General features: G+C 40.3%; 5 protein-coding genes across 7 annotated transcripts; 3 read left to right on the top strand and 2 right to left on the bottom strand.

The window, feature by feature from the left end:
* Window positions 1-29,741: 29,741 nt before the first annotated feature.
* Window positions 29,742-49,392, bottom strand: calcrl2 (calcitonin receptor-like 2). The gene is made up of 14 exons (XM_079558439.1): window positions 49,289-49,392; window positions 40,150-40,207; window positions 39,892-39,946; window positions 39,487-39,630; window positions 37,465-37,572; window positions 37,278-37,390; window positions 34,838-34,929; window positions 34,627-34,756; window positions 34,325-34,478; window positions 33,640-33,700; window positions 32,489-32,555; window positions 31,675-31,893; window positions 30,306-30,347; window positions 29,742-30,211 (listed from the first exon to the last, which is right to left on the bottom strand). Exons 2-14 carry the CDS (start codon window positions 40,204-40,206, stop codon window positions 29,912-29,914), a joined length of 1,542 nt encoding a protein of 513 aa, XP_079414565.1. The 5' UTR covers window position 40,207; window positions 49,289-49,392; the 3' UTR covers window positions 29,742-29,911.
* Window positions 49,393-50,034: 642 nt separating this feature from the next.
* itchb (itchy E3 ubiquitin protein ligase b) lies at window positions 50,035-65,167 on the top strand. 2 transcript variants are annotated; one of them, XM_079557576.1, is made up of 24 exons: window positions 50,035-50,159; window positions 51,879-51,970; window positions 52,051-52,192; window positions 54,862-54,986; window positions 55,201-55,329; window positions 55,411-55,462; window positions 56,974-57,146; window positions 57,304-57,547; window positions 57,730-57,825; window positions 57,955-58,129; window positions 58,210-58,270; window positions 60,404-60,488; window positions 60,595-60,723; window positions 61,163-61,235; window positions 61,309-61,380; window positions 61,470-61,558; window positions 61,668-61,827; window positions 61,911-62,044; window positions 62,129-62,269; window positions 62,345-62,465; window positions 62,544-62,648; window positions 62,828-62,924; window positions 63,006-63,078; window positions 64,841-65,167. In XM_079557576.1, the coding sequence occupies exons 2-24, from the start codon at window positions 51,901-51,903 to the stop codon at window positions 64,938-64,940; spliced, it is 2,646 nt and encodes an 881-aa protein (XP_079413702.1). In that variant the 5' UTR covers window positions 50,035-50,159; window positions 51,879-51,900; the 3' UTR covers window positions 64,941-65,167. The 2 variants fall into 2 exon arrangements, with proteins under 2 accessions (XP_079413702.1, XP_079413703.1); XM_079557577.1 differs by having other exon boundaries at window positions 50,045-50,159; window positions 61,470-61,562; window positions 61,672-61,827.
* Window positions 65,168-67,503: 2,336 nt separating this feature from the next.
* Window positions 67,504-75,828, bottom strand: znf341 (zinc finger protein 341). The gene is made up of 16 exons (XM_079558972.1): window positions 75,768-75,828; window positions 74,925-75,035; window positions 74,651-74,841; window positions 74,250-74,399; window positions 73,863-74,159; window positions 72,901-73,084; window positions 72,734-72,827; window positions 72,555-72,645; window positions 72,306-72,483; window positions 71,211-71,455; window positions 70,924-71,132; window positions 70,734-70,830; window positions 69,783-69,915; window positions 68,299-68,410; window positions 68,143-68,213; window positions 67,504-68,082 (listed from the first exon to the last, which is right to left on the bottom strand). The coding sequence occupies exons 1-16, from the start codon at window positions 75,796-75,798 to the stop codon at window positions 67,625-67,627; spliced, it is 2,652 nt and encodes an 883-aa protein (XP_079415098.1). The 5' UTR covers window positions 75,799-75,828; the 3' UTR covers window positions 67,504-67,624.
* Window positions 75,829-76,379: 551 nt separating this feature from the next.
* Window positions 76,380-82,539, top strand: e2f1 (E2F transcription factor 1). 2 transcript variants are annotated; one of them, XM_079559118.1, is made up of 7 exons: window positions 76,380-77,682; window positions 78,000-78,093; window positions 79,277-79,496; window positions 79,573-79,725; window positions 79,807-79,921; window positions 79,995-80,271; window positions 80,448-82,534. In XM_079559118.1, the coding sequence occupies exons 1-7, from the start codon at window positions 77,431-77,433 to the stop codon at window positions 80,684-80,686; spliced, it is 1,350 nt and encodes a 449-aa protein (XP_079415244.1). In that variant the 5' UTR covers window positions 76,380-77,430; the 3' UTR covers window positions 80,687-82,534. The 2 variants fall into 2 exon arrangements, with proteins under 2 accessions (XP_079415244.1, XP_079415243.1); XM_079559117.1 differs by having other exon boundaries at window positions 79,573-79,921; window positions 80,448-82,539.
* A 1,151-nt stretch (window positions 82,540-83,690) lies between these two features.
* On the top strand, window positions 83,691-90,104 carry LOC306964423 (protein-glutamine gamma-glutamyltransferase 5-like; the record flags this gene model as incomplete). Its single annotated transcript, XM_079558415.1, has 13 exons — window positions 83,691-83,724; window positions 84,278-84,469; window positions 85,086-85,322; window positions 85,422-85,540; window positions 86,006-86,134; window positions 86,209-86,386; window positions 86,463-86,598; window positions 86,889-86,992; window positions 87,116-87,352; window positions 88,420-88,629; window positions 88,694-88,854; window positions 89,256-89,395; window positions 89,951-90,104. 13 exons carry the CDS (start codon window positions 83,691-83,693, stop codon window positions 90,102-90,104), a joined length of 2,031 nt encoding a protein of 676 aa, XP_079414541.1.
* Between the last annotated feature and the right edge of the window lie 25,881 nt (window positions 90,105-115,985).

The raw sequence follows: 115,985 nt of genomic DNA, 5'->3' as shown, positions 1-115,985 counted from the left end.
ATGAGCCTCTCCCATTGACATAAGCCTATATCTGCCATTCTAAGGTTGGAACAGCTGGTGAGACTTTCTGTCCAGGACAGGCAAATGCAACTTGAAATTACATTTGTGGAGAAGAACAGCTCTGTATTTTCAGCAAAAAGTTGTTTATCTATTTTATATATTGTAGATATTTATCATATAATATGCTATATACACACAATGCCATTCTGTCTCTTTCACTACTATACATAGTCCTGTACATTTGTCTAAAATGTCTCAATAATCCAAGATAATTCCAAAAGTGTGTCTTTGTAGACACCACATGGTTGTGCCAAAAAATACCATATTTTACACTAGATACTAACTTAGTTGTTAATGTTGAATTTGAAAGTTGAATTTGAAATTGAAGTTGAATTTGAATTTTTCATAAACCACACGTTTGAACAACACCCTTTTTTACTGATTAGTAAGTTAATAAAGTAAAACATTTTGTAAGGTCATTTCAGTAAAGTTGTTTTATTTCATTACAAATAAATAAAATATAGTAGTATGGAGATGATGAGGTGTGAGGTGTTATAGATTATAACCAGGACATGAAGAGTCAACTCAAAACTAAAGCTTAGCCTCATCCAGAACTAAATCACAGAGGAATTTCTCCAGCTTTTCTGTTTTTTTTGTGTATGTGCTGTATTAATGTATTTGAGTTTTTTTATGTTGTGTAATTTATTTATTTTCTTCCCAGGCATATTGAGTCTGTGCGCATGAAATATGCTGTATAATGAATTATTAGTTTTATGGACAGAAAGACACAGCCAGGAACCGGAGGGTGTCCGGTTTGGGAACCCCAGGATCTCAGGTGTTGTTCTGTTGGTTTCATCAAATCAGGACCTTCAGCTGCCCTGGGGCAGTTTGCAGCCAAGTGTGAAGTGGGATGAGTATCAGCATCTCCAAATCCGAGGCCATGGGTGGTTTCCCCTCTCCAGGTCGGTGGAGACGCCTTGCCTCAAGTGGAGGAGTTCAAGTATCTCAGGGTCGTGTGAGGGACGGATGGAGCGTGAGATCGATAGACAGATCAGTGCGACATCGGTAGTGATCGTTGTGTCGGACTGTTGTGGTGAAGAGGGAGCTGATTTACTGATCGATCTATGTTCTGCCCTCACCTATGGTGATAAGATCTGGGTAATGACCGAAAGGACAAGGTCGCAGATGCAAGCGGCCGAAAGGAGTTTCCTCAGTCACCTAAGAGGAGCTTGGAGCCGCTGCTTCTTCCGATCGGGGAGAGCCATCTTAGGTGGCTCGGGGACACACTGTCTCTATGTGGCCTGGGAAGCTTCGGGATCCCTTCAAAAAAGCTGGAGGAAGTGGAGAGGGATATCTAGAAATCTCTGCTTTGCTGCTGCCTCCATGACCTGACCATGGGTTAATTATCTTACCACCAAGTGTGGACTGAATGAATTCGTTTGGGCGACTTGTCTCATGTGAAGAGTATTCCTTATACTCATACTCTATCCTTTCTTCCCTAGTTATGAACTATATCTCAAGATATTTGAACTTGACCACTCAAAGCATGCCTCCTCTAAAACCCCAGACCTCAGACTTGCCGATGCCAATCCTTGGTGCCGTGTACAAAGTTCAAGGGCCAGATCTTGTGACTGGCACAGTCCGTGCGCAACTCTAAACGCAACGTGGTGCACGTGCGATCTTGCATGTGGCGCAGGTTTTGCGCTAAAGGCTGTGCTGCTAGGGAGAGGTCGTTGTTTAAGAAAAAGAGGCCGACTGAGGCGTGGTTCATTAAGAGCAGCACTCGCGCTGCTCTTCTATGACAACCTTCACATTATGTTCCTCTTTACATCGCGCTGCCTTGTCTTCTTCTACGTCAAATTGAAAACAAAAGCGAAATTGCCTTGAAAAGTCTGTTTGAGCGTAGGTTACGCACGGCCTACTTTGATATAGTAGATCAACACACACACCCCTAACACCAAACACACCCCTACCACCAAAACAACAACAGTTTTCCACAAATAAACCACTCATGCCTCAAGTGCCACAACACCAGGTCTAATCTGCGTTTTAAGGAGACATTTCAATCCTGTGTCAGTGTTTACCTCCTGATGATGCTCCTTGTGTAGCCACAGCTCAGTCCAAAAGAAAGAAGCGCATTTTACAGGGCGCAGAGCAACGTTTTTTTTCCCCAATTCAGCCGCTCCAAGAATCCTGCAGCTGTAGCGCAAATGTTCCAATACGCTACAGTTTTCTTGCAACTGCTGCATAACTCTGACCCCTCTGCAGCCGATATGATAGTTTCTGATCAATTAAATCCTGTACATTTCGTAACTTTGCGCATTCGAACGGTGTCCAACGTGAGGCTGCTGCCTCTCTGTCCCGCTCGCACAGCTTGGATCTGCAACGAGCGGCTGCAGCAGCGGAGGAACACTTTTATTTCTTTAATCTTTATTAAACATTGCACGCTGCATCATGGATGTTACGTGTTTACAAGAGAACCCTCCCCTCGCTGAGCCACCTCTGCAGGGCTCAGCATCACCTCGGGCTGACAATAGTTATATCGAGCTCAGTCAAATGCAACTAGAAAACTGTCTCTTGGGAGCTCAGCAGGCACCACCTCTGAAAGCTCTTGTTGCCTCTTGTGGACATTTTATCTCAATACCAGCATCTTTTATGTTAATGGAAGAAACCAAAGCATCCAAAGAAAATCTGTCCACACAGACAGAGGATGTAAACTCCACACAAAAACACCTACAATGAGCTTCATACTGAGAGGCAAGACAACGCTAAGCACTAAGACTAACCACTGAGGGCATGCAATCTCACCTGCGCATTCAATAATTTTTGGGCCAGATCTTCCACCTGGCGCAAGGACAGCGCTGCTCCAAACAAGACAAGACCCACATTATTTTCCTAGCTTACATCGTGCTGCCTCATGTTCTTCCTTTAGAGACTTCTATAAGATCTATCAGATCAAACAAAAAACTTGAGCTAACCACTGTCTGTGTCTGAGAGAAAAAGATGTAAAGCCGGTCCTGCTGTGGTTCCAGTCTGTACTCAGCCGAAATTCACCCCCACTTCTCCCTTGCCCCTTCACAGTCGCAGAGTCTGGTTGGAAGAAAACATAACATTGCTATTGGCCACAGGTCGCCATTGTCAACTGTTGCAGGAAAAGCTTGGTTCTTGCATAACCAACTGTCTAACCAACTACAGTTTGTGTCTCTGGGAGACAGCTCTCCCAGATCTCCCTCAGCTGCAGGAGTTATGCAGGACACAGAACTGTGGCTGTGTTTAAGCTGTAGCTAAACTTACAATTTCCACAACTTCTTGGACATAAAGGTATTCCCTTCACCCTTTTCTATCAGCATAATGTTTTTTGTACAAGGGGATTCAAGAGTGACTGAATGTCTAGCTGTCACCTCACAGCAAGACATTCCTGAGTTGGATATCCCAGGCCATGTGGGACCTTTCTGCATAGAGTTTGCGTGTTCTTCTTTTTGTTTCATGTCCCCTAAGTCAATTTTCTGTAGAATCCACTTCTAGTATGGTAGAACACCTTGGTACTTCTAACCTAGCTTTTGGCTCAAAATCTAGCAATAGTTAACCCCCTTTTGTCTTTGTCCCGAGGGCCATTCGACTGCACAACTCTCTGGAAGCAAAAGACAATGGTGTCTGCAATGTTATATTGCTAGAAACTTTATTTATTTGCCAATTACCAATGTAGAATTATGTGGTTTCAGTAGTGAATGAGTGAAAGTGATTGAGTGAGTGCATAAACAGTGTATAGGCTACATAATGTTTTTTTTTTTTTGTTTTTTTTTTTACAATTTAGTATCAGGTTATATAATACAGAATAACTGTAATTTTTATAAATGTAATTTCAAGTTGCATTGGCCTGTCCTGGACAGAAAGTCTCACCAGCTGTTCCAACCTTAGAATGGCAGATATAGGCTTATTTCAATGGGAGAGGCTCATGTGAGGTGGACATTCTTTTACTTCGTGGCTCACAGTGAAGCCTTAAGTGGAGAAAGTACTGACATGTTCTACATTTCCTAAATCCTCAGAGTCTAGAGAGTTTCCCAATATCAAACATTTGTCTCTGTGATGTTCTTTGAAGAAACAGCGTTAAACATAGTAAAACTGTTTTTATGAAAATGGTGAAAAAATGTCCTCAAGTTTGAGTTTGAGGACCTATGGTTACCATGGTAATAGTCACAGTGTAGTACATTTGGGCTCAAATGAAACATGAAAACGTCTTCTTTACAATGATACCAAATACAATGGTGTAAATCAGTATCTAATGGGCTGGAAATGGCCTCAACCAAAATATGGACCAGTGTCAAAGGCGACATTTTTGACATGGCGTTGGTTCACTTCAACAGCTGAAAACTATGATAAAGCTGTAACTCTGAAAAGGCTATCATACAAAAATATAAACCTCAGACATGGACCTACTTAAAAATCAACGATAGCCTTTGCCACCTTTTCGGTACCGATTTGCCAGATTTTGGGGTTTGGCCCATGGACTATATAGGGGTGTGTCGTGACGTACAACGTGCTATAGGAAAACACACGTTTATACAGTGTTTCGAGCAAAGACTGTGGAATAGTTTTTCACCGACCAATTATGAATCAAATATGTCTATTATATTATGCAAGTCGTCCGTTATTCCAGCGTTGAACCACTGATGATAGAGACAAAGACTGACAAACATAATGATATTTCAGATGCAAAAAGCCTGCATAATGATAAAGGCGCAAACTTTTAAATAGCCAACAACCTGTATTCTATCCATTCGTATAGAGACCACAAGGAAAAAATGGAAAGAATAGACTGTATGTTTTTGTTGATAATAGGGTTTGACATTAACACTAGCCAACTATAATCAATATATAATGATTGATATGTTTTTTTTTTTTTTTTTTTTTTTTTTTTTTTAGCACAAGCAAAGTTGTCCTGGCTAATTAAAATGTGGCAAGTGAATTCTGAAAGTGGCTATTGAGCAAACGTGTTAATGTCAAACCCTGAACATTATTATTATGAGAGATAAGGCATGATTGTTTTGGTGTCTTATTGCTGCCTCTCTATCTGTGAATCTTGTCCAGGGGGTTAGGATACGTTTTTGTTTTTACTAAAGATGAACTGTACATTTCTCAAAGTGCATTATGCATGAGCCCCTATACATAATACATGAAAGTTCCAACACTAACATTGTCCTGTGTCTCAGCCTCTCTGCCCTGAAAACAGCGGTAACTGATATAGGATAAACATAAAACACGAAGAAGCCAAAATAAGACTTTGGGCTAATTGGTTTGTGTCTCTGGGTTAAGTTAATTTGTTATGGAGAGGCACAAAAATGTCCTGCTGTGGTATGCATAGCTATACCCCTGCGGGAGTTTTTAATATAGAGCTTCAATCACCACATTACCCACTCCACAATTAGGATTCATTATATCCAGCTCTTGTTTATCCAGCCCATAGGAATATGCGCTGTTGTTTATGCCAAATGACATCTCGAACTTTTTGGGAAACGTAACCTATGACATTCATAGCTGTGAGGCGTACCTGCACTCATACTGCATGTACACACAGCCTCTTTGGGTAAAATAACAAAACAGTGAACAAATGAGTCTGGTCTTGTCTCAGGTAGTGTGTGGTGATTTCTGCATGTTGCGGATTGGTTAAAAGTGCAAGTAGATTCACAAGGCCACACATTGCCCTAATTTCTAGATTATAAAGACATGTACACTTGTGTTTTTGTATGAAATTGTGTCACTTGTGGGGCTAAAATGCCAAGTGTTGTGGCAAGGTCAGCTCCAATACATGCTAACTTATAATGTATCACACATGTATTTTACATAACTTTTTTTTTTTTTTCCATAGCAGAATGAAAACTAAAAATTGTAATTGTAGCTAAAGCTTAAAAGTTTATACTCAAACACCGAGTAATGCATCTGTAGAGAGGAAAGCTTTAGCTAGTATTCCAGTGAGTTGAGTAGGTACTTTTTTGACAATGATTATTTAACAGCGAGGCGCTAAAAGCTTTTGTTCCTGTCAGGACAAGTTATATTTGTAGTGGTAACTACTATTCACATTGATCTGCCTTTGGAAACAGCATATACTATATTTGCTATATATATATGTTTCCTTTCATTATTCCTTCTTTCAATATATGCACAGAAGACTTTTAAGACTGCCCCTTAAATCCATTTCACAGATCACTATTACAACATTTGTGTATACAGTACTGTAGTTTTACATGTATAATTCATTTCACTTGAATGAGTATGATAAACTTTATAATAAGTCTATGGCCATCTATCTATCTATCTATCTATCTATCTATCTATCTATCTATCTATCTATCTATCTATCTATCTATCTATCTATCTATCTATCTATCTATCTATCTATCTATCTATCTATCTATCTATCTATCTATCTATCTATCTATCTATCTATCTATCTATCTATCTACTGCAAATGGCAAATAAACTGAATCGGATAACACTTTATAATACAATACTACATTGCACTACGAGGGGTAAAACAAAACTATTCATACATTTGCTTTTGGCGTCTGTGTTCTCCATAGAGTATACGTATTTGTGCTTCTCCACGCTGTCTGCCTGTGTGTGCATGTGCAGGAATCTAGGCCATCCCTCGTGGCTTTGTGTCTGAGAGGAGGATCAGTCTATACGAGGCCCAGTGTACACGGGCATGCGCACACACTCACGTCGCCCCTACGGCACTGACGTTGGAGAGGGAGCCAATAGCACTTTAGCAAAGGGTGTTCCCCGTAATGTAAACAATAAGAAATGTACTCAGAAACGCTCAGGTAATGGCAGGTTTGTATTGGACGTAAGGCTACAGCACAATTAACAGTTTTATGCATCTCATAATGTAAATTTAACATGGTAGTTTAAATAGATTACAATTGTTTGTGTATATTTGACTGCTTTGTGTTACTATGTACAGTACTATGTAATACTATACGTACTGCTCTTGCAACTATAGTCACTACTTTTGCCACAACTGCAATTAGAGCAAAGGATACTGTGCACTTTCATCTACCTCATCTACTTCGAAGTTGTACTGCCTCCAAAAGTAGTTTAAACTATTTATTGTAACACTCCTAAGATTTTACTTGCTCTTCAAACTCGCTCATCGATCAGTCTTGTTACTTAGCAACTTCTCTGCAAACAACTTTCAAAGGCAAACGTTGGGAGGGCCTGTCCTGTAAATAAATTAGATTGGAGGCTTCTGTGTCATTAAGTGACCACCGACAAAATGGTGTTTGGGGCACCCTGAAACACAGTGTCTTAATGTCTGGTTTGAACTTGAACAGGTTAGCTTGCACTGGGTTGCTGTCATATGACTTGATGATTAGCAGGTACAAGCATTTAAAGAACACTCTCTCTTTAGTTTGTGCAAACCTCCGCCTTGCTGTCTCACCAGAACATCTTCCCCCGCCAGACACTTTCTCCGCACTCGGAACAGCTGGAAAAGCAAACAGCAGCCGTGCCCTGGCCCATTGGATCAGGCTCTCCGCTGGATGAATGCAGGCCTTAGACACGGCTTTGCACTGCAGACGAAAAAAAGCACAAGAGAACAAACAGTTGCACAAATTTCAGGGATTTACACAGCGGCCAACACACATATTTTAAGATCAAACTTGCAAAGTGTGGTAAGAAGATTGGATTTGAGGGCAGGCTTAAAGAGACAACATTCTTCGGCTTGACAATATGAGAGTGTAAGAGTGTGGCGAGGAGAAGGGAAACAGTGGCAATTTTAGCAACGTTTTACGGACTTCAAAAGTGGGGCTTGCCAGATCGAGTTAATTTACGTACAAATCAATTTATTTTATACAGTTTGATTCAAATAAATACAGTATGCTTGTAAGTACATTTTAATACCTTCAGCAATTTTAATTTCAGGGAACAAAGTAATTGCCAGGGTGTTGGCATGCTAAGAGTCATATACTTGGTGTGCTCCCTTGGTCAAGTATTCAGTTTCCCATGAGAGACACAATACTTTGAGTATAATCATTTAAGTTCTCATTGTCAAAGTGTTGAACCCATGTCATAATTCTCTATTGAGAGGCGGCCATTCATAAAGCTTTTATTTTTTCAATCGCAATTGCATGGTGATAACGATTTTCACTGCTCAATAGGAAAATGTGAATGTGAAATCAGGGCAAGACAGGTCATGAACGCCCGTATGCTTTTAATCCAATAGGGGCGGATCTCGCTGCCTCGTGCCCATCGTGGCGGGGTGGAGACATGGGAGTGATACCACCCGCTTGTGACTAAGCGTGACTGCAGAAGCAGAGGTACAAGGAATCCAATGGGGACTTCACTAGTGTCAAAAACAACTTTAAAGTCTGGTTTGAAAGAATATTATCATTTTTAAAGCTACAGTTTCCTCTGATACAACTCTGAGAGGGATGATGTTTTGAAACCAAGCAGCTTTATGCCCTGTAGATTTTTAAAGTTCGTGCATATTACTGAGGCCAGGTTCTGATTGACAGGTCCGGCAGAACTGTGAAGGCACATTGCCCGCCCGGAGAGGGTCATGCTTAAAGTGTTAGAGATACTTTGCTCTTTTTAGGAACATGCTCTGTAAGAGGAGTCTGATCTGCCATCACGGAATCGCTCTCTAATCCATGTTAATAATCTAAATATAGGGGATGATTAGGGGTCTGTCTTTAATAGGTATAAGATATAATTAATGAGATCCGAGCTTCAACTGGCCATCGTCAACACGGTTTCCGCTCATCATAGCCATTGTTGTAATTCAAGGTTAAGGCTAAGGTACTTAATCCGTCCTCTGCATTTGACCCACCCTTCGATGCCGCTGGGGCAACCCGTCAGGAGCAGTGGCCGCAGTGCAGGGCCCGGGACCCATCTCCAGATGTGGAGCCAGGCTCATGGTCGGAATCGCCTGGCTGGAGGATTAACTTATTGTGCATTGTTCAGTTTTCCTCATAAACCAAAATATTCATAGGCTAATCTTCCTGGTTGGTACTGTGAGATGTTAATTGAGGTGTTAATTACATCATTATGTGTCTTTGCATTAACTATTTTCTCATTGAAATTATAGACAAAACTCTCACTGTGAATGTACCACAACAAGACAGCAAATGGCAGGGCAAGTTGATGGATTTCAGTACACTATTTTTCCACGTAGCTCCCATTTTAAAAAGCAATATTTCTCTCAGTTCATTCACCATAGTTGACTTGGAAAACCAATGTCAAGCTGCATTAAAACTACAGCGTTCCTTAAATTTGGCCCTCTGTGTTGATTCTGGCTGCACACATGAATACAGTTATATAATAAGTATGCCTGGTGGTGTGAGGGGAATACTTTTGAAGGATCATTTCCACTTGTTGCTGCTCTTCAGGAAGTTTTTAATGTGAAGTGCAGAGCTGAGGGAGAGGATGCCCCTCCAGCCCTGACACATCCAGGCAGACACAATACAGCCCACAACACCAGGCAGCGCAGCCATAAATCACAACCTACCACCTGCTCTGCCGCACTCAGCAAACACTCAGCCCAGCAGGGCGGGCTTTAGAGAATTTGAGGGGGTCAAAAGTTTTCAGGGGGGAGGCAAGCGTTTAAGAATTAGAGAACATTCAATTGTTGAAAGTTCAGGTGTAGGATTCACACCAAGAGTGTAAATTATTGCTACGGTATATTTTTGTCACACAGACAAAAACAAGGGTTTATTTTAGATATTGTGAACTCTACAACAAAGTGAAATTTACTAAATTATAACTAAATTATATAGTGAAGGAAATATTATTTGCAAGCAATGTTTTTGTCATTTGCAATGTTGTATACACAGAAATACAACGACCTTATAACCATTTGCTACAAATTCATAATGTTGGTGGTTGGTGCAAAATAATAGGAATTTGGATTGTGTCGTCAAATACTCAAATGAAATGAGGTTTTAAAATGTAAAATGTTAAAGGTATAAATCTCATCATCAGGGTGTGCCAGGCGCATTGTTTTAAATGTTGCAATCTGTACAGCACTTTGTGATACCTATCGGTATGAAAAGCACTTTTTAAATACAGTTTGATTGATTGATTGATCCGCAGAGAGATCTATTTACCAGTACTGACCTAACAGTTCTTACTCTTTTGTTTAAGGGACTAGATGCAAGTTGTCGTTTTTATACTCACTATTCTTCGATCTTACGCGTAACTGCAGGTTCTATATTAAGCTCGGCACTTCGGACCCGAATGAACACCTTTTTGAGTGACAGTGCAGGATTTTCACGGCAGTTGTGGTGAACAGGTCTGGGCTCATTCTACGCATTAGGATATAGCCGGAACATGTAGTGGGAGGAAAATACATAATTTTGAAATGTTTAAACTCCGTCTAGTCCCTGTAATATTCTTCATTGTTTTGGCTAATTTTGGCTGACCTGTTTACAGCCAACACACATAGGTTGATTTTTGATGTTCTGTCTCAAACTCTAAACAAAGCTGTAGACTTAAGCTCTCTTTAATAATAATAAAGACATTTCTGTAAGTAGTGTAGGTGTATAATGCACTGTGGTTGGAAATGAAGATCAATATGAAAATCAAATGTAAGATGCAAAAGGATGGCTTGCTGCCAGGTGAAGTGCACTGTGCGCACACAGGAGCCTGAGTGAGCCTTTATGGCCAGAACGAGGCACACACGTGAGCGTATAAACAACTGAACCTGCCCTTCAAACCCAAAACAACACGATCCCCATTTGTGCCCTTTGGTTGACTTTGTGTTTCATGGAAACATGTTGGAGTGGACAGGAAGCGAAAGAAGACAGATGAAGCAGGGTGGAGGTCTGCAGATGGATGAGACAATAGAGGGCCGCGTCACAATTCGACAGGCCTGATCAATGTCAGCCTGTTGCACAACACCAAAGCTATACTCTTTCCCTTTGTCCGCTGCCTGTTTCACTTTTTCCTCTACATCTTGCAACACTACATGCATTCTCTGACCACACTCATATCACCCCACAGACCAAACAGGGAAAAATGTTGTAAAAAAAAAAAAAATATCCCAGACTTCACAGGGTGTTTGCAGCTTAAGTGTTGGGGACAAAGAGAATATGAATGCATTCCTTTGCGAGTGAGATGTTCACAATGCTAGCGATCTCCCTCTTTGTCTGCTTCAGCGTGACCTCTGACCCTGAGAATTCATCATGAGTGGCCGGGAGCAGACCCACATCACAGACTGTTTAGCGACACTACACAAAACCCCCCACCCACAACAAACCCTGCGGTGGGAGGAGCCGCGCAAAACAGATGTCTTGATTTCACTTTTTTTTTTATGTGTGTGTGTAACGATTCAACAAGGGGTCTTTCGGTTGAAGCTATTTCAGGACACTTTGTTGAAATTCTAATTGCATAGTTAGATTCAAGCATTGTTATAGCCATTCTGCCTGACGAGCCGCCAGAGTCTGGAAAAGAAAAATCGAGTCTGGTTCAGTTTTATAAAGGTTTAAATCTTCCCGGGAATATTATATAAAGCTGCTTGGTTTAAAAAAGAAAAAAATCATAATAACATAGTCGGGTATTTATATATATATTTATTTATTTGCATGGTGTGAATGCGTACTTTCTCTTGATGATATTTTAGCTTACTGTCCTGTAATAGCACGCGGAGACGATTCTCACGAGAGCGTCTTAACTGCAGTTACAATATAAACCTCATCTATTAACCATAAAGTCTGCATTTTCGGAACACAGCACCAGACGTCTCTTTCCTGAGCGCTTTGGTGTTTATTTATACAGACATTGGTGGAATTTCTGACCCGTTTTGATTGAATTTCAGTGAGCTATGAAATCATACCATTGGGTTGCTGTCTACGCTGGCTATTCACAACATGCTTTTTTTATGTAATACACCACATAGCCCACATTTGTTGACCATGACTGGAAACTGACAGTCAGAGAAGAAAAACAGAACTATTGTGATTTATTTTTACACAATGTCTGGGTTAAGAGCTACCTACCCCGGCTCTGGTACAAATGCACCCACAAAACATCTAATATATATATAAAAAAAAGCTGCTCTTTTATACAGCTGCCCCCTGTATAAAAGCCAGGGCACTCCTCACTTGCATCAAAAAATCTCTTGCAACAATTGGATGTGCTTTGCCACAGTAAAAGTTGTAATAGTATGTGTTTAGTTTAGTTTATTTGAGCTGTTTTATTTTCTTCACATCATTATGGAGGCTCAAAAGTAATAGGCTGAAGCAAGGAATATGTGCACTTAAGTGTGGAGCAGTTATGAAAGCAGTAAACCAGTGACAACAGGCACCAAGAATATAGATAACATAGATTTCAGTTCATAACACTGTAACAGAATATTACAGGTGAAACTTGGAAAATTAGTAAAGCTTTAAAAAGTGCATTCATTTCTGTTATTCAACTTAAACTGTGAAACATTGGCTCAGCTTGTAAAAACCCCAAGTTAAAAATCTCATAAAAGCCATAATCATCAAAATTATAACAAACAAAGGCTTGGCATATGTCACTTTGCACATCATGAGTCTGTATCATATATTGGTTTCACAGTTTAAGTTGAATAACAGAAGTAAATAAACTTTTCACCTGTAGGTCACGGTTAAAAAAATATAGCAAATTCATGATGTACTGAGTTCTTTTGTTTACTTGTGTCTTGAGAGAGAAGTCAGGGTACATGAATAACCATGGTGTATCGTTCATAAATTTAATGGTCCTTGTTTGTTGATCTAAAGGTTAAAGGGATACTTCAGGATTTTTGACAAAAGGCCTCATTTCCTAGTTATCCAGAGTGTTGTTGATTTCTGGATTTTTTTAAATCATGCAGTCCTTATATTTGAAGAGTTTAGTGGTGCTAGGCTAGTGCTAGGCTAGTGCATGTCTATGGTAACTTGTAGCCTGCGAAAAAAAACAGTCTGACCCAAGCACAGTGCACCTGAGGCCAATCACTTATAATACCAGACTACTGATATAAACGTCTGTGTTAACTGAATATTAATTTTTGAAATATAACCATTTAGCATTTAAAATAAGTTCAATTTGAGCAGCATCAGCTTCCTGGTTGTAAGCCACGCAGCAGCAGAGTGATCTGCTACAGTAGCGGCCGGCATTACTACACCAGGAATTCACAAAGGAGCTTTCTACAAATCAGATATGGCAACGTTTGGAGGACTACCCGAGATTTTTAATGCAGGCTACTAGTTACCATTGGCATGGGTTAGCCTAGCACTAGCCTAGCACCACTAAAGTCTTCAATTATAAGGAGTGCATGAATAAAAAAATATATAAATCTCCAGAAATCAACAACACTCTGGATAACTAGGAAATAAGCCCTATGTCAAAAATCCTGAAATATCCCTTTAAATAGCTACTAAGGTTCCTATTTTAAACTTTTTCTGTCAATGGATTTAACTATAACAGAGTGATATTAAAGAGTCACTTTTGGTGAAAGAATGTAGTAGCGCTATAGAAGTGGTTATAGAATGTTAGAATATTTCTATACTGCATCTATAGACTGTACAGTTACATTGAAAAACACAAAATCTACTGACATAGTTAAATCTCAGTATTGGATATGTTTTTGAAGCCCAGCGGCTGGAGGGTGAGCACAACCAGAGAGCTCTCCTCTGTTTAGCAAGCATTATGGATGTATATGTATATATATATATATATATGTCCATGGAGCATTCATAAGCAGACACATGTGACATGGAGCCATACAGTCCAGCACATCCACCAGCGCATGTGAGCGCGCAGAGCATGTGACTGCGGCATGCTAAATGATGAGGAAGGATACAGTGTAATTATGTATACAGTATGTCTTTGTAGCAGATGTGTATTTGATTGATTGATAATTTATTTCGAGCAATAATTACTGTTCACAATGGAAGACAATCTGATCCTCTCCATAATGTGTAGTTAAGGTTTGGTTTATAACTTAATTATTTCCATGACTACAAAACACTATCAGCTAATTGAAGGTTATTTGCTCCTTGATAAGTGTTTCATTTCAGTAGTATATAAATGGATGTTTTATGATGATAAGACTCCGAGTTGGCATTGCGCGGGGTGTATTGTAAGAGAGTGCGTTTACATGTCAAGAAAACATCCACTGGCAATTCTAACATTTCCTCTGCAGAGTTGAGTTATAGATAGAAAATTATAGGGCAAGGCCAAGAGCTGTAGTCAGGCCTACATACACACACAAGAGCGCAGACGAAGCCAACGCAGAAGTGACTAACGGCACAATAAAAACACTCAACAGACACGGAGTTGTCCTCACTTCACAAATCAAGATGCTCTGAGTGACAGCGGGGTCTTTTACTGGCTTATATATGTCAGGCAGATAAAATGATACACTCACAGATTAATTCCCCACTGCCGGGAAAGAAAGGTAATGTAATGATGTTACGATATCAGGACAAAGTGTTTCATCATGTGTAATAGGCCAATCTCCTCGCCTCGCTGTAACCACACTTTTTAGTTCATTACGAACAAAAATAATACTGCGAAAGTACAGTACATGCTGATTCAGAAACAAAAAGTGTTATTGCTTGAACTCAGTAATAAATATTTGTAATTTATGTGTTTCTTTTTTTTTCATAGCCTGCAATGTTCTTTTAATGTGATAAGCCAAAACGCTAAGTTTATGCTACGCTATGTTTTTTATGCAAATGCTGAGTGTGCTGTGGTCAGAGAACTTACAAGACGAGGCAGAATCTTTGGGAGGTTTAAAGGAACAGGCCACAGTTTTTTCCAATACTGAGATATGTTCTTACCTTAGCTTAGATGAGTTGATGGGTATAGTTACACAAAATGAAACATGTCGATTTTCTTAGCGAATTAAAAGTGGTACTATATTGTGAGGCTTAATAACACCTTAGGAGCACTTTGACGTCTGTGCAGTAATGTCGAAGTGCTCCTAAGCTATACTTAGATCGTATAAACGCTCATGTAACCGTATTTAAACAGTGAAAAATGGGGAAGAGCTTGGTCGTTTCTAACTTCACCCCATTGGTCCCATAGAGGAGAGGAGAAGATGCTAAATGCTGACAGCATCTTTGGTCTCTTTGCGTGACTGAGCGCACGCACAAAGACCAGACAGTTACGCACCAACGCGTCTAAGCTCAGGTAAGAACATATCTCAGTATGTAAGTGCGGTGGCCTGTTCCTTTAAAGAGGGGGTATTATGCTTTTTTCAATCACACAGCACCGGTCTATTTCTCACTACAATGATGACAAAACCTTCTGTTGGTCTGTAAATGCAGTAAATTAAAATAACTGCCTTTTTGCTCTCTCAAAATGGCTGTAGTGAATGTCTTGAAATAGGCCTCTGTCTCTTTAAGAACCTCTGACCCTTTCAGACACGCCCCCTCCACACGCTGTCTGTGGCATCAGTGGGGAGAGGGTTCTGCTGAGGAGCAGTGGTTGGTTACTCGGCTGGTGACGAAAGCTCGGAGGCGTCTCCAGGAGGTGGGGGAGTTCCTAGGAGGACTCAGGCAAACCTATCCCTAAAATGGCCGCCATCAGAGTTTTTACAGATTACTCAAAAATACGTGAATGTGCCAAGGCAACACTTCAGGCATGTTTTTAATGAGGGAATGACATAATAACATGATGTAAAGCTTGAAAAAGTCGATTTTGCATAATACCCCCCCTTTAAGCTATGTATAAACATGCAATGTCTAAATAAGAAGGTAATTGTAAATACATTGATGAGTTCTATACCGTACCGCCTTTGCTCTGCCTGATCCCATTAGATCTCGGACAAACAGAAAGGGCCTGTTTGGATGGGAGACCGTTGGGGACACCAGGAAGGCTGGGGTGAATGTAGTGAGTGAGTCAGTGAGTGGTGGTGGTCGGAGAGGCTGATGGCGCAGACTGGTTACATCGCTTCTGTCAGTCTACCCCAGGGCAGCTGTGGCTACAATAGTAGATTACCATCACCAAGCGTGGAGTGAATGAATGGAGTGAATGTAAAGGGTCTTGGAGTGTCCAGAAAAGCGCTATATAAAGCCAGTGCATTATTATCATTATATTGCCACATGTGGCTTGAATTGATCGATCGGGAAGTGTAAAATACACATTAGTCATGTGCAGACCGTGTGAAAATCATCATTTGTGACATTTCCTTTTCAATATCTATTTATTTATTTACAGAATAATAAAGAGAAACTGGGGGGGCGGGGGGGTGATTATTTACTTTTCACTCTCTTTTGAGTGTAAATTATTTGATTTGAATCATGATCCTTTTTTTTTAACCCAAAATAAATAAATGAAACGGGCGAAGGAAATTAAGAAAACGTCAGCATACTCGCGAGTGCAGGAAAGTTTGAATGTGTGTGTGTTTTTTTTTTCTTTTCTTATTTTTTCATCAAGCAGCATAAAGTAAATATTTTTTCAGAAGTGGTTTAATGTACAAAAGCTGGTCACATGACGCCCATCACATCTCAGTTTCCACAACAGTATTGTTTGGAGCAGCACAAACACAGGGAACTTTATCCGACTTCTAGGCCTTGCCTGTGCACTGCTGCGTGTTCACTGTTATGCAATGAGCAATGACTGGATTTGAATATTTTAAACATTCAGTAAGCTGCTGTGGTAAAAGAAAAAGGGTAGACATACTTTGTTGGGACACTTTGAGCACGGCAATAAGCTCCCTGACATGCTATGGTTAAATCATTCATGGAAGTGGGTGAAAGGGGAAGTGTGTGTGCGTGCCTTATTAAGACTATAGGGACAAGCAACAAATATAGGACATCTAGAGACAAGGCTTTAAACATTTACCGCTTTAGACCTTTGCGTGCGGATGTTGGCTGAAAACATGATTCGTTTTAAACGCGTAGGCTGCAAACTAGCTAAAAGGTGGTTTGTAGACAGTCTGGGAGCTGCCTTGCCGAGGGTAAATGTTTGACTAGAAGTGTCAGAGCTTGAAGTATTTGTTGCATGCTAGTGTGCTCAGGAGGCCACTGATGGGGAAAACGGTCACCTACAGGACTCCAGCACACACACACACACACACACACACACACACACACACACACACACACACACACACACACACACACACACACACACACACACACACACACACACACACACACACACACACACACACACACACGCACAAACACACACGCAGGCAGACGATTGACCTGGCTTTAACTCTCAACAATGGGACTCATCCAAAGTACGCCCATTGAACTGTATTAGATAAAATGTAAGCAACTTACGACACATATCCCTTTCGCAGTTGGGCAACATTATCAATATTTGATGGCCCCAAATGATAGCTTTCTTAGCTGTATGTACTTAACGCCTAATCTGTATCCAAATATTTACAATGAACTGAGAGCACGCACTTTGAAGGTGATCAGGGACCAAACATGACACATTATAGCTCAATTTCTTTGTCACCAAAAAGAAAAGAAAAGTAATGGTGCTTCTTTTTTTTTTCTTTTTTGAATGTCTTTATATTTGGGGCTATTTGGGTAACTATTTAGCTTGTTCTTTTATGTTATCTGACTAAAACAGCAGGGGTTCTATGATTTCGACAGGTACAATATTTGTTATGACACTTTCTTGGTTCTTCTTCATATATCTAAACAGAGCTTATACAAAGTTTCTCCTTGGCTTCTGGCTTAACATACGCCCCAAATTGCCTCAGTCCCTTCAAAACCCTTCTCCTCACAACAAAACAAACTCTGATGCCGCTCCGGTCCCATGAAGGTAGCCACTTTCGGACATCGGTGCTCGCATCAGAAGGCAGCGAGTTAAGGATACAGTAGCTCTTCCTGGTTACGTACATAGAGGCGCTCGGGGTAAATCAAAGGAGCACTGGCCCTGCACTTCATGGTATAGCTTACAATACAACTTCTGGCTGGTTGGTCTATTGTGATGATACTTAATTATGTTTTTTTTTGTTTTATGTTGTTAATGTTGGGTGCAATCTGAAGTGACTGATGTGAACTTAAGAGGGAGTATTAGCTGGAAACAGGCTGGTCCTTGATATAAAGAGGGAGTACCTAGTCCATCAAGGCTGACGATGTGGACAACATGAATTATATCTACAGGAAAAGGTTAAGAAAAGTGGTGTAATTGTGGGAAAGTTAGCAGGGGAGAATGGCACAGACAAAATAAGTGTCTGTGGTCTTGTGCTAACCCTGGTAGCTCAGTGCAGTCTATTCTTTGAGGCTCAAAGAACCAGTCTTTCTTATGAGGCCCTTAAATAAGGACAAATATAAACCTGAAATAAGGAATTCATTCATACATGTAAAAAACAATTCAACCCCCTTTGTGCGTTTTGTTATGTTAACCTCTTAGCCCCCACCTGAACCGAGCACATTTTCTCCAGTTTGGCTTCATCCAAATCTGAAAGCTTCTTGAAAAAGCGTCAAAATAGTCAAAAAAAAACACAACAAAAAACGCAACAAAAAGTTCCAAAAAAGTGACAGAGACGTGCTGGAAAAGCAACAACAACACAAGAAAAAAGTGATAAAAACACGACTAAAAGGTGATGAAAAAGCCACAAAAACATGCTGGAAAAGCAACAATAACACAAGAAAATAGAGACTTAAATGTGACAAAAACACGACCAAAAACGCTTCAAAAACACCTTAAAAATCTGACATAAACACGGCAACAACGCAACAAAAAAGGTCACGTTTTTGCCACATTTTCCTTCCTTTTTGTCACTTTTTAGTCACTTCTCTGTTGCTCTTTTTTTGCATTTTCATCACACATTTTTGTCACATTTTCTTTGCTTTTTTTTGTCATGTTTTTGTCACTTTAGACGTTTTGTTCAAGAAGCTTTTAGATTTAAGTAAAGCCCAACTGGAGAAAATGTGCTCGGTTCAGGTGAAGAAGTTAAAGTATGCAATTTGAAGCTCGCAGGTAATATTCATTAAACCTTGGTACTGTATACCATACAAACAGTTTTCCACAACATTTAGGTGTTAACAGAGCGGTGTGACGGTACGCTTACCCTTATGTGAACTTCAGCGCACCTCACCTAAAATAACCCATAACTGGGACGTCTTATAGCTCACTCTATACTTCCTGTAAGAAACTTAAGCAACTCAACTTGTTCTGACAGCGGAAATGAAGTACTATATATGTGCTATTTCTGCATGTTTGATCTATCATACATCACCATACAACATACAATGTTGTCGTCGTCTATTTGAACAAATATTTCAAAAAATACCTCAGCACAATTCAGTGATAAATTCCTTTCTTAAAAAACAACAAATCATTTTTGTTAATCATCCATATGGCCTTTTGCTGTTGTGTGGAGAATATTTGGAGAAGTCTGTGGCTTCAGAGTGCACATGTCCTGCTTCTACCCCTCCTGACTCATGTTGAGACTGAGATCCCCTTGTCATAAATATGAATGTGTTCTTAGTTAAAGGCACACTGCGTCAAAATTTGGATTATACTGTTGCCAATGCAAAACATGCTTTTAATGAACAGCAAGAAGAAATGCTATATATTTATCAAAGAATGGATTTGGAGATTTAAATTGCATTCAATATTTCATATTGCCTTTAGTCAAATATTTCCATGGAGACTAGCTGGAGATGTCCCTGCTGCCAGTATAATTACAGTCAGGTCTTAGGAGAGGTGAGCCCCTCAAAGCAAACACATCTATTTTTTCCCCTTCATTTTTGTACTGTTGTTTTTTTTTTTGTAATTAAATCAGGGTGTTTTGTTCGAGTTAAAGCAGAACTAAGTAACTCGTGCCCCTAGAGGCCATACGCGCCACCATTTTTTTCACTCAAACTTGGCTGTAAAAACTGTTTAAGTGGCACTAGCCTGCAGTTAGTTTGCCCGTCAACCTGTTAGCTTCTTCTTTGTGTTTCTATTAGTGTGTATTGGTGACTCCGCCTCGGTGGCAGGAAAGTTGCAATAGTGGTTTTCTGGACAGAGACTCCAGAGGGAGATGAAAGAATCATCCCATTAACACTTGTTACACACGTAACACGTTCTGCAGTGTGGCTTTAAATTATAATATTCAAGAAGGGAGTGATGAGGCATCTTTCATCTCTATTAAAAATTGTCTTCAGTCACAACAATATATCAACATTAATTAAGATGTACAGGGACTGTATGTACATTGACTTAAGTTGTTACACATCAGGACATTTAGCTATTAATCTTATCCTTTTGACAGCTGTTTTTCTGAAACAATGACATCAAATGGATGCAAAGAGCTATATTGTTATTAAATGGAAATCATACCATCATGCAAATAAAAAAAAGTGGTCCAAATCTCCGTGACAATTTGGAGAGATGGTGATTTAGTGGGTTTTCAGTTTATTGTGGCTCATTTGCTTAAACACAGACAGTTGTCCCCCTCTCACTCCTCTTAATGGCCAGTCCCGTCGTACTTTGAGCTAGTGACAGGCTGATTTAACCATCCATTTTACAGTGTAAATTTCAGAACGACTTAGTGTTCTAATAATATAAACACAAGTGCATAGGAATCATGATACAATCAACATAGTGAGGGCTTTTTTCTATATCAATTACCACTACTGTCTGCATAATAAAATGTCAATAAATTACTAGTGCACAAAACTAGCATAAAATAAAGTAGTGCTTTCCCTGACTCTATTTAGGTCAATTGCTTTTCTTTTTAAATGAAATTGTATGGAGTTAAATAGTTATGGTCTATGACCTCACATGATCCGAATCTGGCAATGCGACACACAGGGCGGGGGATTACCAACACCTGAAACACCCACCTCGGATAATCTCCTCCACATATTCTGGCACACTTTTCAATCAATGGCTTCCCTTGTGTCATCGTATTTTTCCTCTGTTAAATCGATAAACATCACACAGGTTAAGAGAGCAGTCAGGACAGGTCAGTCGGATAAACTATGTCAAACTTTGTAGATTTAGAAAATAATTTGTCCTTCGTTAGTGCTTAAGTACTTTTTACAAGAATGCAGTAAACTGAAAAGCAGCCATCTGAACACGCCCCTCTTGTGCCTCAGCCTCCATGGCCTTTTACTGTCAGCCTTGAATCACAGCAGGTTTCAAATGAAAACATATCAGTCTGGACACATGTGCTTTTTCCACTGCTGCAACAGACTGCTCCCACTTTCTCATGAAATACAGTAGATTTACAGCCGCGCGGAACACCCAGTGTGCTTCAGTCCGTCCCCCTGGGCAGGGACTGGCCTTTTCTCCGGTCCCTCCTCCTCAAACCCCTCACCTCCTCTAACCCTCTGACCCGTTGTGTCGTCAGTGTGGCTGACACGCACGACTCCACGCTGCAGACCTGTCACATGTGATCGCCTCACTCTGGCCCTGCCTCACACCCTCCTGCTCGCGTCGCGATACAGCACCAGAACCACCAGCACATGGAAAAGTATAGGTACACATTAGAGTTACTCAATATTTATCATGTCATAGTGCAGCATTGAAAATGTTTCAGTCACCGTTTGGAACATTTCAGGTCATGCCAAAAAGAGTGACTAAACAGCAGTAAAACTCAAATAATAAACAAACATGCCAGCAAGTCACTGACTATGTGACTAATGGTTTATCAAAATAACATTTGAACGAGGACAGAAATGTATTTAACTCTTGATTGGCTTCAGCAAAATCTCCATGAAGATTAACTGGGTATGTCCCACTGCCTGCAAAGTTACTAATTAGGTCTGAGGAGAGGCAAAGCCAGCACACAATATAGGCACATGTTTTTTTTGCCTTTTTTTTTGGTATAGGCTTTATCTGACGGGACATCCCGGGGGTTAAAGAAGGCGAAGAGTGGGGAGAAACATCGAGCAAATTTTCGAGTTGGTGTTCCGCCACTAGACTATCAGCTCCGCAAAAACACCTATAGTTGTTTTGTTTTCAAAATGTATGCTTGTTTTTGAATCTATTTAGCGGGTGAAATGTTGAATGGCTTTCACATTTGATATGTTGCAGATAACTCAATTAGAAAATGTAGTATCTGAAATGTTTGCAATTATTGTTTTGATGTTTGTATTTCATAGTCATAATTGAAATCACGATTATTAGAACGTTTATTTATTGTCTTTAAAAAAAAAGTCTATCTTTGTTTTATTTATTTATTCATCAAAAAAACTATGCTGAATATTTTCTGTTTCTGAACAGTCATAAAAGTACAAACGATTTCAAGTATGCCTCGATTGAGGAGAGGTCTCTGTTTCACACCTGCCCCCTGCTGGCCAGCCCTCACACCTGCGCAAGTAAACTGAGCAGCGCGGCCTGATGACATCATCACACAGTGCTGTTTGTTTTTATGTCAGGCAAAAACATGACCCATGGCACGTGAAATGTGAAGGGAAAATAATCCCAGTGGTATGAAATAATGCAAGTTTGTTTTGCCAAATATTCACTAAAGCTCCTACTTCTTTTTTTTGGAATGCTTTGTGCTTTGTTGTCTGTCTAGCCTGTTGTCAACTGTATGTTGTGTTGTTGTCTTGGTGTTAGTTGTTACGTATTGTTTGTTTGGGTTTTTGAATAATGAAATAAAAAATAATTAAAAATTATAATAATTCTAAATTGTTTATGTTAAAAAAAAAAATGTTTTCGATTAAGCTAATTTGTAATCATTTAGTGTAATAATCGAAATTGTAAGCAAATTTCAATTAATAGCACGGCCCTACAATTGATTGACGGTGTCTAACTCACAGCTATTGTCTCATTATTAGGTTCTGCCTCACTCTCCAGAATCTCTACCTGATAGTTTGAAATCTAAAAGGGACACTAATGAACGTGTGTGCATGATGCAAACGCCACTCGTTCATTCCTGTGGATCGGAGCGGGCTCTAAATCTGTCGGGAGCGTGTTTTCTCTCAGCCAGAGCGACTCCAGGTGAGACGCAGTCTGATAAATCCCACAGACTGAGCACTGTTCGAGGCAGGGCACCCACAGACACACGCTCACTGTCAGGAAACCGCCCGCCGCTGTGCACAGCCAGACGCATAGGCAAAAGTCTGTAATCATGCATTAGACTCAAACAGTAGCTACCTGGTAGATAGTCTGACTCTAAAGCTACTTTTAAACTATTATGATATGATATGGACCTTTTTGAGAGAGAAAAATGCGCAACATCCCGGAGCTCTCCAAATATTAAGTCATCAACTTGTAGACACGCGCACAACGTTTTTGCTCAATCAGACTATACTGTGTCAGTTTTCAATATGGTTCATATGCCATCCCTGCAACAATCAGAGAGTATTAAACCACATCAGACTTTGACAAACTATGGTGATCCACAAGTTTAAGTACGATAACAAAGAACACAATTACCCAGACAATAATTGTGGGAAAACACAAGTAAAGGTGAGAAAAATATGGAAGAAAATAGTAAATCAAATAGTGAAAAAGGTGCCATATTATGGAGATTGTTGTCTTGCAGAGCATTCTTTGTGGGGGTATTTATTCAAGACAACACTGCAACATCAATGCAAATTATACGACATGTGTGGCAAGACATACTATATACTCACAGATTTGGGGAGTCAGAGTTACTTTCCATTGCAAATCTGACTGGTACCAATCTGAAAAGTCCAACATAAAGTTTCATTTTAATTCTGTCTGTGTTCAGAGGGGAAAGAATGTGTGATGCCCGAAAAAAAAAAGCCGCGAGACAATGACTCGTGAGCAGTGTGTCTTTTTAGTAATAACATAATCACTGGAGAAAAGTGGTTGGTGGAAACATATTGATAATAATGCCTGTTAGGAAACTGGCATGGCTTTTACCAGAATTGCTGTTGTTTTGTTGGGATATACTTGGAAGGGAGTAATATGAGGCCAGGTTGGTTGCGTGTTGTTGCTATAGAACCAACAATAAGATAAGCAAGCTGGTGAATAGACCTGAACAGATTGTGACCTTTTCCTTCCTGAGAGCTCAATGGTCACTAAATGGTACATGGATTCTTTGTGCTTATTTTTCTTTGTTTTACTTCTTTAATGTTGTTAGTCAATTATCATTTCAGCTACTACGAACAATGTCAGGTAACATCAGAATATTCTAAGCATTTTATTTGTCCCAATCATGTATTGGTAATCATCTTGGAGTTGACTTTTCAAATCAGTATTTTTTTTTTGCTTCTATCACCTGGTGGTTTAAATGGTTCTCAAGCTAATAAGACATTAAGGACTAGTTGTGCCAGACAGACTTTGCTGCAAACATTTAAGTTCACAGTAATAGAGTACTAAATTTGATCAACTGTGGGGCTACATTTTACTTGTCTTATTGTTTCAACAATCAAAGTTGTTTGGTTGCTAAAGCACATTCAGAGCCACTGCTCCACAACAAAGATGTGATTTTTGAGAAAGAGTTCTCAAACTCTGTGCACATTTATTCACACTGTAATAACAATCTGTCTTCTGGAAACTTAATGGGGCAAGGTGGGTGAAGTGACCTGATCCTTGCACTTCAAGCAGTACCAAGTGACTTGCACTTCAAGCAGTACTAAGTAGCTCCTGCCCCTAGAGGCCATAAGCTCTACTGCAGGTGTCGTAGCATGTTGTGATTTTTTACTCATTAATTGTCCGTGAGAGTAAATACTACGCTGACATAAAAAACAAAGGGAGAGAGGGATATTGTACATCCAATTACATCATGGAGATAATTTTTTTCACTCAAACTTGGCTGTAAATACTGTTTAAGTGGAGGCCGCAGTTAGCTTTGCCCGTTAGCCTGTTAGCTTCGTCTTGGTGATTCTATTAATGTGTATTGGGGGCACCTATCCGGTGGGAGCAAAGTTGCAGTTGTGGTTTTCTGACCAGAGACACCAGGGGGAGATGAAAGACCCCTCAATCATACCATTAAAACTTGTATTACCCCCAGAGGGACTATGGAAGGTAAACAAGTCACTTAGTACTGCTTTAAAGTCGAATTTGAATGAAATAGTGGTTATTTAAAATTGACAAGAATGCAAGACTACACATTGGCCCAGGCTTTCGATAAGTGGATGATTGTCAGAGAAATTAAGCAATTGGAGCAATCAGTGCAGTTTAAAGGTTCTCAAGAAACGTTTTTGTTACGTTGAAAAGCACATCTACATCAGAAAAACAAGGTCCAGACTCTGAATATCCCCATGGACTTAAATTCAACTTCATGTCATGTGCGCGCGTGTGTGTGTGCGTGTGTGTGTGTGTGTGTGTGTGCGTGTGTGTGTGTGTGTGTGTGTGTGTGTAGGTGTGCGTGTGGGTGACTATACTGTTCCATTTTATTGTATTATGTTGCTGTACTGTAATTTGTGACTTTTACCAAGCTTTTTAGGTTGCTTGATGAGATCTGGGAGGACCATCGATGGAAACTAACTTGGCTAATTCTGGTACATTTACATTGTCCTAATGTTTATTAATGTACGTTGTCCCACTTAAAATGAAATACATAGGCTACATTAAAAAAATGCAAGAACAGACTTATGTGTAGAATTAAGCCAGGCCATTCAGGATATTTCTTTTTTTTTTTCATCGACTCAAATCAAACTCAGAAAGATGACCGGCCCAGCCATCACTGTTCATAATCAGCCTGTAAAAATAGAGCCGTGCATTTCAGCAGGCAATTTTTTCCTTTGATGCCTGTCACTTTTTGTCAAAAAGCACTTTTCTTCTCTCTCTTTTTTTTTTATGTGCCTCGGCTTTCATTGTCTGAAACTGCTGTGGTCAGGCTATTATCTTAATGCTCGGCCTGTCATTAGAGAATGGAAAAACTCATTAGCCTTTTTTCCACCATGATTGCTTGAACTGAATTTGGCTTATGTTATATTGAAGAGTTCAGACAATTTTCAATAACGAGAAATTTTCTATAACTGTTTTACAGTTTTACTGCTGGTTTTATCTTAGTACACATTTTTCTGATATTTTATGCTTTATGTGCATTCAAAATACTGTAGACAGATGGTAAGATAGTGAGTTTCCGGGTTTTACTTGTCCAGCACAAGATGGAAAAAATAGCGACATTCGATAACTGTCTTGCATATTGCAGTGACAAATTTGTAGCAATATTTTAACAAGGTATGTTTCAAACACCTTTTTCAACAAAAAAAAACCAAACAAGCAATTTGTTTTTCAATAATTCTGTCAAAAAATGTACAAAATCAGGACCAAAACAGAGCTAAATGAGGCAACAATTATTGCTGAAACTGAACTGCGATTTTGTTTGGGGTGTAGGAATACAGAGAGTGGTAATATATAAAACTTGCGGAACCCACTGTAATCTCTAATAATCTATTCTCATCAGGAGATTCCATCTTCGGATGTAAGCCATTATTCCCCATCATTTCCCAGAGGTGAAGGGCTAATCTGGCTCCTCTGGTACTTCTTCATTAGGACACCCTCACCCGCACCACCGTTCCATGGTGGCTCATTGGAGAACTCCTTCTGACCCCATCCAGGGCCATTTGTTTGGGCTGCTACCACCTACTCAACCAGAAACTTCTTGTCGGTAAAACGGAGCTGTGTAGTCTTTAAGTCTGCTTTGTTGAAGTAGTGGATTTCCAAGACAAAGTATAAGATTTGTTTAATCAACATTCATGATTTGTTTCAATGAATCCACGGGCCAAGTGATTCTGACACTTAACCTGGCTCAACATCTCGATGTCTCAGATGTGTCCCCAGGCGCTGCACTGCGGTCGCCCACTGCTCCTCACAGGGTAGGTCAAATGTAGGTCGATTTTCCCTATGGGGACAATAAGTACAACTTAACCCAATTGTTTGTAGCATAGTGTAATGTTCATGAAATATGAAAATGAATCACTTGCATGAATTACCTGCATAATTTTCTCTTAGTCTTTTTCTCTATGACTTCTATACAATACTTGATACAATAAAGCAACCATCTAACAAAACAAACACAACATATTGGAAAGTAGTTAAAGTTATCCAAGATGTTGGCTCAGAAGCTCCTTGTGATAAGAGTCCAACAAGGCCAGTTACGTCATCCAGATTGGCAGTGACTGGTGTGAAGGAGCATCGTGGGGCTGTCCTCCCGTGAACCTGTCACCGAGGCTATAGGAGGCGTCTAAGGGACCATAATGCACCATAACAAACTCTTCTACATTCTTCCAACATAGCCTCCCCTGAACATCAAAAACAGGAACTCTGATTTCTCATTTTTCTCAAACCTTGTCCTCAGAAAAGCGCATCTTCATCATATGTATAAATATCTTTTTACTGGGTTTGGCTGTGCTGATATCGATAAACAACAAACAAAAATAGAACAACTTATTTTTTGAACATTAAGAAGTTGTTTGCGTGACATTTCTCAAATAAGGCCTTCATTTAAGGGCCCTCCAAGAGATTTGTGGGGCCTTGTCTCACTGTTGAATCTGAACCTATAGTCATGCATTATTAATTTCTTTCTGCACGGCTGACCTACTTTGGTATAGGCCTACGTGAGAGCAAAAGCTGGTGTACGTTCTACATTGATTCTGGTCAAATACTTTATACTTAAAGTCCGGGACCATATTGATTGCCCGCCACTGCATCCAGGTCAGAGTTTACAATCCCTGTGCATGTGTAGGCCTTCTGGTGGTAAAGAGGGCTAAAGGTTGGAGGTTGGGGGAGGGGCTTGTTCATGTGTGAGCTGGATGTTCTTATCTGAGCTGTTGGTCTTAACTGGGGGAAGTCAGGTGTGTGTCCTCACAAGACCTCGCATGGTGAATGTATATGGCTGGGCTTCTATCTATAGTATCTATGTACAGGCCAGACAACAGGAAAAACAAGCTGTCTCTGAAGCAACAGGCAGAGTTAGATATTTCTGTAAATGTCTGTTCCCACTGACAGTTCAATAGTAGCAGCATTGGACTGTCAATGACTCTACAGTGATTAGGCCAATTGTCTGGATAAATAAGACTGATGTATTTATTGTAGCCTATAGGCTACTCCTGTCTATTATGCATTGTGGGGTGATAAAGGCAACTGTGAGCTATAACATCTCTTGTGAGTATGTAGCTTTATCAGTAGGCCTGCATTTAAAATGTTATGGAACTTTGATCATTCTGACAGTCACAATGATAATTGCCTATGTGAAGGTTTAGTACACAATTGCCTCTTATGTGCACTAAATTTGAGTTACTCGAGCACTTCTGTCCCACACATAAACACACCAAGCCCTTTTGGACAACTTGATGAGGCATGAGAACAAAACGGTGAATCCTGATCGTTAAAATCCTTTAAAATCCCGGGGGAGAAAAAAATCAGTCAATAACCCACTTTAAAAAAAAAGAGGTTAAAGAATCGGATTTGAACATTTATTTGGCCTCGCTTGAGAAAATGAATGCAAATAATAAAAACTAATAAAAAAAATAACCCACTTTTTACAGAGGCGAAGTTAATCTCCTGTGAAAAAAAGACGCAAAAAAGCATTGGCCTATACTATGGTTGTTATTTGACATGTGTGTGATGGTTGCGGGAGGTTAGCAGGAGCCTAAAAAACACATCATGTTAGTGATGTACTGCCTCCGTGAGGCGCTTCTAGACATTACAATAATATCCTCCACTGCTCTACCGTAGGTAGAGAATAATACATTCGTTAAGTATTATTTCTCTACTTACTTCGTTAAGTAGAAAATGTTCTGTACAGAAAGGTACTTATAAATTATTGTAAAAGTAAGGTTTAAATGATGTTGACAGTGCAGGGAAATGCTGAAAATGCAAGGGCGTCGCGTGCATAATCGGGCTGTTTGAGCGAGCGTTTGCGATGAGGTTTCTTCATAATTGCTTTATTGTACTTTTATTTTGGGTCAAGCTCTGTATATATCACACGACGTGCATCAGTAATGCACATGTTTAACATTACCCAATAAAGAAACTCATTCACTTTACTCACTTTGTTTAAAGAATGATTGTCCAACATGGCGGATGCATCTGGTCCCATGGTGTAATGGTTAGCACTCTGGACTTTGAATCCAGCGATCCGAGTTCAAATCTCGGTGGGACCTCGTCCTTTTCATACATTATGCAGTGTACATTAACATATTATATATATATATATGTACCATATATATACAATTTCTATACAGGCCAAATGAGGATGTGTTCTCTTCTCTACATTCACAATACGCCAAACTAAAGGTCCTCAAACATGACAACGTTTATTTATCACAATTAAAGCTTACACAAAGTAATTCACAATGTATATTGGAATGTGTTCACCCCATTATAGAACCTCAAAGTACATTTTAATGAATTTGGCCTATCAAAACAAAAATGGATCATTGGTCAAGTTATGCATTCTTTAGAAAGAGTTCCTTTTTGATCAAATTAAATACACAGTAATATGGAGATATATTTAGTTTTTTCAAAGTAGTGCTCCAGTACAGCCAATAAAAACAACAAAAAGTGTATCATACAGTAACCAAGTTTGTATTAAGATCATTTATATATTTTTTAATCATATAAAACACTTGTATAAAAAAAAATAAAGGAGCAAACAACAAACAAAGAAATATGCTTAACAATGTAACAGACTTTAGCCATTTTGGCTTTAGTTGCAGTTATCAAGATTTTGACATTCGGATGTCCCTGTGAAGCTGATCAATGAACTCAAGTATTTACAAAACACAAGAGAAGAACAACAGAATTTCCACTCAGATCAAGCACAACATAAGCACAAAACATCCATTACTAAGGCAGTCAGATTTGGTGATGCATGCAGGTCATCAAGGGTGCTACATTCTTGAAATCCTTTCCCAAATGAGCTTTACTTCAAAACCTTCAACACCTACTGTACTAGCAAGTTCAATAAGGGTGATTAAAATGTCATAGAGCTGTATTTTGGATGAAAAATGCAAAACTTTTGAATTTACTGGTTTTAATATTATGTAGGAAAATACTGATGTTGGCAGTAAAGATATTTCAGAGGAACTTTAAGAAATGTTATTTGTGCTACACTAAGTCCCTTTCACTGTTATATGTTGGTGGTCTGCAGCCTGTTGAGGATGTCTACATCTCCATTGCTGCAGGCGTATTTGTCCTTGTGCTCTTGGTCGCTGGTGGATTTGCGGTGCACTAAGGACAGAGCGTTGCAATGGTCATGGTGGTCACCGGCGGAGTATTCCAGGCTCATGGTGGCCCGGCTGCTTTCGGTGATGGACGAGTTGGTGTGGTAGTTGAAATGAGAGTTGTTGGTGATGGGTGTGACCCCCCAGCCTGTTTTACCCCAGGCGCTCTTCCACTGGGCCCATTTCCTCCGCACAGCTGTCTGGGCCTATGTATAGAATATAGAATCGTAACATAATTGTGCAGCATTGTTGCATCTAAGTTAATTAGGTTTTGTAAAAGACAGTGGAATGGTTTCCTACCTCTCCATTACAGAAGCAGAAGATGACTGCCACCAGTAGTCCCTGTAGTGGTCATGTAAAAGGCAATATTTTTAAGTAACATTAAAAATTTAACAAACCAGAAGATGAAAATGCTTAATGATTGTATGTGGCGCCCCTGAGTTAAGCTGTTCAATATGCGATTGCTAAATCACCCTATTTACATCTACAGTGGTGAGAGAAAGTAAGTACACCATGTGGAATTTCTCACATTTATGCCTAAATTTGTCACTAAATGTGGTCTGATCTGCGTAAAAATCACAGGAATGATTAAACAGTGTCTGCTTAAACTAATACCCCCCAAACATTTTATTTTCCCCGCACCATACATCACAACGGGGATAGGGTTTTGATGAGAATCATGGTGTGGGGCTGTTTTGTCGCCTCAGGGAATGGACAACGTGATATCATCAATAGAAAAATTCATTCACAACAAGTTTATCACGATATTTTGCAGAAAAACCTGAGACATTCACAACATGCATGGAAAAAGTGTCTGGCTGATCCTTCTTTTGCAGCAATAACTGCATTTCTGTAGTTTCAGATTAGACGCTCACAACCATCAGGATGAATCTTGGACCACTTCTTTTTACAAAACTGCTGCAGTTCCATGAGATTCAGGCGGTGTACTCACTTATTCCATGCTCTCCTGTGAATGTTTACCTGTTATGGCCAATAAAATATGTAAATGTTTGGGTGGTATTAGTCAGACCACATTTAGTGACCAATTTAAGCAGAAATGTGAGAAATTCCACACAGTGTACTTTTCTCACTGTATTTAACTAGACTGCAGCTTAAAAATACATATTAAGTTGTGAATTAAGTTAGCGACAGCCATCGATGCATGTTAACAAAGAAATCAATCAAACTGCATTATTGTTCTGAATTAGGAAGGACTTGGAGGCGATTATGTTGACAGGTAATTTGTGCTTGACAGATGATAAACTATAATGGCAGCACCCCACAGAGGTGCAAAGATTGACAAACACATCGTAACTTTTTCAACAAACCACCACTTAGTTACAAAACTTTAATTTGATCATCTGAGTGCCTCCGTCTTTCTGTTGTCCTCTCGGTACACATTGATTCACCCAATGTGGCTTTTTCCTGCTGTGAACCCAGTACAGTTGACACGTTTGAGAATCTTCTACTACGAAGGAAAATCAGTGTTCTGAAAGCTTTGAAATGGATGAGGCCTAAAATAATAATTCAGGTGAATGTAATATTAAATTGTAATTGAATTTGTAAATCAATCAATCTTTGAACCCAAGGACAAATTCATTTTCTTTTAATACAAGCCCGTGTAAGCGCCTTTTCATTTTTGCTGGCAGGATATTGTTGCTGACATTACCTGGAAATGGCTGAAGATATTGACAAAGAAGTCGTAGATGGCGCGGCTGATGCGTCCCTCAGGTCTCCACGGAAACAGGATGAACTGCACTCCCAGCAGCGGGATGAGGATGAGTGTGGCTCTGACGGCCTTCAAGTACGTAGTGGACTCGGCACAGTGGGTCTCCTTTAGTTTCGTGATTAGGACACGCACTATGTTCAGGAGGAAGAAGAGGTTCACCTGGGGACAGTAAAGCACAATGATTGTACAACTGAGCATGGATAGCATTAACCTCCAAGTGTTGTCTTTGATAGTTGCAATTGTTTTCATTATATATAAATATATGAGCCATTTGATTTGTTTTTATGTGAGGAAAGGCAACAAAAAATGCCACAAAAGAGCAACAGAAAGGTGACAAAAATGTGTCAAAAATGTAACGAAAATGTGACAAAAAGAAAAAACAACACCACAACAAAAGGGTGGCAACAAAGTGACAAAAAAGCAATGAAAAGAAATGTCAGAAAAGTGACTACAACGCGACAAAAACAAAAAGATTTGTATAAATTTTTTCTGTAGGTCAAATGAGGTGTAACCTTTTAGATTTGGATAAAGCTGAACTGGAGAAAATGCACCTGATTGAGGCAGGGGTTAAGAGGATAATAAATTGAAATTACAGTTATTAAACATTTTTCTTGATAACACTATACTAACTAATCGGATCACATGATGCAGACTCTTATCTATTGGGCAGTTTCACATGTGTGTCTTTCATGATCCCGTTTCAACACTAGTAAAACATTTTTTTTCCTTGGCTTTGTCAGTGAACAATACTCACCAGCAGAGCAGCCTGAATGGGGCCGTGGATTATGTAGAGCAGTTGTGTGTGAGAACTGATCCAACACCTGAAAAAGAGCATTCAGCCCAGTTACATGGAGACATAAGACCAGAGAATGCCCCTGTATCGCTACATTTATTTACTAGGGAAAGGGTGGCTTTTGACTGAATGTCCGTGTACACCGCAGAAATAATGGGGATATAATGGGCTTAATGGTGGATGGAGAAGCATAACCTTAGCCGTTTGGTCATAACTGCCGTAACTACAACTCAGGAACCAAAATCAAAATCTAGACCAGACTTATTGGTTGAAATCTGCCATTCACTACACAGCAGAGATCTACAGCCCTTTCTCAGTAGCTCGCCAAAGGCTTCCTACATTTGTACATACGCTTGATGACTCACATTCTGAACATGCTCAACACAATCTGCCAACATTTGGATCAATATATTAAAATATATGAAATGTGAACATTCATCTTGATTTGGGGCATACAGGGCTGAGAAGTGGGCCGGCTCTGATGGGCAAGCACCCTGATGGCAAATGTGAGAGTGTTGACTGACTCTCAATCCAACGCTGCACCAGAGGAAGGTAATGGGGGTCGCTGGACAATCTAAGTAAGTCAGTAAGTAAGTACAATCTAGCTTTTATCTCAAGCATCTTTTCAATCCTGACACTTGGTCCAAAATTGAAAAAGGCTCTATGCATCGGACTGCATTAAAATATTGTTAGCCACATAGCATAATTGCCTAACTCATTTTTGTTTTGATTTTGGAAAACATATAAAAAGACGTTTTATAGGAAACACATTGTTTTTCTCTTATTGCCATTTTAACAATACACAATGACTTAGGCTGACTTAGGCAGTTATGTTATGTGGCTAACGATATGTCTTATTTAAAGAACGAACAGCAGGAGGCAGCAATACGCGGTGGTTGTCTCTTAATCAAGGCCTGATGGTACTTGAATGGTCAAATATTTTGGTACATGGAGAGAAAAGACAAGTATTCAACAAAAATGTAAAGTAACCAGTCTCCATAGAGGCCTTTTTATTAATAAATAGGGAAAAAAAGTTCATCCTATCCAGTATCAGCCTCTCTAAATTATTATGTTCTGAAATGCATGTGATTGTCAAAGGTATGGCATCTTACTTGTCGTTATAGAGCAGTCCGCGTGCTACAGCGTACGTGACAGCAGGAACAACTGGAAAACCTAAGGACACAACATAATTGTATTGTTATGAAGAGCCTTCACAATGTACTGTATAGGAGCTGACAATGTAGTCCAAGACAATCAAGTAAAAACTTGTGCAATAGCCACATTACAGTGCATCAGCGCCCACATGGACAAGGCTAAAAGCTTCGAGAGGGCATAGCAGAATCAATTACAGCTAGGTAAGTGTGGGGCCAAATCCAGTAAAAGGATATGTTGTAAGAAAAAATAAACATGATTACAGTTGATTACCATTTATGGCAACACCATTACACCATTTCAAAGCACTCATTTGTACATTTGTAGTGAAATTGAAATACTTTGGCTGGTGTGAAAAAATATCCCTTTCGGTAAATCTGCCAAAGCAAAGAGGATAATAGGGGGGCTCTTGCCTTTAAGTGGTGCTCTCCAACTTTATTATGCCAGAGCTGCATAGCCAGTGCAGCAATCATGAAATCAGGGACTTGAAAACATTATTATTTTCACCAGGTTTTTGTTTGCAAAACATTGGTGCAAACACATTTCTTTAAAAAAAATGTTGGTAGGAGGAAAAGAATATGATTAAGAGTCTGTAGATGCAGTTGTTGATTGTGGAGAATTACAGCTAAGAGTGTATGTACTCACCCCATCCCAGGACGTAGTACCAGAAGAGCTGCTGTTCCCCTACGAACACAGCCACGATGATGAGAGTGTGCAGGTAGATGCCCTCACACAGCATCCAGAAGTAGGTCGAGGTGGAGGTGTACTGTGTCAACACAGCCAGGACCTTACAACTCATCTAAAAACATGACAGATGAAATTATTCATGATTGCACTTCCCTTTGCCTGCAAACCTAAACAAACATGGAACACATATGATTCGCAATCTTACAACAGTGTCAATCTTTTATCGTTTGATTTTATGAATTCATTATTCAATATCTCACCGGGTTGTTGGCAGTTATAGCCTGGTTTTTGGTCACAGTCAGTGACAGCCACATGATGGTCACAATAGAGTTGAGGATGAAGGAAAGAAACATGTTCTTATGGAGAGAGATCCTCTGGCAGCTCAGGCTCCTACATCCAAACCAGGGAGTAAAATGATTATTTTGTCAGTAACATCCACATCTGTTGTCTACTTGACCTTATTTCACTTACTTGAAGTAGGAGAAGATAATTAGGCAAATAATGAGGGAGACAATGGAGAGGCCATGACCCACCATGGCCAAGTAGTACAGGCTGATGGCAAACTGTAAGATAAGATACAATATATACTGTAAGCTGTTAATTAAATGGGGAAGTGATTGACTAGTATAAGCTAATGTGCATTCTAAATATGCAACCTAGCTTTTTGTTAAATGTAGACAGGATATAGCTATTAAAAACAGCTGTGAAAATGACTGAACTGAAAATGACTGATAAATACAAAGATCTCCAGACTAAGAGCTTATCTTATGTTAATTACACATGTAGGGTTGATTCAAAATACAATATTCTGAGCATGAAGGAAAGGCTTATCGTCCAAGGTTTGAACAAATCAAGGCACTCCGATAAATGAGAAGCACGAAGGAATACTTAGAAAGTCTTAATTTTAATGCCCACACCAACACGTTTCGTCTTCATTCGGGTTTAAATTTAAAAAAAAAGAAGGTTGTAAATGGATTGTAAAGCTGTTTCTAAATGTTAATGTCCGAGCAACACAGCTTCTTCTCAGTGACGTCTTTTGTTCAGCTGTGTGTAATTAAAAGGATAATAGTGTATGAAACGACGTCGGGTTGTTGAGTTGACTTGTCCTGAGTGCAGTGCTGAGAACCATGAGTCAGCTGATGCCGTTGGCCTCAGTCCAGTTTGTTGTGATGGTGGTCCGAGTGAGTATCAGATGTCGACACCTGTCATAAAACCTCCCGCTGTTATGTCCTGCGGAGGTTCCCATTTCGATTCAGCAGGAAAAAAGTGGACACTCCAGCCTTTAAACCCACAACGGCTTTGTCAGAGCTGGATTATTCATAGTTTTCAGTCATTTTGCATTCCACTGGAGTTGCCCTCCAGTTCTAGTGTTGGTATTTAAATTTACCCTTCAAGAGAATGTTGACATTTCTAGGCACAATGTCACATGAAAACTATGAATAGGAATGTCCGCCATGTTCCATTATATTGTAAATATTGCAGTTTTATAATATATATGTAGTGCATGGAAAAGTTGAGAATTGCATGTAAACGCTTGTATGGGCCATTCAGCTGCTTCCTTGCATAACATTATAAATAGGGCGCAGGGCATCATGTTGCAAAAGATGACAGATTAATGCTTTTCTGTGAAAGAACATTTTCAAAAGGAACATTTACCTTTTGACAGCTGCATTACATGGTCACACAAAGAAAGGTTTTTTCATGACTGTTGCGGTAGGTGCAGTGGATTAAAGAAACAGGCCATCGTTTTTCCATTCTGAGATACTGTATGTTCTTACCTGAGCTTAGACCAGTTGATGCGTACCTTTCTGGTCTTTACATGTGCACTTAGTCACGCAAAAAGACCAAAGATGTTGAAAAAATTGGGAGGCTGGAGTGCTACTCGGATGTAAAGAGTTGTATAAGTTTTGTCTTTTGGGTGCTCTTCAGTGCAGGGATCCGTTTCAGCAAAAAATCAAACAAACTGAGGCACTCCAAAAGTAGAAATATTAAAAAGCCTTTATTTAAACATGGCTAGATTAGGTAAAATTGCCAACGCGTTTCGGCTCTAGGCCTTCCTCAGGGCAAGCTCGAGATGGCTAATCTAGCCATGTTTAAATAAAGGCTTTTTAATATTTCTACTTTTGGAGTGCCTCAGTTTGTTTGATTTTTTAGACCAAAGATGTTGTTAGCATTTAGCCTCTCCTCCTCTCCTCTATGGGGCCAAACTGAGGTGAAATTAGAAGTGACCAAGCTCTTCCATGTTTTCCATATTTTAATACAGTTACGTGAGCAGTTACAAAAAGGGAAACTATATTGTAGGAGCACTTCGACGTCCATGCAGTTATTACGCCTTACAATATAGTTGGATACTTGGATCGTGTAGCTACTCACTTAACTGTATTTATATATGGAAAACGTGAAAGATCTTGGTTGCTTCTAACTTCACATCCGTTTGGTCCCGTAGTGGAGAGGAGGAGAGGCTAAATGCTAACAACATCTTTGGTCTTTTGGGTGACTGAGCACACGCATAAAGACCACACAGTTACGCATCAACTCGTCTAAGCTCATATAAGAACACATCTCACTATGGAAAAAAGGTGGCCTGTTCCTTTAATGTTGTGAGATTAATGTTAAAGCTAACAATGGCAAAAGAGCTATGAAAAGAAGAAACTCCTTTTTTCCACTTATTGAAGACAAATGAGAAAGTCTTTGAGTTTAAATCCACGGTCGGGAAACAACAGTGCACAATTTCAAGACCATCACAAAAGTAACAATACTTAAGTTAAATTTCAAAATATCATTACCACAATAATGCGCGTATGAAATATACCTTATATGAAATTATGCCTTATAAAATCACTGTACAAAAAAACATCTAAATATTATATATATCTAGCCCTCTAAATTCTCCCTTTGACAAACGCCGTGCCTGGAGTGTCTCCTTGGTGTAGTTCTGACACTGGGAGTAGTTGGTCCAAACCCGGTTGCTCTCTGGATGATGGAACCACTGGCCGTCAGGATTACACACCTTGGTGACCTTCTCTGGAAAGAAAACATCACACAAAAACTACGTTACATCTACTACGATGATGTTTAGAATGTGTGTGTAAACTCACCTCCTGGATCAAAGTCAAGGAAGTACTCAGGACACATCTGTATGACCGTCCCAGGAACAGTGTCCCCCCAGCACAGCCACCCGTCCCATGTGCGGTTACAGAACGGACCTACAGGGGGTGGTAGGCACAACACATATTTAATTTTGAGAACACTAAAACGTATTAGCAACATTAGCAAAAAGGATAAATACAAGTCCACCTTAACTGTGCAATGGTTTGTGTCATGTTTTCTTTACTGTTTGCCTCAAAACAACCGCTCCTAAAAGTCAATGATATATAAAATGTTGGCATTAAGGCTGAATGATTTGGTGGAAAATCGAGCCTCCTTAATGGTATACTTTTCTGACAGAATTGCTATTGCCATTATGAAATGTGTGTTTAAAAATCAAGATTCAGTTCACACAGGGCTCTTTTTAAACAGGATGAGAACATTTCTCATCCTGTTTATAATGAGCCCTAACAGATTGTGAACAGTGTTAACACTTAGGACAAGACTGAAATCTGAACTGCTAAACGGGGCGACGGTGGCGCAGTTGGTAGAGTGGGTCGTCTCATGACATTGGTGTACACAGTCACTGTGTACACCAGTGAATGAGTGACTGGTTCCTAACTGTAAAGCGCTTTGGGTCTGATAAAAGCAGAATTCTTAACTACAAGGTTAGCAAGTTTTTATGCATAATAAAGATTGTTGTTTATATTAGACACACAACAGCGTATTATTTTACCATAATAATTGTAGTGTTTTATTTGCTTAAAGGAACAGGCCACCATTTTTCCATACTGAGATATGTTCTTGCCTGAGCTTAGACGAGTTAATGTGTACCTGTCTGGTCTTTGTGCGTGCCCTCAGTCACGCAAAACGACCAAAGATGTTGTTAGCATTTGGCCTCTCCCAATGTATTCCTATGGCTCCAAACCGGGGGGTGAAGTTGGAAGCTACCACACTCTTCTACGGGCACGCACACAGACCAGACAGGTATGTATGTAAGAATATATCACAGTATGGAAGAACTGTGACCTGTTCCTTTAATGCGATCATAGAAATGATTAATTGTCATTAAATGTGCAGTTTCTTTTCTTTCTTTTCTTTCCTTTCTTTGTTTTTTTATTGATGTTGTCAAGTGCATCACACCATTGGTTGATTCTTTTAGTAACAGAAGAAGATCTTTAGCAGCTGTTAGCTACAATTTTGTAACATTTTACCAATAATCTACAGACTTTGAGAATCACCATCTATGATGTAAAAATAAAGTTATTTCAAATAACTTTTGAAAAGCGTGGAATCAGCTTCCTTTCCAGTTATTTTATTCTCAGCTGAAAAATCAAAATCCCTCCCAATAGGCTCATGCACGTAAATATAAACTTTGAGCTACCAGCTGTTGAAGTGAACCAGCACTCAAGTGTTGTCAACAATAGCCGGAAAGCGGCTTGTACCAGGCTGCACAGTGGCATGGGAAATGGAATACAAAATAACTTTTCAAAGGCCGAGGTTCGGTGAGTCAGAAACAAAGCGAGAACTTCCCGTCTTTCAGACTCACTTCCTGTCTGTCCTGCTGCTGCACTCGCGCTACAAGTGGTTCTTATCCACTAATGTAGCAGCTTGTGTTTTGTTCTTGATAAGCAAAGATTTTGTGTGGGTGTTCTTTTGTAGTTTAGTAGCATTTTTGTAACATCTTGTTCTGTTCTGTTCAGTTTTGTTCCAATCATAGATTTCAGGATATTCATGGATATTGTGAATGAATGTAGCCTTTATGCAATAACTGAGTCACATGCATAAAAAAGATTGAATACTCAGCCGGGACCAAAACAAGACTATAATAGAACTAAAACATTAATTAAAATCATGACTAAAACTGATCTTTTGTAATTTTTTGTGGACATGTGTTTTTGCTTTAGGCTGGGTGAGCAAAAAATGCTTTAAATCTCAGTCTTCTATAGTGACCTGATGCTTGGCTGCATCAGGACTGTGTCAGCGTCAGCCTGTTATCTGTCAGGTTGATATCATGGAGACAGTGCTATCACCTTGCTCTGTGTACGGGGGGTCGTGGATGATCTTCAGGTAGCACTCAAACTGGGCGGCAAGAATCTGGTGCCGGCTTGTTCCAAAGACACTGGAGATGTCAGTGAAGTTCGCTGGCATTTGCTGCTCCTCCACCGGGGGCTCCACTGAAAAAGTCAATAGTTGAATTCATAGAGTTCAAAACAAGAGTTAATATGGTAAACATTTCATTATTATTCTTCTGTCATGATTGTTATATGGAAAAGTATTATTGTTACAGTACAGAAAGGTTAAAATACTATGTACAAACAATTACAATTTATAAGAGTTTGCACAGTTAAAATTGTGCTCATTTGAATAAAGCAAAATTAAGGGAAGGCGTCGGCTGCGTCTCTTTTATTCATTTTTAGCTCATAAGTCCCACGTACCTCTCCCAAACTGTGAAGCAGAGGGTGCAACAGAAGCATCCTCGCTAAGACCCACCTGGAAGAAAATATGTCAGAAGTTAGGGAAAAGTGGAGCATGTGCAGACATTCATTATAAGATTTTTATTGTGGAAAACCCAGTGAATTTGTGGTCTTACAAGGCCTGAAAGGGATTTGACTGGAGATTCTTGTAAGTCATAATACAATAAGTATAATAATTTTGAATAAAAATGAAAACTACGTAATAAAAGTATCACTTACCTGGGAACTGAGCAAAAGAATGACAACAACTGAGACTGGTAGAGTTTGCCACATCATTCTGCAAGAGAAGTCAGAAAAAAGGCTATACGTAAAATTGTCTTGTTCACTTTAGGACAACACATTATTCAACATATAATAGAGTAAATGTTCTATACTGGAATATCTTTGTATTTGTCTCTCCAAACACTGATCTGACGTGTTCTCTGAGTACTGAGCTATACGTGAACAGTGCTGCGTGCTTGTGAGTATGTTTATTTCCAGAGTGCAGAGACAGGAAGTTGATGCTCCAAAACTGCAGCCCTGGTCCATTCAGGCTCCACTGCAGATGTGTGTTTATTACAGAGGTGAAAAGTCACACAGTTCCCTCTAGTGTTTTCACTTTAACAAGCCAACAGGGTCAAAGGACATTACAGTGGTCGGAGAAAATGAGTCCGGACACCACTCTACAAGTCATCTGCAGTTCTTCATTTAAGATACGTCTACAGCCAATCCTGTTGCAGAGATAGATCATTGTTTAGAATTTGAACTGGTTTAAGGTTATGAATTTATTTTGAATTTGAAATTGAGATTAAGCTTGGAAAACGACTTTTCTATAAGGTTGTAATAAATAAAAGCTAATGTTGTTTACAGCAAAGACAATGCTAAAAGATGGATGATAAAAGTAACCCGAGGGTTTTCAGGAGTATTCCTTTCATGTAAAAGAAAGGTGGCACAACCAAGAGATTCAGCTCATCCAACCAGAAACAAAGCTTAGTTCCTATTTGAATACACAGTGTATTTAAATGTACGTCTTTGTAATGTCCCTTTGCAGAACATTTACCCCAGAGGGCAACATTTACAATCATGGGAATATCCAAATGTTGATCTTTGAACTCAGCCAAACTGAAAGCAGATGTAGCAGTGACGTAGACAGTAACCCAGGGGTCAGTTTTTGACGTATTAACCATTTTAGAGCAGCTCTTACCGACATTTAGATCATTCGATTGCAGCCTATTAAAAACAATGGCAGCGAAATGCCTTAGTGTTCATCAGAGATAAGAGCGCGCAAGAAGACGTGGTCGGAAGAAGCAGGGACGGGGGTAGAAGAATGAAAATAGCCTGAGTTTATTGTCCTGTGCAATGGCTGGACAATTCAATCCAAGGACACATACAGTGACAGACTTTCATAACTTTGGACTCACTCCCTCATGTCTTTGTCAGCTGCTGCACAAACAAAGAAGCTTTTTGTGAAAACTGTAACTTTTCTTTAAAAGTAATGGCCTTTTTTTCACATTCACATATCACATTCTTTACCTCCAAGTCTTCATTTTATTATTATTTTTCTCTCTCTCTATCTGTTCTATCTAATATACTGTATCTATCTGGGACACTGGATCTCCAATTCTTGAGTCTTTTGAGTCCTCACTTTTGCAAAATGTTTTGGCATTCTGGTGATCTAAAGACAGCAGTCAGAATGAATGCATTTGAAGATACGACAGCAGTCCAACTTAGCACCTGCTTCCCTCACTATTGCATTTTAAATGCATTAACAAAAATGAAAAAGATGACAAGCATTGGCCTGAATGGAATGTAAGGGCCACATATTCTTCCACTAGATGTAACACAATCCCTTATGTTCAGTTCAGTTCAGTTCAGTTCAGACACACGCAAAGATATGGAGCATTGTTCTAATAGGAGTTTGTATCATTATAAGTCTTTGCATATAAGTATAGGCCCTAATTGTCTTAACAAGTGGATAATGTTAAGACATCTGAAAGGTGTCAAATATCAACATTGTTAAATTAAATAAAAAACACAAGAAAACACAAGAGTTGGGCTAAATAGCTCATTTCAATCAAGTCTCTGATTAAAGAAAATGAGCAACAGTGTACTATCATAAAAGGTCTAAAAACTCCCTTGAGTCAGGGCATCAGAAAAGTGGTCCAGACAGGTCTCTTAGCAACTGTAACTTTCAAGGTAATGCTCAATTGAGTTCACTTTTTAAACCATGAGTCATTACTTCTATTACTCACACTGATGTACAAAGGCCATTGAAAAGAATATATTTCAACTGGAAACAATAATATTTTATACCAGTTGTATATGTTAAACCTTTTTTCATACATAGAATGGACTGGGAATTAAATACAAATGTAAAACTCAAAATCAAATTATTATTATTTGAATATGATCTTCAGGCTAATCTCTATCCTGAGTTTCTGAAAAAAACAACAACAGTGTACAATAAGTCAACAACATGCATAGATCAAATAGATAATGATGTTAACTTTATGTAAATGCAGAATATCGTGTTGCACTGTGTGATTTAAAAGCACAAAGGACTGCATATAGTTCACAATGATTAGTGAATTGATAGACTATTCAGGAACACAAAAATGATGGGGCAAAACAGTGAGGTTTAAAGCAGTAACCCTGCAGGGCTTTCAGAATGAAGATCAATGACTCCTGACAATAAAGGGCACAATCTTTAAGTTATCATTAGTAAGTCCACAGAGTGAATGGAGTGTTGGGAGTGTTCATCTGTGATAAGACAAGCACAAGAAGACATGGCTGGAAGAAGCAGGGAGGGGGGAGAAGAAGAATGGAAATAGCCTGGGTTTATTGTGCCTTTGGATGGCAAGAAAATTAAATCTCACGTTCATTATTCTTGTATCAGATGAAACAGGAAAGAGCTGGAACCGACCGTGTTCTACAAATGGCTCCAGACCAATTAATCTCCTTCAGATTTTCCATAAAGAGCAACTGCCGGCAGGTCAGTGTGTATACATCATCATGGATATTTTAGAGGGGGACACAGACTAATAAGATATATAAATAGGCTATTCCACATTTTACAGATTTCATACACTCAGGCAATATTATAAACTGATACAATAATCTGGTTGTATCTACAGTATGATGCTAATTTATTTACTAATTCCAGTTTGTTTTGTTCACATACAGTGCATTTTGTATCTTCCATGTGTGCTCCTCATTAACAATATCTTGCAATAGCCATGAGAGTTTCACTACAACCTCATGTGACTCTGGCAGCACAGTGACTGAGTCCTCCAGTCACTATAATCAAAGACCAGTTTGGGAAGTTTATACAGACAAGTAGTTAACATTAAAATATTCCTTTTGTATCTTTTGGACAGCCAAAAATAATATTGCCTAGTGCAGTGATTCCCAAAATGAGGTCTAGGGACTTCTATGGGGCCTCAGAGGTGCTGCATTTTGACCACACATCATTCACATAATAATGAATGACTTTGAAATGCACTTTTTGTACAATTGTTTAATTATGAAAAGTATTTAGTATAAAACCACAAGTGCTGTTCCGTACGGAATTGTTGGAATGGTAAGGACCACAGTTGGAACCAAATGAAACCATGGGTCTGTCCTACCAACAAAAGACTAATGACAATGCAATGATGTGGCAAAACATGCTAGATTGCACTGCAAAGCATACGCACCAATGGTGGGCTATTCATATATGTTCTCATAGAGGCTCTTTCTACCTCTACATGAAGAAACCTACAGGACAGCACGGTGGCACAGCGTTTAGCTGCTTTACAGCTAGAAGGTCACAGGTTTGATTCCCAGATGGAGCCTTTCTGTGTGAAGTTTGTGTAGGTTTCCTCTGGGTATTCCGGTTTACCCTACCTCTAAAATAGGGTAAATCCACCTGCCAGTTGTGATACTGACCATCAGGGGTTCCCAAACTTTTTTGGCTGAGACCCCACAAATTTACATTAAAACAACTCGAGACCACTATTGTTTGTATAAAGTTATTGCCACTCATGCTACTTTAGGCCAGGAAAACATTTTAAAATCACGTTAATAAGTATTTAAACAGTTTATTTTGAATAAATTAATGGATTTCACAACTTATAGGCTGTTTTACACTAAAAACAATACTAAAAACAGCAGCAGTTTTCTTTTTGTTTCATTTTGAATCATCTGGGGATCGCCTCCTAAGGCCTCACGACCACTCGACGGGTCCTGGCCCCTACTTTGGGAACCACTGAGCCAGTAAATGAGTCCCTGAGCGCTGCACTGCGGTCGCTTACTGTTCCTTAAGTGTTTTCCCATCAGCATCGAAGGCTGAGTCAAATGCAGAGGACAAATTTCCCGACAGGGACAATAAAGTATGCCTTACAGAACCTTACAGAACCTTACAGAACCTTACAGAACCTTACAGAACCTTACAGAACTGACGCTCTGCATGGTCAAAACATGTTAAGTCTAGCCTGACTAAGCAGTGGGCGTAATAATGTCACTCTTTGCTTGTGTTAGACCAATACATCAATCATTTGTCTATTTCCTCAAAATGTTTTGCTATGACCCTGATTACAGCAACAGACCGACAAATGGGTGAGTGATTATCATTGTTTTTTTCCCATAGCCGACTCTAAAAATAGTCACTCTGCACAAGGCCATTTTCCTTCATCTTTATATTGTATGTCCCAGAGGTTGCATAAACACCAAAACCCCAAAATAAACTGAGCCACAGCATTCCTAAACCATATCCACTTAATAACTGTCCTCCCCATATGCTTTCCCACCAGTTCTTTAATGTCAGCACCAAGCATAATGGAGCACCCAAGCGCACACAGTAATATAGGCCTGATATGGTCGCACCAGGGCTGGGCAAAAAATCGCTTGGAATTAAAAATCGAGTTGGCAAGTCAAAACGATTCATTTTTTCAGACGATCACTTTTTTTCTGAAATTATGAATGGGTGGGAAGGATTTTTTGTTCCCTCTCTAAATCAGACTGAGCGCACAGTGAGGCCTGATATGGTCACTTGCGTTAAAGATGGAGTTTTGCAGACATGTCCTCCTGTGTTTTTTTTGTTTTTTTTTCACTTTTAATGTTGTGGGGGGAAAAAACACAATGTACCATGTGTCCAACTTGTCTTGAGGAGTTGCCCAAGGTATATTTTGGGGCCTATTTTGTTTTTGTTTTAGCTGATGCTGCCTCTTGTTCAGCATATTCATGGTTGTCTGCAAATTTGTCCTCCTTACATGACGTTGTGTGTTCCTCCCAAACTATTCAGCTTTGGTTTGCGAAAGAGCCCTTGGATGCTCCACAGCACTACTGGACAAATATTCATTGGACTGTTGGGCCCAAAGTTTAACAGTTTGGGAGGAATACACAACGTCATGTGAGGAGGAAAACTCTGAAGGATGGTGCAGGGAAAATTATGGTTTGTGTGCTATCATCAATAGAAGAATGTATTCACAAGTTCATGAAGATATTTTGCAGAAAAACAGCATGGAATCCCTTTATGACCAATTTAGGCAGAATTGTGAGAAATTCCAAAGCGTTCACACACTTTTTCCCACTGTATCTGTGAAAAGTGCTTCATATAGGAACTGTACTTACTTACTTAACACCACCAAAGAATGTGTACTTCTAATTGCAGTTCGTCTGTCAAGGCTGCCCTTGTTGGTTGTTATCACAGTTTCTTGACATGGCCCATGCACACATTCACTTACTGTTTTATCAGTGAGTGCAGAATGGTTGGCTTTTGTCAATTTCTTGACATATTTCTTATCTGTGATATTTTCTGACGGGAAAAGTTTGCCTCCATTAGTTAAAGCAGGAGAGATTGAAATGGCTGTCTAGTGTGACTACCTATTTCATAAACATTTCATTATAAAAACCAAACAGTCACTCAAAAAGTTCTTGGAGGGCATAAATGACTCGATTAATATATATGGTTTCTTTTATTTATTAAACTCAGCCCACAAGGCAAACTATTCAATCTGCCTTCTATTTTTGACCTTTGTGACCCTGCATAATATTGACAGTATGAACCCCATGATCCCAAAATAAACGCAGGGCTTTTTTGAGTATGAGGCTGGGGGGCAGGGGGGCTCATTGGCTTGTTTGTTGGGACCAAAGTAGCAGCCAAAACACCTATTAATACACTGATAGCTGCTTAGCAAGTGCATGTTGTTCTAGTCAAAGACAGACAGGGCACAGAGTGAGATTGCTCATTCAGAGGTATTTAACAGTGCAGTGATTTGATTGTCACAGACTGTTTTTTCACAAATGTAAAATTGTCTGAAATTGAATTCGCATTGTAACAGCAGCAGCACAGTGAAAATCAACTCAATTCCAATCCTGTTTAGTTTAAGGGGAACAACACTACTATTTATATATACAAACATGATGCCCTTGGAGAGACTATTACCAAATCTGAATCAAAGTCAACAACTACACACTAAAGCCTTGGGATAACAATGGATAAACCGGATGGTGCAACTATTTTGTCCTGAAGGCAGAAAAGACATGCTAAACAAAGCAGAGTTCCTTCATTTAAATGAAATTTAAATTTCTACTTCCCAAAGTAATATTACTGGAGCCTGAGCACCATGGTAGAAGTAGCATGCAAATATGAGACTTGGATAGGGTAAAGGTTTGTTCCAACTAGAAATGACAAACATTGGATACTTTCTAACTCAATGTTTTGTTGAACAAAACAATTAGTACACACTGATCATAATTCTGACCACAGATGCAAAAACAAGAGTCACTGCTCTTCTGAACACAGAGAAATAAAAATATATTATTATAAATGAACAAATCTCATACATTAAAAAAAGTTGTAAAGATGCTAAAACAATAAAATATGGATGAGCTAATTGTGACTTTACTATATTATGATTGCAATGTATTAAAATGTATTAATTTAAGTTAAAGTCAGATTCAGTTCATAGATCACATCTTATATGTCCCGGAGTGAACGAGAGGAGACTGAAACCTTTACTGGTAACACTTTATTTTACACTACCTTGATACCCCTGTACCTGCCACATTAAGTACAATGTAATGTGCTATGTAACACTGTGTAACTATGTGTACCTATGCAGTACATATACAAAGGAATAATGTATAGTGTATTAGTATTTTGGTGGTATAATGTAACATTTTTTATGGCATATTACATTATGTACCTCCAAAGTACTAATACACATTATTCCATTGTGTATGTACTGCATAGGTACAAGTTATTACACATTGCTACAGTGCACATTACATTGTACTAAATTAAGTTGGGTACAATGTATCAAGGTAGTAAAAAGTGTTACCCATTTAAACAAACACAGTCACATCCATTTCCAGGTCTAAATGACGTACGAGCAGGGGCGGGCAGACCGCTAAGCTTCCACAGTTCTCCAGGGCCTGTCAATCAAAGCCCCAGGTGTGGAATGGAAGCTTATTTGTATAGCTGTATAGAGCTTTTCACAGTCACCCAAGGCCACATAGTGTAGGATTTGTACATTCACTCCACACAGTGATGGTAAGCTACTTAAACTTGTTAATTCCACATAGCAAGAACCAGCATGGTTAAAAATATGATACCCTTCCCAGAGTTATCACATGGGCCACAGCAATCTTTAGAAAAAAAAACTTTGGAGCCAGGCTTTAAAGCAGTGTTTGGGAGGTGTAAAGTCTGTGGAAGTCAGTTTTAAAGTTTCTTTTAGATTCGCCACGGGCCACTGTGGGGTCAGCGCCCCGCCATGTGAACCAAAAACTAGAGCTGAGGAGCACCGTTATTTTTTTTCTTCATACTGATACTGAAACTTTAACGATACTTGGCTTTCGATGCCGATACTGGAACAATACTTTTGTCGATAGCTATACTAAAATTGTATAGGATCAGAAAACAGAACTATGTTAATGTTAATTTATTACATAAAATACAATGTCTTTTAAATGTGTATGATTTGAGGTGAAGAGATAACTTTCTTTAGTGCTGTCCCTAGACCCAACAGGCTTAAAAAATTGGTCTCTAAAGATATTTTAAAAATGGGTACTTGCTTTCAATACCAGTATACCTAAACTTTATCTTTATCGACACCATACTGGCATCGTTAAACAGTACCCAGCCCTACCAAAGACAAGTGCTATCCTCGCCCATTGTTCAAACTAAACAATGCAGCAGACTGTGGACGACTTTGCTTTAAGTCCAGACATGTAAAAGTAGGCTATATGGAAATTAGCTGGGCACATGCAAATTTTCTGAGGAAGCAAAGACACAATGTTGAAGTGGAAGAACGTATGTAAAATGTTTTAGCCTACTATCACAAATCAACTGTCTCTCTTACTGTCTTTATAGTACAAATAGCTATTAACACTGCTTTTATTCATAAATAGCTCATACCCCAAAGTCCAGACATTGAGCCTGCCTTAAGGTCTTAGTGCCAAAGACAAACTAAATAAACCTTTTATTACACTGCTGTGCAACTATGTACGCCTAAAACTGTAACTACTAGAACTATGTACGCCTAAAACTGTAACTACTAGAACTATGTACGCCTAAAACTGTAACTACTAGAACTATGTATGCCTAAAACTGTAACTACTAGAACTATGTATGCCTAAAACTGTAACTACTAGAACTATGTACGCCTAAAACTGTAACTACTGGTTCAGCACATGTCTGAGAAACATTAACCAGTTGTCTAGGTATGCTACACACACATTTCTAAGTTTGATAAAGTTTGTCTAAGTTATCTAAGTTTATGTTTGGCTTTCTCAGTTAAAGTGTGTGTATAAGAGAAAATAGCCTCCTGCTGTGAGGCAGCATTGTCTGTACTTAATAAACAATCTTCCCTGTCACAGCCCTCAATGATGATAAGTGTCCTGCTTTTCCTGTGACACTTTGGAATCAAGCTGATTACTGCCTAATTAAATCTCTGCTAATGAGAGGAGAGCCTGTCTGCTTCCAGTGAATAATGAATGCTCAGTTGGTTGACTTATGAGTATCTGGCCACAGTTTTTGGAGCCATAACCTTACCCAAACGAAAAGCTTGTAGCTATTTGCATTTCTACAATACTCTATTCTAGCCTATATCTGATGCCACTCAGAACAGCAACTGTAAGTGTAAAGCTTGTTCATATATCTAAATCATAATCTAAAGCATGCAATGTGACTTGTCTACAAACTACCCTACAACTACAAATAGGATCAAGACTAGTGTATTGTTACCAAATGCTTTGGTAACAAAACTAATCGACTACTTGAAAGTACTTTAGATGTAAGTTTTGGACATAGGTGCGAAATAAAAGCTTTATTAAATGGACTTGCATTCTCCACTGATCAACAATTTTTCAAGTTTTCAGCTTTGAAATGCTTTCTTACCTTGTTAAATTTAGAAGCAAGCTGTCAATAAGTAATATTCTCCAAAAAGCTCCACACTGACATGATCCGTGAAGTGTCTCATGCTGTCCCTCTGTCAACACTGGACCTCCTGCACTAAGAGAAGAACTCAGCCCATCAAGCCCATTGACATAGCATACACTTCCTGTTTGATACTACAAAATAAAGGGCATATAGGAAGCTAAAATAAGCCTGTGTAAAATATTATAAACATGCAACGGCGAGGAGAACGTAAACGCAGACACTGAAAGATGAGGTTTATCTGCATTGTTGATTGTTAAGTTATTAAGTTATACAGTTTAGAAACGTTGACAATGTGAACTTGAAGCAATGGCGTCACCTGCTGGGGGCTTAGCAACCGACAAAAGCATAATGAATGGAAGACAGAAATGTACATCCACAGTTAATAATACATCCATGATCCACAGTATAAACATAGTAGACATCAGGTTATACTTTCTTATTCTTATTCTTATTCTTATTCTTATTCTTATTCTTATTCTTATTCTTATTCTTATTCTTATTCTTATTCTTATTCTTATTCTTATTCTTATTCTTATTCTTATTCTTATTCTTATTCTTATTCTTATTCTTATTCTTATTCTTATTCTTATTCTTATTCTTATTCTTATGTGGTCTCCCAGTCAGAAGTCAGCGTCCTTTCCTCATTGGCCAATCACGGCGCTCGAGGGGAGTAGCACGCGCCCCACCTTGTTTCGATCACGTGATCTGCGCTTGGGGAAGATGGTGGAAGTTTCTTCTTCCTTGAACAGAAGCCCCGACTGAAACCAAAACACCCTGTAGACAGGGCTGGAAGTGGAGCACGGCGTTACCAGCGTCTCTTCAGACCCCGGTAAGCTGTCGAATATCATGTTGATGTCTGTTTGGGGTTTTCATTGGCCAAGGGACTTTGTGGTTTCTAACCAGCCATGATGATGACACAAGCTAGCAGGCTAACAGTTAGCCGCAGTGTTATGGCATTAAGCTGTCAACACAGCGCTCCCAGCTGGCATTCAACACGTACTCGGCTGCGTCTCCTCTTTCATAAACTGTGCACTTTGACTGTGCTCGAATGTTTTCTTTGTAAAGTGTGGTTAGTCAAAAACTTCTGGTTGGATTAAATTATATAATCTTAACCACTACTGTTAGCTTAGCATGTTTCTCTACTGTTACGATAATAGAGATACTTTGCATAGTTTAGTGGTTAATCACGTGTCATTGTCCCGATGTTTGCTATTCAATGCTTTTAACAAATAGCCTATCTTGTGTATCATTCTTGAACTACTTGTGGATAGATACAAGTAGCTCAATAATATGATAAAACAAGTATTATATTATTGGTGTATTACAATACACTTATATTAGGCAAATATCCCACACTGAAAGATGCATTTCCCTAAGACTCTGTGGGAGTCCTCTGAATTTTGTTTGCATGCATGATATTAAAGCTGTCTTGTGTTTGTGATAGACTTTACTTCTCCTATTATGTAAACTAGTCACTGAAGTAGTTATAACTTTCTAACCACCTACTACAACCAGAAGTTAAATGGAAACATCAAAATACTAGTTCAGTTCTGTCACTAAGTTTCAGATGCATTGGAGCCATTCCACAGAAGTTTAATATTCAAAGACCGTTAATATGCAAAGACTTAAACAGTAAGTCTGCGGCGTCAGCGCTCATGATGAATAATTGACCAAAGCTTTAGTAGAAGTGAAAGTTTACCCAGAGAGCTCCTGACTTCTTCCTGCCCTGCCGTGTGCATCACAAATGAGGGGGCTGACACGGATGTATTATTCAGTGCAACACAGCGTGGCGTCATTCTAAACCTGATTACGGACTAGTTTCTTTTATATACACTACTGTTCCAAAGTTTGGGGTCACCCTGGCCAGCTATAGCTTCTTTAATCAGCACAACAGTTTTCAGCAGTGCTAGCATAATTGCATGAGGGTCACTCCTCTAACACGATAACTAACACAGTGTACCATTAGAACACTGGAGCGATGGTTTGCTAGAAATGCTCCTCTGCTCACCTTGTAGGTATTCCATTAAAAATCACCCGTTCCAAGCGACAATAGGCATTCACATTAACAATGTCTAGACTGTATTTCTGATTAATTTAATGTTCATTGAAAAAAGCAGTGCTTTTCTTTCAAAAATAAGAACATTTTAATGTGACCCCAAACTTTTGAGCGGTGGTGTATATTTGTTTTACATTGAATTGTACTTGGTTCAATATTATTATGATGGTGTGAATTTTGTTGCATCGTGTTATTATTCTCTCTTTCTATTTAAACAATTGCATTTGACAATATCACAATGCTATCCTCTGAACAAAGGGATTTCAGAATCTTAAGAGAGACTAATGTTTGCAATGTTCATATTATCTTTTTGAACGCTGGTAAATCCTATGAATGTAGAGTTGGGACAGCTTTAACCTGGTGTTACTGTTTATCTTGTTTGACCCTTACAGCGATCTCTCTATTCATTAATTTGCTCAAGGCACAGAAGTAGCTTACTTTTCTTTTATCTTCTAGTACAAACTCACTCATAAGTAACATTGTCCCTTACAGGTCGATACTCCAGCCCTATGTCATGGCCGGGGGAACCACCAAAACAGGGACTTCTAATGGCTACCCTCTGAAAGCACAACTACAAATCATTGGTAATAAAGCAACACCTTATAATAAGACATTGAATCTAGAATCTACACCATAACAAAACCGTTCCCTATGCATCTTTCAGTGTTATCAGCAAAACTAAAAGAAAACAAGAAGAACTGGTTCGGGCCCAGTCCTTATGTGGAGGTTACGGTGGATGGACAATCCAAAAAGACGGAGAAATGCACCAACACTCACAGCCCCAAATGGAAGCAGCCACTCACTGTGTAAGTTTATGACAACCAACAAATTGTTAAGATAATAAATACATTGCATGATTAATTTTTCTGGGACATCATCAGGTTATGAACCATTAAACCTTTCCCTTTAATCCTGCACTAGGACTTCTCCTGTTCACATCCAGCCAATTGATTTTAAGCAAAACATTTTCCACCTCTGACTATCTCGCTCTGGCAAAGAACTTCCTGTTCATTTTACACTGTCGAAGTTATTTTATTTTTTTTAAGCGAAAATGTTGACACGTGTTCTAGGCACTAAGCCAACTCCGTCAAGGCACCGATGCCGGTATGTCTCTAAAGTCAATTGAAACCAGCCATGCTCAAAGTATGCCAATAAATGCTTATTGTAGCTCCAGTCACTAACCAACAAAAGATAATACAGCAAAATATGACGATACAAAAAAAACAAACCGTACACCAAAGACATGACGGTACAATATGCCAAAGACATGACAACAACAAAAACAAAGGTTTCTCTATCTATGTGCTTAAATGCAGCTCTCAGATAATGTACCCAAGAACAAAGAGAAATACTTGGTTTATACTGTATACCTTTCAGAGAGGGGTTGCCCAAAGGAGTGCCTATTTCTTGGAAACAATCTGCATATTGATTTCACTCTCCCAATTATGCTAAGTCACAGAGAGTGTCTTCAAAACGAAATGCGTTAATAATTTATCTCCAGAGACAAAAAGCAAGTCAAAATTCACCAAATGTTCCTCAATCATCTAATAATAATCTCACACTGCTGGACTGTGTTGAATCAGACCGTTTTTTTCCTATGAAAGATGTAAGCTGTGGAGTTAAGTATTGTCCTCTCAGTTGAAATTGAATGTATAAAAGTCTAATTTCAATTGCCATTACTTAGACAAATCGGCAGAATAATGTAGTCCTGGTCTACACAGTCTTAGTCATCCAAATGAGCTGTCTATCACGCTTGTATTCTCCTCACAGCCGACCACAAGACACTGACTCTGCTATTACCTCAGTGCATCTTGGCTTTAACAAAAGCTTTGACAGCGACTGAAATGATAGGCTTGTTCTCTGAAACCAGTAATCAAATGGGGACACACTATAATAATGGTATCTGCAATACAAGCGCTATAGCAGTAGGCATTTATTTGGTGCCAAATTAGCACGCTTTTTATAAATATATAGTAGCACGTTTTTCAGTGCTTTGATGAATGTGTTCAATAAAAAATAAACATGAATTATATAATTTATTTGAAACCGAAGAGAGCAGATAAAATATTTTCAGTTGTCGTTTTCAGGAAGACTGTGCCAGATTTTAGCTGCTTAAAACTGAATCAGCCTTTCAGCGTGTTTAGTCCTGACTCTGGGACCCCGTAGAGGACCACTCCCTGAGGTTCTCGGAGCCCGGGATGGCACTAACATGTCAGATGTACTTTGGTGCTTGGTCATGAATAGTACTCCCTGGGCATCAGAAACCCAGTGCAGACACCTGAGCTCTGGACGATCACCACTACAAGAGTGGCTTGATAAAGTTGCTTAGCCAGTTACTTCTTTCTCTGACAATTTTACAGTTACTTGTGCTAAAATGACATTATAGCCATCTTTTAAGGCTTGTCTAACTTACACTGGATCCTTCACGCGCCCCGTAACTGTGCAACACGTTCTCAGATCTGTTGTATGTGTAATTCTAACCCCATGTACACACTGACCTTCTTAAAATAGCCCTGATCTATGGTTTCTGCTGCACCCAGGGGGACAGTCATTATATAAGCAGTGTTTACTATTGGAGGTAATGGAGAAACACGCATGGCAGCTGGGCTCGAAATGCTAAGACTGTCCCTAAATAGCTTTTGTGCTACCTTCAATTCAAGTGTTTGTTAAAACTCCTGATGAGCGTGCAGATCGTTTTGTAATTGTGGAAAAGTTTGCATTTATGTGGCATCATAGTGAGGTGAGGACAAGTCCAAATTGTAATGTGCACATTTGCCTTTTGACGTACATGGTGTAACTGGTGTAACTTTATAATAACATTAGTACTGTAATGTTCATCTGCACATGTTCATCTGCTGAAAATATCTTCTCAGAATAGTATACTTTTCAGTCATGTGACTTTTTTTTGTCATGGGGGCCATTTTGAATACCAAAGTAGCATTATGCAGTACTACAACATGTATCTGTACCCCTACTAAGGATATAAATGAAAGACAACTGATTGACAGTGGCATTTTTATTTACTCGTAATCATTGCTCAAGAAGATAACAGTAAAACACTGTCAATGCCACTTTCAATCAGTTGTTTTTCATTTTCATCCTGAGCAGAGATATTGTTGCATGCTGTAGTACTGCATAATTCTACTTCGGTATTCAAAATGGCCGCCCGGAACTTTGCGTGATGTCATTGGAAAAGCATGTATAAAAAAATGGCGATGGGGGTCAATCACACAAACACATCAGGGTCCGTTGAAATGAGCCATGACTTTTTGTGAATTTTCTGATTGGAGATTCTCTTTCAAAAACATGCAACTTCCACAGTTATATTGGCTAAATGAAACCCAGCCTGGTCTATTTTGTCATTCATCCAGTGTTAACAAGTTCAATGGAGTGCTTTTGTGTGGGCGACTGTTGGGAATCCAATTTGGGTGTAGAAACGCAAACTGAAAAGTTTTTTTTTTTTCTTTTTTTACAGGATCGTGACCCCCTTCAGCAAACTGGTGTTTCGCGTTTGGAGCCACCAGACACTCAAGTCCGATGTGTTACTGGGCATGGCCACACTGGACGTCAGCGACACCCTCAAGAACAATGACATGAAAAGTGAGAGTCAGCACAACAAGATAGTAGGCCTACATCTTTACGAGACTTGTAAAGACCTCATATTCTATAACCATGCTACAATGTTGTTCATTTCTACTTCGATTGTCCAGGCTTTATTTAAAACGCTCACTCCTTTCTGTGCCAGTCTATGGATTGTCCAGGCATTTTATTTTCTATGCTCTATTCACCCCATGTTGTGTCTGCATTTTGACAGTTTGCGAGGTGGTGCAGACGCTACAGTTGTGCACGGATCAGATTGACGTGGTGGGAGACCTGTCTGTTTGTCTGGACGGAATGACAGTCGACCCGGAGACGTTCGCCAGCGCGGAGGCTGCTCAACATAGTCAGTTTCATCCTTTGACATTTTCTGTTGAGTAGTTCTGTCTATTTTTTTGTACTTTTTGATCTAATGCCATTTCCATAGATACATCAAACGGGGAGTCGTCTAATCAACCTAATGGTGAATCCGTCGTAAGGTAATTTCTTATACTCCTTAGTTTGATCTTAACTAGAGGTGGGCATAGATTCATTTTTTTAATCTAGATTAATCTAGATTAATTCTGAAATTAATCTAGATTAATCTAGATTAAAATGGCTCGCTTGTATTCTGCCGAAACCATTCAGAATATGTGTGCTACCCAAAAAATGACTAAAAGTAAGTCTTTGAAAACGAGTTTCTCAAGTCAGGTGGTGCGTTAGACCAGGACTTTTATCGATTCTCCTTATCGATCCGGGACTTTAATGGTGCTCTTATCGGTACTTTAAAAGAAAAAAGAAAAACGTTAGAGGCTACTGTATATAGGCAATGTAGCCTAGGCCAATATTTTTTATTAAACTTTTTTATTACACATTTACTCTGCATTTGGACCTAATGTATTCCCAATTTGTGCAAACACTTAATATATGGGAGGTAAAATACAAGTATAGACCAAAATGTAAAGTGTAATATTTTACAAAATAATCTAGTAAGTAAAGGATTAAGTGTCATAGTTTGTTAATCAGGCTGTTGGTTAGATTTGGCTGGAGCTATTGGGACTGAGCCTAAAGGAAAACTGCTGTAAAATAATGACCTGGAGCCACTTTAAGCTTGTGTCCAGTGGGTCAACACCGACTCGCACTGACACGTGTGCGCGTTCACGCCATTGTGTGCGCCGTTTGCGGAACGAATAGACTTGAATCGGGTATTTGTGACAGTGCGAGGCTCTGTTCAGTATGAAGGCGTTACGTTTCGCTTTTAACAGCGGGTCAGCGTCAGCAGCTCGGGGGGGTTTACGCAGCGTGTCGTTCCCGTGCACACCTGTCTCACCGCACCACGGCTGCAGAAGGAGGCACGGAGCGGAGCGGGGCAGGTCCGACAACGCGCTCTGGTGCGGGGCTTTTAGTGCTTATTTTAGCGCGGGTGATGCGACCCCGTTAGCCCGACTGTTCTCACAGAAGAAGTAAATAAACTCACTGTGGATCAGTCGTAGAACTTGCTGCTCTTTGCCTCTTTATCCGATTCTCACTCGTCTGGTCAAAGCGTCCATTTGGCAAAACTTAATCCATAACAAAAGTAGCTACAGCATCCGCGTGGCAGTTGTTTTGGTTTCAGAGGAATCTCGTAACAGCGAGGCTGCGTGTGAGATGCATTCATGGACCGTAAGAAGTGCGGGAAACGCAACTTTTTCACAAATGCGTGGAAAAAACGGACAAATAATTTGCAGTCTGATACACTTTGCTTGCGCCAGAGGCCTCAGGCCGGAATACTTTAAGCCCTGCATAAAATACCATGGTGAAAGTCAACATAGCTTGCAGAGTATAGACCCAGCTCCCAACCCAGCTTTGAGAATAGATTAACGGCGATATTTTTTTTATCGCCCGATAAGAGTCTCGCGTTAACGCAGCACATTAACGCCGATAATGGCCCACCACTAATCATAACTCAATTGACTTAATGCTGTTGAGTTTATTTTCATTCACAAATGTCTTGCCTTCTCTCTTCTTCAAGGCGTAGTCGTGACAACTCTCCAGCTGTAGATGGTGTTGAGCACAGGTCTTCCCCTGGAGGTCGGAGGCTGACCAACAACACAGGCTCTCCCTCACCAAGCACTAGGCCGCTGAGACCCCCCAGGCCGTCCAGACCCCCTCCCCCTACCCCTCGAAGACCGACATCCTCACCAGGTATGACAACTTTTAAAAATGTTTTTCAACATAGAAATGTACAGCCGCCTCTATAAAAGCCTAATTGTTAAAAACAATGAAAATTAAATCAAACATTTAGTGTCAGGTGTCAGGCTTCCACATAATACGTTTTTTTTTTTCTTCTTAATCTTTACAGCATTATCGTCTAATGGCCCCACACCTGTAGAGGGCAGTAATGGTCAGTCGGATACCCCGGTCAGAACGCCAGCCCCTGCAGGGTCTGCGGCACCAGAGTCCAGTCCGTCTCCGGGTCCAGAGAGGAGCTCCACTTCTGCCGCCTCCACTCCAGGGTCTGCAGCTACCAGACAGCCCACCAGCACTGTAGCCCCGTCAGTGAGTCCAGGAGTACCAGCGATCAGCACCGGACCTCTCCCTCCAGGGTAAACTTCTAAAGAACTGTATGAGCAGATTAGACTGTGCCTGAATAAGAATATTCAGCTTGTGAGAAGGTATTGTTAATAGAGCAGTTCCTATTGCACACAGTGATGGAGAACAACAAACTAATGTATAACGACCTGCATTATTGAGTTTCATAAAACAATCTCTTTTTTCTGTAATAAAGATGGGAGCAGAGGGTGGATCAGAACGGCAGGGTTTATTTCGTCGATCATGTGGAGAAGAGAACTACGTGGGAACGCCCTGAACCGCTGCCCCCTGGGTAAAAAGAGCTTGCTCTTCAACTTCTATTGTTTACGCTTCTGTCAGAAGCACCTAATCTCATTCAGGACAGTTCTGTCTTGTTTCACTTAACGACGGAAGTCTCACATTTCCCTGGTCTGTTTTGTAGTTGGGAGCGCAGACTGGACCCCATGGGCCGTGTGTACTTTGTGGACCACATATCCAGAACCACCACATGGCAGAGGCCTACGATGGAGACCGTGCGTAATTATGAGCAGTGGCAGCAGCAGCGCAGCCAGTTACAGGGAGCCATGCAGCAGTTCAACCAAAGGTTCATGCTCGGCGTAAGGGACACTCACTTCTCTTCTACATTTGATATGTAGGCTGTGTTCTTGGGGAAAGTTAATTATGTTCTTTGCTTCAGACTCAAGACCCAGCTGCATCTCAGGAGTTTGATCCTCTCGGTCCGCTGCCAACTGGATGGGGTAAATTTTCTCAAATATGTTCCGTATTTTCTAATATTTAATTTGCAGGGCTTGAGTTATACAAGACTGAGTCTGAACCACAATGTACATTGGTCTATTATTTCTCTTTGCTTAAAGGAATAGGCCACTGTTTTTACACACTGAGATATGTTCTTACCTTAGCTTAGACAAGTTCATTTGTACCGGTCTTCTGGTTTTCATGCGTGCCCTCAGTCGCGTAAGCACAGCACAGAAGGCGTTAGCATTTAGCCTCTCCTCCTCACCTCTAGAGCTCAAAACAAACTATCTTCTATCTAAGCTACCAAGCTTAGATAGAAGCTTGGTATCTTCTATCTTCACCTCATTTTGGAGCTATAGAGGAGAGGAGGAGAGGCTATGCTATGTTTACGTGACTGAGGGCATACGTGAAGACCAGACAGGTACAAATTAACTTGTCTAAGCTAAGGTAAGAACATATCTCAGAGTGAAAAATATTCCTTTAATATTTGCAGAAATATATATATATACACTGCGTTCCAAATTATTATGCAAATTGGATTTTTGTGTCAAAAAGGTTAAAAAAAAAGCAATAATAATGAAACTCATGGATGGTATCGTGTCTTGGGGCTCTATGAATCACTGACACAAATCTCAGAGACCTGGGATGATTAGTTTTCAGGTTAAGCCCAGTTAAGGGAAAAACTACTGAAAAAGGGTGTTCCACTTTATTATGCAGATCATCATTTTCAAGCAATATGGTAAAGAAAAAGGGTCTTTCTGCTGATGAAAAGCGTGAAATAGTTGAATGCCTTGGTCTAGCTATGAAAACCATCAATATTTCATGAAAAATTAAGCTTAATCATCGTACAGATAAGAGATCTGTGGATGATTCAGAGCACACTCCGTTTTGTGCCGATAAAGGCACAATATGGACGGTTTCTGCCAGACAAACACATCAGATTAAGAGAACAGATGCTACAAAGCAGCATACAGGTATTTGAAGCTGCTGGTGCCTCTGGAGTCTCCCAAACATCAAGGTGTAGGACCCTCCAGAGGCTGCAGTTGTGCATAAACCTTCTATCCGGGCCTCCCCTAAATGGCTAATTGAATGCTGATGAACAGAAACGGCTGCAGTGGCTCAGAAATACATGAGGACTCATTTTCAAACGGTCTTGTTCACTGATGAGCGCCGTGTAGCCCTGGATGGTTAACTCAATGGAGTAGTGAATGGTTGGTGAATGGCCACAATGTCCCAACAAGGCTGTGACGTCAGTAAAGAGGTAGCGGAGTCATGTTTTGGGCCAGAATCATGGGGAGAGAGCTGGTCGGCCCCTTTAGGCCCTTTTAGGATCCCTGAAGGTGTGAAAATGACCTTTGAAAAATATGTGGAGTTTCTGACTGACCACTGTCTTCTATGCTACAAAAAGAAGAGCCGTGCTTTCCCTAACAAAATCCTCTTCATGCATGACAACGCACCATGTCCTGCTGTAAAGAATACCTCTGTATCACTGGCTGCTATGGGCATAAAAGGAGAGAAACTCATGATGTGGACCCCCTCCTCCCCTGACTTCAACCCTATTGAGAACCTTTGGAGCCTCAACAAAAAAAACTTCTATGAGGGTGGGAGGCAGTTTTCATCAGAACAGCAGCTCTGGGAGGCTATTCTAACATCCTGCAAAGGAATCCAGGCAGAAACTGTCCAAAAACTTACAATTTTAAGGGATTTAAGAATGTTGAAGCTGCTATCACACAAGGGCTCCTGTGTTAAAATATAACTTGACCTGTTAATATTTTTTTGATTGAAATAGCTTTTGATTTCAGTAAATATGACCTCCTAATGCTACAAATACAACAAATGACCATTTTCAGTTAATTATGAGCTTTAAAATGTACTGAAACGATGAGTTGCATAATAATTTGGAACAGTGGATTTTGAGGTTTTTACTATATTTATTTTTGAAAAAAATACTGTTATCACTAGGAAATTGTTTCCACCACATTTAAATGATCCTCTACCAGTTAAAGACTTAAAAATTATGCTGACTCTCATTTGAGTTGACAATTTAGAAAATCTTAGAAAAATGTCATTTGCATAATAATTTGGAACGCAGTGTATATAGAATAATATGTTGCCACTTTCTACAAATTTTTCAGAAAAGAGAACAGACTCCAATGGCAGAGTGTATTTTGTTCATCACCCAACTCGCACCACACAGTGGGAGGACCCTCGAACTCAGGGGTTAGTGGGGCGTTTCTTTAACTAAATCTTCTACCCAAGGTTAAAACTATTCATCAATAAACATATATGATTGTTTCAATAAGGCCTGTTTTTCATTCTGTGTCAGGTTGTTGAATGACAAACCACTTCCGGAGGGTTGGGAGATGAGATTCACTGTAGATGGTATCCCATATTTTGTGGACCACAACAGAAGAACAACCACCTACATCGATCCACGAACCGGAAAGTCTTCACTGTATGTACTTGACTGATCACATCAGTTTGTGTTTGTTTGCAAAACCAGTTTTTCTGTGTCTGGACACTGACGGCACAATGCTCCATAAAGACTTGTACTTTTTATAATCTCATATATTCATCATTAATCTCCTTTGTAAGCACAGACATCATTGTGTAGCACCAATTGAATGCTCTGTAAGCTGTCATGCAAAGGAAATAGTAGCTATAATTAATAGCTATAATTTACTCGACAACAAGATAAAGTTAATACCTCAGTTCAGTAGTACCTGACCTACCTAAAGTAGCAGTAGTAGTTCTCTAAATATGTTTAAATATACATACATTCACAGCAATTAGAAATAGGAATGCACTTGAATGAATACAAGACCATAAACACATTTTGTGTGCTTTTTGGCCACACAATACTAATGAAATATTGTAACTTGATGTATTAACAGTGAAAACGGGCCTCAGATCACTTACGTCAGAGACTTCAAAGCCAAAGTGCAGTGCTTCAGAGCCTGGTGCCAGGTATGTGCCATGTTACTGGATGTAATCATTTTGATTTCGACACCTGATTTAATCAATTTACTGTCTTGTGTAGCAATTGTCAATGTCTCAACACATAAAAATCACTGTGACCAGAAAAACGTTATTTGAGGATTCCTTCCAGCAGGTAATGCTCTACTTTGTATTTGTTTTTTGGCCCATACTTACATACTAAGTTTGTAAGAATTCACAATGTGCGTTTGACTTCTCATCTAGATAATGAGCTTCAATGCTCAGGATCTGCGCAGAAGACTTTGGATCATCTTCCCTGGAGAAGAAGGCCTCGACTATGGAGGAGTTGCCAGGCAAGTTCTTTTTCTATTCAACTTCGAAGCTTTTAATAAGGGCAACCTAATCTCTTTGAAATGACTATCATCTTACTCCGAAAGTATCACATCATAATGTTTTCTTCAGGGAGTGGTTCTTCCTCCTTTCCCATGAGGTGCTGAACCCCATGTACTGCTTGTTTGAATACGCTGGGAAAGACAACTACTGTCTCCAAATCAACCCTGCTTCCTACATCAACCCAGACCACCTCAAGTACTTCAAGTTCATCGGACGCTTCATTGCCATGGTGTGTACCTTTGTTTTTTATGGACTGAATGTCACAATAATTACGTTACAATTTAACAAACCGATAAGGTGCTTTTTCTACAGGCTCTCTTCCACGGAAAGTTCATAGACACTGGCTTCTCGCTGCCTTTTTACAAACGCATCCTGAACAAGCCCTTGACACTCAAAGACCTAGAGTCTATAGATCCTGAGTTCTACAACTCTCTCATATGGATTAAGTGAGTGGGAACTCTTCTTCTTACTTTGTGGCAGAGACTTTCTCTGATAAAGTGTGAATTGATTTATTGATAAATTCCTATCAGGGATAACAACATCGAGGAGTGTGGCCTCGAGATGTTTTTCTCTGTTGATAAGGAGATTCTTGGAGAGATCTCGACTCATGAGCTCAAACCCGACGGAGGAGATATCCAGGTTACAGAGGAGAACAAAGAGGAATACGTCAGGTGAGCTTATATTGCTCTTACATGATCTTGAATTTACAAGAGACTCCAGTGCTTATTTGGCGTGTCTTGTCACAGGTTGGTGGCTGAGTGGAGGTTGTCTCGGGGAGTGGAGGAGCAGACTCAGGCGTTCTTCGAAGGCTTCAACGAGGTCCTCCCTCAGCAGTACCTGCAGTATTTTGATGCCAAAGAGCTGGAGGTACAGCTGTAGATAGATGAGCTGAAGACGATCGAAAAGGCGCGTGTGTGTGTTACAAATGTAATCGTGTGCTTGCAGGTCATGCTGTGTGGGATGCAGGAGATTGATCTGGGAGACTGGCAGAGGAACACCATTTACAGACATTACGCCCGCAGCAGCAAACAGATCGTCTGGTTCTGGCAGGTCAGGCAGCTGATGTTTATTTCATTTTCATATCAAAATATATTCTGTGCCTTGTTCTTTGATGGGATTTGGCTGAATTGTGAACTGAATTGCTCATCATGGGTCTCGGGTGATGATAAATGAGTAGTTAACAATTCAAAACGAAATATTCAGTCTTTTAAATGTTGATTTATCTGCAGTTTATGAAAGAGATGGACAATGAGAAGAGAATGAGACTTCTTCAGTTTGTGACTGGAACCTGCCGCCTGCCTGTGGGCGGATTCGCTGACCTTATGGGTAACCTGTTGTCTTTCATTATACAACATTGATATTTAAATATCTGAATGTGTTTTCATTTATTGTGTTTTGCTTTTCTAGGGAGCAATGGGCCTCAGAAATTTTGCATTGAAAAGGTCGGAAAAGAAAACTGGCTTCCCAGGAGCCACACCTGGTGAGTGATCAAAGCCCCATTTAAAAGTTTGAATGATGTGGCTCTAAGTTAGTGTTACAAACCTGGCTCTTGGGTACATAAGTGTGCAGAAGACAACAAGACATGTCCAAGTCCCAGTGCAGACAAACCCCACAAACCAGACCAAAAAGACCAAATAGATATTACAACAGAGTGTCTTTGCCGTTTTCACTGGTGCAAAACTTAGTACTGCTTTAAGTTCGACCTTTTACTAAGTAACTTGTTTACCTTAATAAATCCTTTCCGTAGTCCCTCTGGGGGTAATACAAGTGTTAATTGGATGTTTGGGGGGGTCTTTCATTTCCCCCTGGTGTCTCTGGCCAGAAAACCACAATTGCAACTTTGCTGCCTCTGGGTCAGAGCCACCAATACACACTAATGGAATCATGAAGATGTCATTGGATGTACAATATCCCTCTCAGTTACTGGTAACGCTTTAGAATACAGCCTGCGAGTTCCAGGTGTAAGTACGGGTAACAAGAAAGTAATTACACATGTAAGTACAGGTACTCTTACAACGTGTAACAAGGGGGAACAATGTGTAACAAGGAAGTATAAATGTGTTACAAGGGGGACCAATGTGTAACAAGGCAGTACAATGTGTCACAAGGGGGAACAATGTGTAACTACGTGTCAAGGTGTAGTAAAGGTATTCAAAGAGCAATTAATGGTGCTGAGCTGTCACATAGTTGTGGCAAAAGGGAATGTGGTACTATAAATTGTGCATTAATTTTAATGCACAATTATTAATAATTATTAAGAGTAATTATCCCAAGATTGTGGGAAGACTTCAGAGACCTTTGAGTGAGCTGTACAAGGCAAGGACACTGACAAAAGCTCGAGCTAGTGCCTCTGGCTTCGCTCACCCTCTGTAGCCTGATAAACCAGACCCACCTTCTTTCTGCACGAAAGAAGGTGGGTCTGGCCACGCACGGTAGACAAGTTGTTGATTGGCGGCTAAGGCCGAGCCGAACCAATCACGACCGTCCCAGAGAAATGAGAAGGTTACGTCACTCGCTGCACCTCTATGTTTTTAGTTCAATTAACGTTAACATCAGCCAAAACTAATCATTGGATGAAGTAGTCAAGGATTTTGCCTCGCGTTCTCCGCGTGAGTTTATATTCAATTAAACATTTGTTTAATTGGACACAGCTGTCGTCACGTCCGCTAATCGCCGATTGGTTTATTTCACTGACAATCTGTGCGTGTTAGGCCCGCCCGTTCAAACTGCTCCAATTGCTCCGTGACCAGACTAACTCCCTGCATGGAATGACAGGGAAGAGTATGGCAGAGCCAGGCAACACCCTCTGAACCCTCAGTTTGAGCTTCTGAACTCTAGGAGGCGATACAGAGTCCCACTGGCTAAAAAGGCTGTGTTTAAGAAATCTTTTGTCCCCTGTGCTGTGGGAATTCTGAATGAAGCAGCGACCTGAATACAATTGCCACAGAAGTGAACTGTTCGTGTGTGTTTTTGTTTTATTTTTTTCCTATTGGGCATGTTTGTATTGTCCACAGTCTTGTATTTCTGTGTGTCGGTGAGCCAAAGATGAATTTCTACCGCGGTAGACAATAAAATTCTATTTTATTCTATTATTGAAAATATTCGCCTTCAATATTCGTCTTGTGAGGACGCTTTATTCAACTAATCCAGCTACAAATAAGCACTATAATAATCAGTCCAACCAATGCACCCATGAACGGTTGAACTTACATAACCATTAATTCCCCCCTTCTCTCTTCTAGCTTCAACAGACTGGACCTGCCTCCATACAAGAGTTACGAACAGCTCAAGGAGAAGCTGATGTTTGCCATTGAGGAGACAGAAGGCTTCGGACAAGAGTGACCTGTGTGCTGCCCGTCACAGATGTTTAAATCAGGGATGGTCTTGTAGTGTGGAACGAAGAGTGCAGCCGCATGTTTGAACTGTGGTCTACCTGTACACACTGTGCTTCAGCGGGCCTCATGGTGCTGGCTGTGTGGTACCGCAAAAAAACAAACGAAAAAAAACATTTTTATTATTGAAACCAAAAACACAGAAAATTCTCCTGTCTCTCCGAACGAGCACCAAAATATGCATGAGATCCAAACCTCGCCCTTCAGATGTCACTTTAGATATAAGAACGCATATCTCTGAAGTTAGAAGAATACAGTGAAGCTTATGTTGATCAGGCTTTTAATTCTTCCACAAACTAGTCTTGGCTTTTCATCTTGACACTCTATTTCTACAAGTTGAACAGGTTTTTCAGGGTTCAGGGAGTTTTCATGTCTAGCTTACTACCACCATCCCGTGTGAAAACAATTATGAATAGAAATAAGCAAAAAACATTAACCCAAAAAATCGCGCAAGTTGCTTTCAATCAAAGACTCCGACTCTGGCGTTTTGCTCTGAACTGTAACTCTTGGTTGAAATGACACTAAATACATTGCTAGCTTTCAGAAAAGAACTAACATTTTTGGTGCTTGACGTGAACGGGAGACTGTGGGGCAACAGAAGAATAGAGAAGGAGCTCTGTGTTCCTGGTTCGATAGTATTTAATCTGTGAATCACTTTATGATTGTGAAAAGTGTTGTACGCTTCACTTATTTATAAAGGTAAGACTTAAGCTGACCCTAGTTTTATAGGGACATCGAGTTGTGCGGCGATACTGAAATCTAGGATGGGGGGGTATGTTTTGGGAGAGTAATGTATTTTAATAACTATCACACCTTTACTAAATGGTGTTGTTTGCAAACTAATAATGAACAGACTGTGGAAGGACTTTGTACATTTTCACACAAGGATCATGAAGTAGAACGGAGTTGGTGTGAGATGTGTTGCCAAAAGGACGTCGCAGTTGATAGCAATAGTATCTAAAAGAAAAACAAATCAAATCTTTGTATTCATGTGCAAAACAAAACCAGACAGTGTTAACAGTGGGTTCTCGATATGAAAAAAGTTGGTCAGCTTTCCCCGATCACTCTTTTTGTAAAAGAATACCCACACTTGAAGCACACGTCGCACACTCATGATAACACAAGGCACTGTATTTCTAATTGCATTGCGTTTTTTTGATTGGATTGTAATTGTCGGACTACATTTGCTTATGAAAGTGCCATCCCAGACTTTTTTTAATATTGTTATTTAATGATAGTTTTATTGGTCAACATAAAAATGAAATTCCGTTTTCACACGTACCCAACAATTTAGTGCAATCACGCCTCCTTGTCGTGCGGTATCCGTGTATCAGGTCAACACTTGATGACTCATGGTCTATGATAAATCATGATAAAGTATTCATATTTATATAGAAGCGTTCTAAACCAGTCTGTATTATCAAACTCGCCAGCATTTTTCTGATCAAACCTGTGAGGAATCAGGCTTGTTTCTTTTTCATGATCCTTCAGTGAAAAAGCGTGTGCGTTGTGTTTGATATGAAACTGCAGCGTGTGGACGAACTAGAAAAGAGAAGATGTTTGTTGATGTGACATAAATAATAACTGATTCATTAAAGAAAACCTAACGAATGTACCACTATAATAGATTTAGGCCTACATCTTCACTTAAGTGTTGTATTGGTCTTCAGCTGGGTCGATATTCAGTTCCCAGGGACATAGTTATTAAGCAATTCTGTAAATATCATTTTGGGATCTTTCAAAACCACTCTCTCCTGTACATGAAACACTGTAAATGGTGTCAATAACAGATTTTCTTTTTGTAAAAAAAAAAAGTTTTAATAAGAGGTTTACGGTGACACTATTTTTTCTTTTCCCTGTTCATTTCGGATGTACATGACAGGTGTGTGATATAAAATGTCACATTAATAAATTAAGTGATTACTTAATTGGTCTTGGATACTGTTGATTACTGTACAATTTAAAGAATTTCAATCACTTCAAACCCCTTAAAAATACATACTTCAGTGCATGGCTACATAACATGTTACAAAATTATTATCAGCGTCAGGTGATGATGCAAAGAAGCTTGAAACTGAAATATTTATATTTTATATTTAATCATAATTTTTCTTTTAGCCCTGATACTATACTAAGAAGTTTTACTTACTTATACTTACCGTGTTATAATATCACTATATTTTTGAATTATTCCGCATCTTGCGCAGTCCCAGTTTTGTTCTAGTTTGGCTTTATCTAAATCTAAAGGTTTCTTGAAAAAAAGCATCAAAATAGCAACAAAAACGAGAAGAAAACAAGCAAAAAAAAAGTATCAAGAAGTGACTAAACAAAGCCACATGAATGTGACAAAAAAGCGACGACGATGCAACAAAAAAGTGCAGCAAAAAAGTGACAAAAAAGAGATAAAAAAGAAAGTGGATAAAGTAACAACAACACTGCAACAACAGTGTTGTTGTGTTTAATAAAAAAGTGTCTTTACGGCAGAATATTGTGATGACAGTAGTGCATGTTAAATATATTTTATTCACATTTGTACATTTTTGGTTGCTGATATTGGCATTAGAAAAATATCCCACAGGCATTTTTATTTACATGAAGATAGAAATATACTTTTTCAAAATTTTCAATCATAGCCTACAAACACGTCTGCTGTAAACAGTCTTGCTCCAGATTATGGGTTCTCTGCTCCATCTCTCCATCATCTTCAGTTTCCTGTTCGTCCCTGACCACAATTGACAAGGCGGCTTGACAGTTCTCATCATTTTCAGACGTCTCGTCCTGCTCCGCCCTGATTTGCACATCACTCGAACCCTCCGCCTCTTGTCCTTGATTGTCTGTAAACTGATTGTCGCTGCCATTTCCATCCCCGTACTTTTCTTCCTCGTCTGCGTCGCCGGCCTCGTCTTCAGTCCCTGGGCCACTCCCCGTCGCCGGACACTTGTGGTCTCTGTAATAGCTCTGCCTGGTGAAGCCCTTTTTGCAAGAGGAGCATCTGAATCTGTAGTTGTCCGTGTGAGATTGCTGATGCTCCAACATGTGAGCTCTGCGACTAAAGGTCTTCTGACAGAATAGACACTTGTATGGCTTGATACCTGCACGACAAATCATGAGGTTAGACTCTGATTTCATTATTGTGGATCTGTCATTCTCACCTGAATGAGACAGAATGTGTGCTTTGAGCTTGTCTGGTCTGTTGAACTCTTTGGTGCAGCCCACGTGTGTTCTGAAGGGGTTATGGGAAAGGGGTTGACTTATAAACTTGATTGCAAATTGATTGATTACAAACTTATCCCGAAACATAAACATACCTGAACGGACATTTGTACTTTTTGAAGGGTTCATGGATGAGCATATGTCTCTTGACTTTGTCCTTTCTGTTAAATGTAGCATCACAGAGGGAACACTTGTATGGCTTCTCTCCTGAAAACATATCAGAACCTTAAGTTATCAAAGGCATTGTATGAGCCTACATTTGTTTGGGTGTGTGTCGTAAAAGTGCTACTAGCTTTCAATCAATCAATCAAAGTTTATTCATATAGCACTTTACAACAACACAAGGAAGACCAAAGTGCTTCACAGAAAGATGAAACAATTTAAAAACATCCTAGACTCCTAGAAGCCAGTTTGAAAAGATGAGTCTTTAATCTGGACTTAAAAAGGGACAGGTCCGTGAGAACATGCAGACTGAGGGGCAGGCTGTTCCACAGTTTAGGCGCTGCAACCCTAAAGGAACGATCGCCCCACTGTTTGTACCGGGATCTGGGCACGTCCAGAACCATTTGATCTGCGGACCCGAGAGCCCTGCTGGAGCGATGTACGGTCAACAACCCAATTAGCGGAGCGAGACCATTAAGGGCTTTAAAAACAAACATTAACATTTTAAAATCAATCCGGAAACGGACCAGGAGCCAGTGCAAGGAGGAGAGGAAGGGAGTGATGTGGCTGTGTCTGGATGAACCAGTGCACTAACTGTAACCGGTGAAGTGATGACAGTGGGAGGCCAGAGTAGAGAGTGTTGCAATAGTCCAACCGAGAACAGACAATCGCTTGAGTCGCCTTCTAGAGGTCTTGGCGCGAGAGAAAGGACTTTACCTTGGTCAATAGACGCAGCTGGAAAAAGCTGGCTTTGACAACACCACCTTTGATTTGTTGTTTGAAATTCATTTCTCAGCCAAAGACAACTCGCAGGTTCCAGACGGCATCATGGACTGGGCCCATGACCCCGGACTGAATTTGAGGGACATCCATGCCAAAGAGCCAAAGAGAACAAACTCAGATTTTGTTTTGTTCAGGTGGAGAAAATTCTAGGCCAGCCATTTCTGAATGTCCAAAAGGCCGCTATGGAGGAAGCCAAGAGCAGAGGCAGTGCTAGGGAGCACCGGTAAATAGAACTGGACATCATCAGCGTGAAGGTGGAAGAACAAATGATGTACAAGACCTGGCCAATGATGGACCCCTGTGACACCCTAGATGACAGCGGGACAGAGGAGCAGGAATAGTTGTCGACCATTACAACAAAGCTCCGGTCAGTCAGGTAGGACCTGAGCCACTGCAGGACTGTGCCCTGAACACCAACATGCTCCGCCAGTCGGAGAGGAGAACTGCGTGGTCCACGGTGTCAAACACCACAGTCAGGTCCAGCATCTTTCCCTCTGCGTTAGTGTATTGTATGCTGTATACTCAAAGTACCTGAGTCTGTTGTGTAATGAGAGCGGCCCCCCGTTGGCCGTCGAAAAGGACAAATGTGTTTAGTTTTGTGATTTCAGAAGCAGAGTGTTGCAGATGTTGGTACCTGAGTGAATTCTTGAGTGCAGCTTGAGGTAGTGATCAGTCTTGAAGGCCTTCTTACAGATCGGGCATTTGAACCTTCGCCCGATGCCATGAGTCGGGAGGTGGCGCCTAAAGTACCTCTCACAGGGGAACACCTTGTGCACACAAACAGCAAGTGATCAGATATTTGTAAACATGCTACGTTTTAGCTCACTCAAAATATACTGTTTAATGTCAGATCTTTTTTTTTCTTTTTTTTCATTATTGTCATAAGGGCTGGGTACTGTTAAACGATACCAGTCTAGTATCGGGGGGAAAAAAGGCTTAGGTTCTACTGGTATCGAAAAGATACAAGTATTGAAAGCAGGTACCAAAAAGAAATATAAAATCTTTATATTCAAGTTGTTATATTTAAAAGTCAAACAAAAGTTTGGGAAAACAACTGAAAAAATTGAGGAAATTTTTGAAAAAAAAATTGGGGAAAAGGGTCAAATTTGGAGCAAAATTAGTATTTTTTTTTTTTTTTTTTAATTATGAAAACATTGGGGGGGAAATTTAATTATGGGAAAATTGGGGAAAAAGTAGGAAATATTTGAAAAAAAATGTGGAAAAATTGGGGCAAAATTAAAACAAAAAAAACAAAACAAAACAACATTGGGGAAAAAAATACAATTATGGAAAAAATTGGGGAAATAATCATGTGACAAATTGGGAAAAAGTGGAAAAGTGTTTTTTTCTGCCCTTTTGTAATTAAATACAGTTTCTAGGAAAAGGAATAAATTAACATTAATCTGTTTTATGGTTCTATATGACAAATAAAGGGTATTGAAAAAGGTTTTGTTCAGGTATCAGTACCAAAAGCCAAGTATTGGTTGGTTTTTGGTACTGGTATTGAAAAAAAATTAACAGTACCCAGCCCTAATAGTCAGCCAGTATAACCTCGTTGTTTGTAGTGTGTTTTATTATAACATGCCTTTTGACAGTGGGGACAGGGAAAGCTGTGTGAAGCAGTGAGGAGATGTTGTTCTAGTGCATCTTGTGTAGAATATCTGCTTTGGCACTTCAAACACCTTCATAAAAAAAATTAAAAAAACAAACATAATAAATTAATTTAGCCTTGAATCACTTCCATATTTGCCAACAGTCAGGAGGGCTCGCCCGACCTGTAGACTGCGGCTTCCTTGCGTGTGCTCTGCTGTGGACAGAAGCAGTGCGAGTACTGGTGCACTCCCAGTTCGAACAGCGAGGGGAACACTTTGTTGCAGAGGTGACAGCGGTACGTCAGCTGCTCCTGGTGCGTTCGGATGTGCTCGAGGAACTGATCCAGCTTCTGAAAGGTCTGGGAGCAGGACTTCAACACACATTTATAAACCTGCGAGGGAGACGTTTGAAGATAAGGGGAAATCCGATGCTTTTTTTGCTTGTTTTTTTACTGACAGCTTCCACTGACCTGTTCGCATTTGTGTTGGGTTAGATGTGATTTGAGTTGAAAGTATGTTTTGTACTTGTTGGGACAGAACTGACACTGGTAGGAGCTGTCGACCACCACCATCTGCTTGGGTTGGGTTTGCTCCTGTTGGCTCTGAGTGCTTTGGTTCTGGGTTTGTGAGTGGCCGTTCTGCACAGCGTCCACTTGGCCAGTCTCTGCGTCTGCTTGAGTTAATGTCACCCTTTCTTCCAGCTCCATTGCATCGTCTGAAAGAAAAGAGAGTTGGACTTTAACAGGACATTTTACACGTGTGTCTATTACACTTTTGCCTTCTTGAAGTTTATAACTACTCAATGCCTTTTCTTGATGCAGAAGATTCTTTAACCAAATTGTTATAGTGTCAGTATGCTGTGCTTAACCTCTTAACCCCCACCTGAACTGAGCAAGTTTCCTCTATGTAAATAACTATGTAAACAAAACAAAAAAACGACGAAAACATGACAAAAATGTGAGAAAAATGCGGCGATAAAAAAAAATCAATTTTGTAAGTCGTAGCTTTCAAATGAGGGTGTAAACTCCAGTCGAGAGGCTTTTAGATTTAAGTGAAGCTGAACTGGAGAAAATGCGCTCGGTTAAACTGATCGCATCTTTTTTTGTCACGTTATCGCTGCTTTTTTTAATCACATTTTGATCGTGTTTTCAAAGTTTTCTTTGCTTTTCTGACGCTTTTTTTTTCTGTGTTTACGTCAGTGTTTCATCCCATTTTTGTCACGTTTTTCTGTCGCTCTTTTGAGGCTTTTTTGTTGCTTCTTCATCACTCTTTAGTCGAGTTTTTGCTGCTTTTCCTGCATGTTTTTGTCGCTCTTTTGCCACTCTTTTGTCACATTTTTCATCCTCGTTTTTGTGGCTGTTTCAACGCTTTTTTCAAGAAGCTTTTAGATTTTGGTAAAGCCAAACTGGATCAAATGCACTGGGTTCAGGTGGGGGTTAAGAGGTTAAAGCCATATTTATTTGTTTGTGTCGTCATTCCTTCCAACCAACATCATAAGCACATGTTTTTGAATATGGCATCACCTTCACTTATTAAACCGTAATTCTAGATACTGTAATCTTTACCTGTCTGTCCCTCTTGCTCCTCACAGTGTGGGGGGATACTCTGTGGCGGTGGCTCCTCACCCTCTAGTTCTGTTTGCTGCTGGCCTCCATTGACGTCTTCTTCCTGGGAGGACACGGGCACCACTTTGACTGTGACTGGAGACCGAGAAACTGTGCTGGACGTTCCCATAGGCCACACCTTTGGAGACATCAGTTAATTATACACTGTTGACTGTCGCATTGTTTGTGCATAGACAGTTTCAGAGTTACCTTGTGCGTCTGCATGTGTTTTTTCACGTTGGATTTCTGGGCAAACGCACGGCCACAGACAATGCACTGGAAGGGCTTCTCTCCTGTGTGACTGAATAGGAAAACAAACATGCAGTTGAAGTAATTGTTCATTTAAGTCATGCTATTTATTATTAGTATTATCAGGTTTAGCAAAAAACCTCCGAATGTGCTGCTGAAGGTCAAAGTTTTTGCAGAAGATTTTGTCACAGAAATTACACTTGAGCTTTGGACCTTTCCCTTTTAAATGATCTGCTATTGGAAAGACAAAAGTCAGACATCCAGGTAGATCATTATGCTATCTATCTGGTACGTTTCCAATACGAACCAGTCGCTCCCTCTGCGCCCTTTTTGCTGCTTCTCGGGCGTTTGGGAATGATGACCTTTTCGAACTCTCCCATCTCGTTCATGTTGCTGGAGGCGCTGCACGTTTTGGTTTTGGAGCCTTGTTTTTCGGGGCTGTAGACGGGAGGAGCGGTGAAGGGCTGGCTCCCTACACACTGACTGGGCACCTGTGGAAATGGGATACATGAGGATGACGGTTAGAGTTTCCGGCGGAACAAAATAGGTCAGCACAATTTTGAAAAGAATTTAAAAAATCAGCCATGTCTGAAAAGTATTGCAATTGGATTAACCTCTTAACCCCCGCCTTAACTGAGTGCATTATCTCCAGTTCAGCTTTACCTAAATCCATAAGGTCACAGCCTATAGGCCAGTGTAACGCCTCATTTGAAAGCTAAGACCTACAAAACTCATCTAAATGGATCTTTTTCCTTGTGCTGTTGTCACTTTTTTGACATTGTTTTCCATCGCTTTTTTGTTGGGTTGTCCTCACATTCATGCCACATGTTCAGCGCTTTTGGCACTTTTTTCTCTACACTTTTTTGTTGCTCTTTTGACAGTCTTTTGCTGCATTTTCATACTTGTATTCATATATTTTTTGTTGCTATTTTGTCAATTTTTGTCACTTTTCTGTTGCGTTTTCGTCGCATTTTCATCTTCCTTTTCGTATCATTTTTGTCGCTTTTTTTAGGCAAGGAATGTTTATTTGTAGAGAACAATACGTACACAAGGAAAATAACAAAAGCTAAACCATGAATATTGTTACTGCCACTTTCATTCTGGATTTAGACATTGTTAGAGTTTTTATTTCTCTCACATCAGGAGGACTGTTAAAAAAGACTGTAAAACTGAAATGTAAGCCTCACTCTGGACCTGAGCACTGGACTAATATGGCCATATCACCTGGTTCTCGTTAGGGCTCTTAAAAAAAGCTCACTGTTCACTTGCCTGTACGGGGTGAAATGGTTGAAGTCCTAACGTGTGGATCTCTGTGCTGGCTCCTCCAGACATGTGTGGCAATGCGCTGTACACTTGTACCACTGAGTTGCTGTGGCTGGCTGGGACCTGAGAGGACAGATTCTGCTGGGACGGGGGCAGCTGGGGTTGCTGGGATGGCTGCGGCTGTTGCTGCGTATGCTGCTGAGCGTGCTGCTGGGGCTGCTGCTGGTGGTGATGATGAAGGTGGTGGTGGTGATGGTGATGTTGAAGGTATGATACTCCAGCAGTGTGCATGCTCAGGTTGCTCTGGGGGCAAACAACAGAGGACAAGTTAAGCCAACTTTTATCCTCTGCCAAAAACAACTTTGACTGAGTTTGCATGTTCTTCTTGCACACCTGCACTGGTGTCTGCATGGCTGCCATGGGCTGCTCTATGGAGGTGAAGGCAGAGATGGCCGACATGAGCACATCATCACTGACCAGGACGTTTCCTTGGACCAGAGTGTGAGTTAGAGGGGAGGGGGGCACAGTGATGTATGTGGACACCTGCAAACAAGAAAAACATGTTATACTCTTCTCCATGGCAATTACATATTATTGATGTTTGGTCAGAAACAGCTATTAATACTACACTTAATGTGCTCTTCTGAAACTGCAGTCTGCAGCAGTTCACCATTAAAATGATGTGGCTTCTAATAATAACAACTTTACTCTCTTTTGGCTAAATGTACAAATCCTAGACATCATTTTGTCTTGAGCATAACATTTGGATGCACAGGAATTTCTTAAAAATGTACCTGTCTATTTGTAGGAGCCTGTGGTACCGAGCTGATGGATGGGACAGGGGTGTATACGTTAGTAGAGGCCAGAGACACAGTGGACAGGGATGGGGCATTGGACTGGCACTGCTCCCTCTTGTGTGTCATGAAAGCAGGGAGCGAGTTGAACTGTTTCTTACACTTCCCACACAGAAACACGTCCTCGTCATCTGTGCCGGACACATGATTACATGTCATTTAATTCACATGTGTATATGTAATCTATAATCTATATGCAAGCTATTTTACATACCCATAGACTGTATAGTGGAATTCCCAGACACGTTCTGATTGTTGGGGTCTGGAACTCCACCCTGGCCATCGAGAAGTGACTGAACTGCCAGAACAGTCTGGTTGTCCATTCCTACAAAAAAGCACACAACAAATCGTATGGAATAAGACTGGGATGTACAAGTTTATCCACAACTAGAGAATATGATCCTATTGTATTTCTGAATTGACAAAATAAACAAAGGCCATTCATTCATGTTTTGCCTGTAAATCTCAAGGGAGGTGTGCTCCCCACAACAAAAATAAATAAACTGCTAAGTGCAAAAATGTTTTGATTTAGAATAATAAGGACACAATGTATACAATTAAAAGGCAACACAGTAATTGGATAAGATTAGTTTATTTCACAGGGGACAGTGCAATGTCATAATACACATGAATAAACATGGTTAAAAAAAAAAAGTCAGAATTAGCCAGGGCCTATTTAACATCTGTAGTCCCCTGGTCATGATGCAAAAACACATAAAATAGATGAGGCATGCAGCTGTGGTGTTTAGGACGTTTCTATGACACACTATGGTATTACACCATATATAACATAATGTTATACATACATATCTGACTAAATCAAATAAGTGCACTACTATTGCACATTTCTATTGTTTTCTTATATAACAGTTAATGAATTATGCATTTAATCAGTTTGTTTACAATATCACCTCTTCACTGTTTCATATTGTGGAGGAAATAGGAGGGCCACGCTCATAAGGATTTGCACGTATAAATAATCTAGATTCGTGGCTTTGTAATTGTCGTTGTGATTTTACATGAGTGAATTATGCGGTAATAATCATATTATTCATACCTTCCAGCACCTCAAATATTGCCTGCGCCATCTTGAAGCTGTCTCACTACGGGATCGGTGCTCCACTAGCACTGCCTGCCTATTTGAAGACGCGAGAGAGTGCCGTGCTTTCGAAGTTATATCATTTTGTTAGGACATTTAAATGCATTTAAAGTCAAATAAAATGAAACATCAACAACAGAAAATAACTTTTTTTCATTCTATTTTCATTGTTTTTATATTTTATTTAGTCAGAGGAGTCCTGGCACCGTGGAGCACCCGGAGACCTACGTGCACATACCCCTGTCCTACAGCAACTATAAAGGCTAAATAAAGCATTTGCAGATATTTTGTTTACAATAAAAAATATTATTAATTAGCACATTTGTCTTAACTTTAAATGTGTAAGTGTTTGTCCCTAAATTTCCAGGTACCTGAACGCATCACGTCATCTATGTTTCTGCGCTCGCTGCGGTGACAGACCACAGACAGACAGCTGCGAGGACAAATGACACCCCCCCAGTCCCGCCCTGCAGAAGGCACGTTCCCTCGACCAATGGCAACGCTCAAATCCACCCACGTGCCGGTTTCGCGGCAAAAAAGGTTTCGCGCGAAAAGTGCCCGACCCTTGTTTAGATGTAGATCAGCTGGGACAATAACAACAATTACAGCGGGGTCGCGACGGGGCTTTTGTCCGTGGACGCGGCACAGAGGGATGCACCCGGAGGAGCAGCGGCTGGACTTTTAAAAGGATTTGTGTTTTTATTTTACCACATTGCCTTGCTCGTATATCCAGTTCCAGCTTCCTGCGTGCCCCAACAAAACGAGGGGGTTGAAGAACTGCGGCTAAAGCTAACATGCTAATCCTATCCGGACATTCACAGACTAAGTCTTCTATGTAATTTTCACTCGGATACTTGTCCTTTTGGAGGATCGTAATCTCAGACATTCACCTTTGGCTCCGTTTCGCTATTTTTGCTTGCTAGCCTACTCTTGTGTAGCTGTTATAAAGTTGTAATAGCACTTACAGTGAGCCGAGTTTCCCGTCCAACATTTTAATTATTGACCTAAACTCCATATAGTTGTGTTAGGAGTCCGATCTATATCTTAGTTCACTCATATTTTTGACTCGGACCTAAGCTAGCGCGTTAGCATGGCAGTGTAGTTTTGTCATGCACAGTGTGGCCAGGCCTCACAGTGTACTGTAATGACAGGACACATGAAAACAAAAGATTAGCCTGTTCTCCTGCTAGCCCGCTAATCTTTTCCATTTACTGTCGCACTGCTTTATAAATGAGCTTCAGTCTGCCAAACATGTTACAATTGAGTTGCAAATAGGGGGTCTATTATGCACTTAGCCACGTTTTTACGTTTGTCAAATTTCCTGTTTTTCAATGCCCTTGCACAGCCGTCACAGTGAATCAGGTTCTGTCTAGTTTATGAAGCTTTTATATGTATCATCTGTACATATGTTCTTCATAATCATCTCTGTAAAAGTGAGAGTTTGCTTATATTGACATTTTAAGGCTGGGCTGACATAGTTTTAAACAGACTGTCAAAATATTGTAAAAAGATAAAGTAACACTTAAAGTTGTGCAAATGCATTTGGCTATTTGTTTACAACAGCCCCTAGATTTTTAATACTTGAGCCTGCACTGCATTGTCAAGGAGAACTGCTTTTGCCATGTCAGAGACTCTGATAACTGGGCACACATCGGAGGATCTATTGGCAGACTTTGAGACGTTGCTCAACTCTGGGACTATACAGCTGGGAGACGACCACCAGATTGTGATCATCACAAGCCCGGGCCATGAGGGACTCCACCCCACAGCCGCCCCGACCAGCACAGGCGAAATTCTGCTGTTTGCCACGCCACAGGGACCCCCAAACGTCACCATCCAGGACAAGAGACGACCCACAGTGGGAAGGCCGCCGGTGAGGGCAAAGTGAAAGAGAAAGATCAATTCTCCTGACCAGGCTTGAGTCATTATGTACTCTGTTTTATGTCAATGATCTCCCAAAATATGTTCTATTACTCCAGTATTGTCTAATCTAAAGACAGTGCGTGCACAATATTTACAGACAAAAAGAGAAATATATATATATTTTTTGACTGTATTGAACTTATTTTTCATAGGAGCCATGAGCTTATAGTTTGCCTGAAAACCTTGAAAAAATACCTCAGTGACGTGCTAAGCGCATTTGTCCATCACATTTAAACAGATTGTTTTTAGACTGTTGTTTGTTTATAGGTGAAAAGGAAATTGGACCTAGACAGTGATCATCAGTATGTGAGCACCACCAGACCCTCCACAGCTCCCCCCTCCACGCCGGCCCCTCCCCGAGGTTCGTACTGCACTTTTAGGACACCATACTGACCCACTGACCTCTGAGCAGCTGTCTCTGCAGTCACAACAGTAGTGCTTTCATAAAGACAAGCGGCGGCCTTTCACACTGGTATTGTCTTCACCTGGTCGTCAAAGTCTTTGTCTCGCCAAAGACAGTGCTGAAACTTGCTTGCTTTCATTTGCTTTTTTCGTCTAAGCCAGTTGTTCTCAATCTGTTATCTGCAGTTAAAGACTATTTAATTATATTACAGATATTTGCCTTTAGCTTTAATAATGCATGGAAGTTTGGTGTTTTTCCTTCGTTGAGACATAGCATACACCCAGTGTGGACATAATTTAGTCCAATATTGGTCTGTTTTACACCCGGTTTAATTATTGCACTTGTATTGCATTTTACAAGCTTGACAAGCTTCTCAAAGTGCTACACTGTAGTCATTATTCATTCACTCCTTCCTCGGTGGTGAACTACTATTTTAGCCACAGCTGCCCTGGGGTAGTGAGGTTGCCCTGCTGCGCCATCGGCCCCTCCAACCACCACCAAGCACTCATAAGCACACCATATTCACACAGGCAATGTGGATTAATGGGCTTGTCCAAGGAAACAATAACAGTTTGTGCCTACGGGAGCTGGGGTTTGAACCACAAAATGTCCGGTCTTGAGACGACCCGCTATAGGCTACCATCTTTATTTATTTATTTGACTTTTACTCAGCCAGATTTCATTTACAAGGGTGACCTGAGCCACTGTTACCCTTGGTTTAGTTCTGATCTGATCATGATCTTTGCCTGGTGGGACTTGGAAAGTCACATATTTTAAAAGTGGTACTTGGCGTGAAACAAGTGCACTGCTGGAACAAATTGTGATTCTGGTGTACTCTTGTTCATGTATTACTACACGTTAAAAAAGACTTGCAGATTAACACATTTTTAAATGCTAAATTTAAAAAGTAAATCTTAAATTGCACTGTTCCTCTAAAACAAAATGTTGATACGGCTAGACCTTATTTTTTTAAATTTTCTTTGTGAAACCAGAATACAGACAATACAATATAAATCATGTTGGTGATTTATTAAACGTGTGTTTTTGCCACTGGTTTTTAAATGTCGTGTTGTTGTATGTATGTCAACAGGTGTTTAGTACCTGTCCATTTTCTCAATTTATGCTTTGTTTATTCTTTCAGTTCCTCGAATCATCTCAGAGAAATCCCGATACGACACGTCTTTAAATCTGACCACAAAGCGCTTCCTGGATCTCCTGTCCCAGTCTGCTGACGGGGTGGTGGACCTTAACTGGGCCTCACAGGTTCTGGACGTCCAAAAGAGAAGAATATATGACATCACCAACGTCCTGGAGGGCATTCAGCTCATCTCTAAGAAGTCCAAGAACCATATTCAGTGGCTGTGCGTATCCAACCCTGACGTGGTTTGTTTTGGAGTGTTGGAGAGTCAGTGTTTTATTGCTGTTTTATCCACGCAGCGGGAACCGTATAGATGGGGACGCTGTGTGCCGTCAGAAGACTTTGCAGAGAGAACTTGATGATCTGGCTGACAGAGAGGAGAAGTTGGATGAGTTGATGACTAAATGCAACCTGCAACTGAGACTGCTCACAGAAGACCCACAGAACAAGAAATATCCTTTAAATGTAAACTTTCTACTTCTGTTTTATTATTTCACTTGCTGCATTAAGGTGTTGTCCTTAATGTTGGTCACGTTGGGATATGTGCGGTGCCAGGACCTGAAGAAGTCCTTTGACTCTCCGGATCAGCTGGTGATGGTAATCAGAGCTCCTCCAGAGACACAGATGCAGGTTACAGAGCCCAGCGAGGTATAGATATAGAGTGTGCTCTGAGATTTCCTTCTGATGATGTGATGTTAACTCTAAATCACGTGTGCCTCAGGGTTACCAGGTTTCTCTCAAAAGCACACAAGGGCCCATTGACGTGTTCCTCTGTCCTGAAGATAGCTCTGGAGTCTGCAGTCCAGTTACAGGAAGCAGTCCTTTAAAACCTAATGGAGATGCGTCTCTTGTCCTGCCCCTACATTCACCCGACCGACCACAGTCCAGGAACACTGCCAATGCCCTGGAAGTGGGTCTGTCCTCTCCAACCTCCACCTGCTCCACAGTCACTGCTGCCTCTCAGCAGGACTCTTCCTGCCTGTTAGGGGGAGACACAGGTCAGTACTGTTTACTACACATAACGGTTATAGTTACTACTATGTCATAAAAATACACATTTACTGCGTATATTAATCATATACAAAGTAGTGTGACAATCTAATTGTGAACTATAAGACGTGTCCCTAGTAATGTCCCAAACAAATGATTGAAATGTCCATCTTTGCGTCCACAGAATCCCTGCTGGGAGGAGACGCCTTTGCTGGTCTGGGGGACATGGACTTTGACTTCTCTCCTCTGTCCTCTTCGGACTTCCTCGGTGGAGACGGTCTTCCTCTCCCATTGGACGGTTTTATCAACCTGTCTCCTCCTCACAGTCATGACTACCACTTCGGCCTGGAGGACAATGAAGGCATTAGTGAACTGTTCGACTGTGAGTTTGGAGACCTCTCCCAGGTTTTAGGGGACACCTGAAGGAGACACTCGCACTGACCCTCAAACCGAGGCTGGAGGTTTTATTAACTCACACGATTGTACAGCAGAATATTAGCACTTCTTCTTGGCCATTTAAACCTTTTAGACAAGGTTCTTAGCTTTAGCCCAGCTATTTAAATTATTTATGAGAATATATCATTTTTGATATTTGGACTAAGTGAGGTTCTCTTTTGTTGATGTTTATGTATGGACAGTGGAGGTAGGTTTTAAGCAGGTAGGGTTGGGGTTGGTTTCCTCTTCAATTACTAAATCACATACTCGGTGCACTGTATGTGTAGCTCGAACGTTCTGGAAGTGAAGTCGTCAGAGCTGGTAGTAAAAACAGATGACTGAGCCTTCAAAATGTTGTGGCAGTGCAGTAGATAATTGAATCAATCCATACTAAACATACTAAACTCAAGTATGAATGAATACATAAATGAGACAGTACGAGTAACAGCATCACCATCCACTTGGCAGAGAATTGGTAAACTATATTTTGTGAGGACTGCCGCAGTTGTTTCAGTCGTTTGATTTGTGTGTTGTGTATTTAGTCGTGTTCGGAGGTGGCCGGAATGTTTTAATGCAAGTATGTGTTAAGAATGTTGCATTCGATATTGCCACAATTTGATTTTCTCCCTTTCCTTTTACATGGGACCAGCCTATCTCACGTGAGAATTGGCATGCACATATCAGTGTGGATTGGCTGTCCAAAGCTTTGATCCCTGGAAATGTATAACAGGTTGGAATACTTAAATCAGTATTTATTGTGTCTTAAAGGGCTAGACATTCACAATTCTCTCATGTACATTGTCGCTGGCTCAAATGGCTGACTTAACTCCCCATCTGCTGCTTTTAAACACAATGAGTTTCTGCTTTTCTAATCAGTTTTGCTCCAGGAATAGCTCGTGGAAGTGACAGTTTTGTTTTGGCCCAATCAAAACATCCCACTATTGTTATATCAAGGTTAAAGTTCAGATCTTCAATCCATGATCCAAGTACTTATCTCTTAAGAGCCATCCAAATCATTGCCGTGTGTAACTAGAAGCAAAAAGTCTCATCATGTTTTGAAATGGTTCAAATGAGAAAATGTGTTTTGTGTATAATGTAGAGTTAGAAATGATATTTCACATAAGTTATGAAGCTACTAAGTTTGATTATTTTATTTGAAGTTTATTTTCTTGCGTTTGTGTGTGCAATTTTTATATTTATTTAAATGGGGTTTGTTAGAGAAATGGTACAATGGTTTTATTGTTTTGGGCAGTTGCTGTAGTATCTTTAAGTAAACAAACACAAAACAAAAACGTTTTTGATTTAATTATGAAATAGTTTAGTAAAGTTTAGCGATGCGTCAGAGCCACGCCATCAACATTTGGAGAGAACTTACTCAAGGGATTTGATTCTGTGGTTAAAATGATGGTTTTAATTTAATGCAATAAAGCAAAGCTTTGCTAAGCGCTTTATTACATGCCCAGAAATATATTCATGTCCTGCTATATCAAACTATCAAACTGTCACTTCCAGCTCTTGATAATCGGTAAGACCATCTCATCTTTTTCTCTAAAATCTAGGCAACTTTGCCGACACCGAGGGTTTATTTTTTCTAACGTTGTTGGCCTGAAATTGAATGATGGCTACTTGAGGGTTAAGTGTAATTCTTGCTGTATGCTGTGCCTTGTTGTGAGTGCGTATTGAAATGACAACAAATGTTTTCATTCTGTGAGTATTCATAACACTTTACACATATTCTGAGTGGTGTTAAATCCCAACGTTTGTCTAGATTCATTATTTTACCGAACCGGACTAGACCTGTTTGAAATTCGTTCGATTGTCCAAAGCCATTTTGTTTACGATCAACCACCATAAATCCATGTACGCTTTGATTGATACCTGACATGTTCAAAGTGCTTTTGAGGGATATTCTTTTATTGCTAGATTTAACAGTAACTTCCCCTATTTTTGCTAAAAATGTTATTTTTGTTGTTACATATTGGGTTAACAGTTTTGTACTTTCGAATATTAAACTATGCCCTTTTGTATCAATTGTGGACAGAAATAAAAAATACTATTTTTCATTTGCTGTGTGTTTAATGGTATAGCCTACTTTTAAGCAATACATATATTCTTTCAAACCTCTCAGTAACTAGACATATCGAACATTAACATTAGCGATACCTGAAGGTGTTTTTGACTGATATACTTATTATGGAGATTGATTTCCTTTCGCTCAGCTAGTTGATTAGTTCGCCACGATCGGCCTCTAGTGGTAAAATATGGCATTACATCAACACTGTCCAATATGCACTTCCACTAAAAGTATGTACATCCGGACTCCCCTTTAAAATAAATTGGTGAGGTCCTGGTTCAATCAAAAATCAGTTTAAAACTCAAAACCCCAAAACTGTAATGCAATACATGTTTTGATTTTAGCGATTTTGCAGTGAGCGGCTCACCTCTCCTCAGACCTGACTAACTTCACTGGGAAAGGGAACGTCAAGCAGCCAAATGTCAAATTTTAGTAGGTTTGGTCCTCATCCAAATCAATCCTTTGGTTATCTAAGGGCATTTTCTGTGTGTTTTGGATTGTATTGCTGGCAACAGTATATTCCAAAATGTTACACAGTGTACCTTTAATAAATGTACTTTTCTTTCTGTCACAGCATATGGTTAATTATTGTTTCATTCTTTTTAAGAATTCCCTCTCAGCCTGGAATTTATGATTTCACATTGTGTTTGCTCAGTCAAAGGTGTGATTACAAAAGACAATGCATAGCTCAGATGCAACACTTGACCTGCAGTTCCATAGGTGATCTGTGCTGTTGGACTAATAATTATCTGACTTATCTCAGATTCCAGCCTTAAATGACTTGTCCGAGGAGCTAAAAACCTTCGTTCAGCCTGTTTGGCTCCAGCCCCTTCCCCCTGTGGAGCACCAGTGGCCACAGCAGAGGTGTGGCCGCAGCCTTCATTCCTCCTGTCACACGTCGCACCAGTCACTCTCAACATGGACTGCATGCAGCAGGCAGTGAATGGCAGGGGTGAGCTTCTATTTCCATTATTCAAAGCAAATTTTACTAACACTTCCTTCTCAAGTTGACTCATACTCATGGCTTTGTTGAGGTCTGTCCTTTGTTTGTTTGTATAATGTTGACTGTACTGGATTTGTAACTTTCTGTGCTCAGCTATGTATTCATTGTTGACAAGTGGTGTGGACTGACAATGATTGTTAACACTGAGAGAAATCACAGTAGTACAATAGTGAACACTATGATAGAGTCAAGTCACTGTTTTGCATTGTCCTTATGAAAGACGGGTTTGCATTGATTTATTCATAACTAAATTGGTGAATAGTGAGCAGTTTCAGACTCCACACATTAAAAAGTGGTGATGGTTTCTGCCGCTTTTTTAGTCATACAATATAAAAAGAGATTAATTCCAAATCACCAACAGAGAAATATTGTAATGAGATGAATAATGCCCACTTTTCAGACTGCATTGAACCAGTTGCAGTTGTTGTTTCTTTTACGAAGCTTATCCAGTCCTCACTGCACCAGCAAAAGCGTTTTATGAATGGTGTGTCTGTTTGTCTAGCCCTGATCGCTGACCACTGCCAGCTGAAGTTCATAAACTTTGAAACCCAACACAATCACGCTACCCATGAAACGGCGGGGCTCAGCGCTCATCAGCTGGTGGTGAGGAGAGGGTGGGCCTTCAAGGTGACGCTTGTGTTCCACCAGCCGATCAACTGGTCTAAGCACAGCCTCGACCTGGAGGTGCAGCTGGGTATGTGTGCTCCGACTGTCTGTTTTCCAGCATCACAGTCATACTGTAGAAGAGATTTTCAAATGTGCTACGATGGATTATTCCTGGGTGACCGAGAGCCTAAACACATGATCTGTCATAGAAAATGGAAAACGGTTTGTGCGACAATAATTCACCATGTTTCACGTTACAGTTTCAGTTCAGGGAGAGCCTTTGTATGATGACCGTAAGTGTTTTACTGTACATTACCTGAGGGGATTGTGTGACCCATGAAAATGTGCAAAAAATGTACAAAAGAGTTCAGGCTTTGTCTTAGACAGTAGAGCGTAAAGTGTGGCCCATGGTCCAAATGTGGCCCTTAGACCAGTCTTTGGTGGCCCTCAAGCTTCTTGTTGATCTTGTTGTTCTTGTTGAGACAATTATAGCCGCAAGTAACATTTTCCTGTAAGTCTGGGCTGCATTAATCTTCCAGGTCTAAATGCAGGTGTTAAAACCTCTCTTAAATACACCCGGTTGAATGTATCTTTGCATTGACCATAAGTTTTATTTTTCAGTGCAGTGGTATTCTTAAAAATCCTTAGAAGCAAATGGTCTCCTTGCCTTTATCATCATAACATATTGTTTTTCTTTTCCGTAGGAAATAATTCTGAGAGGTTCCCGGTGCACTTCACTGCACAGTGCCACAGTCCGCTGCGCTGGTCAGCCCGAGTCTTCCCTGACGACGTGCACTCTCATTCTGTGAGTGTGCACGTGTGTTCCCCTGTGCTCTCCTCTGTGGCCTCATACCACCTCCTACTGCATATACAGAGTCACCATAACATGCACAACTATGAACTGGGCACATTTGTGCTGCTCTGCAACCCTTGGTTTAAAGGTAAAACGGCAGTGTGCGTTTGTGATATTATGTTGCCAGTTTGTGTTAAATAGAAATGAGTTGTTTTAGTGTTGGTTAAGCTATACCTTTGTATTTCAGATGACCCAGTATCTATGCCGCTGGAAGTGCAGCTGCAGGAGTACATTCAGAGTGACTATGGGCTGGTGTATGTGGGCACGCATCAAAGTGTGAGGCAGCAGCCCTGGGCCTTTGGACAGGTCTGTGGTACGGGAGAACAGCTTATTCTGGTCAAATACCAGGCCTTTTTAATTGGTTTCCCGCGTACAAGCTCCATTATTAAAAAATATGTCTGTGATGCATCTGTTGTTATTGTCCGTATTAGATTAGTTGAACCAGGTTTAGATCTGCTTTATAAATTACTTAGACCTAGCTAAGATGTGAATTAGTCCAGGTTTAGACTTAGAACTGGTTTTGAACTATCCTGTTTTCCCTGTTTCCCTTGTCTTGGTATCTACCCCAAAACACACACATACAAATTACATGTTGTGAGGTGGTAAAACATGTTTACATGCTGTGCATATCCTTCCCAAAAATCAATGCTCTCTGAAATATTATTGAATATATGTTACATATGTCATGTACATCTGATGTATGTTCACTACAGTTGGATTTCATGCGCTAAGTTGATGTCTGTGAAGCATCATACAGATCTATTTCCACAGTACGAGTCTGGGGTTCTGGAGGCATGTATGCAGCTTCTACAAGTGAGTCCACAGCATCAAAGCGACAGACAGACCGACTACCTTCGGAGAGTTGACCCCGTCTACCTCTGCAGGGTGCTCTGTGCGATGGTGAGCCATCATACTCTTTTCCTATGTTTGATTAAAGTATAGTGTCATAAAGATTAATGTATTCCCTTATTTAGGTGAACTGTAATGATGACCTGGGAGTTCTGGCAGGGAAGTGGCAGGGCAGTTACAAAGATGGAGTGAGTCCCACAGAGTGGACAGGCAGTGCAGAGATCCTGCACCAGTGGATGTCATCTAACTGCAGCCCAGTGCGGTACGGACAGTGCTGGGTGTTCGCCTGTGTCCTCTGCACAGGTAATCCTCAGTTTAGCAATTTAATGAGTGTAGAGTTTCTCTTAATGAACAAATCATGTTCATGGTTGTGTTGCAGTGTTGAGAGTGTTGGGAATTCCTTCCAGAGTGGTGACTGTCTTTAATGCAGCCCATGACGCCAATGCAAACTTGACAATCGAAGAATACTATTCCAGCAGAGGGGAGAAGTTCAACTTATCAAAGGACAGCATCTGGTGGGTGTGACTGAACCATTGTTCAAATGTAACATTTATGTCATGTATTCATTAAGTATGTTTATTTGCTCATGTAGCTACGTATAAACTTAATTTGGTCCTAATGTAGAGGAATATCGGTTTGTTTTGGGTAATTGTTTAAAGTCCAAATGACAAATAACCAAAACTAAATAATCATAAAATGAAATGTTGCATACAGTACTCCTTAAGATGGAAATATTCTCATTTATCTTTAGTAACCAGCAAACTGTGAATAACCAATTGTAATTGTGGCTGGTTTGTGTCTTCAGGAACTTCCATGTGTGGGTGGAGTGCTGGATGAGGAGAGTGGACCTGAGAGAAGAGTTTGATGGTTGGCAGGTGGTGGACCCCACCCCTCAGGAGAAGAGCGCAGGTAAAGTATGGTTTAGAGAGTTCATGTTATGAAACACGAGGACCTGATTTATGGTTCATATTTTAACAAATATTGGAGAACATTTACATGAAAAATAAAACATTGTGTATTTTTCCTCTCAAGGAGTCTTCTGCTGTGGTCCCTGTCCAGTTTCAGCCGTCCAGAAGAGATGCCTTCGCTGTCCTTTTGATGCCTCGTTCATCCTGGCCTCAGTGGATGCAGATGTGATCCGGCTGATTGTTCGGGACGGCCTGGTGGTGGGTCGGAGCATGGACACAGAGTGGGTGGGACAGCTCATCTACACCAAGAACATTGGATCGGACAAACCAGAAAACCTCACACATACTTACAAGGCCAGGAGTGAGTGGTTTAACACATTTACAAAACACAAAAGAAATATTTGGGAATAATGTGCTTTATTTAATTTTTTTTAACTAACTATTTATTTAACAATGTAAAAGTATCATGGTAATATGCAGGAAATCCAGTTTCCCACAAGTCTATTTTTATATAATAACGAAAAATGAATGAAACAATTAAAGTTGGTTTCAATCCTTTCTTTTTAGGCTTGAAAAAAAACACTCATGGACCAGTGCCTCGTCGCGTTCAGTCCTCTCCCCTTTTTTCTAATCTAAGTATGTTTGCTTGAATTCATCTGGGACATTTACAAAAGGTTTGAGTTGCTATAATAATAAACCATACCCTTCACAGAAATGCCCTCTCCAGCATTAGGTTCTTCACCTGCTTCATTAGGAAGAATATCCAGTAAGTATTCACTGTATGATACATGTACGAATACATATACAAATATGTGGCAAACTATTTTTTTGTCAGTCAAGCAGGTTTACAGGCAAATCATTAAACAATATAAGAGCAAATAGAACCATATTCCTGCACTGTCAATTAAATATATAGTAAATATAAATACAATAGTATTAAATTGAATGAATATCAACCTGAACAAAAGAACATTATATTATTTAGGCAAACAACGATACTGTCTGTTCAAGAGGGAAAATCCTTAAACTGGAAATGTGACATATTTCGCCATCCTCTCAGTCCCATTTTTATTGGTACTTTGGCGTCAGTAGTTGTAAAAATGTCACTGTAAAGTTCAGAAGAATTTTGAGAATTGAGCTCCTGAAGAAAATACTTACTTGGGTTGGATGTGTTAAATTTGACATGTCATGTGAGATGCTCAGCCTAAAATATTTGACTTCCTATGAGCCAGTTTTCTGTTGTTGTTAGTATGTTACATAGAGGAGAGTAAGTGAGTGATTGGTGATTGAGAGGAGAAAAAGAGCACAGTGGCGCAGCTAGAAGGTCCCAGGAGGTTCATTAGTCAATTGGGGTATTTCTGACATATCTGTCTGGGATCCTCTCCTGTGTCAAACTATGCCAGACTAAAGCACATGCTTGTCCATCAGCTAGTCCACCACATTTGGAGGTGTCCATGGACATGGAGAAGGCCCCTTCTATGGGTGACTCTATCTGCCTCTGTGTCACCGTCTCCAACCACTCCAGCCACCCGCGCTTCCTCACGGAGCACCTCAACGCCCAGCTCAAGCACTACAACAGTTCTCCCCACGAGAACTTCTGGAGGACGCATCGCCAACTGGAGATACAGCCATTCCAAGGTCAGACAAGGTTGACTTAAGGACGGTTTGTAAAGATTACTGAAGTTTTGTGTTATGTTTTCAGTCCTGACCCTCCATCACAGCATCCAAGCCTCGCAGTACAAGTTCCTGCTCACTCAAGACGACATTGTGAACATTGCTGTGGTGGTAAAGGACATGAGGAGTAAAGAGAGAGTCCTGGCTACTCAGGAGTTCAATATATGTTCACATCAGATCACCATAGAGGTAAGGGAAGATATTTTTTCTGGTTTCTAGTGTTCGTGGTGCAGCCTTCTCAATATTCATAGTTGCTGTAACGTCCAGCCACTAGCAGTATACTGTGTGAAAGAATGATGACGGGATGATGGTAAAAAGTAAAAATAAAATATTGTACAGTACATATTTTCTTAACCAAACTACATAACAGACCAGAAAAGCGAAATTCAATAGAATTCACTGAAAAACAAAACTGGGAAAGTTATTCTCTGTGTTCGACCAGTCTCTTTGCTGTCAAAAATAAAGGGCTTCAGATAGCCCGGTTCTTGACAGGACTACCTACCTGGAGGAGTTGCCTACTCTGCAAAAGCATGGGCAACCCCTTGTGTTTTTTAACTTTATCTGGTAATTGTCTTGTGTACAATTTACAGATTGAAGGGGGAGACAGCATTCAGATGAAGAAAAACTATAAAACCCATGTTTCCTACACAAACCACTGTGGCAATGTCCTGGCTGGTGCTGTCCTGTGTGTGGACGGATATGGGCTGTTACAGAACAAGCATGAGACTAGGTGAGTTTCATTCCTGCGATATCTGCTCATCTTAACCAGTGAACTGCCTTGTAAAGTGCTTGTAAAGTGAAGGGGGTGTTTGAGGAATGTGGTATGACAATGCTGTCTGGTTTGTTAGTGCTGCGAGAGAAAGATAGTAAAAGCAGGTGAAGGAAGGCGTCAAACATATTAGGGATGGAAGAAACATTATGCAAATGATTATGAAACTATATGGTAAAGCCATGACAGTGACACAAAAATGTGTGCCCCAAAGAGTCAGAAGTTTGGCCTAATGAAACACTATGATTTAAGACTAGATGTAAATAATTCACGACAAGACTGTTAAAGGTTCTGAATTCCCAGCCGCAAAAGACAGAAGAATGTGAAGATTGTATTAACTAATTTAACTGACAAATTGTAAGAAAACAGAACGTGCTTTGACACAAATCCCCCAAACAGACCGGGCCATCACACACTCACTAACTCTATTCAAGGATGCCAACTCCTCATGTCTGAGTGTGTAGTGAATATGTCTGCTGTATGTTTGGCTGATTTGGCCTGATCCTTGTCTTGCAGGCTGGCTCTGCTGCAGCCCGGTGAGTCCATCCAGGCCAGCGTGTCCATCATGGCGTCCTCCCCAGGGACCAAATTGCTGCACGGGACCTTTTCTCACAGTCAGAGTCCTGGAGTCGTGTGCCGAAGTTTCCAGAAAATCTCAGTGCATGACTAATGAAACTGTTTAATGTATAAGGTGTTTTGAAAATTGTTGTTTCTGTATTTAGTTTAACCGTGGGCCTACTTCTATGCACAAACGTCTATTGGGCCGCACTTGCAGCCTCTAATAATTACCATTCTACAAGCTTGAAATGCTATCAAATGAGAACTTACCTCAATAGTGGTGCTGATTAATTCATGTAATGTTTGCAGCCGAACACCAGATGGCACTAGCAACCTAACTATACACAGGGAACTGTCTAAGAATAGAGAATAAGGCAAAATTGAAGAAAATACACATAATTTCATTTATAATTGAACATATCAACGGGGAATTAAACATGCATAGATCATTTATATTTTGTATCGATGAATTGAAAAATATTTGTACTTTTTAGATATGAAAGTAAAGTGCAACAGAGTAAATGTGAGAAAGTTGGAACAGTTGACCAAGAATTTTTACCCCACATTGTCAGCTCGATGCTTCCATATACAAGCTCCCGTCTACAAATTTGACAAGACAAAACAAGGCTTTGTGCACTTTATTTGTTGCTTAAATGAAATGTTTAACCTCGTACCTCGTAATTTGTTTCACACTGCGTAACATTTTGGACTATACTGTTGCGGCAAAACAAAACATGTTCCTAATGACACAGAAAATGCTGTTACTGCAGTGTGTAATAAAAGAATGGATTTGGATGAGAAACTACTGCCTTTCGTCACATCTCCATGGAGACGAGCTGGAGACGTACCCACTCCCAGTAAAGTTTACAGTTATATCTTAGGAGGGGTGAGCCTCATAAATGAGTGTTTGTACATTTATGAGGTATTTTTTCAATTATGAAAATATCTGTCATAAAATAAATGATTGTATTTCAATTGTATTTATTGGGTAAAATTCTACACGGTGTGGCTTTAAGTTCAGCATTACCCAAATCTAAAAGCTTCTCAATTGGAGCCTATAGGCCAATGTAACACCTCATATGAAAGTGAAGACTTACAATTCTGATTTAATTGGATGTTTTTCCTTTGGGCAATGCCAAACTGGAGAAAATGTGCTCTGTTCAGGTGGGGGTTATGAGGTTCAATAAATATAAGTTACAGGTACAGCGTCTATTTTAAATGAAAAATCAAACTAATTGGTCTTCATTGTCTGAAAATAATTAAAATAGCCAATTCACCAATGTTGCTACCTCTGTGTGTTCTCCAAAAGCCCCAAGTTAGTAGCGTGCTCACTCAATTCAGAAGTTCCACTGCACCTGTAAGCTGTTTTTCCCAGCCCTGCCCGGCCCGCTAACCTGCAGTGGTGACGTGTGTAGAGTGAACAGCTGTGATCGGGGTCCGGTGTCAGACGCAGGCCCATAATCAGATCCACGCTCACTGCTCCTCAGACAAATTAAACGTCAAGAGGAAGCAGTGAGCGCGCCCAAACGCCGGGCCCATCATAAATTATTAATGTCTCTCCGTCACGGCTGCCCTAGCACCATCTACCGCTCCTTTCCTCCTCCGCCCATCCCTCCATCCCAGCTCCACCAACTGGAACCACAGCCCACACATCTGAACATTACCTTTTTACGGCCTGTCATGCGGCAATCAGTCTTCCTCTACAGTTTTAATTACACACTGTCTCCTTGCATCTTAATCACGTTGAGCATTTCGCTGTTTCATCTTCCATGCATAAGAGAGGAACCAAAATAGGCATTTAATATGAAAAAAACAACAACAACAAAGCATAAGTTTGTGCTATAAGTGCTTTGAAATGGTGATTTTTATGTAAGATTCTAAATTCACCTCAACTGTTGTGGGATGAAAATTCAAAGTTGTACAATTAACTTTGAACCTTTAGAAAGAAATAGTCCAGGCACCGAAATGTCATGATGACTCTTGTAATGATCTTTACAAGCCTGTGTTTCTAAGTAACTCTTTAACCTTAATAAATCCTTTCCGTAGTCCCTCTGGGGATAATAGAAGTGTTAATGGGATGATTGGGGGACTTTCATCTCCCCCTGGTGTCTCCGGCCAGAAGCTAACAGGCTAACGGGCAAAGCTAACCGTGGACTTGCACCACTTAAACAGTGTTTACAGCCAAGGTTGAGTGGAAAAAATTATGTCCATTCTGTAATTTGATGTCCAACATCCTTCTCTCCCTTTGTCTTCTCTGTCAGCGTAGTATTTACTCTCACGGACAATAAATGAGTAAAGAACCGCAACATGCTACGACACCTGCAGTCGCGCTTATGGCCTCTAGGGGCATGAGTTACTTAGCTCTGTTTTAATGTGCATTATGCAACTTTTTATGTGAATTTTTTTTTCAGAATTTCGCAGATTTGACCTTGTAGTGACCCAGCAGCTGTATGAGTGGTTAGCATCTACTTTCAATCACAGTGGTCTCACAACGCTCCAAGATCAATTGTTTTGTGAGTTTTCTGGTGAGAGGATCCGTCAGCTGCGAAAACCTTCCCAAACAATTGTTCCTGTAGCGTCCTACAGACCACTGTGACGGAAAGTAAAGGCGCCATACTGACCACTCACTCACACAGCCACTGGGTCACAACATGGTCGAATATGCACAGATATCTTTTTTTTTTTCCTCACATAAGAAGTTGCATAATGCACCTTTAAAGCACTATAGTCACTATTCATTTACTTATTGCCAATCTGCACCATCGGCCCCTCCGACCATCACCAACCACTCACATATGCATTCGAGATTAAATCATTGGACAACAACAACTTTTCTTTTTTTCATATCTTTTAAAGGGTTAGTTTTCAGAGCAGATCTGCATGCAACTTTACTTGATCATCATTGCAGATTCAGGTGGACAATTTGCATTGGCAAGAGCTACATGTTTCGTTTTTCACTTTGCATCTTTATTACCTTTTGTAGCTACATCAACTTTATGATGTATGATTTCTAATACTCCATTACATTTAGAATTTGCACGTGACCCTTCACCTCCGCCAAACAACTCCAACCTCCTCTGGTCTTTACAATGCTTCTCCAGCACGTTGAAGCTGTGGCAGAGAAAACATTAGTAAATCTGCTGCTACGGGGGCTGTGCGGGACCATATTGATAGATGCCCATGTGACAGATCGGAGCAGACTGAACAGCTGCCGAGCCCTGAAGTGTGTGTCCATCCACAGTCTGTGCGGGCCAACTCAGACAGCTTCATAATGGGCCTATTCAGTAGATTTAGAGAGCCACCGCCTGATCCCGTCACAGAGAGAAGAATGCATTTAAGATTGCTCATGTACCAAATGGACTCGCTCGGATTTTATTTGAGTAGAAGCCTCCTCATTACAGTCTATAAAATATGAGAATCCCTTCAAGCTACTGCGCTGGATGACAATCATTTTTCAGTGTATTGTAATGGGTGATAACAGCTTGTAAGTCGTTCAGTCTTCCTCGTACCCAGGCCAGAAAACGCAGCCAGCCCCAATGAAAGCGCCTCAGATAATTATAATAATGAATGGAGCGTCCATTGTCACCTGGTAATGAGTTTGTCCTGAAGGTCACCGCCGTAATAGCTCATTAGCAGCAGAGGCTAAAGCGCCCGTGTGATGTAGAGCACAATGGTTGGTCAGTCGTGTTGTCTGGTGAATTGACCCTGGACTGGCCTGTCTTTCTCCAGGGATTACTGTGTTTTATTACAGATGATGGCAGTAATGTTCTGTGTGTGGTTACTGCAAATGTATTAGACTTTGTTTGAGAGTTTAACCAGTAAAATCAGGCTTCTACAATTTGCCCTGTATAGTTCTTTTCTATAGACACTCAAGGTCACACATATTTGGACCATTGTTAATTTAGTCTGTGTGTGGGAACTTACGGGTATAGGAATCAAAGAATTGAGACTTGAGGAAGCAAGTGAACACATGGCACATGCCCATGATCTTTCTGGGATCGCTGTTAGTGCTGGTTGGTGGTTCTCAACCTGGGGGTCAGGTCCCCATGGAGAGTTGTGATATAATATGGAGAAGGCAGATTTTCTATAGAAAACATGCACAAACAGTGGTAGTTATTCTGGGGATTGTGACTATAAAAGGGTGAGGTTGAGATCCATGCAGAGGGTTATATCATCACCAAAAGTTTTTTCTCCTGCAGTGAAAAGTATATGCCCCGAAGCAGGAGATAGAAAAGCCACCCAAACGGTGATCCCAGTCCCCAGTTACTCTCATATGTGAGTGTAAAAGGGGGGTCTTTTTTTTTTTTTTTTTTAAAGTGACAGGAAAAAAGTTCTGACAAAGACCCATGTCATCATGATGGAAACAAGGACTGGAAGATAAATTTATGGTAAAATAATCCTGGAACAGCCGGGGGAATTCTAAGAGAACAATGACATTGTAAAGTCTGGGCATCTCGGTTAGATGTGCTGCCTCCACAACTGAAAACATGCACAATAGGTTAATTCTCCTGACCATGAGCCTGGTTCCACATCTGGACATGGGTCCGCGGTCCCTGCAGGTTGCCCCAATAGCATCGAAGGATGGGTCAAATGCAGAGGACAAATTTTGCTGTACAGTTGTTGTATAATGACAAATAAAGTCCCTTAACTTCAACATCCAATGCTACACAAATTGAAAGAATGAATGATTTTTATTTTGAACATGTGAGTAACACAGCATGCCTCTACAAAAATGTAAGCATTAAGCCTGTTACAAATCAATAAATCAAGAACAAAAGCAAACTCTTTCAAAGCTAAGTTTAAAAATGCACATGTCCAAAACGGAGTGAAAAGAAGTTTTTAAGTATTTAACCCCACCGCCTATTAAGCACAATTTAATGACGTAATTTTCCTGTTCCTTTTTAAAGTAAAATACAGTTCTGCGTTCTCTCATGAAAACAGTGTCTTTATATTTCTATAAAGAAATTTAGATTTAGATCTCTTCGCCAGCTTCCATACAACTTTTGTCAGCTTACGATATGCTGTTTGTAAACCAGATGGCCTACTAGTTACCACCATGGATAGATAGTGGATAGATCTGGCTATGTACAAAAAAACCCAAAACATGCTACTTTATATCTAGTCCCTCTAAATAGATTCAAATAGAACTTTATAGAAACTTCACTGGTAACACCTCGGAGATGACTCACCCCCCAAGTCTCTCATTTTATCAGCTACGTCAACATATCACCTGCGTCAACATATCGCATCTCTGTCATGGGCAGGCTCCTGCAGGCATAAACCTCCACACTGTTACCTGAAATGTGATTGGACGTCATCCCTGGTGCGTGCCCACTTCCTGTTCACATGTGCTCGAATAAGGACCCACATGAGTGATCCCGTCCAGCTGAGCATAGCCCCATTAGCCCAGCACAGAGGGATGTTCTGGGGTCAGCTGTGTGCCAAACTGCCTATGGGATGTCCTAATATAAATGAATTGCCCCCCCGCCGGTCCCTGGCAGCCCACCGGAGCATATTTCTACTCCAGTGTTGGTGGCATTTTTCAGCCCGTGTCCCATGAGACAAATTCATACTCATTTTGGAAGCAGCGTCATGGAAATGTATGGATCGTTTCGACTGCCAAGCACAGGTCATTTAGTGTTAACGCATTTGTTACATAGATTGAAGCGGGAGAAGAGAAGACACACTTGGAGTAAAATATGAAACTAGGACTGAAGGCATGTGCGGATACATTCGTCGTAATGGGTAGGTATGTCTGGTTTTACAACCTTTCAGTATTTGAAAGTCTGTAAAATATTGTTCTATCACTTTACTTTATCTCACGGGCTATCAGAGATTTCCAAAGGTCAAACTAGACTAATTTTAACTGAAAAACACACAATACACAGCAACTCAGTAGACCAGGACTCCATTACTTTGTAGCTGCAAATGTGTTGTGCACAAAGTGCTCCAAGCGCATACTAACTATGCTCATTTACAAGGCATTACACTCAAAGTCACATTTCTGAACCCATAAAGTGGCCATAAACATGTGTAGAATTGGATTGTACAGGGCCATTCTGCTGCAGAAAATATGTGGCCGCGTAATGAGTGTGTCAGCCATTTTGGCTCCAGAGGACACGACTCCATCAGTCAATTAGAGTCGGCCTGATTAATATGAGTGGACTGGGAGCACCCGGAGCCAAGAGAGACCTGCCCAGGTGAATGAGGAATCAGCTCAGCAGAGAGAAAGGACACAGAGGGGTGAGGAGCACGTTGTGTTACTTTTATAATCAATTTTCAGAAAGTTTATTTTTCAGCCGCATGTTATGGCTGTTTAAATTTGTTGTGTGTTTTCATTGTGAAAGCTACTGCACAGGGCAATAAAAAAAAGTCTGGAGGGTAAAAAATTGCACCAAAAACATCTATCCATCCATCCATTTTCTTCCACTTGTCCGTTGCTGGGTCGTGGGAGCAGCTGTTGGAGTTGCCCAAATCACATAGCGCCAGCCCCTTATGGCTCCTCCTGCAGGTGGTGGGTCCACAGAAGGACGGCCTCACGATTAACCGGGCCTGTTGGTCTCTTATAAGGGGCTTCTGAACCGCTCATTGTCTGACCCCTCACCTAGGTCCTGTTTGCCCTGGGAGACCCTACCAGGGGCACGGAGCCCCCGACAACAGAGCTCCCAGGGTCATTCGGGTGCTCAAACCCCTCTACCACGTTAAGGTGGCGGTTCCAGGAGGGGGCACCAAAAACATTCAGGATCAAACATTAAAGCAGTACTACGTAACTTATTTACCATAATAAATCCTTTCCGCAGTCCCTCTGGGGTAATACAAATGTTGATCAGATGATTGGGGGGTCTTTCATCTCCCTGGTGTCTCTGGCCAGAAAACCAGAATTGAAACTTCGCTGCCACCGGGTCAGTCACCAATACACACTAATGTAATCACGAAGAAGTAAGTGCTTTATTTTCATTGTACAAGCGTACAACGAAATAGTGTTCAGGTGTCAGTCCTGAGCTGCTGCGGCTGAGCTGTGTGTCAACCTGACCCACATGACTTTGGAGGATGGGGAAACCGTAGCATCCAAAAGAAACCTGGCTGGCTGCCTTCAGTCTCCTCTGATCCTCTGAAACTGTGCAGCGACTCCTGGGTTTGTCCCTGTTTCAGAGCAAGGTGTCCTGCACTGGTCAGCATCCTCCAACTCCTCCTTCCTAACGGGCAAAGCTAACTGCAGGCAAGCGCCTCTTAAACAGTATTTACAGCCAAGTTTGAGTGACAAAATTGTCTCCATTGTGTAATTGGATGTACAATACTGTCAGCGTAGTATTTACTCTCACGGATAATTAATGAGTAAAAAAATGCAACATGCTACGACACCAGCAGTGGCGCTTATGGCCCGAGCACGAGTGACTTAGTTCTGACACGTATAAACTTCGTAACGTTCATTGTGTCTACTTGTATTCTAGTATCACTTTTTAGGTTTGTTTTGCCAGACACTAAGGTTAGAGATGTTAAAGATCTTACCTTAGTGTCTGGCAAAACAAACCTAAAAAGTGTGACTTAGTTCTGCTTTAAGACACAGATATCAACCAAGCAACCACTCTGATGTCAGCCAGGTGGGATTACTCTTTATTTACATTTATCTATTTGACATTACATTAAAAACATTTCTGTAAATGAACAAGAATTTCTATTTTCCATCCATAGTCCCTGGGCAGATGTAAATAGTTTTCCTATACAACAAACATATACAAAATCCATCCATCCATCCATCTTCTTCCACTTTTCCGTTTCCGGGTCGTGGGGGCAGCAGTTGCCCAAATCACATTGCACCAGCCCCAGTGCAATAAAATGCAAGGTAAGACACAAATCACTACAATACAGGCAGATAAACATACAAGTTAGTCAATTTATTGCAGGATTATTTAGACAAAAAATAAACCAATACAGGGTAGCAGCAGGCACAGGCAACTGACTTCATGGAGGAGGTGACTGATTGTGGATTATTCTATGTTTACGACAGAGGTTTGAATACTGACCCAGCTTAAATGGTTATGCTTTTGTGGGGTGTTGCAATGATGATAATTGAGTGGGTTTTTTTTCTTCAGTATTTTTATTGTCTGTTTGTAAAGCAACCATGGGTTTTAGTGTTGTTTTGTTTGCCCGAAACCAAGTTGTTAAACAGTCAGTTATGTGAGATAGGACACATGAAAATTTTTGCTGCCTGCAGAGATAGTTGTGACCAGATGAACCAGAAGTTTGAGATATTTAATTTAACTTGAATTTAACTTAGTTTGAATTCTGACACCTGAAACTTTTCACCCGCCATGTAGATATCTGCTGTTTTATTTGAGATAATGGAGTGGACCTTGAGAAGCACATTAAGACGGTTTTACTGACATTTGACTGATTTGACCATTCTGTAACTTGGGTCAAGGAGTGGGTGAGTTTATCTGTCACATGTGTTAGATTTTTTCTTTTTTTTGTGTAGATGTGTAGATAACTATATTGCAAGCATACATTTGAATGTAGACATTGGAACAGCCTGAGGGAAGGTCATTTATGTAGAGAGAGAAGAGCAATGGACCCAAGTCGGGACCCTGTGGAACACCTGCCTTTAACGGGAGGGGAGGAGCGTTGAAGTTTTTTTGGTTTTCACAGACTGTGAGCGATTTGTGAGATATGACTCAATCTACTTCGCTGCTTCCGGTGAGAAACAAGAAATGAGAGATAGACAGAGTCATGTCAAACGATAAAATAACAAATCGACACTGAAAAAGTAACACAGCCTACATCCTGTGAGATGAGCCTTATACAAGGTTATATCTTTCGTCTGCTAACTGCAAGCCTTCCTGAGATGTTTCACCGCTCTTGGTGACATGCCGTTTTATCTTCTGTTGTCCCGAGGCGTAGCTGGAAGAGTCTGACAGGTTTATCTGACTGACCACACAACCCCCACCCCCCCACCGCGATTGTGTTTGAGGCAATGCCACCTCATTTGCCTCCTAAGCGCTGAATTGACATGTCTAGTCCATTTCAAGTGATTGCAAAAAGATGACCCGAATGAAACTGATTAAGATTTTCAACAAAAGGATTTAATTCCGTTGTCTGTATTTAACATTTGCACTTTGTATCATCAGTTACTTAAGTCAATTCCACTCTATCAAACAATACAAAGCAATGAATGACTTGTTATGAGGTGAATTTGGTTTATAAAGCATTTTCATCACAAAGCCTTGGCCACGTTCCAACCTCATCAGTGGCAAATGTATTTCTGAGTCAGGAACGCTTGGCTTTAATTTCACGCTGCTCGCATTTCCAAACTCCACGCTCTGAACGGGAAAGAGAGACAACAGAGGGAATATGAAGTGTCATTTTCTGCCAAAAGTCACCACTACGCAACGAATGAAAGTCCCCGCTCTCCAAACAAAGGAAGGAAGAGAGAAAATAGGATCTGGGCTCGTTGACTCAGAGGTTATGCAAATTGACAGGAGCCGATAGGAATTTAGTTTTGGAATAATGTGATTTCTGCACTGTGTGGTGTTGGTCTATCACTTTGTGCAGATGATAGTCAAACAGAATGGCTCGGATTTCATTTCTCTCATTTTGTTTTCGGCAGTGATGTCGGTGGAAGATATGAATGCAATAAAGGGTCCACTTTCATATGGTCCCGCTGTCAGAGTCCCACCACTAATCAAAATGAACTGGTCTAATATTACTGATGTTCTTTACATAACTGTTTATTGTACATTAGAAAGAAAGGCAGGAGTTAGTAAAATCACTGACACTTATCCTGCATCTGCTGTCATTGAATATGTATTAAAAAAAAAAAAAAAATCGAAAAATTTAGAAAGTGGTGATGTTTTAAGGAAGCTCATTTGTTGGTTCCGCTTGTTAAGTGACAGTGGCGCAGATGGTAGAGCGGGTCGTCTTGTGATCGGAAGGTCGGGGTTTCGAATCCCACCTCCTGGAAGTGCACAGTGTCGTTGTGTCTTCGGGCAAGACACTTCACCCACATTGCCCCCAGTGTCTGCGTGCATTGGTGTATGAATGAGAGTATGAATGGGTGAGTGGATCCTTACTGTAAAGTGCTTTCAGTGCCTAATGTAGGTGGAAAAGCGCTATATAAGTTGAGACCATTTACCATTTAAGCAAATTTGTCTTCAATAGACCTTGAACTGTACAGTAGGTCTATTTGTCTTAAATGCTGTTGAATGCTTCTCTGATTTCTTTGCTGTGAGGTCAGTGAAGCCACTGGCACCAATTGGCGGCCACAGATATGTCATTTAGCCCCAGGGCAGCTGCCGCTACAGTGGCTTAAAACCAAGCATGGTAAAGCGACTGTCCATTAGTAGCATAATAAAATGCATTCATGTGTTTGTTTATTTTCTCTATATTTAGACTCCTTTTCAAAGGCATCAAAAACATCACACCCTAAGAAATGTCACAACTGTAAAAAAAATGAATTTCTTATGTCATTCTTTGTTCCTTTGATCTAGCAATAGATGCCATCCTGGTGTATGGTATGCCAGGCAACAGCTGCCTCATCTATCACACGTGCATGCACTTGTTTTCACCTGCCTTTCACTGATCAAAGCCTCTTAAGAACAGCAAACATTGCATCCCATATATGTCTCTAGCACCTTCATATGTGCTCCAGTCAGTGAGAAGGACATGAGGACGATGGATGAGTTTATGAAGCAACCCCAGCAGCATGAGGAAGTAAAAGCGACCTGGCCCAGTGGGAACAACATCACAGCTCACATTGTACGAATGTCACTATCCTTGTTTGTGCATAAGATATTTGGGCCGACCTGTATGCTCAGATACTGTCACAAATGTTACAAATCCAGTCATAAAAAATGGATTGTTTTGACAAGAAGGCCATTCAGTATCAAATCGTGACTGGCTCACAGTCGCGCCCCTGATGGGTGCTTCTAATTAAATCAGCAAATTGATAAATAAGAGGAGCAAAACCAAAGTAACTTAATTTTCTTTTTTGGTTAAGACATGTACAGTGCAGACCCAATGTGGCGGTTGCCATGGTCACCGCACATGCTCAGAGCGGTGCAGTGTGATTGTTGACTGGCCTTTTGAAGTAATGTCTCCTGAGGCAATGATCTAACGAGACAAGCACTCTCTCCTCTCCTACAGAGAGCCTCATTAGGAGAGTCGACACATGTGTTTATGGAATTAATATGCTTCACCCCAGCACTAATAAGAACTCTCCACTGTTTATTTTAGTGAGACATCTGGTGACAATAGCCATATATACAGTACAGTAAGCCAAATGTCATCCCAAGGACTATGATCAGAGGTGAGAGTATTGCAAGAGTATTTGATAATAATGATAATAAAGTAATTGAAAATTATCACACAACAATCACTCAAGGCCTTCGATGAAAAGCATACTGTGACAATTCTGTATAAAAATTGTAAAGCTACTTAAAGAGCTTACCACCTCTGAGTATGAAGTGAATATAAAAATGGTCCCATGAATGGGACACGCTATCTTCCGGTTGGTTCTCACTGGTCAAACTAAAAACTTTATTAAGCCCATCATGAGCTGAACAATGTCTCGAGAGAAAGAGATGTAACCTATAGTCCCACTGTGGCGCGGGTCGGCACTCGCTTGGCGGAGGAGAAAGGCTGTTGTACATAACATCACCATTGGCCATGGGTGTTTCTCCACCACAAGCACTTCCAACTTAAATATGCTCCTGCCTGTTCCTACTAAATATTATGCTATAGTCTGCATTTAGAAACACAAGATCAGGCCCTAAGTCTGTCAAAGGTGCCATACAAAAAAGTAATTTATTTTCTTTTTATCCTTCTAACCGGGAAAACATTTTGTTTGTGCCTTTAAGAACTGTTATGCAAAAATAATATGTGCGAATCGATGTAACCCTGTACATAAAAAATATGCAAATATATCTGCCCCGCTACAAACAAGAGGGAGTTCAGACAAATGTGACATATTTAAGTGTTCCTGCTGTAGTGAAGTAACTAACAGTAAATGTTACTGTGTCTCGGTCAAACAGGTTATAAGACAGAGGCAGTGTCAAAAAAGGCATCTGTATTTTATGCTTAAACTACTTTGGACTTTCTGCTGGCCTAATCACATTCATTTAATGTTAGATTGATCTCAATTCAAGTTCAAGGTCAGGTTTATTTATAAAGCACATTTACAAAACAGTCATCATTGTCCCAAAATGCTGTACAATTGGCTTGTACAAGTGTTAAAAGAATATTTACAGGGTTGGTTTATCTGTAAACATGCAGCTTACTCACCTCTGCTGACTCGAAGACCCAGAACTTCTCATAAACAGACCTGGCCTGCCAGTTTTCTGGTTGTAATTTTAGGGATTTTTTAAATGTTTTTAAAAATGTCATGATGTTTTCCTATTTATTATTTTTTTTCCCTGCATAAAATCGGAAAGAGTCAAAGAGTTCAAAGCCCATAAACCATCACCACCAGATCCATTTTGTAAAGCTTAAATTTCTTCCTACTATTGAGTATAAACTTTTTCTTATATAAACAATAAAGTAGAACACATCACCAATAGTTTTTATCATAAATCAATTATTTTTCAAAACCAGATTGGAAAAAAAAATCAGTCATTTGCATTGCACTAGTCGAGGAGGCGACTTAGCGATAACAATAGATTCAAGTACAAAAACGATACAAGCTACAAACCACAGGAGAGCTGCACGTAATTTCTGCCGAATTCAAGTTAACACCACATAAAACTCACTACTTTAATATTGTGGTTTACAACTTGGTGGAACATTTGTAAGATGAAGAAACAATCTTAAAATGTGTGTTTTGTTCAGGAGGTTCCTGGTTCAAAGACAAATAGACTTCACAAAACCAAGCAAACCTGCACACAGTAGATTTGGATAATGAAATGACAAGACTTATTTACAGAGGTGTAGAGTGAGAAAAGAAACCCTAAAACATTGTAAATCCTGTGACTGGCCTACTGGGAAAGGTCCCGGTGCTCCCAATGGCCAGTCCAGCCCTGCTTCCTCCTCCTCCAAGTGTGTGTATCGTCCTAGCGTGGGTACGGAGAATGCTGGATGCTGATTTTACAGAGATTGCCTTCACTAAAAAAAAAAAAAATTTTGGAGTTCACTAGCTTTACTTTTTTTTTATAATTTCCATAATTGATAATATCATTGATTTGGTGTAGAATCCACCAGGCGAAGTTGCGAACCATCTTCTCCATCAGGAGCAGTGACAATCAGCCCGAGGAATTGCAACAAAACAGACAGGAGGGTTGAGAGAAAGTGACATTGCCACCTTCGATTGTGGGTGCAGAAAAAGGCTCCATCTTACTTGTGTCCCTGATGGGCTGCTGTAGAGGTGGCCAAGCACAATTACTGCACATCCACTTAACGGCTGACACCTCCCTAAACGTGATAAATTACACTGGTGGGCCTGGGATAACACTCTAAACTTTTCTTTGATGAATTCAGGCCCTGTTTGGTTGCAAAAGTTTGCGAGTTAATGAGCGGAGTCCCAGGACCCAGCCTTTTAATTGGACTGCTTCATTGTGGTTGTTCTATATTTTTTTTCCCAGAGAGGAGGAATCTATCTAGTTTAGTCTTAGCTGATCAGTATAAAGGGCACAGCGCATGGGGGTGTGCGGACATGTAAAGTAATTGTTTTTTTCCAGCAGGGCTTTTAGAGATGGTTCAATACGGACATGACAACAATCTAGAATCAGCATTTAGCAACGTGTATTAATGCAAAGACTTGTGGGAGATGGGGATTTAATGACTAATAATAATAATAATAATAATAAGGAATAATAGTATATTTCAACATACAGACCTATTAACGTTTTTTTGTTCTTGTTTTTCTCTGTCATGTTGACTAAAGTTGAGTGTGATGATATTTAGTGTGACACCGCTGAGTTTGAATATTGTTTCCTTTCTTTCTTTTCACACCTTTTGTATCTCTTGGCAAATTACAACAAAAGAATCTTGCCACCATCATCTCGACACTTGTGCCCAGAACCCTGCTGTTTTGGCATCTGGTGACAAAAAGCACAATGCCAGCTGCACTGTTTGTGATCAGACATGAAGCCAGGGAACAGTCTTTGGCAACGCACACACACACGCTCCCAAACACAAAGGCCTGGAAAACCACAGAGAAGTTCAAAATCAAGTCAATATTTTAACTCAGCCACAAATCCTTGTTTACAATTGCACTGTAGCAAAATCAATTTTCAAAAGGTTTGGCACAACATGGACAAAACTGTTTCAACAAGCGGGGGTCCAGCCCTGAGCCAAGATGATTTAAAGTGCATATGACACATTGGACACAATTTTTGCTAAAACGTAGTTAACACAATTATATTTCAGATTTGCTAAGAAGGAAAAAAAATATGCACCCAGCTTTCTTTGGTTTTACCATTTTTGTGACGTTTATAGTTTCACTTCCTTATTGGACACCGACAGGAAGTGACAACAACATTTTTTTTTTTTCTGTTGCCATGTCAACTATGTTATGTCAATGGGAAATAATGGTGTGTTCCAGACTAACTAGTAAGTTTCCGACCTGCCACTTGGCAAAATGCCTTGGAGCGCCGCCCGAACTGGTAATTACAACTTGTAAACACGGAAACCTCAATGTTGCTACGGGTTTGTATATGAGATGAAGGCAGTAATGTCCCAGTGGAGAAGCTGCTAATGTTAAAACTGAAACAACACCACTGCATCAATGAAGGGAACATTACTTTTGGTCACAACTTTCAACATAACGTAATGTCACATGTTTTTAATTATATCTGGCTTGGAGAAACGTTTGCATCTGCGGTCGTAATTTTGAACTGGGAAAGATACCAGTTGCCCGGAACGCAACATGAGTCAAACTGCTATGGAGCTTTACCTCTAGCTGTCATTTCATGTCCATAGCTTAAAGCACTACTAAGTAACTTGTTTACCTTTACCCCCTCTGGGGGTAATGCAAGTTAATGGGATGATTGGGGGTCTTTCATCTCCCCCTGGTGTCTCTGGCCAGAAAACCAAAATTGCAGCTTTCCTGCCTCTGGGTCGGAGTCACCAATACACACTAATAGAATCATGAAGAAGAAGCTAACAGGCTAACGTGCAAAGCTAACTGCGGGCTAGCGCCACTTAAAAAGTATTTACAGCCAAGTTTGAGTGAAAAAAAAATCTCCATTTTGTATTTGGATGTACAATATCCCTCTCTCCCTTTGTCTTTTCTGTCAGCGTAGTATTTACTCTCGCGGACAATTGATGAGTAAAATAACCCCTCTAGGGGCACGAGTTACTTAGTACTGCTTTAAACATTCACATAGAAATAACTTTTCTTGATTAAAATTACTGCTTCACTGAAATAAAATGACAATTGATACTTACAACATCCTTTTAAATAAGTTTTTTTTCAAAAGCATTAAGCCTGTCATATGCACATCAAAATAAGAATAACCCTACACATTTTATACAGCAAAAGAAAAAAGCGAAATTGTTAGAGAGTAAATATATTCATATCAGTCTTACAGAAGTAGACTTTCCTACCAGAAGTTGACTATCTTTCATCATTTACAAATGTAGAGGGTATGCAGATTAGAAGCCAAATGAGTGTGACATCGTCCGCATCCTCTATAAGTTGAAGATGCAATCAGGGCCGGCTCATCTCAAGTCACTCTAACACTAAAACGAAACACCTCCAGACAGTGAAGCAAAGGTGTCATATAAATGCTCATTTGTCTCTCAGAAATAATCCATCACACAATTGCTTCTTCTTTCAGTGTCGCAGTGGTGTCGCTCCAAGTGTAACATTACAAGATAAACAACACCTCTGATGTGTGAGTTCTAACAATGTTTTCTGAAGTTAACAATGTAAATGCAAGTAAGGACAAGTGTCACACAAATCACAGTTCATGCTCTTTACAGCTCTGTTAGTAGTCTGTTAGGATTTAGTGACAGGCTTTATGTTTTTGTTTTGTTTACAACAATAAAAGAGGGAAGTTAGCTCATCCACATCTTTCATAAGTTATTTTTTAAGATCCCAATTCTTCACAGAAATAAGTGTATAAGCTTTTTTATTTATTTGTTTTTTCAACTTTCTGGTTCACTGTCACTGTAATGCCAACAAAAAACTAGCCTGCATCGATAAAAATAATATAATTTTCATGTCTTTTTTTTTCTCTCCGCAAACCACTGCTTATTCTGAAGGACAAAGCACTTTTCATTTCACTAAAAGTAAAGGAAAAAAAAATCAGGTATAGGGTCTTCAATTGTGATAGCAGGAGTAATTGCAAGCTCAATATTTTTATTGGACTTTAGAAGAGGTAGAAACTTCTCAAAGAGTCTTTGCAGAAGTTGGTTATTTATTCATTGTCCGCACCATGCACGGCTCTAATGGATTTCTGTTTTGAGTTAAGATTTAGTTTTTCTCACTCAAATTTCATTTCTCCACATTCATACAGTGGGAATCAGGTGTTTACATACATTATAGAAAAAGACACATATGCAGTTTTTTTCCTCAGTGTCTGTCATGAAATAAGAAAAAAAACATTTAGTGAAACAATTCCTCTAAACTTGAGGCGGTAACTTTTGGAATAGACCCAACAGTGGTTCATGTCAAAGCAAACAGGCCTGATGGTAGCAGATGCCATAACTCAATATTGAGTCTCATTCTGTTGCATGATGTTGCTGTGCTTTGACATCATCTGCAAAACCTCTCATCATTAACAAGAAACTTAAATGATTTAGCACAGAGGCCACTTTTCCATATCAACATCTAAAGTAAAATGTCAGAAGGTCTGCACTCAGTAATACTTTTAAACCATTGAGGGCCAATAGTACCTGCAGTAGAAAAAGCAATTACCAGGCTCCAGAATTCAAGTTTTCGCTGACTATGTGCATACGTTCAGATCGAATGCCGTGTCCACGTTCTTTTTCCCCCCTATCACAGAGTCTCTACACACATTCGTTAAGATGGAGCAGTACAGGCATCGAGGTAAAGTGCTTTGGAATAAAGTGATATTGTGGTCGCTAGGCAACACAGTATAGAGTGGTGATAGCCGGAGTAATGCTCGCCGGCGTCCTCTTCAGTGATTTAATCAGCTCACCCGGCTGGCCATAAATCATCATCAGGCTGAGTTCCACAGCCTAAAGGGAGAGCAGATCCACAGCACAGAGAGGCAAAGAAAACAGTGCTCTAACGCTTAACCTTTTTCACTCTACACATTTAGCAGTGACTGAGAATACCGGCGAACCAAGGAGGTAAAAGAAACACCTTCAAATGCATTTATTATGGAACAACAATGAACAGCGAGTCGAAACATGGGCCAGCAAAGCAAATGCCTTTTCTTTCTTTGAACAACTGAACCACTTCAGTGCTTTGTGTAAACATAGGATCAGTTCTGACAAAGGAGAGACGTGGTGCTGTAGAAAGGTGCGACAAAACAAAATGTAGGAGCTGTTGTCTGCAATATCAACTGTGACTATACTATTTTGACATATTTCACTCATTGTCCACTTAATCATGGTGGAATCAAATGAGTTGACTTTGTATTCTACTCTTTTAATGTATTTAATTTCTTGGAGCCGCCATGTGACACATCGACAGAGCATTGATAAAGTTTCAAGGATCAACATCCTCACAACTCTTGGCATTTTTCTCCGCTATCTTTCATTGATCTCATTGCTTCGCTACAGTGATTGAACAAAATTGTTGGCTTGAGCCCGGAGTGAAGTGAAATCCCAGGTGGCAGACAAGTGAGGTAGTGCAGTCTAAAGTCCACCTAAAAGCCCCGGGGCATACGTATGGCTGGATGTTTTGAGGACTCATCGCCCAGACTCCGGCATTAGGCTCTCTCTGTCTGGCTGGCCAAAAGGAAAGCACGGCGGTTCAAAATGAGATTTAACATCGATCATTTCCGCGATGTGAAAGGGCCTCAGTGTCAGAGGCTGGCAGGGGCAATCCCTCAGCGTGGCGTCCATCTGCCCCGGATCAGCTCCAAATCAGTAGGGAGAGAGAGGGGCAAAAGGCTGAGGTGAAGAGAGAAAAGAAGGTGACTGATTAAATGGTTGAAAGCCTTAGACAAGATATTTAAAGTTCTAACCAGTCAAGATTTATCAATGGTGGAAACAATGCTTTGTGATGACATTGGTTCCTTTGCTTAGTGTCACACTCAACAGGTACCTGCAAGTGAACTACTAAAAACTCACATATTAAAGATTTTCAAATATACAGCATCTGAAATACTTTACCCTCCGACACCAATGGAACTTTGGCCATGGATAATGTACCGATTTAAGAGTGTGTTTACAGAAAGAGCGTGAGTCGGGTTTTGAGTCAGCTCTCTGGCCAGCTGATGAAGTGGGCAGATTGGAAATTGGAAGGTTAATGAGATTTTCCCAAAGTGTCCATCTAGCGGTCTGAACCCAGATTAAATTGACACACTCTGATTAAAATTAATTGATCTGTGAAATGAGTGTGTCCCTCAACAGTTAAGGATTGATGGGTATCACCTATGGGTCATGAAAGACGGAGGGGGGGGGGTATAAGAGGCGGGCTTGTCGAGTCAAATGTGAGGAACAGGTTGGAAATCTCCGAGCATCATATTTGCATTCACATTTGCTTAGCATCTGGCACTGCGTGTGATCAGTTGGCCATAGTGTACGGACAAACTGGTCGAAATAAACATCTGTGCACTCACTGTGATATGACACAGGCGAGCGTTACAATACACTCTCCGTCTATTGTTACGAGTTCATGTGACCGAGCTAATTCCACTACGCAAAAAGAAAAAGAAGTTTAAGCTTGAGCCATTTAGTCATTCTGTATATGTAAAACCATCTTCAATTGGTAAATAAAAAACACAACCCAACTTGAGTCATCAACTTCACCAACCCCCCCCTCTTGCAAAAAGAATCTATTAAGGTAAACAAGTTACTTAGTATTGCTTTAAAAGTACATAAATCTCGAATAAACAAAATATATAAAAAATGTGAAATATTACTCTCTACAAAACATATGTACAGTGTTGACAGGGAGGTAGGATGTGCAAAATGATTTCAAATCAGACTTTATTCAAACCTTTATCTAACCAGGAAAAAACTCATTGAGATCAAAAATCTCTTTTACAAGAGTGCCCTGGGCTTAATAGCTTGACGGTGACAGACTGGAATGATTTCCTGTGCCTCTCAGTGGAGTGGTCTGCTGCTGAACAGGATTTTGCAGCAAACCCACACATTCTGGAACAGGAGCAGGTGGGAGGGAAAGTCTAGAACAGTCCTGAAGTAGTCACATTTGTTGAGTGAACCAGTAGTGTCCTTGTCAGGAGTAGCATTCACAGCAGCCTTGTGTTATTGCTTTGAGATGGATTCGAAAAACATGTGTTCTTCACTCAGGCTTGTGGACATTTCTCACACGCTCACAGCTGATATCTGGGGCTCCTGCTGACCCCGCATCTGTTTTCATGATCCCAAATCAAACTCCAATTAAACCTTTGTAAACACACAATAAAATGCCCACTTTGAATTTCAGGGGAAAGACTTAAACATAGTTGGCTTTAACCCATACCCTATGCTGTTGACATCACAAACAATATAAAACAACAATAACTTTTTTGTTTCTTGATAGTGTAATATTATTGCGTTAACTAAAAGTTTGCATGTTGGGATTTGCATGTTGGCTGTAGTTCATTTGTGAGTCTGATGATGTGAGGCAGAACTCCATGGTATCAGGAACCCTGTTTACCAGGATTTGATTGCAGCACTTGACTTGGCTATAGCTTGTTGTGATCACATCTCTCTTGTTGTTAATAATGGCGCCTCTGCTGGGTTTTGAGCACACTTGTGTCGCTCTGCTCCACACGATCCACACGCACAAACCTACTGTGATTTAATGCAATCAGACACACAGCGAGAGGCCGAACAAGAGAGCGGCGAAGGAAATGGACTGGATGGAAGAGAATCTACAGGGAAGTGATGAGGCCACGTCATCAGGCAGACAGTTGGGTGGGTAACAATCACCCTTGAGTCAGAGGGCTACAGTGTGGGGTAATCACGGTGCACAACAGATGAGATATTCTAATGAAGCATTAAAACCCACTGCATACAGAAACAGAAATGTGCCAGAGTATTCATCTCTAGAGATAATTATGTATATGGCCAGTTCTTTGCACTCAGCGTTGTCTGTTTAGCGCAGAAGGTCATGTGCTGTATTTTTCTAATGTTCCAAAAATTCCTTAATCATAGTCCTGCTGTTCATTATTGTTATGTTGATTTTAAATGTGCCTGTGTTTTATGGAAGTGTGTGTGCATGTTTTGAGCCTGTCAAAGACAAATTTCTGTTGCCTTTGGGGACAGACAATAAAGTTCTTCTTATCTTATCTTATCTTAATTCAACTTTGATTAGAGTTGAAATGATTCTTCATGATCCCACAGGGATCCCATTCTAATTCATAGGTGTCACCTATGGATACAATTAGTAAGGTGACTCAACAATTTGAGATGCTTTCCCAATAACCATCCTGGCCTTGTGTTTCTAAACACAGACTATAGCGTAGCCTTTTGTGCAGCTCCAGGCCTGGGGCATTACGTGGGCTGGAAAACACCCATGGCCAATGGAGATGTTTTGTAGAACAACCGTTCCTCCAGCCAGACTCTGCGACTGGAAGGGAAGAGGGGTTGTGGGAAGTGGGGGTGAACACGTTTGTTTGAGTCGAATTAGTGCAATTACAGCCGGGTGCAGACTGGCACTACAGCCGGACTGTACATGTCTTTCTCTCGGGATACAGGACACGGACAGTGGTGGGATAAAAGTTTGTAGTTTGACCTGTGAGAGCTTGTAAAGGGCACAAGGCAGCGCGATATAAACAAGAGAAAAATGTAAGTCTGCTATAGGAGAGCAGGCGCTGCTTGTTATGAACCATGCCTCAGTTGAGGTCCTCTTGCCAGTGGCGCAGTCAAATAGTGTAACAGCTGCTCACATGCAATATGGCCGTCTCGTTGTTAATGGCACCTAAATAGCACTATATTGTCATCATATAGTGCATGGCAGGTCACTCTTGTAAAAGAGATTGTACATCTCAATGAGTTTTACCTGGTTAAAAAAAGGTTAAATAAATTAATAAATAATGCACAGTGTACTTCTCATGGATTGTGAGTTGTTGAGCTTATCTGAAATATTTGTGCAGATAATTGCACACAGCCTACACAATACGGAGAAAAAATTAAAGGGAAGAGGGGCCTTTAACTGATGTTTCAATGCCTAATCTCTCTTTTTTACAAAAATATAAAAAAAAAAAAAACTTAAAAAAAAAGAAAGAAAACACATTCACATTCCTTTCCTGTCTCACTCCTTTCTCTCTCTAAAAAAGTCCTCTGAAAGGGAAGCGTCCTGGCTTAGCATTCACCTCAGAGCGTGGTGTGACAGTGAGATTTCCATATAAATGTCTCATTTGCTGTATCCTCCTCACCGTCCTGGTGCTTTGATCAGAATGCTTCCCCTCATGTTTGCCCCGCGTCAGGGTTGACCGCTCTGCTCTGGCCTCTCTGTTCATGTGGTCTTATACTGAGCCTGTCTTTCCCGTCACAGATCACTGACTGGGGCTGCAGCATCAATGAAGGTGTTGACACTGTGCTGTTCTGAGGGATTCACACTTAATGCCTCATTGTCTCAGAATAAGGCAATAATGCTTTTTTTTCTCCCGACTGGATTTATCCAGGTTTAGTTTGCCTATTCAAGGGTAGAACTTTACATATTCTAGTCAAATGATTTGACTGAGGACTTTTGACTCTAAGATTTGTTCTCCATAACGTCATTCTGCGGAAAGAACCTTAGAGCCAGGTGAGTTTGCTTTAGTTTGAAGTTGAGTTGCAATGAATTGGATATAATAATATATTTTTGTATTTTGTGTGATGTCAGATAACAGCTTCAGTCATTAAAATCAAAGTTATGCTGTTGGTAAGACTAAAGGACTGCAGATAAAATGACACAGAACATATAGAATGTGCCTAATACTAATGAAGAGGGTCTAGTCCCACAATGTATTCCTACTTAAGACCTTTGCTGCCTTTATTAAATTTTGGCTCAGTTTTCCCTTGGATTGGTAATTTTTTTTAATACTTCCTGGTTTCTATGTCTTTTTATTCTGTTATTTGGTAATTGTTTTCACTTAATGCCATCTCAGTTGCTTAGTAATCTTAAAGCACTTAAATAAACCATGCCAGTAAAGTACACCTCTATTTCAGTGTAGTTTATTGGATGACTAAAAAAAAATTAAAAATACATATTGCTATAGGCTTGTTTAACCTCTATAGAATGATGTACCTACTCTCTCGGTTTGTTTGCTGTCTGTAAGCAAACTATCTACCACGACTTTTAGCCTACAACTAAAAAAGGATACTGTCTCTTCTTGTGTATGTTTTCAGATGGTTTCAGGCTCTAACAGTAGGAGCTGGTGACTTTTGCAGTACATCAGCCTGAAAATACATCAAGGTATGAGAAACTTCAGAATATTTCTACTTCTGCAACAACTATGATAACAACTACTATAATAACAGTAATACAGTCTCAGGAGTTGCATGGCAGTTGTTGTCAATAAGTAAGATTTTGCAGTATGCAGCAGAAGATCATATTGTTGATTAAAAAAATAAAATAAATCTAAATCCAGGGATTCTTTGAGCCACCGTTGGTTTTACATACTTGGTGCACAGTGTCTGTTTTACATAAAATTTACATTGGAAACAAAATCAGTCCAAACAGTCACGGCCGGTGATTTGCCCCAAGCCATCGAGAATCCCAATAACCAATACCCAATGACAAGAAATGATTTACTATTATTTTAAAGCACAAAAGATATACTTTGGAATTGGTATAATACTATGTTTCTGTCTTACCTGCAGGTGAGCTGTTGAGTTTCGATTTGTCTATAGTTTGGAACCTTTTTCTGTTCAGATGAGGAATATGATGCTCCTCCTTCTGTGGCTCTTCTCTGGACCAGTCTGGACTTCAGTCATTAAACAGGCCATGTGGTACTGGGCTACCCCTAGAACATGGTTGGATGCAAGGGAGTACTGCAAAAGGTATGGAGCCAGGAGGTTATGACCATTACTGTATTAGAGTACACCATCTGCTATTGGGAGAACAATGGAGTTTGATGTATTTGTTCAGGTTTTGTACTGCATTTCCACATTACCTCCTTCATGGGCAAAAGCCATGAGAAGACAGTTGATTTAATAATTTTGTGGAGTTTGTATGGTCTCCCTGTCCTGTATGTTCCATGGGAGTCGTCCATGGAAATAAGGGTTCCTAATCTCAATGGGACTTTCCTGTTTAAATAAAGGTTAAAAAAAAAAAAAAAATGAGAAGTGCATATCATAGATTTTTGTTGTCAGGGGGTGGCAGTGGCTCAGTTGATAGATCGATTGCTCACTTAGGTCGGCAGTTAGATCCTTTAGCTCCCACCAGTGAACACTTTTGGTGTATCCTTGGCCAATACACTTGCCCAAAGTGTCTATGTGCAGAGTGAGTGAGGGACTGGGCTCCTTGGTTGATGATTCCTGACTATCTCAGTCCATCAGCCGTTCTGACTTTACCTATCATCAGCTGGGTGAAACCAAATGGTCAGGTCCAAATACTGTATGAAGGGGACGGCACCTTACACCTTCCCAGACCTTAAGCTGCCAGGCCTTAACTCTTATAAATCATACGATACTCCCATGCAGAACCGCATTACACAGGTTTTTGCACACATACTTGACCCCCTCCTGATGTTCTCAAACAAAAAAAACAACAAATATTACATTACAAGGCTTCCCGTGCTCGTTATTGTTTTGTGAGTGTTATTTAATATGCAGTTTACCTTTTGTCCTGCAGTGAACACAATGGTGACTTAGCCACAGTGACTGAGACCGAAGTGGACAAAATGGACATGGAGAGATTCTATGCATGGATCGGACTCAGAAAAAGTGATTCAAAGTGGTACTGGCACAAAGACAACGCCATGTCTCAGGAGATTGACAATTTCGCCAAACCTCACGGCAACTACGAGTGCGCGAAGGCCAGATTTCACGCTTATATGTAGGTTTCATTCATTGTTTTTAGAGAAACACACATTTGGGGCACCTGAACTGTTGTTCAGCTTGTTTTTATTGTTTTGCTTACAATATCTTAATGCTCTTTTAGCGCATAATTGGTAACCATGAAGACTGTAAGGCAAGCTGAAAATTAAACAATGCTTCCCCCCCCCACAGACCAAAGAGTGATAACTGTGAAAAACTACAGTTCTTCTTCTGCCGTTACTTTGAAAATGGCAAGCGACATGATGTGCTAGTTCTAAAAACCAAAAGCTGGGATGAGGCAAAGCAGTACTGTATCAATAATTACCAAGAATTCAGTACTGTCACCTTTGACAATGATCTACACTATGGATCCTCACCATTTTTTGTCCCCAGAAACTTTCCAGTTTGGATTGGACGGTACCAAGAAGGTGAGCCTAGTGCTCTTCTAGTCTTTTCAAGTAACCTCAGTTTAGATAATATCAATATAATTACAATCCTTTTTTCTTTTTTTCTAATCATAGTGTATCTCCTTTGTATATTTTCAGGGGACTCCTGGCAGTGGGGGAATGGGGATTACAAGAACTGGGCTGCTGGTGAGTCAGGCTGAAATGAAAGGGGGAGGAATGTATCCTGAATCTGATATACTTTGATGGTTTCAGGTCCTGATATCTGCGGCTTCGTTTGGTCTCAGAATAAGTCCTTGTCATCTGAGAGTTGCTCCGAGGCCTTCCCCTCTCTGTGCTACATTCATAACCTGGTGCTGGTCCAGGAGCTCTTCACTTGGGAACAGGCCTTTCTCCACTGCATGACTCGAAGTGCTCCTGCAGGACACAGCTACAGCTCCTACCAGCTTCTCAGTGTGGACCCACAGGAGCTGAAGTTTGCACATCTCCATGCACGCAATGCAACCACTGACAAGGCAAGTAAAATAATAATAATAATAATGCAGTGACGTGGAAAAGGTTGGTGTGAGAAGTAATGTTTTTTTCTTATTTTTCTTCTACTTTAAAGGTGCATTATAAAACATTTTACTTGAAAAGCAAACAAAAAACGTTTAATTAGTTTGACCTTTCAGTGACCTTTGGGTGGTTGGCATGGCGCCTTTACTTTCCATCACAGTGGCCCCTATGACGCTCCAGGATCAATTGTTTTTAGAGTTTCTGGTATTTTCACTGGTTTTCACTGCTGACAGACCCTCTCACCAGAAAACCTACAAAACAGCTGATCCTGGAGCGTTGTAGAGGCCACCATGATCAAAAGTAAATGCGCCATGCTAACCACCACAATATCAAGTTGTGTTTTTCCCATAAAAAGTTCCATAGTGCACCTCAAAACATGTGCTAATTCAAATAAAAGTCAATAAGAGTGGAATATTCAAAAGCTGGGAGAGCACCCTGACTGAAATGTTGTACATGGTGCAGGTGTGGCTGGCTCTGCGGTTCATTGGTGGGTCCTGGTTCTGGTCTAATGGGGAAGCACTCACTCTGCCTGGTCTCCCACACTGTCCTGCACCTAAGCTTCACTGTGGAGCCCTGGTGGTGAACAGAAACACTTCAGAATCAACCATAGAACCAACCGACTGCAGCGATACACTCAACGCGCTCTGCTATGGACTCTGAGCTTTTATCCTGAAGAAGATCCAAGGTCCTACGCTACACAACTCAAATTGTATATTTTTCACTTGGATGGGAAACACATATTCTTATCAGTTGTATCATGTAGATTTTTTGTGCCTATTAATGTTAAATAATGTATGTGTAGTAGCTAGGCTCCCAAGGTGTTGCGCAAACAGTGGGAGACATGTGTTTTTGTGTGTGATGTGATGCAAAATGTGCTCTGCATTACCGATCTTGCAAATGAGCAGACATATTTATTACTCTTGTTAGTAACTCAAACTTATTCTGCAACTTTATCCTATTGTACATTACACTAAATTGTGTATTTTGAATATCTA

The sequence above is a fragment of the Gobius niger genome (assembly GCF_951799975.1).
Source record: "Gobius niger genome assembly, chromosome: 6".
NCBI classification, from domain to species: Eukaryota; Metazoa; Chordata; class Actinopteri; order Gobiiformes; family Gobiidae; genus Gobius; species Gobius niger.
The sequence above is the reverse complement of the archived record's forward strand: the minus strand, read 5'-3'. Positions and strand labels throughout refer to the sequence as shown.

Excerpts from the sequence above, each read along its gene's own strand:
- e2f1 (XM_079559117.1), top strand. The coding sequence starts at position 77,431 with ATGTCAGAGACTCTGATAACTGGGCACACATCGGAGGATCTATTGGCA. Across the intron at positions 78,094-79,276 it reads CACGCCGGCCCCTCCCCGAG|TTCCTCGAATCATCTCAGAG; the intron begins GTTCGTACTGCA and ends TTATTCTTTCAG. Across the intron at positions 79,922-79,994 it reads AGGTTACAGAGCCCAGCGAG|GGTTACCAGGTTTCTCTCAA; the intron begins GTATAGATATAG and ends CGTGTGCCTCAG.
- itchb (XM_079557576.1), top strand. The coding sequence starts at position 51,901 with ATGGCCGGGGGAACCACCAAAACAGGGACTTCTAATGGCTACCCTCTG. Across the intron at positions 51,971-52,050 it reads AGCACAACTACAAATCATTG|TGTTATCAGCAAAACTAAAA; the intron begins GTAATAAAGCAA and ends TGCATCTTTCAG. Across the intron at positions 52,193-54,861 it reads TGGAAGCAGCCACTCACTGT|GATCGTGACCCCCTTCAGCA; the intron begins GTAAGTTTATGA and ends CTTTTTTTACAG.
- calcrl2 (XM_079558439.1), bottom strand. The coding sequence starts at position 40,206 with ATGATGTGGCAAACTCTACCAGTCTCAGTTGTTGTCATTCTTTTGCTC. Across the intron at positions 34,479-34,626 it reads CTATAACTGCCAACAACCCG|ATGAGTTGTAAGGTCCTGGC; the intron begins GTGAGATATTGA and ends TCATGTTTTTAG. Across the intron at positions 33,701-34,324 it reads GTACTACGTCCTGGGATGGG|GTTTTCCAGTTGTTCCTGCT; the intron begins GTGAGTACATAC and ends TTGTGTCCTTAG.
- znf341 (XM_079558972.1), bottom strand. The coding sequence starts at position 75,798 with ATGGCGCAGGCAATATTTGAGGTGCTGGAAG. Across the intron at positions 75,036-75,767 it reads AATATTTGAGGTGCTGGAAG|GAATGGACAACCAGACTGTT; the intron begins GTATGAATAATA and ends GCTTTTTTGTAG. Across the intron at positions 68,411-69,782 it reads GCACTCAAGAATTCACTCAG|GAGAGAAGCCATACAAGTGT; the intron begins GTACCAACATCT and ends ATATGTTTTCAG.